Genomic DNA, 144,179 nt, shown 5'->3' on the forward strand with positions numbered 1-144,179 from the left:
AATTGGGTATAAGGTACATGTGACAGAGAGAAATTCACATCAAGTATTGGAACTTCAACAAAAGCATGTGGCTGAGAAGATCATAGGCCTCAATGGAGAAGCCACTGCTGTTGTTTATTAAATGGATGTGATATGCCTGTCGAACTGCGTTCTAAACATTTGCTCCCATGATCACTGTTGTAATGAGCCTCAACTCATCATATAAGGAGACTTTTTTTTCAGTAGATAGTATTTAATAAGACTCATAACCCCAAATCAAGCTACTGAGAACAAGTGACTGTTGCTGCGCTACAGTGCCTAATTCTTAGCATCAGATGAACCTCTGTATCACCTAATGCATGACTCAGAAACTTTGTGGAAGAAGGGGTCAGAAAGATAGTTACGAGCCAGAGGAGGAGATGGACTGCTACATGGCATGTTCAACTACAGAGCAACCTGCAAGATGTACCAGACATGAATTTCCTCTTGTCAAGATGTACTCAAATGCAATCAGAAAATAGTTCATTACCATCATAACATTAATGCCATTTCTGTATACATGGACATACCATGTCAGTCTGGTAATTACTCTAGTGCAGCAAGGTTCACAGCTCGAAAAAACTACATGACATCTTCTACCCAGTAGCCTACACAGCACATTCTGGTACCACAGATGCTATCCATCAGAGAGGAATCTTCCAGGTCAGTGCCAGATTGAATGGTGCAGGTTCTATGACGAAAGATCTTCAGCAAAAGTTCTGGTCAGTAAACAGGAGCAATGGCAATAGGCTGTGTTATTTGGGAGGCTTCTGGCACACCCATTGTCTAACAGTTCTAGTTCTAGGAGAGTTATATCAAACATGGGGCTATGATTTTTATTTAGCAATATATAGCTTCTGGGAGGAATAAATCCCTTGTATAGAGTAACTTCAAACACACACACACACACACACACACACACACACACACACACACACACTATCTGTGTGTGCATGTGTACAAGTTTCCATATAGACTTTTCAAATGCCTTCAGTGTTAGTTATTTTCCCCTTTCCATCCACTTCCACACTTTATTAGATCTCCTTCCTCGATATTTCCCTTTCTACTTCATACCGCCTGTATTTTCCATTACCCATGTGTTAAGAGTTCCCTGCCCCAGTGACTTCTTTCTGATTTCCTGGTGTTCCTATGCTAGAACAACACTTGCTAAAGGCAATTTAAAATATTACAGGATTTAAAAAATTCTCTTGAAAATATCAAAGATGAGGTGGGTATGGTGGTGCACACCTCCAATTTCAGCACCTTGGAATCAGAAATAATCAAATGTCTGTGAGTTTAATGATAACTAACAACCCGGTCTCCACAGTGAACTCCAGGTCATCCAGGACTACATACTGGGACCCATTATCAAAATAAAGAAACGAAAATATTCAAGAGTGATAGCTGGTGAAATGGCTCAGTAGGGAGAAGCACAGCTGTCACTAAGCCTTTTGACCTGAGTTCGATCTCTAGAGCCCACACAGTGATAGAAGAGAACCCACTTCCACAAGTTGTTCTCTGCTCCACATACATGCCATGGCATGTGCATACCCAGTTATGTATACACAATGCACACACAAAATAAATAAAAATGTAATAAAACATTAAAAATACTGAACACCTAAACTAGGAAGAAGTAGATTACCTGCATTGAAAAACAAAACAAGACAACACAAACAAAGCAAGCAAAAAAAACAAAAAACAAAAAACAAAAAACAAAAACAAGCAGAAAACAACCGAGTAAATTTTTTTCAGGACTATGGCCCCTAATAGGATTCCTCTGCTCTTGTGGGCAGTTCTACCCCATCCACATATTGGCAGGAGATCTGGATTCAATTCCCAGCATCCATTTGGTGGTGCACAAGGGTCTGTAAATCTGTGACTCTAGCTCCAGCTATCAGGTGCTCGCTTCTGGACTATGAAGACATCTGGTATGCAGGTAGTACACATACCAACAGCAGTCAGGCAGACAGGAAAAAAAATCTCATTATACACAAAATGTAAAAACCTCTAAGCAAACTCCACCCCCCATATAGTTCAGGTTGCCCTCAAAATATTTTTGAGGTTTTTTTCTATTATTATTATTTTATGTATATGGGTATTTTCCATGCATCTCTTGGCACCATGGGCATGAAGTGCTAGTGGAGACCAGAAGAGGGCATCAGATTCCCTGTAATTGGAATTACAGAGTGTTATGAGCTGGGAATTGAACCTAGGTCCTCTGGAAGACCAGCCAGTGCTTTTAAAGCACTGAACCATCTTTTCAGCTTCATCAAGGCAATTTTCAAAAAGAAGTAAAAGGAAAGAAGGAAGAAAGGAGGAAGGCAGATAGAGGGAGTGTAGTTGCAGTGAAAAGGAGATCAGAGGTTATTTAAAGCTTCTTCTGCCAAGATTGTCAAATGTTTGGACTGAGTAAGAAAATAACATTTTTTAGGCCTAGGAAGATGATTTAGTGGGTAAAGAGGTTTATCACTGAGACTGGTGATCTGATTTTGATCTTTAGGATTCACATGGTAGAAGAATAGAACAGACTCGTACCCTCCAATTTCATGGCGTGTCATGAGTGTGTGCTTTTATGTACACACACACACACACACACACACACACACAAAGCAGGGGGAACTCTATAAACAAAGAAATTAATATAAAAAAGGATAAAAGAAAAAGTTTTATTTTTTCCAGGGTGTGTGCATATAAAGATGAATCTTCCTGGAATATTAGATTCTAAATAGGATATGAAAGTATAGATATGGTCTTTTCTTGAAAAAGGGAGACATGCTATCCTGAAGAGGCAATCAGTTCAGGGAATGAAGTGGGAGGAACATTCAGGGAAAAGGATAAAATGAGAATGCGAGGTGTCACATTATGAAGTGAACTCTCAAGTGGGTACAGATAATACTTTACTAGGAGTGCTAAAATGAAATTCAAAACACAAGGTAAAGTATCTGGGTGGGAGGTTTCTTCTACTTCTTTTTAAAAAATAATTAATTTATTTTTTTTATTAGATATTTTATGTATTTACATTTCAAATGTTATCTCCTTTCCCAGTCCACCCCCCAAAACTCCCTATCCCATCCCGCTCCCCATGCTTCTATGAGGGTGTTCCCCTACCCAGTCACCCACTCCCAACTCACTACCCAGGCATTCCTGTACACTGAGGCATCAAGCCTGCACAGGACCAGGGGCCTCTCCTCCTACGGATGTCATATAAGGTCATCCTCTGCTACATATATGGCTGGACTCATGGTTCCCTCCATGTGTACTCTTTGGTTGGCGGTTTAGTACCAAGGAGTTCTGGGGTGCCTGGTTGCTAGATATTGTTGGTCTTCCTGTGGGGTTGCAAACCCCTTCAGCTCCTTCAGTCCTTTCTCTAACTCCTCTATTGGGGTTCCTATGCTCAGTCCAATGATTGGCTGTGGGCACCTGCCCTCTGTATTTGTCAGGCTCTGGAAGAGCCTCTCAGGAGACAGCTATATCAGGCTCCTGTTAGCAAGCATCCACAATAGTATCTGCGTTTGGTGTCTGTATAAGGGATGATCTCTAGGTGGGGCAGTCTCTGGATGGTCATTCCTTCAGTCTCTGCTCCACACTTTGTCCCCACATTTCCTTTAGACAGGAGCCATTCTGGGTTGAAAATTTGGAGATTAGTAGGTGGCCCCATCCCACAAACAGGGGCCTTGCCTAACCTCTGGATATGGTCTCTACAGGTTCTCCCTCCCCTTTGTTGGGCCTTTCAGCTAATCTCATCCCTGTTGAGTTCTGGGAGCCTTTTGATTTCCTTGCATCTCGGACTTGCTGGTCACTACCCTGAGTTCCCCATCTTCCATTGCTACACACCTCTGTTCAATTTCCTGACACTCTTTATATCATCCCCGTCTCTTCCCATATCTGATCCTGCTCCCTTTCCCCTCTCCCCTCCACTCTTTCACCCAAGTCCCTCTAACCCTCTACTTGCTGTGAGTGTGAATATTTTGTTTCCCCTTCTAAGAAGGACTGAAGCAGCCACATTTTGCTCTTCCTTCTTCTTGAGTTTCATATGGTCTGTTAATTGTATCTTGGGTATTCCAAGCACTTGGGCTAATATCCACTTATCAGTGAGTGCATACTATATGTGTTCTTTTGTGATTGGGTTACCTCACTCAGCATGAGAATTTCATGAAGTCATTGTTTTCAATAGCATTGTTTTTCATACTCCATTGTGTACCACATTTTCTGTATCCATTTCTCTATTGAAGGACATCTGGGTGCCAACTTCTGGCTCTTATAAGTAAGACTACTATGAACATAGTAGAGCATGTGTCTTTGCTATATGTTGGAGCATCTTTTGGATATATGTCCAGTAGTGGTATAGCTGGGTCTTCAGGTAGTACTATGTCCAATTTTCTGAGGAACCACTAGATTGATTTCCAGAGTGGTTGTACCAGCTTGCAATCCCATTAACAATGGAGGAGTGTTCCTCTTTCTCCACATCCTCTCCAACATGTGTTGTCCCCTGAGTTTTTGATCTTAGCCATTCAGATTGGTATAAGGTGGAATCTCAGGGTTTTGATTTGCATTTCTTGATGACTAAGGATGCTGAACATTTCTTTAGGTGCTTGTCAGCCATTCTATATTCCTCAGTTAAGAATTCTTGTTTCGCTCTGTACCCCACTTTTAAATAAGGTTATTTGTTTCTCTGGAGTCTAACTTCTTGAGTTCTTTGTATATATTGGATATTAGCCCTCTATCAGATGTAGGGTTGGTAAAGATCTTTTCCCAATCTGTTGGTTGCCATTTTGTCCTATTGACAGTGTCCTCTGCCTTACAGAAGCTTTGCAATTTTATGAGGTACCATTTGTGAATTCTTGATCTTAGAATATAAGCCATTGGTGTTCTATTTAGGAATTTTTTCCCCCATACCCATGTGTTTGAGGCTGTTCCCCACTTTCTCTTCTATTAGTGTCAGTGTATCTGGTTTTATGTGAAGGCCCTTGATACATTTGACCTTGAGATTTGTAAAAAAAGATAAGAATGGATGGGTTTGTATTCTTCTACATGATAACTGCCAGTTGAGCCAGAACCACATGTTGAAAATGCTGTCATTTTTCCACTGGATGGTTTTAGCTCCTTTGTCAAAGATCAAGTGACCATAGGTGTTTAGGTTCATTTCTGGATCTTCAATTCTATTCCATTGGTCTACTTGTCTGTCGCTATACCAGTACCATGCAGTTTTTATCACAATTGATCTGTAGTACAGCTGTAGGTCAGACATGGTGATTACACCAGAAGTTCTTTTATCCTTGAGAAGAGTTTTTGCTATCCTAGGTTTTTTGTTATTCCAGATGAATTTGGAGATTTCCCTTTCTAATTCGTTGAAGAATTGAGTTGGAAGTTTAATGGGGATTGCACTGAATCTGTAGATTGCTTTCGGTAAGATAGCCATTTTTACTATATTGAGCCTGCCAATCCATGAGCATGGGAGATCTTTCCATCTTCTGATATCTCCTTTAATTACTTTCTTCAGAGACTTGAAGTTCTTATCCTACAGATCTTTCACTCCCTTAGTTAGAGTCACGACAAGGTATTTTATAGTATTTGTGACTACTGACAAGGTTGATGTTTTCCTAATTTTATTCTCAGCCTGTTTATTCTTTGTGTAGAGAAAGGCCATTGACTTGTTTGAGTTAATTTTATATCCAGCTACTTCACTGAAGCTGTTTATCAGGTTTAGGAGTTCTCTGGTGGAATTTTTAGGGTCACTTATATATAATATCATATCATCTGCAAAAAGTGATATTCACCTACTAACTAAAATGACAAGTTTGGAGCATTCCTGCTACCAGATGCCAAGGTTCCAGGAGACTAAGTTTCCATGAAACTTTTTCCCTCAGGACTGTGTCCAAGCTTTTGGGCCTACCACCCAGTTTTCATTGGAGTGGGTGTGGCAATAAAGGAAACTTGTCTGAAGGATACTGATGTGTTTGAGTTAATTTTATATCCAGCTACTTTGCTGAACTTGTTTATCAGTTTAGGAGTTCTCTGGTAGAATTTTGAGGTCACTTATGTAGACTATTTTATCATCAGCACATAGTGATATTTTGACTTCTTCTTTTCCAATTTGTATCACTTTGACCTTGTCTTGTTGTCTAATCACTCTGGCTAGGACTTCAAGTACTATATTGTGTAGGTAGGGAGAGAGTGAGCAGCCTTGTCTAGTCCCTGATTTTAGTGGGATTGCTTCAAGTTTATCTCCATTTAGTTTGATGTTGGCTACTCGCATTCTCTATATTGCTTTGACTATGTTTATGTATGGACCTTGATTTCCTGATCTTTCCAAGACTTTTACCAAGAAGGGGTTTTGAATTTGTCAAATGCTTTTTCAGCATCTAATGAGACGTTCACATGGTTTTTTCCTTTGAATATGTTTATGTGGATTACATTGACAGATTTTCGTATATTGAACCATCCCTGCATCCCTGGGATGAAGCCTACTTGATCATGGTGAATGATTGATTTGATGTGTTCTTGGATTTGGTTTGCAAGAATTTTATTGAGCATTTTTACATTGATATTCATAAGGGAAATTGGTCTGAAGTTCTCTCTCTTTTTTTTCTCTCTCTCATTGGATCTGCATGTGGTTTACTTACAAGCATAATTGTGGCTTCATAGAATAAATTGGGTAGTGTTCCTTCTGTTTCTATTTTGTGGAATAGTTTGAAGAGAATTGGAATTACGTCTTCTTTGAAGGTCTGATAGAATTCTGCACTAAACCCATCTGATCCTGGGGATTTTTTTGGTTGGTAGACTTTTAATGACTGTTTCTATTTCTTTAGGGGCTATGGGACTGTTTAAATGATTTATCTGATCCAGATTTAACTTCAGTACCTGGTATCTGTCTAGAAAATTGTCCATTTCATCCAAGTTTTCTAGTATTGTTGAGTATAGGCTTTTGTAGTAGGATCTGATGAATTTTTGGACTTCCTCAGATTCTGTTGTTATGTCTCCATTTTCATTTCCGATTTTGTTAATTAGGATACTGTCCCTGTGCCCTCTAATTAGTCTGATAAGGGTTTATCTATCTTGTTGATTTTCTCAAAAAAACCAGCTCCTGGTTTGGTTGATTCTTTGTATAGTCCTTTTTGTTTCTACTTGGTTGATTTCAGCCCTGAGTTTGATTTTTTCCTGATGTCTAGTCTACTCCTCTTGGGTGAGGTACAATGTGTGATTTGAGCTTTAGTAAAGTTTCTTTTATTAATGTGGGTCCCCTTTCATTTGGATCATTTGGGTTTGCAACCCCATAGGAAGAACAACAATATCAACCAACCAGACCTCCCCAGAGCTCCCAGTGACTAAACCACCAACCAAGGAGTACACATGGAGGGACCCATGGCTCCAGCCACATATGTAGCAGAGTATGGTCTTGTTGGGCATCAATGGGAATAGAGGCCTTTGATCCCCAGTGTAGGGGAATGCCAGTGTGGGGAGGCGGGAGTGGGTGGGTAGGTGGGAAAATACCCTCATAGAAGCAGCGGGAGGAGTGATGGGATGGGATTTTCAGGGGGATAACATTTGAAATGTAAATAAAGCAAATATCCAGAAGAAAAAAAAGAAAATATCCAACAAAAATAAAATAAAATTTAACTGTAATCTCTTGGGTCTATTCAGTTTATCAGCATTTCTGTATGAAATATTAAAATGTAAAATTGCATTTATTATTATTATTATTATTATTATCATTATGTGTGAACAATACACATGGGCAGTATGTGTGCATGTGTTTGTGTATGTGTGTCTGTGTATGTTTGCTTGTGTGGTGTTCATGTGTGCCTGGTCACACATGTGCCCATGGTGTATGTATAGAGATCAAAGGACAGTTCTTTGGAGTCAGTTTTCTTTTGTTTTTATTTTTCAAGATTTATTTATTTTTATTTATATGAGTACGCTGTAGATCTCTTCAGACACACACCAGAAGAGTGCATTGGACCCCATTTTAGAAGGTTGTGAGCCACCATGTGGTTGCTGTTTATTGAACTCAGCACCTTTAGAAGTCAGTGCTCTTAACTGCTGACCCATCTGTCCAGCCTAGGAGTCAGTTTTCTTTTCCACCCACCTCAGCTGTTAAGCAAGAAAGTGCCCCACAGACTTTCCTACAAGAGTTTTCTGACTTGATGTATCTCATTCCAGATAAATCTAGCTTGGGTCAAGCTGTCAAAAAACTAGCTAAGAGAATTATTTATATAACTTTTGGTATGCCTATAAATTTGAAACACATAAAACCATTCAAGATCATATTTTTTTAACATAGGAGAATACAAAAGTATATTTTTTGTACATAGCAATTTATAATAAATAACAATTCAAAATACCCTCTCCTTCCATACCATTACTTTTAACTTCTTGTCGCCTGCTCTATCCCTACCTGGAAAAGCTGATCTGTAACACAGGGGAAATTATCTTTAGGTCCTGGGGCTGTGTTCAATTAAGAGACACAATGTCATTAAGTTGACTGTGCTGGCTGGGAATTCCTGAACCCAAGTAATCTTAACTGAGTAGTAAGGGCTATGGCATTCATTGGTGTTCAGGGTCTTCTAAGTTTTCTGCACACAATCTGGGTTTATTTTTAAGTTTTGAGAGACACTGGCCTTTGGTTGTCATGATTTCCTAAGGAAATAGATTATACTGTTTGATCCAACCCAGTTTATTCAAATTCACCGTAACCTTTCCAGGCAAATGCTCTCGGGCAATTTCTCTATAGAAAATTTAAGCAGTAATGACCATTCTATGATACCCATCTCAAGGATAGCTCAAAGTAGGGAAGAACGGCATAAGGATATCCATTACCTTTATGTTAGAAATATTGGTAATAGTCTCTCCTAAAAATGTATCAGAAGTCTTATCATTAAGAATCATCAGGTTTTATGTATAAAACAAGTTATTGACTTATATTCACTAAGACAAGTATATCTATTACAGAACTGTACATGTGTATGTGTGTGTGTGCGTGCATGTGTGTATGTACTTGAAATCCAACTTTGGGTCTTAGTGTGATCTATAAGAGATCTACACATCTAGCCTCATTTTTCTAATAGATAAAGCCCACCAGATTCTTTGCTAATGCTACCATTCAGTTTTCTGGGAATAATTGATTGTGTTCAATAGTTTATAGACTAATTAGAAATATTTTGTTATTCCTGTTTTTTTTTCATTTTAAGAGTCTCTAAGTCTAAACAGTTAATGTAGAACTCCAAACAAGTTGTACAGTGATAACATAAAAGAAACAATATAGATTTTTTCAAAATCATGATTATGATTTATGATTATAAAGATTTTTCTAATCAAGTGAATTGGCAAGTAAAATTAACAGTAGCCATGATGTTGGTAATGAAGATGGTGGCTAGATTTTTCTCATTTACTGTACTTGATAATTTGTAGAAAGTCATTTTGTTTGGTTGATTTTTGATTTTTAAGAGACTTACCCTGTAGCATAGTCTAGCATCTAATTCCTGGCAATCATGTTTTACTATTCCAAGGGCAGAGATTACAGGTATGAGACAGCAACGGCAAAAAAGTACTTCCAAAGTATTTTCAGATGATTGGTTTTTTTCTTTTCTTTTCTTTTTTCTTTTTTTTTTTCTCTCTCTGCAATTCCTCTCCTCATTTTGGACTTGTTGATTTTTTTTTTTCTCTGCAATTTCCTCTCATTCTAGGGTTGTAGTTTTTTTCTTTGCAATTTCCTCCTTCATTCTAGAGTTGTCGCTTAGATCTCCTGCAAATTCTCACTAAAAAAATGTTCCATATTTTAGCAAAACTCTGAACAAAAAGAACCTATTCTGTGCTTTCCGGTTTGGGGAAACTTGAAACTTCTCTCCAGCCCTCCTCCTCTCCTCGTGCAGCTTTTCAGTATTCAACTCCTGCTGCCAACTAAGGTTAAAAAAAAATCACTTACTTCATTATTGGCATCTTAAAATATACAAGGCTTTGATAACGTGGGCTTAAAGACATTTAAAGTAGTGTCTGGATTCAATATAAAGCTAGCTTTAGGCTATCTTATTTGCATACATTTCTGAGCAGGAAGTAACAAGCAAAACTTCTGGTGTTCATGGGAACCGGTCCTTTATTCTAATCGAATATTTCTTTTTTTCTTACCCCTTCTTTTATTTCTCCCTTGCCCCCTTCCCGGAGAGGGAATAGTCAAAAAGAATTGTTTCAACAGATCTCGCGGTGCTGTTCGAGATCCTGTGTTTTAAAAAAACAATTTAGAAATGATGCAAATGAGCCTGAGCCTTCCGGGGTTTGGGGCTGGGATTGCAGAGCTGGAAGCTCATTGAAAGCAGCCGCTGGTGGAGGCGGGGCTCTGGCCAGTTATCCTTCCACCTTCCCCCACCCTCCTCATCCAACCTCTGTTTGGCCCTTAGCTCGGTTCCAGCCGTTGCTGCAGCTGTTTCCCAGCCCTTTTCAAGACTCCAGCGACCGACCAGAAGCCCTTGTTTCCAGGATGGTGATCCGTGTATATATTGCATCTTCTTCTGGCTCTACGGCGGTAAGGAGAGTGGGAGCCCACCTTTGTTGTTTTCCAACACACTAGTCCTCTTCTGCCCCAGAACCGTTAAATTGAAGAAGTTACACTGGAAGCTTCTCCTTAGAAGACGCAAGCATCGCCCAGAGTACCCCCTTCTTTCCTTTCTTCCTTTGTTGCGTCGATTTATTTATTTATTTATTTTCTCCCGTGGAGTTAGCTTTGTTTGCCTTGAGACGTTAGTGTTCGTTTCTAAAGGAAAAAGAAAACTACCAAGTTTAGGAGATAACTGGTAAAGGGACTTCACGGTTAGGTGAAGTCAAGTAAAATAAAAAACAAGTGGCTTTCAGGTTTTTTAGAGTGAGACATTTATGAAATATGCTCTGAGTACCGAGTTCAGGGGAAGTAGTGCATTTCTGTAAAGGATGAGGGTGCTGATGGGAAGGGAAGGGAAGGGAAGACTTCTGAGTACTGGAATTATTGTGAAGCCACTGGAATGGACTTATTTAGAGAGCGTGCAGGTGGGGTATATAATTTTAAAAATAGGCGAAAGTCAGGGGCAATGATACAAATGATTTTTTAAAAAAGTTCTTCTCCTCTTCCACCTCCTTCCCCTCCTCCTCTCCCCTTCTCTTTCTTCCTGGAATATGAAGCCATTTAAAAAAAATAATGTTGTATGAGACCTCCCCCCCCCCACTGGATCTTATTTTGAGTTTTTCCTTTCCTTCGAAAGATTTTCTTTCTAAAACCCACTCTTTCAAGACTGTTGAAAATGGAGGCAAGAACATGTGGCAACTGAGTTGCTGGCTCTTCATAGGATTTGGTTTTCTTCTTTGATTCATTTGCCAATTGTTAACTTAGAATAACAGTTTTTACCATATCTGAGGAACATTGGGTAAACTGAGGTGAAAGCTGGAATGCATACTCCTGTCACATGAAAGAGCTTCTGTTCCAGCAACCCCAGGAGGAAAAATAAAGGCCCTCAAGTGGCAGAAGCAGATGTGTGGGCTCAGGAATTTGAATGTAGAAAACTCCTCTAGCTTTAGAGTGGCAGAGATCCCAGGTTGCTGGGTTGTTGTCATTTACATTTAGTAGGATTTGGAATAGAGCTGAAGGCTATATGAAATCACCAGAACCATGAACCTTGAACTTTGTCTTTGCCAACATGTGTGGGTGTGTTTAGACGGGCTTTCAAAATATAAGGAAGCCTACTCTTAAAGTTATGGAGCAAACGTTTTGTTTGAAAAAATAGAAATGTTTATTATTTCCTTTGGACCCTACTTTAGAAGCATCTTGTCTTCCATACCTAACATTCTGATACCTCAGAGTAAAACATGGGTTACCGAATATCAATCTACTACATTAACTGCATTTTCAAAACCCAGCTTAATGCCTTTGGTTAATCCTTATTAGATTGACCCTCTCAAGCACTTAGGTTTTGTTGTTGTTGTTGTTTTGTGAGGTATGCAGTTTCAACACTGGTATTTGTTCTTTGCTTTCTCTATCTTCTATTTCTCTCCCAGAAGTAAACTCAAGGAGAAACTGCTTTAAGAATTTCACCAAGTAATAGAGTCACACCCCCCCCTCTTTGTTAAGACATAAAATGTCTAAGTGCCCAAGAAAGGATTAAGAGTTTATTAGATGATTCAAATGACAGATACTCATGTTGTTTTGTCTTTTGTTTCTATTGTTTCTTCATGGATAATTAATGCACTAATTACATTTTTATGAAAATGCCAAAATGAAAGATTTCTTATTATACTCTGGCAATTTTTAAAAAATAATCCTAAAATAGTACAAAGAGTATCTTAAAGGAGAACTACTTAATATGAATGGGGCGGTGGCTGTTTCCTTGAGGAAGGAAATTTCAGTTTGCAGTACCGAAATTTTCTTTAAGATAGCAAAAAAGCATTGTCCTTTTAACAAATGATTTAGAAATTTGGGGGCAAGTGTTCTCATGGGATCTTAAAAAAAAAAAACCTGAAAAGATACATACTTGTAAGTTATTAGTTGTCTAATGAGTGCTTTAAGTGTTTGGCTTTGGCTTGATAATATGTATGTATTGAATGATTTGCCTGCATATGTATACTGTGTGAATACAATGCCCATGGAGACCAGAAGAAGGTGTTGGGTCGGTCCCTGGAGCTAGAGTTCCAGATGGTTATGAGCCACCACGCGGATGCTGGGAACTGAATCCAGGTCCTTTGCAAGAGGAATGAGTGCTCTTGACTATTTGAGCCATCTCTGCAGCTCTGAATCGATTTTCCTGACTGTTAAAAAAATCAGCAATATTAGGTGGTCAGTTGTTCTGTGAATCATCTAGAGCAGCAATAATAAGCAATATTATTTTTACAGCCCAAGACTTCTCATATTTCTCAGCCTGATTTAAAAAAAAAAACACTTAAAATGTGTTCTCTTCTCTGCCCTAATACACAGGAGTCATGCTTGTTCCTCAAGGTTAAAAATATAATCAAATAGATTAGACTTTTCAGTGGATTCTATTGTTTGTTTGTTTTCCAGACAGGGTTTCTCTGTGTATCCATGGTTGTTTTAGAACTTACTGTAGACCTGGCTGGCCTTGAACTCAGAGATCCACCTGCCTCTGCCTCCCAAGTGATGGGATTAAAGGTGTGCATTACTACCACCCAGAGGCACTGGATTCTCCATAGTAACTCTAGTAAGAATAGCAGATAGGAATGATTAAGTTGTCTCAGGCAGTCTCACATATTCTTGACAATAATGCCATGATTATGTTTCTTTCAGAAAAGGAGATGCAGATAGAGAGAGGTTAAGTAACTTCCCCAGTGCCGTAATGCTTCGACGCCAGAGTTTTAGTGTAGGGAAACTTGCTTAAGTTTAGACGTGTGTTTAAAATATATTATATGCTGACAGTGATGCAGAGCAGCTAGTAGGCATGAAGATGTAAATGTGAACATGACTTTAGATGTTTAGAGAATGAGAAAGTCCTGTAGGTTGAAACGAATTGCCTAGGCATGTCCATAAGTGGGGACCATGTAGTAAGGATTGAGTTTCCAGTTGTTCACAGAAAGTGAATTCTGTGTGTTCATATTTTGTTTCTTATCACTTCTTAGTCCAACTTAACATCTGTTCTCAATTTTTGAGATAAGCACTCATTGCCCAACTTAGACTCAAATTTAGTGATCCTCTTGGTGCCTTCCAAATGTGAGGACTACCATAGATTTGTGTTACCACATCTGGCTTTCTATTACCTGTCTGTTTAGAATTGTTTGTGTTTACTATTGATGTGATGTCATGTAGTAGCATATGTTTGAGTTTAGATCGCAACGCCTTGTAAATTTATATTTAGAAGAAAAGGTATATTAAACTCAATGTCTACATAACTTAACAAGTTGCAGTAACTTTTATCAACAAACAAACAAACAAACAAACAAAACAACATTGTTGAAATTATCAAACTGATGAGAGATTGGGAAAGTTTTAGTTGGCTTAGGAGAATTTTACCCTTCTTTCTTCCAGATATATATTGATGTCCTCTATGCATTCTGTGGGCACTGGTGCAGAAACTTGAAGGGTATGGTATATAGGAGGTTTCTCAGGATTTCATTTAGGGAATAGCATATGCAATGATTTTTCTCTTTTTTGTTTCTCTTATAATTACTAAAAACAAAGCTAGTTTTAGGGTGGATTCTATGATGGTAATCACAAATAATAAAAACAAGGGAATGAACTGAATACTTTTGATCAAGTCACAACTCCTGACTCACACTATTTTCATCATTTGGAATTTATATGTAGAGCAGGAAGGCACTGTTTTTTTGTCAGGTGGTTCTTTAGTAATTATGTTAGGTGACAGAGTTCCTTGTTGTTCTGTCTTTGCATATATAAATTGAACCCTGGTTTAAAACATGCTTTTGAGCATGTCATAACTGCCAAGCTTTGTTGGAATGGTATTATTTAAAGTTATTCATAAACTAGTTAGAAGATCAAACTCAGAAACTACCAAATGAATAGGCATACTTTTAGGAAATTCCAAGCTGTAGAGAATGTTGACTTTCCAGTGCCAAGTGCAAAGTCTGAATGAAGAATCAGTACCTTAGTTTGGTAAGCAGTACTTGAAAGCTAATTTCCCTGTAACAGTAGTAAAGCCACTGGAATAGTTTATCCTATCTTAAAAAGGCTTAAGAAACATGTTTCCCATCCAAGTACTAATCAGGCCCCATCCTGCTTAGCTTCCGAGATCAGATGAGATGGGATGTGTTCAAAGTTGTATGGCCATAAACAGGAACCGTCTCAATGGTAGTGGCTCTTATGACTTGGAAATGGTTAAAACTCTAATAGCTATTCTACCTGGCAGAATGTAATATGATAGGTAAGCGTCATAACCTCATAGAAGAAAAGGGTGATGTGAATTTATTTTTAGCATAAAGACTCATTATTCTGTTGAAGAAAAATAATATCCATAACAACCTTTCTCCCAGAATACTCTGTGTTGAAGTCTAAACACTGTCAGGCTAAATGCTCTAATTCTTTGTGTGTATTCTTAGGTGTGTTTTTTTTCTTTTTTTGCTTTGTTTTGCTCTTGTTTGTTTGTGTTTTGTTTTGTTTTTTTTCCGAGATAGGGTTTCTCTGTGTAGCTCTGACTGTCCTGGAACTCACTTTGTAGACCAGGCTGGCCTCGAACTCAGAAATCTGCCTGCCTCTGCCTCCCAAGTGCTGGGATTAAAGGCTTGCAACACCACACCCGGCTTAGGTGTGTTAAAAAAAAAAACATGCATTGCACAATCAACTACGTATCTTTGACTATATATGTATATTCTTTGAGAAGTTTTTATGTGCATGCGATGTATTTTGTTCATATTCATTCCCTTCCACTAGTCTCCTTAACTCCTCCTGGATCTTCTCCCCATCACTCCAAACTTCTTGTCTTTTTTTTTTTCTTTTAATAAAATAACCTGTCAAGTCAAATTTGTTTTGCTCTTATACAAATTGATGTGGGCCTTCCCCTGGAGCTTGCATAATAAACCTATTGGGGAAAACACCTTTAAAGGAAATTGACTCTCCCTCTGCTAGCGCACCATCAACTGTCAATAGCCCCTCAGCTAAAGGTAGGGACAGATGAGCTGAGCTCCCATCCATGTTACACTATTGATTGGCTTGATGTTGAGCTGACAACTATGAGTCTTTATCGAATATGTTTTGCTTTAACTGGATTATCAAGGGTTAACTTTATATTGTGTTTTATTGGTAAAATTAAGTAGGTTACTAGGGATCTGTTTGCCTTCAATTCTGCCTTGCTACCTAAGTAGAGCCCTTTTAAAATGACAATTTAATTAATTCTTCCTATCTAGACCAAGAAGAGACAAACATACTTGTAGACAAAAAGGGCAGATCTTTTATGACAACCGCTTTTGTTAGCATGAGAGACAAAGGTGACATTTAACACTTGGCCAGCCCAGCAGAGTTTTAAACAGAGGAGTTGTTTTCTAGCCCGCTGCTTTACATTTTGCATATATGGCTGTGGAAAGGGCTGTAGACTTGCAGAACCTATTAAAAATTCAAATAAAAGTTTAAAAATACCATTGCAAATTCACACTCTGCATTTAAAGTGTTCAGGACTGTTGGGCTTTTGTTGTCCTTGTTCTACCTTCTCCTTAGCACAGCTACTCAACATTTGGTGGCAGTAATAGTAAGAAACCGGCATTGTGAGCTCCAGGCCCCGTGCCTAGTTTTGTTTTGTTTTTTTTTTTCCGTATATTATCCCATTTAACTCTTAAAGTACTGTGAAGGGCTGTTAGTAGATCCCTTTCTGTGTTTGAAGAGAGTCTAACTGAGATTCACAAGAGATATTAGGTGTGTATTGATCAGGACCAAAGAGCTAGAAATGGCAGAGCTGGGATTATAAAGACTACAGGGCGTTGCCTTCAGAACCATCAGCATTGTTATTTGTGTGCCCTACACGTATAGATATTGCATAGAAATTACATCTCTAGCACATTAAGATGCTGATTTTATAATTACCTTCGGGGCCAGGCTGGTCTACAGAGTGAGTTCCATGACTAAGGGCTACGTAGAGAAATCCTGTCTCAAAATAAATAAGTAAATAAGTAAATAAGTAAATAAATAAATAAATAAATAAAATAACCATCTCAGTAGGGGGTGTGGAACAGTTCAGTGAGTAAAAATGGCAATGTTATCTATGCTAATGGCCTGAGTTTGAGTTGGAGAAGGAGAAAACCAACTTCTGAAAGTTGTCCTCCAAACCCTCCCCTTGAGGTACCCGCATTCATACATACACATCACATAAATGCACATGTGCACATCCAATGGGGGGGAAGAAACTACTTGGGCGATCCTCTTATTCAGTAAGTGTGTTCTCATCTACAACCTGGACTTGAGAATAAGGTGGGAGGGAGACTAGGGCAAAAGAGGGAAACTAGGCGAAGAGTGAGGCCAGAACTAGCATTTCCTTTTACAACTTAAGATGCATGCATGCATGGACACATAGGCTCTATCAGAATCATATTTTAAGTTATCTTTACTACTTTTTATAGTGGCTTGTGCAGCATATTGAACTTCGATGATTTTGATTCTCTGTTTTAGAAAACTATCTTTTTTTTTTTTCTTTTTCTCAGCATGGCTGTGTAAACTGATAATCATAGCACTCTGGAATTTGAGGTACAAATATATTAAGTTTGAGGCCAGACTAGGCTCCATGGTCAGACTGTATGACAAAAAAAGAAATAAATAAAAGGAAAAAAACTTAAAAAAAAAAAGAAACAAAACATACCATCCAACCCCTAATTACAGGAACAACAAAACCCTGTATTTTGTGGCTATACACCAGCATGGTAAAAAAAGGAAGGTAGATTTTTATGAGTCTATGATTAAATTGGAAAGCACTATATTTATAATTTATAAAGTCTGGCTTTGGATTCTCGTCTTTAAATTATATTCTTTGGTTTAGCTCTTTTGGAAATAACAGCCTATGACAGAGTTGGGTTAGAGCCAAACATTTCTGCTTGGGAGATTTCCAACAATGAATCAAGACTAATTAAACTTCAGTTTTAAGCAGCAGAGAATATCCATCTCAGGTAACAACTACTGTGAGACAATTTGTTCTGTTTATGTCACCGTCACCTCCCATACATACAGTTGTTTCATCGTAAGTGTGGCCCATTCCTCAGTGTTATAATTTTAACAGTATGTATTTAATCAAAGTTGTATGGCTTAGGAAACCATCATCTCCAGTATAACATTTGAAAGTTGATTTAGAAGGAAGACATGAGTGGATAATTACTTATTGTTTAAAAAATGATAAAGTAACTTGCTTTAATTTCTAGCACAAATAATTAGTCAACTTTAGCTGACAGCACTATGCAAAAGGCTGGTGGGACATCTAAGTGGCGAGGTGCTTGTCCAGAATGGCTGAAGCATTGGGTTCGAAGCACTGGGGAAAAAAAAAGTTTGTAAAGTAATTTTAAGAGCTGCTTTACTGTCTTTCATGGAGTACGTAAAAATATACCTGGCACAGCAGTCACAACTTTATATGTAATTTGTCATGTAGCAAACTTAGTTCAGAGATGACAATTCTGTCCCATCACACCAGGCCCTACCATCCACATTTTTATTTGAGGTCACTGTGTAGCACTAGCTGTCCTGGAACTCACACTATATAGACCAGGCTGGTATTGAACTCCTAGAGAGTCATCTGCCTCTGCCTTTCACAGGCACCATGATGTGTGGATCCCATTATTTATTTTATGTATATCAGTGCTCTATCTGCATGTACACCTGTGTGCCAGAAGAGGGCATCAGATTTAATTTGGAAGTTGAAATTGAACAATGGATTTTATCTAGTACATTTTTGTAAATACCATTTGTATTCATAATTTATATTATATTATTATATGCTTATATGGGGAGCTTATATTTACTGTTATATATTATATTGTACTGTTATATGTTTATATTGTATGGTGAATTTCAGAGAAGAATGTGTATCACATTGGGATTTAATCTGACTTTACCAAAAAAGAAAAGAAACATGTACATGAGCACCAAACTTCATACCCCAAGAGATCGTAACATTACTCAAATGTCAGAGACTCAAGTGAGAAGCTTGCCCTGCCAGCAATATAGCATATGTCTACTTCAAAGCCAGTGTTTCTACATTTTGAGAAAACTCAAAGAAATATGAGCTTGGCTATGATTTATACCTAGATGTTCAAGTAGGTTTAGTATAAATCAATATCTAATACATTTTGAAAATCATTCATTTTTAGAGATAGATTTTTCTCTCTACTATTGGGCAGGAAGTTCTTGAGTTTTGCTTTAAGATTAATTTAAGCAAAAATAATTCATAAGCATACTACTTATAGTATAGAGAACACATCTGAAGAGCAACTATTGGAAAAAGTCAATACTATTGCATGTAAAAGCAAAACCTAAGAGATTCATGCGAAGTAAGCTAATTGGCCTCCTTAGATTTTTCAAACAGGGATTGCTCTGAAAACAGAAGTAAACACTCTTAGAAGATTTCTTACTATGTGAAATAACTGGGATTACCCCGCATTTCGGAAAAGAATCATCATTTTCTTCATTTCCTTTTATTTTATGGGTGTGGGTGTTCTGCCTGCATGCATGCCTATGTAGCACATGCACGCAATGCCCACAGAGACTAGAAGGGGACATCGGATTCTCTGGGACCAGGGTTAGAGATGGTTGTTAGTTTTTGGGTGCTGGAAACCAAAATTGTTCCTTTGTAAGAGCAAAAAGCATTATATATATATGCCTTCATGTCGGTAGCTCAGAGTACAAGAAAGTACATTTATTTTTTAAAAATTATTTTATTAGATGTTTTCTTCATTTATATTTCAAATGCTATACCCCAAATCCACTATACCCTCCCTCCACCCTGCTCCCCTACCCACCCACTCCCACTTCTTGGCCCTGGTGTTCCCCTGTACTGGGGCATATAAACTTTGCAAGACCATTCTTAACCACTGACCCATCTACAAGTGTACCACTGGACGTCATAAGATTTCTTAGAAATATTTGAAATTGGAATGCTAGGCTTTCTTGTTTGTTTTTGTTTTATGGCACAGTCTCCTTAAGTCCCCAGGCTGGCCTTCCTATGTAACTGAGGCTGAGGGTGACCTTGCACTAATGGTCATTGAAAGTGCTCTTTCTGATTATGACATATGTGTCACCATGAATGGCTTCTTTGCGTGATTCATCTTATGTGAAAGCATATGATAAAAGACAGGTGGCATATTATATATGATAATATTAAATGTATTTTTCTAAACAGTCTTCTCAAGTTGTAGAAATTCCCTATGTTGTAGTCATGGCTTCAAACCATAGAAGGAAGGTCTGTTCCTGTATCTAACAGAGCAGATTTTGAGGCTAGGTGAGTGTTTTTATATCTTAGGTGGATTCTATTGATCGCCTTCTGTGTATTAGAACTAGATTGGAGGGCCCGATTTTAGATCTATTTTAGAATGAAACAAAGAGCCATTAATAATAATTCATTTACTTTCTCTACTTCTTATTATCCAGAGTATAATTAGAATGGAGTAGGATTCTAAACATTAGCAGATGCTTCAATAGATGGCATGTGCAATTCAAATGCAAATAGGCTACCAATTGGAAATTTGTGGTTGGTATTCAGAAATGTAATATTAGAGTTGAGAAGAGATGATGGCTAGAAAGTTAAAAAGTGTAGGCGCCATTTACATGGTTTTATTTGAAACTGTAGAAAAGAAGGAATTAAAGAGGAAGGAATTACAAAATGAGATGAGGACTGAGGATAAGGGTACAACCTTGGTGAAGGAGGTTGTAAAAGGAACAGATAAAGGAGGACGCTTCATTAAGGAAGAAGAGAGGTCTAGAAGCTAGGATAGAGGTGAGTGATGAGGGAGCATGGTTTGGCAGTGCCATATAAGTCTTGTGAAAATTGCTAAAATGCCATTGCATTTAAAAGGAGGAAATTATTTGCGATCTTGGACATAGCAGTTTCAGTGACTGTGATTGCTGAAAGCAATAATCCTGAGTGAAAGGCATAAGGAATAGAATACATATAGAAGAGGGGATCCGCATTGTCTAGTTTTGTACTAGTGGGTTGAAAGGAAAGGCTATCCAAAGTACATGGTGAGTAAACAGGTCAGCTAGGAATATACAATGAGACCCCTTTTCAAGTAACAACAGGAACAATAATAAATAAATATCCTTACTAAGTTTCATATATATATATATATATATATACATATATATATATGTATATATATATATATATATATATAGACTATGCAGAGAGTTCTTTTATTTTAACTCACCAGATGTGCATTGTTTTTGTAAGGAAAGAAACAGGAAAGTCACAGTTCTTACATAAAGTATCGGATGGCTGGACAATTTCCACTACGCTTACTTGCCAAACCAATTAAAAACATGGATCTTTAGAATATACTAGTTTGCTGGCAGGGTTTACCGAGTGTAAGCAAAGGCCTGGATTTGATCCGAAACACTGAAATAAAAAAAAACAAAAACAAAAACAAACAAACAAAAAAAACCAACAAAAAAGAACCAAACTTGTGTCTGTATGAGTTGTACACTTTAATTTTTTTTTTCTAGGAGATGGATTATTTTACCCGTAAGAAAATACAACCAATTTAATGTTCTTTTCAGTTGAATCATTTAAACTTAGTTTCATGCCTAGTACTAATGGAGCCTTTTGAAGGTTGCCTAGTATAGTGTTGTGAGATCAGTAAACTGATGCTTCTGGGCTGACTTGGAATCTTATAAATGAAATTCGAAGAGGGTAAAGAGATAAAAGCAATCATTTAGGATTCCATATTAACAAAAGGGTTATACTCTACATTTGAGAGGTTATAGAGCTTTGGCTCTAAACTTCCACATGGAACTAACTTGATAGCATGGATATATGGAAAACTATATAGACAACTCAAAGGCACGGATGAAGGACCTTGCAAAGTGAGGACATTTTGAATAGATTTAGCTACATCATATTCTGCCAGTTCTCTGTCCATGATTTATTTTTGCTGTGGATTTTTTCCTTTCATGCTCTAATTCACACATTCATTCAGAAAATGTTTATGCCATTCACTGGACTAGATTACAGACCTTAGTTCTCAAGGCCAGGAAAGGACCTGGAATAAATGAAATGCCTCTCAGACTCTTGTGTGCGTCAGACTGAGAAAGGATGTGGATGTCATGGGGGGGGGGGGGGTTAGTTACATGGTCTGCAAATAAATAAGGAGAATATATGAGGTGCTCATAGGCCGAGGTACTTTTGGGATATCTCTGCTGGTATATTGATAAAATCATACTTGAACAGTTTTTCTAAAAACAGTGATTTTTCTCCAGGGTTTTTTTTTGTTTTTGCTTGTTTTTTTTTTTTTTTTTTTTGGTATTTCCCTGGAAGGGTGTGGGAATTATGCTCTAAGTAAAATGAAATATTTCAGTTTTTTTTTCTGTACTTGAGCATGCACCAGAAAATATTTCAGTTTCTTTTTTCTGTACTTGAACATGCACCAGAAGCATGATTGAGGTCAGTTCTCAATCAAAATGTCAAATGTAGTGACAAGCTGAAAGACTTGTATTTTTTCTGCGGAATTGTGTCTATCAGTTATTTTGGAATTCCAGAGGAAAATACTAAATGTTCTATTATTATCTGACCACTCCTACCCAGTCTTATCTGGATTCCCTTCACCTTGGGATCAGCCTGGCTGGGACAGTCTGTATAAATAATTATGCTTGATAAAAACTTGAGGTGCATTCGTTAAGTACTTAGAAAAGCCTAACTTCCCTAAGAAAGTCTCATGTTTCCCCCTCTCTCTGGCTTTTCCCTTGCTTTTTAAAAGCTTCTAGGCTTCCCAAGTTTTTGGTTGGAAGTTTAGTTCAGGTTTTGTACATCAGTTTGCTTTACTATTTATACCACTGCTAAAGTGGATGAGGGTTATATCCTGCGCTAGATTTTACAACATGGGGCTATCAGTATGCTGGCTTTTGCCAACCAACCATATGACAGAGAAAAAGCTAAATCCTGAAATAATTAGTATTTTAAGTTTCCACCAGATAATAAGACAAATACATAATTTTAATTCTTTCCCTTCTCAACATATTTCTAGCTCAGCTTAATGTACTGATTCAACTCTGAGAAAAGAAACAATTGTTGCATTATCCCCCAGGGAGTTAGTAAGTCTCTCAAACCAGGTGTTCTGTAGATGGGTTTTCTATTGCAACCACACATGCTCCTTTCAACACAGCATTTCAAATGTCAGTTTCTTTTTGTAATAGTATTGCTCTTGGTAGACTAAAGCAACATTATGTAGGTAGAAGCATCATAGATTGAAAGCAATTTCTTCTTTGTTATAAAGACTCCGTGACCATATCATAGAATGTTTGTTGTCTACTGGATAAAAATCAGTTTATATTCTCTTCTATTTTTATAACCATAAAATTGAAAGCAGAATTTTAGAAGCATATATCTAGGCGAGGTCATAGAAGGTCATCCAACCCATCCATGTAAGGACTGCTTAGGAGATGGCCCAGAAAGGGTTTGATCAATTTTCTCTTAGTAAACTCTCCAGAGAAGGAAACATACACTATCCCATGGTAATACACTTTAGTACTACTCTATCTTTCTTCTTTTCCTAGACTACAGGAGTATGGTGTGGAAATCTGGGTGACAAGTGAAATTCAGCATACCCATTCTTTTGTGGGGGAGGGATCAGAGTTTTGAAATCAGAATCATAGGAAGTAAAGGACTGTGTACCATATAAACACTCACCTAGTATTAATTGAACATTTTTTCCTCAGTATCCACTAAAATAATATGCAAAGCCTTTTAAAATTATTTTGCAAAGAGCCTGTAAGTTTTATTTTGAGAAAGTTAAAAATAAATCCCATGACTTTTATTTCTTTCCTTCTGCTTTTCTTTTTCCAGGAAGTACTCTGGGTATTGCCCATGCCTGTCAGTCAGGGCATTATGGGGTGATAAGAGGACATTACCACTACCACGTGGTGCTTATTTCATGAGGCTTTTGCAACCTGCTGGATTTACATACATTTCAAGATAGAAATTTAAACCTTTTAAATGTGAAGGCCTTTAAACCTCAAGCACTGGGCATAGTTGAATGGCATTACTAATGAAGAAAATTATAGGACAGGACTGATTTAAAACCCAATGCAATGCCTTTAAAAGGTTCAATTGCTAGGAAAAGAACCGTTGTAAAAATTTGAACTAAACTGTTTCAGTTGTAGAGAAAAATACCTGCCATAGGACTCTGAACTCCAGGCGGTGACTTTTTAAGGTAGTTAAATGATACTTTGCTAGCAATCTTTTCTATCACCAGTGCCCTACTCAACCAGGAGCCCCCAGTCGAGACTGAGAAAGGAAGGGGCTTAGAGAGTGCTTTAGACCATGTAACGACCATTCCTTGTGGAAATAAAAGACCGTAAGCTTGCATCCTAGGGAATGCCTAGACTTTTTATTTTTAAATGAGTAATAATAACTACTGTGAATTTTATTGAAAGAAGGAAACTTTTCACCAGCACCACAATAATTGCTTAAAATTGTTAGCTGAAAAAAATATGTCTTTCCTCTTTTATATAAATGAAAAATTTGCCTGTGTTCTTAGTCATTATAGACGTGGTTTCACAAGATCTTCAAGTTACTTGTTTTGTTTGTAAATACGAATATTAGCACAGAAGAGAGGCCTGTTACTTGTTTCCATTGTAAGTGAATCTTTCTCTTGAGGGAAGAGTCCCAATCTCCCTCCATCCTCTCTCCTTCCTTCCCTTGCTTCTATCCTCCCTTCTTCAGCCTTCCTTCCTTTTCTGCCCTCTTCACTCTTCTGACTCTTAGCTCTGTTTTGTTTTTAGTTTTTGTAAGAATTCACAGTGTGAGTGGTTCCAGTGGCAATCTTAGAGACAGAGGCAGATGGAAGGGAATGAAAGGAAGTTTGAAGCCAGCCCAGTTTGTATAGCTGAATTCCAGTACATACAGGGCTACCTAGCAAGTCTGTCTTAAAAAACCAAACATAATTTTTAAGATGTTAAAAGAGTACTGATTATGTTCCAGAGCACTCTTTTGGGAAGCTCCAAATTCAGTACCCCCTCGCCACCCCCAGTTCTTGAATGAAGGAAAAATAAGAATGCACATTGATTTGTGTTTCGTTGAATGTGTTTGATTCAAAGTTTGTGTCCTAAGGGAATTATACTTTAGGAAAGGAAAATGGCACTAAAGTAATTATATAGAATCATAAAAGTGAAGAAGGCAAAAGAAGAAGGAAGAAGGGGGATAGAAGGACAGAGAGTGAGGGGAGGAAGGAAAGAAGGAAGGAGGGAGGGAGGGAGGAAAGGAGGAGGAGAAGGAAGGAGGGAGAGACAAAGATTGGAAATCCAGAAATCAAGCTACTATGCTGCCAGTGACAGTGACATTTCTAAATCTTTGTTTTCTGGTAAGGGATACTATGCTTTTGAAAACTTGCTACACGTTTTTCATTGTTAGTCTAATTTCTACGTGTTTTCTTTCACATCTTCTATTTCTCCTGCATATGTTAGCTAGTATTTCATCTGCCCGGTATTAAACATCTTCTCTTGATGAATATTTTTTTCATCTACTTCAGGCACATGTGTGATTTGTCTTACTGTAGACTGTCTTTAAATTATTTTTTTAAAATTTGACTTTCTACTGAACATGTCCCAAATATGGCAACATTTCCCCCTAAGCTATGGATGGATAAGTGTGCATATGCTCACACAGAAATAAGGTATCTGGAGTTTGGGGAGCACATGCGGACCAAGACTTCTTTTTACAATATGGAATTTATTGAGTAACAAATATGAGGTTCAGCAATTTAAGTTTGTCAGTTAATCTGATTACCTTGGCAATCTGTCTAAGGTAAGCACAGGCTATTTTATTAGAAACTTAACTTCTAATGTTAACTGCCATATCTCACAGCACACAGTACATCAGTCTATCCATCGGTTGGTCTGTCTGTCTGTCTGTCTGTCTGTCTGTATTTGTCTATCTCTCCACATATATGTGTTTTACAGAGTGAAAGGCAAGTTAAGCCATCTTCAAAAAGTTTCTGAAATAGTCTGATGGAAATGCAAGGCGAATCTTTGTTGTTAAGGAGGTGCTCTCATGAAGTTTGGGCTTATAAACTTTTGGAGTAGGTAGAGTGAGTGCCTTGTTCCACTAAGATTATTTTAGTGCCCACTCTTTTCTTTCCGTTTCCTCCTCTTACTACCATTACCACTTTCCCCTCCTAACTTCATGGTTCACCCACTGAATCCACTTAGAGCTGCCTGTGCAAGTCTGTGTTCAGAATCAAGGCTGCAGCTAAGTTGTACATTGAGTCATAGACACGAGCTGACTGAAATGCCCTGGATTTATTAATCAATGGACACTTGCATGTTCAGAAGCCATAAGGGTTCCTAAACGTTTCATATCTAGTGCATTCAGTTAAGTGTGTTCAATTGCTCACAGTTTAACAAGCAGGGTGCTAGAGAAATACTCCATCACTGAACTATGTTCCCAAGCTATGGCTTTTTTAACAGTTAGGCAAGAAGACAAGCTGAGGTATAGAGTGTATACTTAACCCAAAACCACATTTGGGGACAAGGCTGAGGATGCATCACGAATAGATATTAAATGGCATTGTTTCTACTCATAATTGAACTGAATTAAGATAATTGGTATTTACTTATTTTATTTTTTACAAAAAGTTTACTTTGAACCTCATTTATAATTCCATTATATTTACCATGAACCCCAATTTTTGCTATAATATAATAAATGAACCATGGATCATTCTTTGTTCAGATGTTTTAGTCAACACTCTCTATTTTCTACCTTGTCTTCAACTCTGGAATTGGGAACACTTAAAAAAAAATAGGTGTGCATGGAGAAACCAGGCAGGGGTGTTACAGCTTCTTCTATGATATTCCTGATTTCAAGCTGACTTTAGAGCCTGGCATGATAGTCCATGACTGTAATCCCAAAGCATGGGATGTTGAGGCAGGAAGATGGCTTCCAAGTTCGAGGCCTGTTCGGGGTACAAATTGAAACTCGATCTAAAGGAGGAAAAAAAAAAGACTCAACTTCAGTCTTTTCTAAATGAAATGGTTCAAATGATGGCCAGATGGATTATATAGAAAATTTAGAAAATCTAGCTCCCTTCTCAACCATATTTATATATATACATATACATGTACATACACACACACACATATATATGTATATATATATGAATGAAAATGTATTTCACTCAGTATCCTGCCAGTCAGATCATCTCCAATACCAATTATAGTAATATATAATCAAAACTAAGGTGATCACAGTAATTATATTTAATGTTTTAACCAAAACTATATGCTATTTTATTTTATATTATTGACTTGGTTTTGACTCAGGTGAAGGCCTCAAAAAAAAAAAAAAAAGGGATGCTAGACTTTGACCTCAGTGTGAGAAGTAAATTTGTTTTCATCTGTAAAGTTTCTTTTTAGAAAATGTGTAACATTTTTCTTTCTTTATTCTCCCTCTGTGTGTATATGCATGTGTGTATGCTCATGTGCGGATGTACTTGTAGTTGTCAGAGTACAACTTGAAAGGGTCAGTCCTTGTCCTTTCACAATATGGGCCCAAGGATCAAACTCAGGCTGCCAATTTTGTATCTGTGCACACTGAACCATTTCCCTGTCCTGGACTTTCGTTTTACAGTTAAATCTTTATCCAACTTTTAGAGATCTATATTCACCTCAGGTTTCTTTTGTATGTTTTTTAGGGAAAGAAGTAGATTTGTAAAAGCCAGGATGATTTTTGCTGCTATAATAGTTTCCTTTTAAAGTGATGTGTGGATTTATATTGATAATGCTAAATGTGAGAAAGAGGACACAGCTCATGAATGTTAGCCACCACTTCATAACACTTCCAATTGCTGAGAACTATGGACTGAATCACAGCTGAGTTGATATTTGAGGGAAACATTTTCAGGATTGTTTCTCTCTGCCATCCATTCTATCCAGAATTCACTTATTAGCAAAAAAATACTTTAACCATCTCTAGAGAACTCCATGGATTACATATATTTTACACTATAGTTGCGTTGTGTCTAAGGTGTTTTATGTTATTCATTTTTTCTGTTATAGTTCTTCCTTATAGACTTGTAAAGTTGCTGATGTTAATCTTAATCTCTGTTGTGTTTTCAGACTACCACACTGTGCTCAGTCATTGGCAAGTATATAATGAATATACGTGTATGGAATTTGAATGCATGAATGAATGCATGCATGAACAAAGTATTTTATTTTAAACAGCAATGTAGGTGAAATCATGGATTTGATATGGTAATTGCTCAGTTTTCTTTTACCTATTAACATAAATATATTCAACTGAATAAACATGCTCATTCACATACTAAAATCCCCTTAGGTGCTGTCATGGAAACACTGCACTAAAGGCACTGTTTAATCCAGACATCTGGGCATATTACCTTTGCGTAATTGAGCTTTTTTTCTCACCTCTGTTTTTGCAAGTGGATTTTTGTCCCCTTATTCCACAGTCCTTGGTCTTATCCATTGTTAACCTGTCTTCTCTAATAAACTCTTTCTCAGTGCAATAATTATCTTTACTCCCAAACTCCTTTACCATTTTTGTCAGATTCCTTTTCCCTTTATACTAATCAGGAGATGAATTTTGAGTTTGTTCTTGTCTCCCCCCTCCCCCATCTTCTTTATGGCTTGAGGACAGCACAAGGACAGAGAACTGTTTCTCTAGGGTTTTGATCTGTACTCATTTTTTGTTCCTACTTGTTACACAGGCTGGTGCTGGCTTCACCTCCCGCCTCAGCCTGCCTGGTGAGGTGGTGTCCTCATTACTTTCCCAGGGCAAGGGCTATGCTTAAGGTGATCATGGATGAATGATGACATGGAGGCTGACAAAGAGGTCAGGGTCTCCTTGTTGGTGTCCTGGAGGATCATCTATCTGGCTGTGGATCTCATTGTTCTTTGAATCCCAGGAGCCTATCAGAGACCTTATTTCCTGGCTGTGATTTCCATGGCTTAGGCTGGTGGTGGTGATTTGAGTGGCTTTTTAATAATGTGAGCCAGGTGGTGGTGGTCGTCTTGCTCCTAATTGCTGCCATTACCCACAAATACCACCATCTGTTTGCTTTGCCATGGTTTCCATAGAAACTGCCCCCCCCCCATGTTATCTTGGTGGACCTCCAGAGTGTCTGAATGGATCTTTGAGTTTCGGGTGATGATAAACTCTTCTGAGGCCCCGGCTGAGACCTTTGGTCTTGGCTACTAAGCATAACAGAAGGATTTGGGAGAAGAGAAGCTGAGCCCAGAAAGGTGAGAGCTGGAGTCTCCCCCAGAAAGGTAAGGAAGTAAACAGGCCTAGTAAACAGGCCTCCAGGGGAGGATAGAGCAGACCTTTGAAAGAGAAACTAATCCTATTGTCAGTTAATCTTCTTGTGCTAATCGGTAAAACTGTAAAAGTGAAACTGTAAACACGAGATAAGTAGAGATAAGTAGTTAAACTGTTAAACAGACTGTGTCAGGTATCATCCCATTGCTAGCTTGGAAAAGATGTTCTTTGGTATTTGTTGATGAATTATTTACGTTTTGTGATGATGTTGCTGCCTTAATAGTTTGAGCAATGTTTGTGTAACCTTGTGTGGAGCTATTGTATTTGTGAAACCTGATTCTAGATGGAAAGAATCTTACAGGGAAAATGGACCTATAGTGCACTCCATTAAACATCTTATTTAAAGTATACAAGCTTAGAGCTGTAAATTGTTTTGTTTTTGAGATAGGGTTTTATTTTGTAGTTTAGGCTGGCCTGGAACTCACTGTGGACCCCAGGATGGCCTCAAACAGACAAGAAGCCTGTGTTAATCTCCCAAATGCTGGAATTACAAGGCACAAGTATCACTTCATCTGGCAATTTGTAGCACTGCAAACATTTATTTTCTGTATTCATATTCATAATAGTTATTGAGAAAGGAAAGTTTCCCCACTGTTAGATAACCCAGTTATTAAAAAGATTTAAAATTATGCCAAATGTCTTTTGAGCCCTTACCCAGTGCTCTGGAATTTTACATTCTGATGTCTGAAACGTGACATTAGAACCCTTCAACCTAACATATCATCTTTCATATCTCCCTGAAGTTTTGTTTGTATGTGCATGTGTGTGTATGTTTGTGTGTGAGCGTGCGCACGTGAGTGTGTGTGCACAAACACATGCACACATGTTTGCATGCTAAGTGTGGCGTAAGCATGTATAAGGGCATGCATGTAAAGGCTGGAGTCAGCCTCAGCTTTCTACTATTATTTATTTTTTGAGACAGGGTCTCTCATTGGGATCTGGGGCTTTTTAGGATGGCTGGTCAGTGATCCCCAGGGATCTGCTTGTCTCCTCCTGAATTAGCAATGGGATTATAATCCATTGTGCTTGTCCTTTTATATCAGTCCTGGCAATTGCACTTCATCTTCATGCTTGTGCGGCAAAATACTTTACCAATTGAGCTATATTCCCAGAACTCAGTTTTCTGGAAACAGTATTTGATTATTTGCCTGCTGATATGGTGCATGTGTTTTATATCCACTATTATATTATGTTATATTATATTGGTGCCTTGTTCAAATTTATATTCCTTCAGAATTTTATTTGGAGATTCCTACCAGAGAACTGCAGTTACTTGTATACTCATGACCAAAGAACAATTCTTCTCTGTCATGGAAGGGTGTCCTTGATGACAAGTCTGAAGAGGCAGGAGGCATGTGTACGAGTGGTGAAGGAGGAAGGGTCCATCTTAGCTATCAGTGCAGTGAGAACAGTCCTGACAATGATTGGGGTGCCAGATGTTGTGAACAGATTGTCTTCACAGTCAAGACTTTAATTCCTGAATGTAACTCCTAAATGTAGTTTCAGTCACTCTCTTAAAATGCTATAATCACCTATGGGTGATTTAATCTCTCTCTCTCTCTCTTTTAATCTCTCTCTCTCTCTCTCTCTCTCACACACACACACACACACACACACACACACACAGAAGGGCTATGCTGAAAACATAAATAAGGAATCACACACATTGAGAGAGGGATACAGAGAAATATTTCATAATATATAAATGCATATTATGACAAGTGGTGTTTTTGGAGTTTTCCTTATGACAGAGAAACTAATGGCAGTTATATACAGAGTAAATGTTATATTACAGTTAAGGGTTTTGCCTGTGCAAGACCTGCACAGGTTCTAGCCAATGAGATCCCAGTACTGGGAGGGGGAAGTGGACATGAGGATTCCACCTCTACCCAAAAAGTTACCTGCAATTGAAAGCTGCTAGAAAAGTAGTTTTTGCCATTGGCATGCCACTGAGTACGTATATCAGTCACAATCTAGGGCACGTCTTGTGCCCAGGAGTACTTAGCCAACACAAAAGGAACCCAGTGTATTTCTGTCTCATATTTCATATTTCTCATTTTTTCCTTTAGAATATTTTTATTTATTTGACACCTTTATACAGGTACACAGTTTATATTAGTCATATTCAACTTAAGTTCCCCTTCTTTCTCCATTGGACCCTCACCTTTCCATCATATATTTCCTTCCCACCTTCATTTTCTTGTCTGTAAATAATTCACTGAGTTCTGTTAGTACTGCCTGCACTTCTATAAGTATGATTCCACCCGCCTACATCCATACAAACATCCCTCAAAAAAAAAAAGACAAAACAAAAACAAAAACAAAAAAAACCCAAAAAACACAAAACAACAACAACAACAAAAACAAGCTCCTTTTCCAAGCAGCTGTCAGTTACCAATAGCTCTTCAGCACTGGGCAGATCCTCAATGAGCCTGTACCATTCATGGTTGAATGTTGATCGGCTTGACCTTGTGCAGGCCGTCTGCAGGTAATCACAATTGCTGTTAGTCCATGAGTGCTGTGGTCTTTTCACACCCAGAAGACAGAATTTTAGTGAATTTCTCCCCATCTTCAAGTTCTTATATTCCAAGTACTCTTAAGTGATGTTTCCTTAGCTTGCTTTTAGCTGGGCTGGGGAGGTGATATAAATAACTTATTTGGGGATAAGCTCTTAATAGAAATTATTCCTTGCACATTAGACAGTTATAAATCTTTGCAGTGGGTGCTGTTCACTGCAGAAAGAAGAGGTTGAGAGTAGGGTTTATGAATATCTATACACATAAAATGTTCAGAAGGCAGTTTGATAACTTGTTCATTAAGCAGAACAAGCGCAGTGGATTCCCCTTAGGGCCTGTGATTTTCCTTAGCCATGGGCTTCTGACTAGATTTGAAGAGGAATGAGTTCCTTCCTGTGGAGCAGACCTCAAAGCCAATCAGAAAGCAATTCGTAATCCAGGAATACTTGTGCTGGTATTATATCAGGAAGTAGCCACACAGTATATAGTAGCTTGCTATTGTACCATGCAGATTCCATTGGATAAAACTATTGATAACTTTTGTCCCACAGTGGCCCCACACAGTACTTTCTGGTACTATGAAAGCTACTCAGCAGGCAGGGTATTTCCAGAAAAACTCCACTTGATCTCTGGATGTCCTGTAACCAGAGTGTGTGGTGTCTTTAGCCGAGGGATTTTACTAACTAGTTTTAGAGGGTAATTAAGAGCAATGGTAATAGCTGTGTTGTTTGGGGAGCCTCTAGAACATCTTGTGTTGAAAACTTAAGTGGGGGAGGTTATTCCATACCTGGCGATGAGTTTTTCATTTGTTATCCCATGTTCTCTTCTGAGGATGCAGGGTCCACTCATCCAAATGTAGGGACATTTGTCCTTAAATTCCTGATTTAAAAATACATATTTTGTAACTAGCATATAAAGCAGTGAGTTTCTGTAAGTTTCCCTATCTCCTCAGTTTTAGTTACTATCCTTTCCTTAGTTTTCAACACCTACTTTCCTATCATATATGTTTTACAGTTCTCTACCCTTTCATGCACCCTTTCCAGCCTCCTGACCTCTGTGTATACATACTCTGTATTAAAAACATAAATCTAAATCTAGATCTAAAAAATTAAAAATTAAGATGCACATATGAGAGAAAATATGGTATTTTTCTTTCTAGACTAGGCTATTTTACTTAGTAATTTTCCAGTCCTATACATTTTCCCTCAACTTTCCTAATGTCATTTTTCTTTGCAGCTGAATAAAATTCGTTGAGTGTACTGTATTTTCACCTTCTATTTATCAGTTGATAGACATATAGACCGATCCCATTTCTAGCTATTGTGAATGGAGCAGGAATAAACACAGATGTGCAATTAATTATCTTTGCTATGATACGGACACCTTGTATATGCATAGGACCAGTATTGTTGGTTTTAGATTTTTGAGAATCTCTACACTAGTTTGCATAGTGGCTGTACCCATTTATATTCCCACCAACAGTGGATAAGTATTCCCCCTTCCCCACAACCTCTCCAGCGTTTGTGTTCATTTGTTCTTGGTTTGTGTATATTTTCAAGTAAAAATTGAGAAATATTATTTTACTTTATGTGTGTGGGTGTTTTACCTGAATGCCTGTCCATGCATCCCATGTGTACCTGGTTCCCACATAGGCCCGAAAAAGGTATCAGATTTCCTGGAACTGGACAGTTGTGAGCTGCCATGTGGTTGCTGGGAATCACACCCAGGTCCTCTGGAAGAGCAGCCAGTGCTCCTTACTGCTAAGATGGGCTAAAGAAAGAGATAGAAATACTGAAGAGAAAAACAATGTGAAATGCTGTAATTGTTAAATAAACAACTCCTTGGAAACTCTCACCAACAAAATGGGTCAAGGAGAGGACAGAGAAGGTAGCCTTGAACACACGATGGAGAAAACGGTATTGATCAAGATGCAAAACTTCTAGAGGAAAACTGAGTACATGCCAATGCCCAGGCACAGGTAAGGACATACTGAGTAAGACCCTGATTGCTCAGGAAATAAAAACAGCACTCAACCAATGGGATTTCATGAAATTAAAAAGTTTCTGTACAGTAAAAAAAAGAGCCATCAATTGATTAGAGAAGAAGCCTATAGAATGGAGAATTCTTATACCAGCTACCCAGTTGACAGAGGATTAGTGACTAGTATGTGCAAAGAACTCAAAAAACTAAGTATCAAAAAAGAAGCACTTCAAGAAAAATTAAATAAATAGGTAAATGAGCCAAAGAACTGAAAGGAATCCCCAAAAGAAGAAATATAAATGGTGAATAAATAGTTTTTTTAAAGTATTCAATATCATCAGCAGTCAGGAAAACAGAAACTAAAAGTTTTTCCAGACTTCTTCTCACTCTAACAAGAATGATTATCATCAAGAAAACAAGTAGACTAGGGAGATGGCTTAGCAGTAAGGAGCACTGGCTGCTCTTCCAGAGGACCAGTAACAACCTACAACAGCCATATGGCTGTGGGCAAGACACTCATGGCTTAGTAGATACATCCTGGGAGTATACACCGATTCAGTCTTATTCTGTAGCTTGCTTTAATAATGCCTACCAGAGACAGCCAGGTCCTAATATATGAAAGCTGTCTGTGTGTCTTATATGGAAAAGGAAATGTTGAAGGTTTTATTGAAGATTTTAAGATAGGATATATTTCCTGGGTTGTCTATGTGAGCCATAAATGTAATCAGAAGTATTCTTATAAGAGGGCAGAGAGAAATTTATTGACAGAGGGGAAGTAGATAATATTCCTCTGGAAGTTCGAGGATGGAGGGATGTGATGATGGGGTCCTAAGGTAAGGAGTGTAGCTCGTCCCTAGAGATCAGTGAAGATAAAGAAATTGGAATTTCCACCAGGGCTGTTAGAAGTACACAGCTGTGTCACCGTCTTGAGTTTATCACTGTCAGTCTAATGCCAAATTGCACTGAGAGCTGTAAGGGGATAAAATTTGCATTGGTTTAAGTCACAGGGCTAGTTTGCTAGATAGACCAGAGCCCACTAGTTTAGGCATCTTAAGTGGTCTGAAAGTAACTGGAGCCCTCTTCTGACAATAATGTAAATAACCAATAATATTTTTTTTTTAAAGAACTCTGGGACTGGAAAGGCAGCTCAGCAGTTAAGAGTGCCTGCTGCTTCTGTAGAGGACCAGAGTTGGGTTCCCAGCACCTTGTAACTCCAGCTTGTTACTTCAGGGCCAGGGGTCTGATGTCTGCTTCTGGACTCCACAGTTACCTGCATACACACACACACACACACACACACACACGAATAATAAAACATCTTAAAAATAAACATGTGATTTGATTTCATACCTACTACCTAGCACTAATTTCCGGAGAGTAGAAAAGTCATCAGATTTTATGATGTGAGGTTGCTAGTCACTAGGGAAATTTTAGTTATACCATGGTAGGAAGGAGTATGGACAGGGAGGGGAAGTTTAGTGGTTGAGTTTCAGTTCCGTGATTCATATTTTCCTTAGTTTCTACTAACCCCCATGACTTTAACTTGAAAAGGAGAATACTAGCACTTCCACGCCTATTCCACGAAAAGGTTGTCATAAGTAAGTGTGATTTAAGTATTTTCATTCTTTTTTCTTTTTTTCTTTTTTTTTTTTTTTGTGGCTCTAAACAATTTTATCTTTAAAAAGAAGTAAAGAAATAAAAAGAACCATCCCCAGAACAGGGAAGGCTCTCAGTGAATCCGCCCCTGCCTATAATTCTCCCTGGCTCCAGAACCTTCTGTGGAGGCCTCAGCTGCTCACTGGCCCCTCTCCTATTCCTGGGATAGCAGCCAGCTAGCATCCTTTCCAACCTCTTGAGGAAGCCTGCTCCCCAGAGTACTCAGGTGTTTATCTTAACTTCTGCTCCAGAGAAAGGAACCAGTGGAAGTACTAGGCCCACAGACCCTCTCCCAGGCACTCTAAGCAAGCCCAGATTAATGTGTCCAGTGTCCACCAAGAAGACAGCACATGCCAGGTGCCGAAGGAACACCAAGCTCGGGGACTGTGAGGCGGGAGCAGGCAAGGCTGTTGATGCACGTCCACACTGTGCTTCACACCACTCACTGCAGCCTGCCATGCCACGGGGAAAACACACTTGCCAAACTCCCCTGAGTCCCATGCCAGAAGTCGGCAGTGAAGGAGAGGGCCATGGGTTTAGCCTGTTGCTCCTAGCCGATCTGCAGTTCTTGGCCCAAAGCCGCTGAGTCCCCAGAGTTAGTTGCTGTCTTTCTTGATGACAATCTCTAGTCCATAACAGAGGCCGTAGTAGCACGTTCTTGTTTTTAAGGTCTTCTACCTGTTGCCGAAGCACATCATTGTCCAGGTGCAATTGATCTAACCCCTGCAGCTCTTCAGACAACTAGTGATTGCTTTGCTGCAGCTCCTGGATATAATCACAGGCTTTGGACAGCATTGCACCTTTACTCTGGCCAGACTTGATGCTCTCCAGAGAAGCAGTCTGGGGCGATTTGGACAGCTGTATAATTCAGTTGTTGATCTTGTCCCAGCGGCTGTGCCCCACTTCGTTATGTTGAGCTCTCAGTTTCTCATCTCAGTTGTCCTGGGAGCTGCTGACTTCGGGGAATAAGGGTGCGTCCTGGGGGCAATTGATCGCTGGCTCCCTCCCTGCAATACTTCGTGTGGTGACATCATCACAAAGAATGGACCCCGTGGTGGTGGGCGGGGTTGCCTGCCCCAGTAATGCCTTTGAGCCCTGGATGGTAATAACAGCTGTTGTACTCCCAGATGTGGTACCCTCTGACCCATCTCCCACTGTGGTGCTGGGGAAATACGTATAATGTGTCTCAGCAGCTGCTCCCTCCGTGTCAAAGCAATCTTCACTGGTGATAGCTCCCTGGATCACTGCCTGGGTGACTGAGTGGCAGGGTAACGACTGATGGTGGCTCAGTCCTCTGTCTGGCCATCCAGCTGCCCTTCAGACACCTGGATCACCCTGAACATCACTTGACATTGGGGTCGGAGAAAGTGGCAGCTGATTGGATGCTGGCAATAGCTACACTAGTTGGGTCAGCCACCACACCTTTCTGAATCTGCACTGTCCCCTCTTGGGTTTCAGCTGTTTTCTGCTGCCCCATCAAATCTCTGTGAGGGGGCTCATATGAGGCACTGGTTTTTTGGTTTTTGTTTTTGGAGGACTTCCTATCTCCTGACTCAAAGGTCTGAGTGCTAAATCTCAAATCTTGGCTGTACATCTGGAAGCATCCTGAGCATTAATAATATGTGACATGAAAATCAGCATAGGATGTTGTGGTTTGTATGCTCAAAAGGAGAGCCCAGCAAACGCCCTCACCAAGCACAGATGCAAAGGCAGAAATTAAAACAAAAACAAAAACAAACAAAGCAAACCCCCCCCCCCCCAAGACAGATAAAGTTTCCAAAGAATTCAGGCACCAGGTCCATGAGGTTTGTTCCTGCAGACCCACCAACTAGTAGTAGGCACTTGGGGACCTGAGCACCCACCAGGCACTAGTTCTGCTGTCTGCACAGTGACCCTGCTGGCTTAGCTCCGCTTGCCCATGCCCCAGCTGCTCCTCAGAGGAGAGATGCGAAAAGAAGCCAGGGATCATCCCAGGCTTGCAGCTCTCAGTTGGACACCGCAGGGGGGTGGGGCATGTGGACTCCAGGGCCGGGAAGGAGCTCCATTTTAAGTATTTTCAACATGCTTGCTTTTGTGTTAGGCCCTTGGGATTATCAACAAGATCGATATAGTCCTTAAACTGAGTCTACATTCCAAAGGATATCATAGATGTTGAACAAGAAAACACAGAATGAAAGAATGTGGTTTCAACTTTATAGTTTCAACTTGTGATAGTGCCACAAAGAACTAGGGCACTGCTTAGCTGGGGATCCTAACAAGAGACACGCTTTAAATAGTGTGGTCTGGGCAAGTCATGCTGCAAAGGTGATGTTTAAGCCTAGTAAGGAAGAAGGATGAACTAGCTGAACAGTGTGCAGTAAAGTTAATATTTTGGGTAAAGGAACCACAACTGACAGCTCTAGGAAAGGAAATGAGTTTGGCATATTTGAGAAATATGAGCACTATCTTTTATGGCTGGAACAGCTTGAAGAAATGGAATAAAACTGATGTGGAAGTCAGAGGAGAGCTCTGTAGAACCTTGAAGACATAGTGGCAGATGTTAGAAGCTCTAAAACTTCCCATACATTTAAAGCATTGTTAGTACTCCTGGCCTTTCTGCTGTTTATATAAAGCTGTGTTCTTTCCTATCTGTAATGTTTGACTCCTACTGACACTTGACACATAAGGTAAACTAGTGGATTCCTGTGTTTGTACTTTGACTCTGAGCCAAGCTAGGGGACAGCTGAGTTTCCTTCACTGATACAAATTCAAAACTACCCTGTAATTAGTCTGTCCTGTTCCTCCATATGAATTTTGACACAGGAGGATTTCAAATTAGTTTGCTGAGCGACTTCTGCTAAAAATAATATGTTAATATGATGAAATAAGTCACTCACTAGTTAGTGTTCTGTGTTTCTTCAGGGAGAAGTTATGAAAGTCATGTTGGATTGTCTTGGAAATTTCTCATGTGTAAATACATTCAAACTTTTAGTGGAAGCCTATCAACAGAATATTTACTAGCTCTTACTCTTTCAGGAAAATTGTTTTCTGGTGAAGTGAATGGAATTTAACTAGACTCATCTGTGAAAGATGGACTTGAAATTGAAGATTTGTTTGCAAATTTGGAGTCAACAAATACTCCTAATTTAGTTTATCATTTAAAATAACTGGACAACAGTGTTATTGACCAGTATACTTTTAAAGGAGAAGATGTACATTTTCTTTTAATATACTAATATATTTTAAAATGTTAGTTGCTATAGTTTTTAGAATGGAGGAACTAAAGTATCGTTTTGGCAAATTCTTTTCATATGTGTGATCAGTTACATTTGGACCTGGTGATCTAAACAAACTAGTAATATATTATGGGATTTTTGTTCTGTGCTAAGAAGCAGTTATATTGCTTTAACAAGTTAATCCTATGCCTAGCAGTTGTTCTTTTTACCAAATTACTGTTAGATGATGATATTCAAGTTCTTGATGAACTAGTCAAAATTTTTCTGAAAATGTTCAATTGTATTTAAAAAGTGTAATCTGATTATTGGACACCCAATTGGTGGTAGAGAAAGGAAAGTTGGCTTGGTAGTATAACAAAATAATACATATTTAGAGTTAAGGAAAAACCAGACAGTATATATGGTCCTTTAATTTGGGGTTAAAGAGGTTGGGTTTTCCTTCCAGTACTAGTGAATCACTCTTGGCCATCACACCTTATATAAGGTGTGAGGCTGCACTGCTGAGCTACACCTGCCTCTCTCTGCCTGCCTGCCTCTCTCCCTCCCTCCTTCCCTCCCTCCCTCTGTCCTTCCATCTGTCTGTCATCCCTACATTTCATTTTGCTAAATTGTTCCTGGATCCCTGTTCTCTCTTGGAAGCTTAAGCATCCTTTGATTTTTGGATCCTTCTGCTTTAGCTTCAGGCATGAGCTGCCAGGACCACCAAAACATATTTTGCATAAATTCCAAATGTCTGGTTGTGTTCAGTTCTGGTTGTGTTGGCTTTATTGCTTTCATAGGTTATACTAATCTCTTTAAAGATAAATGAAGGCACAAAATGGTTAATAAAGGTCTTCCAGAAGGTTCTAGTTATAAAAGTAGTAACTTTGAGTAAAAGATATCAACTATTTAGCTTCATCTGCGAACTAGACTTAACTGAGCGAGACTCAATTGGAGAAATTGCTTTTATTAGATTCGCTCATAAGTATGTCTGTGTGGCATTTTACAGATTGCTAATTGATATAGGTGGCCCAGCCTATTGCTAGCAGTACCACCACTAGGCAGGTGGACCTGGGATGTATAAGCAAGTGCCATGGTTTAGTTTGTGTTGCTCTAACAGAATATCACAGAACAGACAGTATGTGAAAAACAAATTTATTTCCCTATATTAAGGAGATTGGTAAAGGTCTTTTGTTGATTCTTCAAAAAGAATCATAAGGAAGAGAGGAGAGAGGGAGGAGGGGATTAGAGACTGGAAGAGGAGAAAGAAGACACCCCCCAAAAAGGGCTGAACACATCCTTTTATGCATCACTCACTCTTCTTATACCCACTTCTGATGCACAGAAGCAGGGAGCTCGTGAGCTCCTGAAAGTCTCCTCCTTAGGACTATCACAATGACAGATTTCAACATGAATTTGGAAAATAATCCAATGCTGAAATCATAGTAGAGATAGCATAAGGAAGGTAAACATTAAACATATCTATCACTGTATGTTTTCTGCTTCAGTTCCGGTCCTTGCTTCCCTGCATGACGATGTACTGTAAGCTGTAAACAGAAATAGATCTTTTCCTTTCCAAGTTGTTTTTTATCATAATGTTTATAACAGCAACAGAAGACAAACTAGAAGAGATATGGCAGCAATCTTCTGCAGGTACTGTCAGGTAAAATTAAACATGATTATGCATACAATATTAAGCTTGATTTTTGTTATACAGGAAATGCTAAATATTTGCATTCATCCTTATATGTGTATATTACTGTCTATATGTATGTGTTACTCTCCCCTGTAAACCTCAGTAAAATGAGGATATAATCCTTTTCTGTTAAAATGTAAAATCAGATAATATGCCTAGCATATTGCTTAAAATAGTAATTGTTCAATGGTGTTACTTGATTTATTATTATTTATTATTATGTCTATCTGAAAATTTTGTACTGTTTCTACAATCTTTGTCCAGATATGTCATAATATACTTACATACATACATACATACATACATGTGTATATATGTATATATGTATATACATATATATGATTCCCTCTAGAACTCAGTAAAGAAAATATAAGTAATATACATACTTATCACAGAATTGGAGCAATTAAACAAGGTTAGGCTTGCTGTGTAGTTTGTTGCCCACAGTAAGCACTAAATAGTCTTAGTGGTGGGTGGTGGTGATGATGATGGAGCAAAGGTGTTGCTGTTTGCCTTCTGAGAAAGAATGTGGGCCACCTGGCAGGCTTTCAGAATAATAAGAGTTTACTACTTAATTGGCACTCTCCCTAAGCTGGTGCTCTTAGGAACTTCAGCTTTCTGCCTAGCCAGCCCTCCCTCCTCGGGCTGCCTCTTGTCTCTTGTTTTTACTTTCTTGCCAAAGGAAGCCCTTTCTCCCTGAAAGCACCTGTGCCATGGATCAGCTTACATTTTGGAGGTCCAGCTGGACATCCTACTTAACACTTTTTGTATTGTGAAATGGGACCCGGTCTTTCATTCTGTTTTAGGCATTTGAGGTCAAATCCTCAATAGATTTATGAGCCAGGATAGAATCCTTCTCTTGTCTGACTCACCTCTCTCACCTCGTCATTATGGTGGTTCTGCTACAGCAGGGCTTTAAGATTTTGTAACTTTGTTCTGTATTTATTTGTACTTTAAAGTTTTAATTCAACTATCTCTACTATGTTTTCAGTATTGGATTATTTTCCAAATTTGTGTTGAAATTTGTCATTGTGATAGTACTAAGAAGGAGACTTTTAGGAGCTCACGAGCTCCCTGCTTCTGTGCATTGGTTAGATGCTATGAGAAGAGTGAATGATGTATAAAAGGATGTGTTCAGCCGTTTTGGGGTGTTTTCTTCTTTCTCCTCTTCCAGTCTCTAATCTCCTCCTCCCTCCCTCTTCTCTTCCTTATGATTCTTTTTGCAGAATCAACAAACAGCCTTTACCAGTCTCTATAATTTAGGGAAACAAATTTGTTTTTCATATACTGTCTGTTCTGTGTTATTCTTTTTTTAATATTTTTAAAGATTTGTTTATTTATTATATGTGAGTACACTGTAGCTGTCTTCAGACACTCCAGAAGAGGGCATCAGATTTCGTTACGGATGGTTGTGAGCCACCATGTGGTCGCTGGAATTTGAACTCTGCACCTTCGGAAGAGCAGTCGGCGCTCTTAACCACTGAGCCATCTCTCCAGCCCCTGTGTTATTCTTTTATAGCAACACAAACTAAACCAAGGCACTTGCTTTAAGACATTTTCATCTGATTATTGAATTTAATGCCCTCGTAAATGTTGTATTCAAGATGACTGTCTCAGGACTCTCACTAGAGAACATTGTATAACCCTACAGTTGTATACTGGGATCTGCTTTTTCTTAATTTAGAAAGTCTCTTGTAGTTATTGAATTTTTATGACTCATTAATTGAAAGAATAAATACTAATATAAAGTTGCCATCAACTTAGTAAATACTTCTAAGTAAATTTGGAGTTTATTTAATATCATGCAAATTTGAAGTAATATGCTTTGTGTGTATACAGCTTCACAGTTTCCTTATAATAACTCATTCCTATATCCCCACTGTCTCCTCCACCCTTGTCCCTCACCATTATCTATAAGTCAATTCTCATGGGATAGCCTCCAGAGTTGCTGGCATTATAGATTAGAAACCACTGCTACAATAACCACAAGGTTCAATTTGTTTGAAATGTCATAATGATATCTAATGTATTATTTGCTTACTTAAAATGAAAACAAAAATAATAAAGGGACAAGGTAAAAATAATTCGTACAAGTAACACCCAGACAGAACAGGTTGCATTTATGTATTTAGGAACACACACACACACACACACACACACACACACACAGAGTAACAAAAAAGTAACAAAATGATAAAAAGAAAGAGGCCATGAATTTGAAAGGGAACAAGTAGTGGAGCACATGGGAGGATTTGGAGGGAGGGAGGGGAAGGGGAGAATGATGTAATTATAGTATTAGAAAATCCACTTTAAAAAATAATACAGAGAAGGAAAAATAAGTATATCTAAATATGGTCTAAGGATGATGGGACTTTGGCAAAAGACTGAAGCACAGGTAGGAAAAAGGAGTACCGAGTGTAGAAGACTTCCACTTACTGAGTTCCTTTCAAGTTCTAGGCATGAAGCCAGACACGCTCAAATTTCCCCCTCATTTATTCCTTACATCGGTATGGATTTTATACAAAAGAGAACCAACTCTCAAGAGCATTTAGGTGACCCCAGGTCTTATAGACAGTGATCGCAAAGCCAGGCTCCATAGCTATAAATTGGCATTGTTGAAGTTAGCACTTGACTGGACTTAGCTACAGTTAATGCTGGTAAGTAAAGTATTACTTTGAACTGATAAGCCTGGAATGTGCAGAGAGGAGACGTTGTTTGCTTTTGTATTTCCCCATTTGGCAGGCACATCTTCTTGCCTCAGTGTTTTTGAATATCCTGTCGAGACATCTGTTTTTCTTCTTCTATCACTTGATGAATTGTTTCATCTTCCATCCACTTGACTGTTAATATTTAACTGCTCCTTGGGCTCCTTTTGAAAGCAGTCCTGAGAGTTGAATGCAAGCCTTCAGGCTTGCTGGACAAGTAAGTGATCTTCTGCTGAGCGCCAGCCACCTCCCCCATTTGAGACAAAATCTCACTATGTGGTCCGACCAGTTTTATTAAACTTCCAATTCTTCTACCTTGGCTTTCTAAGTGCAGCTGGTATTACAGGCACATGCTACCACACTTAGCAACAGTTTTCCTGTTCTTTTTTATTTTCTTTTGGAGTTTTAAGTATAATAGACTTAAACATATGTCTCCAACTGGAGTTGTGCACCATCATATCTGTCTCTTCTTTAGTATTTTGCATGGTTCCAAATGATCTATTTAATTGTGTCATAAAAATGTATATGGTTCCTTGATTAGCTTTTCTGTATTCAAATTACAGTTAGAGAAGCAGGTTCCCATTACAAATAGTTGAGCAATTCAGAAACAACTTACTATTCTCACGTAAGCACATTGATAAACAACGTACAATCAATGTGGTATTATGTACAAATATTTCTTCAAGATAAGGCTTGACAATTTAGCTCTCTGTCTGTCTGGCCTAGACCTCACTAAGTAGACCAAGCTGGCCTTGAACTCAAAGATCTGTCTGCCTCTACTTCCAAATTCTGGGATTAAGAATATGCACTACTAGGCCCAGCTTCCTTTTAAGTCCTTTAGAAATAGTTTTTATATTTGGTGTATAACTGTGCATCATAGCATGTGGAGAGAGAGAGAGAGAGAGAGAGAGAGAGAGAGAGAGAGAGAGAGAGAGAGAGAGAGGAGAGAGAGAGAGAGAGAGAGAGAGGAGAGAGAGAGAGAGAGAGAGAGAGAGAGAGAGAGAGAGAGAAGAGAAAATATATATCACAGTACATGTGTGGAAGTCAAAGGACAACTTGCAGGAGCCATTCCCCTCTCTTTCTACTGTATGGGTTTGAGAATGAGCTCAGTTATTTATGTCTTGTGGCAATTGCCTTTACTTTGACATCTCACTGGTTCATCTTTTCCTTTCATGACTTTATAAAACATTTATGAACAGTTCAGTGTAGGGGTTATTTTTAGTATTTGGGGGGGGTATTTTTTGAGACATTCTCTTATTGTATCCCTGGTTATCCGAGAACTCACTATATAGACCTTGCTGCCTTTAAACTTAAAGATCTGCCTGCCTCTGTCTGATGGGATTAAAGGTGGACACCACCACACCTGGCTATTTTTAAGATTTTTAATAATTCTCTTCTTCTGGTGTAATTTTGACATTTCTGTAGTAAATATGGCTAGCAGACATAATTGTTAATACTGTAGAGGTAATTGTTAATACTGCTTTACCACTTACGTTAACAGCAAAATGTTCTTTACGGATGTTTTAATCCTATACCACGGATAACTTTCTTGCTGTAAGGGGAAGTGTGATATTGAATAAGACTTGACTACAGGAATTTCAAAATCCTCAGGTGAGCCTTTGCTACCACTTAGTGTCTTTTGTTGTTGTTGTTTTGAAAAATCTATCTCCCTTTGAAATAATTAAGGGTCTTTTGGATTTAAGGCGCATAGTAATATGACAAGGATTGTGTGTATCTAGTTATACTTGCTTCCTGAGTATGTTTAAATATCATGAAGGATTATAAGTTGGGACTTTGGGCTGGGTCCCTTTTTGTTACCCTTTGGATTATTCTTGAGTTATTTTTAACTTAATCTTTTAAGTTAGAACACAGCATAATTGGGTCTATGTTGTCTTCATGCATAATATGTGAATATGTTTATTCATCCCTCCTACTCATTGCCTTGCCCCAACCTACCTGGAGTCTTCTTGCCACTCTCCTTACTGTGCCTCAAATAGTCATGTTTTAGCTCTTGTGTCACCTGTGCTCTCCTCCCTCCTCAGCCTGTGTCCCTCCTTTAATATCTCTTCCTCCCTTCTCATGGTCTCCATTATAGTTGCATGAGCTAGACATGTGCATACACACAGATTTAAATTTACACCCATCACAAGTGAGAAAACATGAAGCTTTTGCTTTTCTGCTGTTCTTATTTCATTTAACATAATTGTTTCTTGGTCTATCCATTTTGCTGAAAATGTTATTGTTTTTCCTCAATGAATGAATAGTTCCATTGTGTATATGTAACTTTTTTTTGCCTGATAATCTATTGATGAACCTCTAGATTGGGTCAGTTTCCTACTTATTATGAAGAGTGCAAAAATAAGTATGAATGTGACACAGTTGGATCGTAGTGCCATAAATTCATTCCAGTAATTATTGCTGATATTTATTAGCTGTCAAATAGTCATGAGGCATTTAGATTTCCACACATCATAGAATTGAGCAATTCAGAGCACAGTCTTTGGCTACATGGACTCAAGTCTTATTTGATAGTTCCAACTACTCTTGCCTGGTAGTTAATTTTTTTTTTTATCCTAGAGACTGTCTTTTTATACAGGATCTTATAGTCCTCACAAGCCTCAAACTCATAGTTCCAGCTGGCCTTGAACTACTGATGCAAAAGCTTCTTCTTACTGAGTGTTGGAACTATAGGCATATACCACCATGCCTGGCTTAGATACTCTTTCTTTATCAAATGAAGATGCTAATACCAACCTTACAGAGCTCTTTTGAAGACTAAATGGTAATGCGATACATTTACCACTGTGTATTCTATATAGTAGCCACTCAATAAATGCAAGACTGCTATCATTATGGTGCTGATAATGTTTAACTTCAGCCCAGAAAATGAATGTATAAGCTTGTAATTTGTGGGGCATAGGCCCCTAGTTCCTAGCCTAGCCTGTCTCAGAATGCAAGTGCACACTGACAAAGTTTTGAGAGTGTTTCTAGTCATCAGAACTCGGAGCTTAGGTGGCACAAGAATGTGTGTGCTTTGACGGGAGCTGAGTTTGTCTGAAAAGTTGTCTTTGAAAATTGCCTCAGTTGAAAAATGTTAGTAAAGTTAGTAAGAAATGGGCAAAAAACTAATGTTGTAAATTAGCCTCAAGATACAATAGTCACTGTTTCCTACATGTGACTGTCCACTGCCACCTAGATGACTTCTTTAAAAATGAAGATTCCTAATGCTAGTTTGACACTTCCTGGTCACATTAAGGCATGGGAATATGTTGATATAGTGAAAACAGGTTGATCTGGGCTCAAAATCTTCATTTGGCCCCTTGGTATCTGATCAGTGGCATTTGTCTTTCTCATATGCCATAACCTCCTTTGCTCCTGCCCACCTGTCCTCACATTTCCAGTGTTGTCAATAACCCATATTAATTGTATATATGTAGTTAAGTAGTTTCACAGTCTGCTGCCACTTGTTTTTAGCCCATTGAAGAATTGTCACCAACTCTGCCTTACTGAAGTAGTACATACAATTTTCTGGCTGATAATTCATTGGTTTTCCTTTCCTTTCCTTTCCTTTCCTTTCCTTTCCTTTCCTTTCCTTTCCTTTCCTTTTCTTTTCCTTCTCTCTCTTTCTTTCTTTCTTTCTTTCTTTCTTTCTTTCTTTCTTTCTTTCTTTTTTTTCGAGACAGGATTTCTCTGTATAGCTCTGGCTGTCCTGGAATTCACTTTGTAGACCAAGCTGGCCTTGAACTCAGAAATCTGCCTGCCTCTGCCTCCTGAGTGCTGGGACTAAAGGAGTGTGCCACCACGCCTGGCATTTCTTTGGTTTTTCAACTTACCATCTTTGGTTTTGACATAGCTTCAAGCTGTCTCTATTTTGTGTGTGTGTGTGTGTGTGTGTGTGTGTGTGTGTGTGTGTGTATGTGTGTGTGTGTTGAGTTTCTACCCTGACCAGTTAGTTATATGACCAGCATAAATTTTCTTTTATTGGTGTATCTAATTTAGAACATTAATAGTCAACTCAGGGGCACAGATTTATTATCGTTCTATATTCATTTCTTTGTGCCCCATGTGGACAATGTCCTGTATCTTGTTCAGTATGAAAGAACACATGAAATGTGTGTTTGAGAAATGACCCAGGAGCCTGCACTAGAATTGGAGCTAAGAAACTGAGCAAGCCTTTTATTATTAAGTGAAGGGAATGAACATTACTGAGAGCAGGAACAAGAAAAGCAATATTGAGTGTTCTATAAACATTCCATTGTCTCTTACTGTGTAATACGAGAACCATCTGTTTTTGGAATCTTGGATGGGTCATATTTAAAATTTTATTCATAAGTGACATAGAGCTATTAGGTTAGGATCCATGAGAATGTAACTCACTTTTTTTGCATTTTATACAAGATATACATCATGAAAAAAATCAATTAGTCAAATTAGTCTCTCACACACGCACACACGTGCGCGTGCGCGTGCACACACACACACACACACACACACACAGAGAACTGAGTGAGGACCTGGGAAAACTAGGCCATGTCTCAAAGGGTTGAGAACAGCCAGTACTTGTACTGGCTTTCTAAAGGAAGGGTCCATGTTTGGAATTGGTATTGGTTAGGGGTCTGTAAGACAAAGGCAAAGACATTGTTCCAAATAAAGTGAAGGAGGATCTGTGGTAGTGGTAGAGGTGGTTGTGTTGGTGCTGGTGCTGGTAGTGGCATGTGTAGCCAACATAAATTAAAAAAAAAAAAAAAGAATAGTACAAAGAAGCCTGCTATGTTTTCGAACACTCAGGGAATGTCTTACAAAAGGCAGAATGTGCAACAAAAAGAAGACATCTGGACAAAACATAGCTGTTGAACTCATGAAGTTATTGTAGCTATAGTTATCTGTACAAGGCTTGCATAATATTGGGCCTACCAACATTTCATCATGGATAGGCCAGGGACCCAGTAAACCCTAATCCTCTCTGAGGGAATATTGACAATTAATGTTTCCTGAGGCTCAGCATATGATTTTTTTTTCTGTGACATAAACACTGATAAGCTGCCTAGGGCCCAGCAAATAGCTTCCCACCCATGCTCACAGAAGCAATTCTAATTAAACTCAGTGGATCCCCTGAATACACAAACGCCAGGAAAGTAGAAGAGGGACACAGAGGGGCAATATCTTGAGAAGGGTTCCAGCAAGAACAGGAAAGCAGGCAATAGTATAATGGGGACAAAAGTGACAGTAAATGCACTTCTCAATCCAGACAAAACAGCTCATTCAGTATTCCATCCTCCCCATTTTTTTTCAGTGTTGGGAATTGAATATAGGGCAGCATGCTTGCTAGACTAATGGTTTACCATTGAGCCATGTCCCTAGCACATGGACCCCACTTTAGTTTTGAGATAAACTATGCAGACCAATCTGGCCTAGAGCTTGTGTTGATCCTCCTGCTTTAGCTTCCTGAAGGTTGGGATTACTGACATGCACTCTGATGCTCAGCTCCTTGTTCTCTTTAAAAATAAGTTATTAGTTATAGCACGCATTTATTTATATGCATCAGCCTGATTCACTTAAGGCTACAAAACTTAAAGTCTTTCTTTCTGGAATCAAATTTTCAGGGTGAAATTCTGCTTCTTTATAAGTAGCCATAAATGCATTTTGAAAAAAAAAATCAGAATTTACTTTAATTTTCTTTTTTCTCAGTCAACTGTATTCATAAGCAAGTATGAAGCATGTTTTCCCCAGGGATTCTAGATTTCTTGTTATTAGGTATGCAGTGAATGTATCCAAAATTGTCCATTCTCTTGGTTGTATGGAAGAATATGAGAGTCTTTTTTCAGGGACTAGATATGCTAATGAATCAGCTGAGACCAGAGACCTTTGCTTTCCAGAGTAGAGCATTCTGAGAAATGCATTCTCAGTCCTGAGGGAGTTGTGGCTTTCCTCTCTGTGTAAAGTCAAAAGGGAAAAATTACTGCAGTGTACAGGCATCTTGCTAGAAAAGGACACAGTGATTGTAACTGTTCTTTGCGTGGACAGATTTATAATATTACCAGTAATTCTCCACACACACGGAGTAGTTACAGCAAATATTTGTGCCTTAGCTTTTGGTAAAATTGGTTGCATAGGGTGCTGTAAGAAAGCAGGATTTCCAGGTCCTCGCAAATCAGGCCTTAATGTAAATGCATTTCACAGTGATAGAATATGCTTCTGCAGTATTCATCTTAACTGAGTACTTGTTATAGATGAGCTCTGAATATTTATAAAATCAAAACTAATCAAGGACAGCCCCCCCAACCAAACCAAAGCATTCCTTGTATTTTCATACTAACACACACATATCAGAGTCCCTGTCTCATATGCTTTTACTTTTCATAAGGATTTTGTAGTGAAAATGCTCAGTTGTTTTTCTTTGACTAAAAAATCTTGAATAGAATGTGACTTATTTCAGCAAGCCATTTTCTGAATGCGTGGAATGTGTGTCTTTATTTGGGAAATGAATGCATTCAGCGTACCTTCGGGGGAGCGGAGTGCATTTCATAGCATACCACTAGGTAAAGAGTAAAAAAAAAATATTATTTGATTATGCTAAGCTCCTAATCTTAAATTTCTTATATAGATCTTACAACCTTGCTGGATTTAACAAACACACTCAATTAAAGAACTTTCCTAGGATTTTTTTATGAAGCAAGAACCTAATACTCTTCTAATCATCATAAAATAGTTTGGTGGATGATTTTATGCAATAGCATCTAAAATTTATTTTTAGTTTCAGATGTGGACTTGAAAATAAATTAATCCCACAGAAATGTGTTTGACAGCATGTATATTAAGTGGGAGTAACTATTGAAAATGTGATTTTTCAAGTCAACATGAGTATTTTTGTTTTAATTGTATGTTTCAGTTTGTTTGGTTTGAATTCTCTTTTCTACCATTTTCTAGCTGTGTTGTTTTTGGCTAGAGAGTTAAGTGCTGTGCAAACTGTTTGCTCATTAACTAACATGAGCTATGCAAAGTGCTTAGTGTAATAGCAGACATGTAAGGATTTAGGAGTATTTTACTGAAGTATGGTAAATTGAAATTTTAAATGTTTATGAAACAGAAATTGCATTTGCATATTTTACTCTCCCTACAGAATATGGGGGTGGTGGTTAGTTTGCTGGATATTATATATAAACATGTTCTGAAGAAAAATGAAAATTGCTAGTTATATTTGAAGCCTTAATTTAGGTAAGAACAGTAAATCAGGGAACCTTAAGTTATTCTTTTTAATACTTTCTGTGTTTTTATATCAAAATACAAATATTTATAAGGAGTTTCATTCATCCTACAAGGTTGTTGCCTTTGCTCTACTTTCTACAAAGTCACCAAAGCATCAGTGTTAAAAGCTTGCCAAATTCTGTAATGAATTTTTTTTGTTTTTTAAGCTTCTTTTTAAAAATGTTAATTTATTTTTTATACTCCATATTCCATTCCCTGCCCCCCCACCCCCCTCTAACTTCTCCACATCCCACACTTCCGCCCTGCCCCACCCTGTCTCCACGTGGATGTCCCCACCCCCCACCCCACCTGACCTCTAAACTCCCTGGGGCCTCCAGTCTCTTGAGGATTAGGTGCATCCTCTCTGAATGAACACAGACCCAGAAGTCCTCTAATGTATATGTGTTGGGGGCCTCATATCAGCTGGTGTATGCTGTCTGTTTGGTGGTCCAGTGTCTGAGAGATCTCAGGGGTCCAGGTTAATTAAGACTGCTGGTCTTCCTGCATGATTGCCCTTTGTCTTAGCTTCTTTCAGCCTTCCCTGATTCAACCATAGGGGCCAGCTGCTTCTGTCCATTGGTTGGGTGCAAATATCTGCACTGACTCTTTCAGCTGCTTGTTGGATCTTTTGGAGGGCAGTCAATTAACAAATGTTTATCATATAGACCTTTTCAAAGACCCATGCATGTTGAAGGAAATTGTATATTTGCCAAGAAACAAAGCAAAATAATTTTTAAGAAACTGATGATTATCAGGGACTCCATATATGTCTATGGTTAATTATACATATGACACTTTAGGTATATTTCAGCAACTTTAGTATCATCTGATCACCAGGTGATGCCTTAGAATGAGTCACTTCCTTATTGTACTTCTTAATGAAATATATTTTACTGTTATTATAAACCTTGCACACACAGACACACAGACACGCACACACACAAATGTATATATTCATTCCAACCTCTCTCTTTTGGATATGTGGGTTATTGTTGGAACATAAACAGATTTGGGGTACACTTGTGGCAATAAGGTGTACACTTTTAAAAAGCATAATATAAAGTGAATATTTTTAATTCCTGCAATTTTATTTCCTCTAAGGTATTCATGATCTTATAAGTGATAAAATAAAAATTAAAAGGAAAAGTTTTGTTTACATAACACTTCAGTTTTTATACTAGGCATTAGAGTCTTTCTTTCCTATTTATTACGCTTTTTATGGTGCTGGGATATGAGCCCAGGGCCTAGAGCATGGTAGACAAAGTGCTCTACCACTGTGCTACACTGCTAACCCTGTGTACTGTATGTTTAATAAGGTTTTCTTTGACCATTGCCACTTTTTTAAAAAAAATCTTGAATGAGATTTGATTTATTTCAGCAACTCAACACTGAATCAGGATCAACATGCCTAAGGCAGTTGTGTTTATAGAGAGAGTAAATGGTTTTCAGCTTGTCTAGCCTTTCAATGAGGTCATGATTCACTTTTGTTTTTTGGCAGACACAAAGAGATTTGGTTTAGAGAGTAAGAAAAGTTAAAGGTGTAAGCATCACTCACAAGAATTGATCTCACAAATAACCCTCCTCCACCAGGGACTGTTAGGTGAATGCATTGTGTCTAGAGGTATGAAGTTCAGTTGGCTCCATGAATTTTGAAAGTATCTAGGATTTATAGTTTTTAATTGAATTGTTATACAAATTCACTCCCACAAGGTTTTTGCTTAAGCAGGTGGTAGAATTATAGGCTTTCATCACCCAACATAGCATTTGACTCTCAGATGAGCTTCACCTTGGAAAACCTGCATGACAAGAATGAGACGCTGTTTTATAGCCAAACTATATTGTAAGTGGTAGGTATTGGCAACAATATCCTTTGTTGATCCCTTGCTTTCACGCACATCTCCTGGATTGAGCTACTGATCTCAGTATGCTCTTATACAGAGAAACAGCATTGAAACATGCTGTTATTATCTCCAGGGCAAAGGGTAAGTTTGCTTACTGCTCATTATAAAAGATAACAAGTCTCTTACTTGGACTGTTTGTCCCCCTGTAGGACTGGAAAGAGGTCCAAGGAGACACTGATGTTCTCAGGAATTCTGTGTTTTCTTGTAGAACCTTAAAAATTATAACAGGCTTACCTGATAGCAAGCAGGATAAAGTTTCAGACCCTTCAGTGGTTTTGCCAGTAGTATCTATTTCTGGATATGCTATTTGTTTTGATAGTTGTTCATATAACTATGTCAGTAATTACATTGCACACAAATTTGCAAGTAAAGAAGTAAAGTGCCCAGACTTCTTTGTCTTTGTGTGTGTGTGTGTGTGCATAGCAATTCACTAACGTACTAACTTTTTTGGACTATTTGAGTCTGATCTTGTTTAACTAATTAGGCAATATGTGGCAGCTATTTTCAGCTGGACAGTTTGGAACTTGTTTTATTGACCTAAGTGTGGGAGTACACTCATGGTGCTCTCTGGAATGTCATCTGGGGCACTCTGTTCAGCTCAGGCCTCAGACTTGTCCTTTTGCCTATAGCAACTGAATTTGTTTTCATAAGAATACAGTTTTCTGGTCTATTGAAATAAAGTCTTTCAATTGTCTTTGTAATGACAGCACCTCACAAATCGTCAATGAGGGATGGTAGAACTATACTGTAGCTAAAGTAGTCAAAATAGTATTTGGTATTTTGTTTTTGTTTTACAGAAAAGTATTTCCTGCACAAATGAGTAGCTTTTTAAATATGAAGAATATGATAAAAGATTCACCACCAGTTTGTCTGTATTTAGCATTTATTTTCAGAGAAAAGCCCAGGGAGAGGAGAATTACTTTGGACATGCAGAGTGTTCTTTTTTCTTCTCTGTGACAGGAACAAACATATTCCAAGTTGGCTCTTGATTTGCTGTGTGGTTCTGGATGACCTTAAATGCCTGATACTCTTGCCTTTACCTCCAGTGATAGGCAAACCCACTGCCAACTGATGGACATCTTCAATCCATTTTGTTGTTGCTGTTTGTGCATAACTTGGTGTGTGTGCATGCCTGTGATTGTGTGTGTGTGTGTGTGTGTGTGTGTGTTTGTGTGTGTGTCTGGAACTAGATGAATAATAGATAATAGTTTCCTAACTCAGCCTGTACAGTATTGAAGAAGCACCAGAATAAAAAAATATAGATTGTTAAACATTCATCAATATATGTTTTCCTGTGAAGATTTTTGGACAAGTAAAAAAAAAAAGTAAAAGAAATTACAGTGTCAAATATTTGCATAAAGTTGCTTGAACTCATTTATCCTAAATAAGCTTTACCAGACAACCATTTCTAGTTGGGCAGCAGCTTTTAAACTATTCCATGTACAAAAAAAAAAAATCTCTGTGTTAAAAGAGGTCTTTTTTTTTGACAGGGTTCTGTTATTTATAATGCTGACCATGTGTCATACAAAGTCAGAAAGAAGTGCTTGCAAATATTACCCAATTACCAAGTGTATAAAGAAATTTGAGGTCTCTTGCTATTGGGGCCTTTGAGTGAATAGTAATTATTATTATTTTGGGGGGGGGGTTCGAGACAGGGTTTCTCTGTATAGCTCTGGCTGTGCTGGAACTCACTCTGTAGACCAGGCTTGTCTTGAACTCAGAAATCTGCCTGCCTCTGCCTCCCAAATGCTGGGATTAAAGGCATGTGCCACCACTGCCTGGTGAATAGTAATTATTAAATACAAATATACTGAACTTTAAAAGTTGACCTGACAGTCAGACAGGCCTGGATATTCATGAGTTATCCTAACTTTTCCTCCTGAGGCTCGGATGGGATTGCTGGGTGTTTCAGATGACCTGGTTAATTTGCAATTACTAGGCCACCCAGTGAAGGATGGATGGCTAGCAAAATTGCCTTACAGACAAGCCAAAACCAAACAATAACAAAATTTGCATTTGGAATTGTTATACATTTCTAAGAATTTGATCATGATGGCCAAAGATTATAATTTGCATTTGATGTCATTTATTATTTTTTAGAGTGAGTTAGCTGAGACACTCTGTCCTGATTTGATTGATGCAATTATCAATTGTTCAAATGTCTTTGAATCTTTTCTCTGTCTTGCCTCCCTTTTTTTCTTACTTTCTACCATAATATCACCTTTGAAATGGAATGACTTAAAATATGTTTATTATATCGGGGCAGATTTTGTTCATGGGAAAAGCATTTACAGGGCAGAAAATGCACTGAGACAAATGTAAAACGATTTTTCTTTCCCTTTGAAAAAACCAAAGGGCAGTGATAAATTTTCTTTCAATGGAAAATAATTAAGAACTGCATTTCTGAGAACTTGCATGTGGCTCTGTATGGGTATTATTGGTATTCATATTATTCACAGAATGGTTTGGGGAACTTTTTGAGGTTAAGACAATGACTTTCTAACTCTTTATTATTTCACAATATTTTCTGTTACCTCTTCTTCTCACTCATGAACATTGGTGGAATTTTACTGTGAACACAAGTAACAAATTTCACTGGTAGGTTTTGAGGATTCAAGTTTAGGTTGACTTAGGAATTTGTTCTACTGCTCCACACTTGTTTATGCGGGGAGTGGCAGTTCTTTTCCTTTTGGAGGAAATTGCCACATAATGTAGCCAATTTAAGAAAATATCGCAATTTTAAAATGTGTCTGGATATTTTTTTTTACCTGGTGATTAACTTTGAGGCTTAAGAATTGTTTTGTTTAACAAAAGTATTGTTTGACAATGTTTAACTTCCGGTCAGCTTTCTCATAGACTGTTATATTCTAACTTCCTTATGGACAGTTGTTTAAACAATTTAACTTCTGATCTTTGTACTTAGGAGTTTTGCTGCAATAGTATAAATACTTTAATCTTTCAACACTTTATAAAGAGAATTTGGTTTCCAAGTGGCCCTTTAAACTTTTACTGGGCTTTTATTTCTCAGAGCCCAGTGATGTAAGGAAAGTCACTAGACTTTGTGACTGCTCAGACATTTTCCCAGCATGTCACATATCATTTGCCTTATAGTGGCTTCCTAGCAACTGCATAGATTTCTTTTTAACATCTTAAATCCTCCTGTGTAGTTTTTTTTATATTGATACTAATAGCATCCTCTGAAAAGTTTCATTGGGTTATGCATATAAACCTTACTATATTTGATTCCAAAGCTTGATTCTTTGTCTACACACTTCCGTTCTCATAAAACCCCAGAAGGACGTTTTCTGTATTGTGACTTTGTTTCCTTTTTTAAAAATTAGATATTTTCTTCATTTAAATTTCAAATACTATCCCGAAAGTCCCCTATACCCTCCCCAAGCCCTGTTGTCCAACCCACCTACTCCCGCTTCCTGGCTCTGGCATTCCCCTGTATTGTGACTTTTAAGCCATGGCATCATTCATTATGCTTAGTACTTTGAGGGCAGAGATTCTCTTTATTTCTTAATATTCTTTATTTTATACACACACATACACGATCTTACTTTCATTCGCTTATTAATTCCTTTACCATATATTTATAAAACACCTGCAGTGGATACTAAGTAACATGATGAGCAAAATAGGCAAGGTTTTAGCCATATGAGAACCTATAATTTACAGTCACGACTGTTTTCTAGCAGGTAATGCAATAGGCTTCTCTTATCTGTGATTTTCTGTGCAAAATTTCTGAGAGGTAGGTATTATTATTATTATTATCAACAGATAATGAGTTTGAGACTCACAGGGTTAATCAGCTTGCTCAGCCATACACAATAGGTAGAAGTTCTCTGAGTTTCCAAGCCAAATCTGTTTGGTCCTGTATTGGTTTTCTGTGCTGTAGAGCAGATTATTGTAATTTTATCCATTTAAATCAACATCCATTTATTATAGTACAGTGCCTATAGGACAGAAGTCCTGGCATAGTTCAGCTGTATTCTTGATAAAACTGCAGTCAAGATGTACTGACTTGTGAGTGGGAGGGTACACTAAGGCAGAATCTACTTTCATGCTATGTGGTGGTTGACAGAATTCCTCGAGACTATAGGATTTGTTTGCTTCTTTGTAAACAAAGTAGACTCATGTGTGAGTCTCGTAGAGAGCCTCATCTCCCACAACATAACAATGACATCCTATCAACGTTGCCATATTCTCTTGAATATAAACAAGAAGTCCTACCACCCCTAAGTAAGTCTCTGGTGGGGTTTCTGAGGAAGGAACACCTTAGAGTGTTTGTGCCAAAGATTCAGTGGTGCACAGCCTTACCTTTATAATATGCTACCACTAGAAAGGCCTTCATATATATGATGTATTTTACTTATGAAGCAATCTGTTTAAGTTCTTGCTAGTCTTTTAAGAATATACCTTTTTTTTTTTTGCTTTTCACAGTTGGAATCACAAAAATATATAATTTTCTTGATTTTCCTCCCCATGTTGTAAATATTTTCCCTTGTTGCTACATAATCATACAGCACGTGCTTGCTTTCACTGTGCATGCAATATTCTTTCAAGTAATTACTTCACAAACATTTAGGCAAGTCTGAATGGGTAAATATGCAGACAATTTTCAAATCTCCACTGTCAAAAGGAAACAAATAACAAACTCACCAGAATATATCACACACAATTTCTTCAGGCACATCATTTAGCTCTCTTTTGTTTATTTACTTAAAGCATCTGGACTTGAAATTACAAGATTAAGAACTATGAATGTTTCCATGGCTATTACCACACACTGGAAAAAAAAGTTTCTGAGTTTACTTGACTTTGTCTGAATTAACAGCCTTCAGCACAAGCAACATACTTGATCATACTAATTAGGAACACTATGCTCACTGAAAATGAAGATGATGTCTCTGTGTGCTCTTTAATTCTCATGTTTGGCAGGGGAAGAGTAAGGGTTATTATGGTCTCTTTATGGCTCTGCAACAGCTCTCAGAATCTGGTTCTACCCTGTAATTGAAAGGACCCTCTTAGGATTTAGTCTTAACGAGTTATTCCATATCTGGATTTTTTTCCCCTGGCCACACTAAGGTGTTTCTGTAGTAGGACAGAGATAGTTTTCTGAGTCATTTGGGAACTCTATTTGCGTCTTTCAGAGGAGGTAGAATGAATGAATTTACTTATTCACATACACCATTTTGATGTTATATGCATACCCCCTGGCCACACATTTCATAATAGCCTGTCAATAGAAGAAGATGGCCAGCTTATGCGACACACTGCAGTGTGGCTAATATTTGTCATTTAGTTAACACTAGCAAGCTTATTGCTTTTCTTATGATTTAGGAACTGATAGAGTTGATGGTTACAGCCTTCTTTTTTAAAAAAGGCATCTTGTGTGCCGCAGATTTTAGCTACCATATTTGGTTCTCGTATGCCTGCCCTGTGACTTCACATCAGCCTGTTTGAGGATTTGTGTTTTTGCTTATCCTTATATGGAAAGGCTGCCTGGTGACTGTGTCTGACCGGAATTAGAAGCCCTGTAGCATTAGCAGGAAGTGGTTTTAGGACACAGTTTCCTTACTGCTGGAATTTGTTATGCAAAGAGAAAGATGGGTTGGGAACATTTTGTTGCTCATAATGTTTCTTCTAAACATCCAAGTTCCTTTTATTCTACTCTAACGCTATTCTCTTAAAGAGGATTCAAATCTATCCAGAAAACCATTGTACTGACTTCTTAATGGCAGTGATTAAGGCAGGAGTGTGGGGGCTGAGATGAACAGATTTATTTTCAAAAATCTTAGCATGACACCAGTCTGACATTTTTGAATGGAAGATCCATAATGTTAGAATAGCACATGTACCAGTTATTGAGCTCTGATAATTTCTGCTAACAGTGTGAAGTGGTTTTCTTTAAGGATACTCCTAAAGTTTTGAGAGTAGCCTAGGGTGCCTGTTAACCCTATTTTCCTTGAAGAGCCATTTCCTGTAGCCTGGTGTACTGGCACTTTTGTGGAAGCATGTCATAACGCTCTTTGTTTTACACTTGCATTTGTCCATGTACATGAAATGTACAGGCAGTATAATTCACATGACAGCCATTTCCTGTATAAATCTGTAATCACAAGCCACTAACACTGTGCTCTAAAATGCTTAAGTTGTGCCATGGTGGTGCATGTCTGTCATGCTAGCATTCAGGATGCTGAAGCAAGAGTTTATAAGTTGAAGGTCATTGTGGACCATGTAGTGAGACCCTAGTTCAAAAAAAAAATGTTGTAAGGGATAGGAATGTAATTCAGTGATAGAATACTTGCTTGTGGTATATGAGGCCTTGAGCTTGATTGCAAAACAAGAGCAACAGCAACAAAAAATCTTAAAGGGATGGGGAAAATGTTGCAATTACATTACATTCTCAAAAATAAACAAAAATGATACTAAAAAAATAATCTCCAGGTTTTCTTGCTGCTACTTTAGACCAGGCTTTGAAATGGAGACTGATACACAAAATTATTATGAGCCACATCTGCGCTCAAGAGAGCTTCAGTAAGTCAACAGATGATCTAATTAGCAGGAGGCATCAAGCATGGCAGTACCTTATTTGTTATTCTGTATACTTCGTTTTTTAATGGTGATTTTTACTCTGGCAGAGATTGGACAAATAAGTAATTTGGAACAAGTTCCCTAATCCATCTGAGCATTAGTTTCTTTTTCAGAGTGTCTGGAATGAAAATAATAGCAGCTGCTTCAGAAGATTATTGTGAGACTAAAATAAAATAAACATGTAAAGAGCTTATCACAGTGCCTGGTTCATAGGAAACGCTTTATAAATAATAATTATCACATTATATTTTACAACGAGATCACACATGGTGTAATGCAAAAGGGACCTGATGCATATAGCTTATTGCTAACCAATTCAGCATATCTATTCTTTTTCCTTATTATTCTAGCACTAATTCATCTACTTGCCTGCAGCAGAATTATTCCAGACTTTGATTAAGGGCTGGTTAGATGTAATCATTAAAAATCATGGACTAGTTTAGAATTTATATTTTATAATTATAATTTTCAAATTCCTTCAGATCATAATAATTGTTATTTTTAATGTCTAGAATCATTGAGGCCTAGATTGTATTGAAGAGTTACATTTTTAATGAACTGGTAACCCCATAACATTACCAGATAGAGTCAAATATTGAACCTTTTCTACTGGTAGAGAATCCTGATTTGGAAGTGGCTGTTTCAGATGTCTTGGTTTTTGTTTGTTTGTTTGTTGTTTTTTTCTTTGTTGTTGTTTTTTCTTTGAATGCTGTGGAAATTTGTTCATTTGTGCACATACTCATTTGGAAAATAAGATGAAACCATACTTTGTTACACAGAATTCACAATTAACAAGAACACATAAAAATATTGCCTTGGAAATAGTGTCTCTCACTATGCTGCCCAGGTCTCAGGTCCTAGGCTCATGTGATTGTCATCCTCTCACAAGGACCTGGAAATAGATGTGTAGCCACTGTGCCAGGGAGTATTACTTCTTAAAAGATTTTGTCAGTGTTATATAGATTGCTTTCTATATCATTTGTTTGATTCTTTAATGTGTGTGTGTGTGTGTGTGTGTGTGTGTGTGTGAATGCCAGAGGATAACTTGTGAAGGTTGATTTTCTCTCTCCACTGTGTGAAGATAGCCAGCTCAGATTGTCTGGTTTGGCTGCAGGTGTCTACCCAATGAGCCATATTATTGGACTAAAAATTTCTTAAAGAAAACAAACATAGAAGGTAAAACGAAAGAAGGCAGGCAAATGTAGTGAAATAATGTAAGATTTGCTATTAAAAGATATCTGAATTTGAATTTTAGTCTCGTCATATATTGGTTTTGTGACTTTGAGTACATTTCATTAATCACTATGAGTCTTGGTAGTCTAATCCATAACATGAAAATCAAGATACCTGCCCTACAGGATATTTTGAATAGGAAGTGGACATGAAGCAATAACTGTAATGTTAGTTAACTAACTTTCTCTTCATTGCCATCCATCTACAGTGATAACTAATAGTGGTATAAATAAGAAGCCAAATCTGTTTCCAGCAGTTTACGTATTTATTTTTTTCCTTATCTATGTGCATGGGTCTTTTGACTGCATCTGTATGTGCACAATGTGACTGCTTGGTATCTGTGGGATCTAGAAGAAGGTGTTGGATCTCCACATGGAACTGGAGTTACTTGTGACTGAGTCACTATGTTTGTGTTTGTGTTTGCCTGTGTGTGAATGCAGTGCTGGGAAGTAAACTTGGGACCTCTGTAAGAGCAGCAAGTGCTCTTAACTGCTGAGCCAGTTCTCTAACAACTCCTAGTCTTCTTAAAATAGCTGCAATTAGAAATCTGGTAAATTGGGAAATAATAGCAGTGAACTCTTTCTGATAGCCCAAAGTTTCTCTCTAATTTAGGTAAGCTCACAGCTTGCTTGCATTTAATTAATCTATCTATCTATCTATCTATCTATCTATCTATCTATCTATCTATCTATTTTTACCTAGACAAGCAGTCTCCCTGTTATGGAATATGTTAACTTTTAGGTACTTTATAGAACTCTGATGATGTATATAAAGGTACAAACTTTTCATCAGCTTTGCTTTAGGATTCACAAGTGTTATTTTGGAAATTGTGAGGATGGAGGAAAGTCTGTATGCAAACATTGATTATTTCCGTTACTCCTGTGCACAAGAAGTTTTGCTAGAAGGATGTATGTGGGCCTAAATGAAATGTAGTTTAAGTACTAATCACTCTAATATGATACTTCACGTTTAGTCCAAGGATTTTTCAAAAAGATATGTTTTCCAAATAAAAATTGAATTATGACTTCTGGCGCTCTGTCTAATGTTTAGCTATGAGACTCTGGTTCTGTTCCCATCAGTTGCTGGATTAAGTTTCTCTGGTCTTTCTGAAGACAGTTATGCTAGGCTCTGGTCCCAGAATACTCTACAGGCAGGGCAAACTGTATATAGGTCGAAGGTTCTGTGGCCTCTGCAGGGACGACGAATTGTAGGTCAAAGGTTGTGCAGTTAGGTTGGTGTCCCAATCCCTCCTCTTGAGGCCTTGCCTGGTTACAGAATATGGCCAGTTCAGGTGCTCCCTATTACTAGGAGAGTTTCCTAGGGTTACTCTCGTAGATTCTATAGAGTTTCTATAGATTCTATAGAGTTTCTACCTCACCCTGGAATACCGCCCCCCCTCCAGTCATTTCTCCTGGTGTTTTCTCCCTCTCCCAAACCTGATCATTCCTGTTTCCAACACCACCTGCCCCCAGATCACCCTGAAAAGCTATTCTGTTTCCCCTTCCTAGGGAGATCCTTGTACCCTGTCTTCAGCCCTCCTCATTACTTTGCCTCTTTGGATCTGTGGACAGTAGCGTGATTGTCTTTTGCTTTACAACTGATATCCACTTAGAAGTGAGTCAGGGACACCATGAGATCATGGGGCACTGAATCAATTGACTAGGATTCAGGGGAACTCTCAGACATCAGGAATCCTGTAGGGATTTGACCTAGGTTCTCTGCATATATGTTATGGCTGAGTAGCTCAGTGTTCTTTTAGGTAGCTTAACAGTAGGAGCAGGGTCTGTGCCTGACTCTTTGGCCTACTTGTGGGAACCTTTACCTCCTACTGGATTGCCTTGTCCAGCCTTGATGTGATGGTATGTGCCCAGTCTTATTGTGGCTTGTAATGCTGTGTTTGGTTGATTTCCCTGGAGGGCTTGCTCTTTTCTGAGGGAAGGTAGAGGGCACTAGATCTGGGGGAGAGACTGGAGGGCAGGGGGAGGAAGGGGAAACTGGTGTGGATGTAATATATAAGAAAAAATATATTGTATTATGAGAAAGCCACAGTATTTGTCCCCAAAGATGGATGTATATTACTTTTCAGCAATCTCTCACATATTGCTGTTTCTCAAATTTCCCAGAATCTCTAACTAAGATGTACTGTCAGATTTTCACTATGAAGTTGGAATTTTACTGACTCCCAAACACATAGTGTAGAAAGGGAAAATTATTTACTTCTAAATACACAGTGTGAAGAAGGAAAATGTAGTGAAGAAACCTAACTCATACTCCACTTACCAAGTAATCCAGGTTAATGTTATCTTAGTGAGTTAGGTCCCTATCAGGGGTTCTCTGGTATGATAGGATGAGAAAGTTATTTATATTTTATACTCTTGTCCCCCAAATTCATAATCCCAGTCTAATCATAAGAGAAAAACTAGATAAGTCTGGCTGGAGAAGCATTACCATATATCTGACCAGTACACTTCAAAATTGCCAAAATCACAGAGAAAGGGGATCTGAGTAACTCACACAGCAAAAGAAACTAAGGAGACATGATGACTAAGTATCTCGAGGGGAACAGAAAATGACATTAAAGGAAGAAGCGGTGAAATGCTAATAGTTTGGGGTTTAATTGATAGTGTTGCACTGATGTAGGCTTCTTAATGGCAGGTGTACGTCTTTGAGGTAAGATGTCAATAATAGGTGAACAGGGTAACATATATGGAAACTGTATTTTTATGAATTTAAGATAATTCCGTAAGTAACTTTGGTTTAAATTAAAAACCCAAAACAAATAGTTTGATTGTCCTAAACTTAAAGCAAAAATATAGTAGGTAATTAAGTACTTAATACTAACTTTGTTACCAGATCTATGCACATCTGCTACATATGTGTGTGTATGCTCTTTGGTTGGTGGTTCAGTCTCTGAGAGCCCCAAGGGTCCATGTTGGTTGACTCTTTTGGTCTTCCTGTGGAGTTCCCATCCCCTTTGGGGCTGCAATCTTTCTTCCAACTCTTCTGTAAGAGTCCCAAAGCTCCATCCACTATTTGGCTATGGGTCTCTGCATCTGTCTCAGTCAGCTAATAGGAGGAGCCTCTCAGAGGACAGCCTTGATAGTCTCCTGTCTGCAAGCATAAAAAATTATCAATAATAGTGTCGGAATGGTGGTTGCTCATGGGATGGGTCTCTATTCCCTATCCCTACTTTTCTTGTAGACAGAATAAATTTGGGGTGGAAAGTTTTGTGGGTGGGATGAAGCTTTGTTTTTTGCATCGGAACCTTCTAAAGAAGAAACTGTGTTAATCTTTTTTAAAAAAGAAACTCAACCCTTGACATACAGATAAAGTTACTAGTAAATATCTCTGATTGTACATACTGATATCAGGCAAGGACACTGTATTGAGTCAGCACAGTGTTTTCAACATAAAGAACATCCGATAAGGCAGGAGATGCCTCAAAGGGCTGTTTATTTTAGATGGCCTCTGATCTTTGTCTATACAAACACGATGGTGATAGTCTGCTAAGACTGAATATAATTGTTATTGTTGAAATTCTAGGTTCTGGAAAGTAAGACATTTATATCTACTCATAACTGTAAATAGTCTAAGCATTTACAAATTACTTGATACATTTCATGTTGACTGAACTCCCCTACTCTGTGACATAGGTTGAAAGTCACTGACTTGAGACTTCCCTCATGTATATTAGCATACTAGATGCTTATACATACTGCCTCAGTGATGTTTTCCAAATTTTCTGTTTAGAGAGGAAAGTTTAATTGTGTATACCAATGAAGAAATAGTAATATTAGAAAAATTAATGTTGTGGTACATTTTATTGGATTATAATTGATCTTTTTGAAAGGACTTTTAGTATTGAATCCAAATAGGTAGCAGAAATTCCTGTTTTTACTGGAGTTGTGAGTTGTATTATTTAAAGTGAATTATGTAGCCCTAACCACAAGTAATCTGGATGAAAATATAACCCCTGTGCCTGCACACAGTGGTAGAGGAGGGAAGTATGAATTTAAAGTTGCCTGCTGCTGAGTTCCTTTTTCACATTTTTGATTGCCATTGTGTGGACTACGTCTTTATAATATATTTTACTTTGTTTTGTTTTAAATGTTTCTGCCACATGTATCCTTTGAGTATGACTCCATTTAAAAAGATTTTTTTCTTTCATATTTTCTATATAGTTCAGATATGTTATGAAGAGGCTTTAACCTTAATTACATGAACATAGGTATGTGAAACCATGTACTCAGATAAATGCATTTCATAGGAAGGTCCTAGGAAGTATTAACTTCACTACTTCTGAAGCTCTCTGACCTTGATTTGATAAGGATAACAGTATGTAATCTACTAATAATCTAATGAGGTAGCACCGACATGTGAAAGGTGTCCTAATTCGGCATATTATGAGCTAATGAGAAATACAGATTATATTACAAACTTAGTATACAGACAGGCTTAGCTCTTTTACAGTATAGATTTTGGTCTGAACCATAAAATGGAGTCATTGCTACTGATTATGATGCTTGAATTAACCATACTTTATAGACTTTGTAATGTGCATGAGCTAGAATTATATCAGTATCATTAGATATTGAGCCTTTAGTGCAAAAAGGAGAGTTAGATAAAAAGGGCCTTCAGGCTCTTCACTTGTGAGACATCATCAAAACAGTAACGAGGGGAAAATGTATCTTTTGCACTGCAGATTTAATCTGTGTCTAAATTCATGTTTGCTGGTTTTTAAGCACTGATTTTGTTAAATTTTAAAAATAAAAACCTTTTGTTTAGGAGCTCTGATTTAAATTTCTATCACTAGAATTGAATGGTAAATTATTTGGACCTCCAGTAAAAAGCTTCTTAGATTAAAGAAAGCTTGGTTATTTTTGTTTATTTTTGAGATTGTAATTGACATCTCTTCTTTCCCTGTTCTCCCTCTAAACACACCCGTGCCCAGCCTCCTCTACTCTCCTTCAAAATCATGGCCTCTTTTTCCATCAGTTGTTATTGCATGCCTGTATGTATTTGAATAAACATATATTCCTAAATAAAACCTGTTGAGTCCAAACAAAGAAGAAAGAGAAAACAATCAGTGCTCTTTGCTTATCAGTATTATCCCTGCCCCCTTCTCTTGGCTCCTAGATTAAGAAGAAACAGCAAGATGTGCTTTGTTTCTTAGAAGCCAACAAAATAGGATTTGAAGAAAAAGATATTGCAGCTAATGAAGAGAATCGGAAGTGGATGAGAGAAAATGTACCTGAAGACAGTCGACCATCCACAGGGTACCCCTTGCCACCTCAGATTTTCAATGAATGCCAGTACCGTGGGGTAAGGAAGCAACTTCAATTCTTGTTTTTTTTTTTTTTTTTTTTTTTAAATAGATTGTCTCAAAGGAACTTAACCTTTCATCTTCACCTCCAGGCCTAGTCATTTCTTCTGTACAGTTATTTGCCCTCTGCATGCGCCATAGGCAGCTACATAGTATTTTGTTCTCTAGGATCAACATTCAAATGAATAAGCAAAACATGCTTGTATTTCTTCATTTTGGGTCCAACCACATCAAAACAGGTAACTATGCCTGATTGTTAGCTATCATCTGGACTCTCCCTTTCCTGGCTCCTGGAATGTAGTTTTACCACTGGGAGATCCTCTGCCGTGGGGCTTCCTCTTTGATGAGAGTCCTGTTCTCCCCTCTTTCTCAATCCAGCTATTGTTTTCGAGACAGCAAAGACTGGCCTCAGATTCCGATGTTGCTGAATATTTTGCTTAACATATTCTCTAGGTTCATCCATGTCACAGATAACAGAATTTTATTTTAAAGGCTGAATAGTGTTTTACTATATACACATACAGAATTTTCCTTTTTCCTTCATCCATTGCCGGACGCAAACTGATTTCATATATTGCCTGTTGTGACTAGTGTTGCAGTAATATCTGATTGTAGCAATCTCTTTGACAGACTGATTTCATTCTTTCTTTGCTTTCTTTAAAACCAGGGTTCTCTATAAACAGACTAATTTGGCCTTAAACTCAGGCAATTCTTTTGCCTCCACCATGAGTGCTAGGACTACCAGTGTAAGACCTATACCCATAATGACCTCATTTCCTTTGTATATGTGCTACAAAGGGAGATTGCTGGCTCATGGGATGTTGCTGCTGCTGCTTCCTCTTCTTCCTCTTCTTTTCCTTCTCCTCCCCTCCCCCTCCTTCTACTTTCTCCTTCTCCTTTCTCCCTTCTCCCTTCTCCTCCTCCTTCTCTTCCTCCTCCTCCTCTCTTTTGGTTTTTCGAGGCAGGTTTTCTCTGTATAGCCCTGGTTGTCCTGGAACTCACTTTGTACACCAGGCTGTCCTTGATCTGCCTGCCTCTGCCTCCCAAGTGCTAGGATTAAAGGCTGGCCTACTACTGACAAGCCTCCTCCTCCTCCTCCTCCTCCTCCTCCTCCTCCTCCTTCTTCTTTTACTTCTTTTAAGACAGGGTCTCTGTATTTAGACCTGACTGTCTCAGAGCTTGCTATATAGATCAGGCTGGCTTAAGGTAGTTCTTTTTTTAATGGTTTGGGAAGCCTCTATATTTCATTTTCCATAATAGTTGTACTAATTTACATTCATACACAATAGTGCGGAAAGTTTTACTTCCTCTACATCTTTTTCAATACTCATTCCATTTTTGTCCTTTTGAAAAACCACATTTTTGCATGGTTAAAGGTATCTTCCTGTGGTTTTATTTTATAACTCCTCAATAATTCATTATGATAGACATTTTTCATAAGCCTATTTGTCTTTGTACATCTTCGTTTGAGGCAGGTCTCATTAGGATATTTCAGTCCATTGTTTAGTTGGGTTAACTTGAATTTGTATATTTTAGTTTTTGTCATTTTCCCTTAAAATGTCATTACATTTTGTAAGTTTAACGTTTAAAATTTTAGTGTATGGTAGCGGCTCTTTTTGGTATGTATTTTTCTCTGAATTTTAACACATGCATTGGATTGTGAAACTAGTGCTACAATAAAAATTCAGAGTCTTCTCTCAAACTCTCATGATATTCCTTTATAAGTGTATGCTATTCCTATTCCCAGTCCATGGCCAACACTAATCTTACCATCATCAGTATAATTTTGTCCTTTTGATAAGGTCATATAAATGGATTCATACAGTGTGCAGTCTTCGGATGCTGCCTTCTTTCAGTGAATTGCATGTGTTTGAGATCTGTTTGTTTTCTGTTTAAATACTTTTTTCCCCTCATATAGTTGGGTGGCGGTATATCATTATAAATTGGTAGACATTTTCATTGTTTCTAAATCTGAGCCATTGTAATTATAAGTGTTTTCTGTATTTGTTTCTTGATTTTTGTATAACAATAATTCTCATTGCTCAGGCATAAATCCCAGAGATGTATTTACTGCTTAACACAGTGATTGTATTTTTAATTTGTAGAGAATATGGAATGCTTCTGAATTGCCTGTGTTATTTTGCATAGGTTCCTGGTACTCAGTCTTTCTTTTCAGCTCCTGATATTGTCAAAAGTTTTGTGTCTGTTTGCTTTTTCGTATGTTACTGCATATTTCGTTCAGTATTGTATATACAATAGACAAAGGCTAGAGCCCTGAGCTACTTCTCAGACCTATTGTTGGCCTTTTAAACCAATCCTAAATAGCTTGGTATTTTGGTAGCTTCTGTTCATTATAATGTTTTTATGTAATGATCAAAATTATGATATTAACACATTTTTGTCCTTATTTGACATCCTTCTATTCTCTCTAAGTATCTGTTTAGTCAGTATCACTTTTTTTTGTATTTACAAATTATAATCTTTATTTCCTTATGCTTTATTTTTACATTGTTTCCTATTGATATATTTATTATATATTTATGGGTTATAAATACATGCCCTTCCTTGGAGCTAATAATTGATTTTAATCTTTCAATTTCAGTATCACTTTTAATTTTGTTTTATTACTATTATCTCATGATTTTTAAGCATTTTAGAAATGAATTCTTCGCTACTTACACGTTTTGGAATTCTTTTCTTCCATGCTGTAGGTCATCTTTTGATTCTCTTAACATTGACTTTCTTAAAGCAAAATGGTTTAAGTTCAGACTATAAGGAATGTGAGGGAAAGACAGTATTTTTTTGTCTATTTTATTTTATTTTATTTTATTTTTCTTATTGTTTTATTTACTGTCTCCTTTCCTTATACATATCTAGAAATCACACTGTAATCAAGGCCACATACAGAAAATAGACATTTAACTATGTTTGCTGTTGATTACAAGTTACAATTGTAGACAAGTCCACTTGTTACTTTTGTTATAGGCTTAGTGGCTTAGGGTGGCAGCAATGTTAAGTTGAACCAAATTGAGACATGTCAGGATTCTCTTGTATACTCAGGGTTAAAGCTTTCTTTGCTCATGTTTCAAGAACGCTGTACTCTCTTTGCAAACACAGTATAGCCCCACTGTTCTTCTGGCCTTAAGTAGCTAATATTGGTTTCAGGCTGAGGAAATCACTATTAAATTCAGTAAGGGAAGAGAACTATGACTAATTGGAATGAGCCTCTCACTAAAAAGAAGCAATCTACTGCTGAGAAATGCTTGCTTTGAGTGGTGGAGGAAGATGTAAGCATCTGTAACTCCTTTTGATGTGCAATAAACCATTTGGCATTTTCAACTTACCTTCTAGTACACATTAAATAGTATCCAAATGCCATTTCTCTCTTCCTCCATCATTTTCTCTTCATATTTATTTTGTTGTGATTTTTCCCAACAATATAACAGTTTCCCCTCCCCAAACTCCTCCCATAACTTCTCCATTTCCTCACCTACCCAATTCTCTACCTTTTCTTGCTCTTTATTGTTAGAAAACCTTTAAGACAGTCAAGTAAAATGCAATATGATGAAAGCAAACAAACCATCAAAGGACAAAACAGACAAGGAAAAATACAGTCAAAAAGAAAGCACAAAAACACATATATAGCTTCAGATGTACACACACTCACACACATGGAAATCTCATAAAAACACAAAACCAGAAGCAATTACAAAATAAATTTACTGATATTTTTGGAGGTTTAATTAAATTTATTTATTTATTTATTTATTTTCTAATAATGCTTTGTTTGTGTTTTTTTTTTAAATCTCACTCTCTTTATTTTAAATTAAGATGAATACAAACCAACTGAGATTTTGCAAGCTGGTGATAAAAACATTTTCCAATGGCATACCAACCATTTCTGCTTGGAGCTGCTTAACAGGGTTTTTGATTTTGTTTTTGAGATAGTGTTTTCCTGTGGAGCATAGTCTGGCCTGGAACTAGTGATCCTTCTCCTTCAGCCCCCAAGGTTCGTATTATACATGTGTAGTCTCAGAAACCCGCCTGTCTGTATGTCTGTTTACTACTCCTTCCAGAATTTCAGCCTTTTGGAACTAAGGCTCCAAGGAGACATCTGATCCTGTCAGCCAGTCAAGTCATTATGAGCACATCTCTCTCTATTGGGGTGCACACTGCTAATTTTTCTTGTCTTCTTTTCACAAAGGATTACGATGCCTTCTTTGAAGCCCGAGAAAATAATGCAGTTTATGCCTTTTTAGGCTTGACAGCACCACCTGGTTCAAAGGTATGATTCCTCTGTTTCCTTCATTACTGACCATCTTATTGCTGATGGGTTTTTTAATCAACAAAAATCATGCCTGAGTGGGGCAGTGGTGGCACACGCCTTTAATCCCAGCACTTGGGATGCAGAGGCAGGCAGATTTCTGAATTTGAGGCCAGCCTGATCTACAGAGTGAGTTCCAGGACAGCCAGGGCTACACAGAGAAACCCTGTCCCCCAAAAAAGTCATATCTGTTAATATTCAGAGTAAGTCTAGAGCAGTGTTTGTGGTAATATACTTAACCCCTAATGGCGTAGACAACTGTGCATAGTATACTTAGTGAAGTACACTTAGAGAAGTGAACTTCTCTATCAAGCTTCCTGAGGCAGGAGATATATCGGTATTCAGTCTCAAAGGTGTGATTGCCAGCTTTAAAACTCCAGATGTCATGCTCAATTCTACATGGCTATCAAGTATCTTAGTTCATGATCATCTCCTTAGCAGCAGCTATTAGCTTCTGTGAGCCTAAATGATATAGTCAGCTATTCAAGAATAATAAGAACCTTCGAGTTACAAAACTGGTCATTAAATTGCTAGCTAACTTTGGTATTTTATTTCTTGCCAAGACAAATTAATTTTTCAAGTGACAGTGTTCCCAAGGGAGCCCAAATAAAGAAGGAAAGTAAAAATGAAATTACTTGTCCAGTGAGATGCCTCAAAGCTAGGGACTTTCACTAGACCTTAGCCTTTTCCATTTGGTCTTTCTTGTATCAGATCACTTAATCAAAATAGGTTTTTCCAGTAGCACTCATCTGTGTTCCAATCTTGAGTAGATTTTATGATCAGCAATTTATTCAAGCTCTAATTCCTTCTTCAATCTTGAGAACCTATAATACCATCTACATTTTCACCAGACAGGCTTTGTAAATATGTTTGTTTCACTCTCAAGTTCTGCTTCCTTGCCAAACATTCCTTTCCCATGGATAAATGTTATATTTTAGGATTTATAAAAACTGAATCAAGCCAGAAGAACATTTTTTTTCTTGGTGTTGTTTAAATAGTTTGTAAGGCCCAAGTTAAGCCAGTGAGTTTAATGCAGATCAGAGAGTGCAAAAGAAAGGACAGTCTATTTCTTGTGGCTGACGACTTTGTCCCCTTCAATTAAAATTAAGATTCATTCATTCACCAAATGTCTATCAGTTGCCAAGCACTGAGATCAATGGTGGAGCAAGCATAACATATGATATAATTCTTATATTCTGATCATAACCTAGTGAGTATATATGTGCAGAAGGTTATATAAGTATGTGTATAGGTAATTATAATTTAAGACATTCTATGGTTAATTTTAGGACTGTCATAAATAAAGGACATAGGGATTGAGGGCAGTAATCTTTATTTCTTATTGAAGAGATTGGAGAAGCTTTTATTAGAAGGGTATTATTTGATCTGCTCAAAATTTCAAGATATTTAAATGATACTAAGTAATTTTTGACAGGACAACAAAGAAAAGCACTGCATAGGTGCATATAGCTATACATGATGATCTCATATCAAGAGGACAGAATGCAGTGTAACTTTGGAATTGAGGCTATTAAACAAAGGGCTGCTAGAAGGTTTAAGATTAGCTAGGTACTTTGGGGCCAGGTTATGGTTCTGTATTAGGTACCTTCACCTTTTTTCTGTTAGGTACCCAAAAGTCACCATGGAAAACCTGGGAAAGCAACGGTGTGATTTTTGTTTGTTTGTTTCTTTCTTTGGTCGCTGTTGGACTGTATAGCTTGAGCTGGTCTGGAACTCACTATGTAGATCAGTCTGGCCTCAAATTTATATTGACCCACCATCCTCTGCAAGGGATTAAAGGTGTGCACCACCATACTCTGCACATGGGATGATTATTTCAGTAGTTTAAGATATGGTTTAATTTAATTTCATCTACGTATTTTCCATTCCTTCCCTTCTCCTTGCTGGCTTCCTGTGTGTCAGGATCTCATTCTTTTTTTTTTTAAATATTTTTATTAGGTATTTTCCTCATTTACATTTCCAATGCTATCCCAAAAGTCCCTGCCCTGAACTGATCAGAGCAGCTTGACTTCCCCTGTGATGGGGTCTGTCACCCTGCAAAGAAAATTTGTCTTAAGAAACTAAATTTGGTAGGTGTGTGCAGTGTGGGCATTAGAAGAAGGACGTGGTATAGTAACACTTATACTTTGGGATGCTTTTAAGTTCACAAAAACAATCAAGGGGGCCTTAAGTGAAATAGTTTTAAGAAAGTGAATGATGGAGTTAGAAGTCAAATGAGCCAAGTCACATTGTAAGTGTTGACAATTAACAAGGTGCTTGGGTAAAAGCATGGTTAAGATTATAATCCATAATCTCAAACCATTGGGGAAATGGTAAATATTTCAAAAAGAGTGTCAATTAAGTTGATTCATCATTGAACTTCATGGATAAACTATGAGTCATATATAATTTAAATATGTTTTATGTATATGTCTAATGTCTATAATATTGGAAACAAATATCCAGCAATAAAACCTACCAAAAATGTTGTTCCATTCCATAAGCTCATGTTGCCATTTGAAAAATTACATCATGGCTTCCTCTTATACAGTCTCACTTCTCAGAGTTATGTCAACTGTGGTCTGGAAATATTAATTAAGAATTGTAGAACAACTGATTTATGTGTTTTTGTCACTCTGGTTAGTATGATGAAATTACTCCCCATCTCAGTCCATCCCATGCTGTCTTGCCAAACTTATCCAGTTTGTTTGTACCACCTGCTCAATAGGCAAGAGAGAGGGAGTGGGGACTACATTCACATGAATTTCATTATAGTCTTTTGTCATAATACACTGTTATTAGTTATTTTTGCTAGTTACAAACAATCTTATTTTCTGAGTTAAACTATTTATATAAGAAAAATCTAGTCTAATTAGCATGTTTATGGTTGTTGATAAGAGGGAACTGTATAGCTTGTGGAAAAATATTTAAAAAATGAGTTATAGATTTATATTTACTGGATAATTCTCTAATTATATTTAGAACCTGTGCATGGGGCAAAAAGGAAGCCTGGAAGGAGTAATAGGCAATAGGAATGGCCTTCTCTCATTCCTTAATTTTTCAAACCACTAGTAGTGTATACCCTTTAAAATTATTGAAAACCGATGTACTAGAAAGATTGCTACCTAAAAGAACTGCTCAGCAAATATTTCCATAAAGTACATTCTTGTAGAGGATGAATCTGCTCTATTATCCCCTTGTGGCCCCAGCATACTCAAAAGGGATAGTACTCATTTTTTGCTTCTCTCATTTCAGAAAGTCCTTTTTAGCACTGGCCCTTGTTTGTAGTGAAAGTGATGATTTTAAGATAGGAAACAATAAAGTAGTTTATACTTTGACGGAAATATAAATCCAGTGGCATTTGTCTTCAGGGAGAAAATGATTTGGCAAGAAAAACCACTTGCAGTAAACTTTTCATATGGTAGAGTTATGTTATGAAAGATGTTTTTGGCCATCTAGTTTGAATCATTATATGTGGAAAGTGGCCTTGGACACTGTTTCAGCTGTGGTATGTGAAACAATCCTATTTAAATTGAAAATAATCTATTCAAGAGATTAATAACGAAGATTAATATTACCCAACTATGAACTTGGTTTCAGTCAAAAACAGGAGAGGAGGAAAATCAGAAAGAGTTCGTGCCTGTAATGGGGTCACCCACTGAGTCGCACACTGTATACACCCCCCTCTCATCTTTTTATCCTTATGTGCTCTTTATGAGCTAAATGCCTGGAATGAAATTCTATAGAAAAAATTAAGACTTAATTTACTTTGTCTAAGAATACATAATTGACTGGCACAGCTAAGGTCTGAATCCTGAATTAATTAATTCAAAACTTATGCAGGCACAGGGTGAAGTTCATATGATACCATTTTTTAAAAAAAAATAATTAAATCTCTTCTTGTTGTTATTTTTCTATGTATGTATATATGCATGTATGTGTATAATGTGCATGTACATGGGCATGCATGTGTATATGGAGGCCCAGGAACAACTATTGCTACTTCAATGAATATATTTTATGCATCTTGTTATTTTAATATTTTTTTGTTGTTCAGTGTATATACAATTTGTGTGTGTGTGTGTGTGTGTGTGTGTGTGTGTGTGTGTGTGTGTGTATTGGGAGGGAGCATTAGTGCCACAATGTATGTGTGTAGGTAAAAGTTTCAAGATTTGAACTCAGGTCATCAGGCTAGCATCCTGGACAGCAGGCACCTTTGCCTTTTGAGCTGTCTCACTGGTCCTACGTTCTATTTTATTCCTAAAATTAAATATGAACTTGCTCTGTAGATGAGGCTGGCCTTGAATTCAGACACATCCACCTGCCTCTGCCCTTCTCTCTCAGTATTGGGACTGAAGGTGGAGCTTTCCCTTTTGTTTTAGATGCCTCTGTTAGCAATCTCTTTCATTAGGAAAAATGGAGTGTGACTCTGGGGAGAGTACTGGTCACTGGAAATAGATGTGTATTTATGTGAAAAAACACTTGATACGAGCTTCTGCACATTATTATATACATGCTTCCCCGGTTGCATATGCTAGTTGCTCTTTCATAGATGTGTTATGGTTTGGTTTTCTGCCAAGTTTTTAAAAGCATTTTGTACTTATTTTGGCAATTTATACATGCATGGAGTGGATTCTGATCATATTCACCCCATTACCTTGTCTCCTTCTCCCTGACCACTTCTTTCCATATAGTCCCTGGTTAGTTCCGAACCTTTGTGTATGACCTATTGAATTTAAAAAGGGTTGCTGATATGTCAGGGAGCCGTTTATCAGAGCCATATACCACTGAAGGAAATTTACTTTCTATCTCCTAGCAACTATTAACTGCAACCAGTAACTGTTAACTGCAACCTTTACCTGTTAATTGCCAATAGCTTCTTAAGAATGGGCAGTGTCTCAGAAGCCCCTTCATTATTCCATGAGACTCAGGGCCCCATCTTCTGTAGGTAACCTCAATGTGAGTTCATGAAATGAGTGTAAAGGTTATGCTGTGCCCAAAGACAGCATTCTATAACATACCCATCCCCTGGCTCTTTTTTTTCCACTCCCTTTTCCCAAAGTGCCCTTCCAGACTTGGAGAGGTTGGTACAGATGTCCCATTCACGACTGAGCATCCAACAGTTACTTTTCCTAGTACTTTGATTAGTTATCAACTGCTGTTGACAGCGAAAAGAAATGTCTCTGACCAAGTTTTTAAGCAGTACTATATGGTCATATGTTGAATCGTTTAGAAGGCAGTGTGATGCAACATGATCATTTAGCAAAACAAGTACCTGTGACCTCCCTGCACAGGGGCTTTTTACCAGGCTTATAGAACCAGATATGAATTTCCTCTTGTGGAGCAGGCTTCAAGTCCAATCAGAAAATAGTTGCTAACTCCTATAAAAGTCACATGATCACTTTCCCAGGGGCCTATCTTTCCTGTGAGTTGGTTGTGTGGTATACAGGATCCACAGCTAAGTAAGAATGTGATTCTGATCCTCTCCCAGCAGCCTACATAAAACACTTTCTGGCATGATAAAAGAAAGCTTCTGCTAATTATTTTAAAGCCTTTTTTGTTAAATCATGGAAGTAATTGCTATATAATTACTTGTTAAATAATCTTAGTCACTTGAGATAGTTTATTTTAACCAAAATGCACAAGAGTATTTACCTTATGATATTTAAATGTAAGTTTTGTTTGTTTGTTTGTTTTATTCCAGGAAGCCGAAGCCCAGGCAAATCAGCAAGCATGAATGTTCTGAGTTCTTCCTTCAGCATCTTGAAAAATAATGAAATCTCCATTGCTTTTATAGAAATCCTTGCTTCAAAAGAAATAGGCTTACATGTTGAAATAATAGATTAGAGATTAGTTGATATTCTCGCATGCAAACAAGCATAATGAAAATGTGAACATGGTGGTAAGAAATGAGAGATGAAGTTAAAACTTTAAGTAGATATCTTAGAGTAGCATTGTTATCTGCCAAGGCATTTCTGTTCTGTAAGGATTTTACAAAAAATCAATATGCTCCTTCTTTTAAATTTCTGTGTAGCTTAAGGTTCTCATCATTTCAACTTTAAGGAACTGAAAGGAGCGAGAGAGGAGAGAGAGAGAGAGAGAGAGAGAGAGAGAGAGAGAGAGAGAGAGAGAGAAGAGAGAAGAGAGAGAGACTCTTATTCCCACAATGCCTCATTATCTTTAGTGAACATGAATATTTTCATGTGATGTTACTGTTGTTGAAATGTATTTACAGGTTATGTTCATATGTTAGTCATTGTAATTTCCTATGCTGATTGTGACATTCTCCTTCTTTTATCAAAGAAACATGTATGCCCCGAACCACAAGTTTTCCAGGCTTCTAGATGTAACCTTTCATTGCACAGCCAGTGATCAAAATAGCTGGCTTCCCGTCAGACACACGTTGAGTGCATTTAACTGATAAATTCCTTGCTTATACATGCAGTTATAGTCATGTTTCTAAGTTGCTTGCCTCAGTACAATGTGGGTATATAAGTCATGGAGAAAAGATTGCAGTTCACTTTAAATTGGCCCTTCCTTGCAAAGAACACAGACTTTTAATTAACTGTTATATAGTATCTTGCCCTTCATTGTTTAAGATATATTTTCTTTTGGTGTTTGCTGAACGAAGTAGTAGTGGCTCTTGTCTCCTGCTTTAACACTGTTGGTGATCGTGAATGATACTGTCCTTAATAGGTAAGCTTTTAGTTTCACTTTAGGTAGACTGTGTCAACACATCCGTCCAAGTAGAAAGAATCACTAAGCACACATTGATTTTTTGAGAAAGTACAAGTATCAAAGAAAAGCAACAACGTTTGAAGTAGTTTGAAGATAAGCAAGACCCAAAGCATTCAACCAGAAGATGTTGATATTGTACCTTTTTCCCATACTTGATTTTTATAAAGAAACACACATCTTTTACTTCAAATTACTATTATCATCATACCTGCTCTTTCCTAGACTGTACTTGGCAAAAATTCAATATGTAATGGAGCCATAGCTTAGTTTACTGAAACTCAAACGTGAATTGATGCTTTAACATAAATGGTTTTAAAATTTGCGCTACTCAACTCTAAATGTTATACAGTAATTTTGATGAATAATTTTTGTTTATAGGTGTTTAAAAAGGAGAAAAACCAAAATGAACCAAACCAACCAAAACAACAATAAAAAACAATTTGAAGGCAACTTTTAGTGACCTAAACTTTGAAGTATGAATTGGAGTCAAAACTATTCCATTTCTTCTTCCTTTTTTTTTTTTAATTGTTTTGGGGATCTCTATGGAAGACAATACTTTAAATTAATTTTGGAGTGCAAAATACTTTTAGCCAATGTTTTCCCTCATCATTGCTAAATGCTACAGGTAATACCTGCAGTATTATATGTGGACAATGTAACTTTCTCTGTTTTGCATTGGAGGATGTTTATGTCTGTGGGATAATACCCTGAAGTCTGTAGATTTAAAGTACAAGTTTGAATTGAGTCTTCTCCAATTGAAGCCTGTCATTTTGTCAACTGAGAAACATTCCTGATAGATGAAAGGAAAGGAAATAAAAGTCTAAGAATTAAATGAGTTTTGAAGAAACTTCCACAGTATATGCTTGGGAGTGAATTTCTTGTTGCTTTGCATAATATGTTTGGCATATTTGTGTTTCTAAATGAGACTTGGTAATTTGTAAATTTCACATTTAAGAGCTGATTTGCCCTTTAGAAATTTTGTTCTTTAGAAAGAGTTCCACTTTCAAAAACACTGTAAATTGTTAATTGTACTGCTAAATGTGGACACTTCATTGGGACCCTAAGTATATGTGAATAGGGAATTTTGAAACAAAGATTACTTTTACTGGGAAAGACTGAGTACAGGGAGTTTTGGTGAAATCAGACTTCACTCCTTAAGTAAAAAGAACAACAAAATGTAAAACTCACATGAATTTTTGTTAAGCAGTTGTTGGTGTTTAAAATTACAAAGTACAACATTAATCCTTTTCTATGGAACACTGATTCTTTTCATCTGATGAATTTCAATAAAACTGATTAAGTGATTCATGTTTGATTACTTTTAATTTTCTGGTCTTCTGTCTCTCTTCCTCAATTCTTGTTTCTGAATATTACCAGTCATCCCGTTGTAACTAATTTTCATTTTAAATTAATTGTAATTTTAACATTTCTTTAGAAAGAGTAACCATTCTTGGGGTTGGGGAGATGACAGTTTAAGAGCACTTAAGGCTCTTCCCAAGAAACCAGGTTCTGCTTGCAGCACACACATGGTGGCTCACAACTGTTAATGTAATGATTATTTTGCTATGATGTTTTTTAATATGTTCATTGAGGTATTTTATATACCTTAAAATTTACCTATTTAAAATGCAAGACCCCATGGATTTTATGCAATCATCAGCACAGTGTGAAACACTTCAGCATGGAACAGACTTCCTTCCTTGTTAGTTCTTACTCCATCAGCCATATGCAACCAGTAATTTACTTTTAATCTTTATGGAATTAACAGTTCTGCAAAGTGTCACATGAATGGAATCATGAAGTATTTGACTTTTGGTTAGAGATTTCTTCAGTTACCATGCTTTTGAATTTCATCTCTGCCACATCTTGTAATCTATTGATGAATAGAGCATCTATTCTTTTATATTGTGAAAATAATATTTTATTATGTGGGTAGAATCACATTTTGTTTTATTCATCATTTGCTATATATTTTCTACAAATCTACTTTTCTTTATCATGCATAATGCTACTATGAATGCTGATGTATTTTTTTGTTTGAACACCTGTTTTGAATTATTTTGCATATTTGTAGGTATGGTTCATGTGGCAATTCTGTTTAAAAATTTGAGTAACTACCACATGTTTTCAAATTGGCTTCACTATTTTACACCACCTCTCGCAGGGTACTAATGTGATAAATTCTCTACATCTGGGGAAATGTTTGTTATTCTTATATTTTTTATAGCCATTGTAGGAGCTATTTTATGGCATCTCAGTAGAGTTGTAGTTTTACATTCCTTTGGTGGAACATTTTCTTATGTTATGGCTGTTTGTGTAGCTTTTTTGGAAAAATATTTTTCCAGTTCTCTGTTTAGTATTGATATCTTTATTACTAAATTATAATAATTTCTTCTATAATAAGATTACTTTTCTATTATTGTAGGCATGATCTGAAATGTTATTTTTCCATTCCATGGGTTTTATTTTCGAACATAGGTGTCTGATGTTCAAGTTTTTAGGCTTGACAAAGTCAATTTTCAAATATTGATCATTTATTTCTTTTTACTTTTGTTATCTTAACTAAGAGGGACAATCCTAAACCAAGGTCATGGTAATATAATTCCTACACTTTCATTGAATATTTTTAACAGCCATGCTTTACTTATGTTTGTGAACATATTTTGAATTATTTTTGTGTGTGATGGAGAGTAGGGATCTAAGATCATTTTATTTTGAATGAGGATTTTGTCCAAGAGCCATTTGCTAAAAATACCTTTTTGTCCCTTTAAAAATTTTTGTTTATTCCTTCCCACAGTTTCACTTCTACATTTTTTACTTTCATGGTGTATATCCCCTAAATAATTTATGACTATGTAAAATCCATCATTTACAGATGAAAGAAAACAAACATGTGAATATTTGCCGTTCTGAGAATATATATATATATATACACACACACACTTTTCTATATGCATTCACCCATTGATGGACACATTACTGGTTCAGTAACAGCTCTTGTGAGTAGTGCTGCAGTAAACAACAAAAAGCAATATCCCTGTGGTCTGTTAACTCAGGATTCTTCTTTGTATGCTAAGGAATGGTATAACTAAGTCATATAGTACTTTTTTTTAAGGTTTTTAAGGTTATTTTTATAAAACTAGAAACAGTTTTGTTAAGGATTTCAGAGTACATTTTTCAGACTTCTAGAGTGGAATAGAAGCATTTGGGGACTGACAGATTGTCATAATGAACACTGAACCCCAAAGCTCCACCCAGCACATCTCCATTATACAAAATGAGCCAACCAGCTACCCCTTTGCTTTGGCAGCAGCTACTTCCTATGGAAGGAAGGGTGTAAGTTCATCAAAAATGAGATACTATCTTAAGACTATAACTTCAACATTCAAGAAAATAAGCTGTGTTTAGATGACCTATGATTACAGAGAATAGCATAAACCATCTGAAAAAAATGCAACCAAGTCATTTTCAAAATAAGGGAAATAATATATTTTGTTAAGGATTTCCAGTAGTTAAAAATCTCAGGAAGGTCAGCTACAGAATGTGTTCACATTCTCAGAGCTTAATACTAAAATTTCACAATTCACTTCCAAAAGAAAATCCTTGATGTAAATTACATGAACAGCAGAAACTATAGTCTTTCTTCCAAGTACAATACAATTAATATACCCTGTCAAAAATGTTCCTTCCCCAAAATGAACAGTAATTAGCCTGAGGTATTTTAAATGTGGCTCTCAGTGATTGAAAACTTAATACCACCCTCCCTGTAATAGCCTCATTACCACTTTTGAGTTTATTACAGTGTGGTCACTTGAAATATCTGAAGCAGGGGAGCTAACTAAAAAATACCAAAACCCTTTAATCTCTTGAAATTATACATTAATTTCATTAATTCCTACTAGAACAGGAGCTACATGCTCCTGAATATTACACTCATAGTATAGAAAGCCAGTATTTTTGAGCCATTTTGAAGACTGAGAAACTATGTGAGATTTACCCCAATATGTCTTAACAGAGCTGTGAGGTGGTTGTCTCACCAGTACCACCCAGTCTTAGTTCTATACAGTAAGCAGCGTGGCTCATGGCACTCCTCATCCCTTCAGCAAGGAGGACTAGAATAAACAAAAAAGTCAAGAAAGCATTCAGTTCTAACAAAGGGAATTTCACTTTAATGTTAAAAAGCTATCTATAGCACATCACTTTTATTAAAGCACATTCATATTCTCTCCTCCAAAGTTGTTCAGTATAGAAAACTAGGCATCTCTGAATTCAAACTAACACTCTGCAATAGCCTCAATCAGTACAAACTGAGGCAGCATCTAGCGAGAGCTAAAATTGTGTGCCATTTATTTTACTCTCTAAAACAAAAGTTAGCTGAATAACAGAAAAACCCCAAATAGGTTTAAATTGTGTATATTCATCTTTTCCAGGAAAGCAAAGAGTAGGCCATATCACAAAGAAAGTAATTAATGGAAGCTAATTTTCAAAGTACATTAAATACATTAGCTTCCGAAGAGAGCCTAGGGCTTGCTCACCTTACTGTGATAATAAGCTTGAGTTGACTTTTGTTATATCATCTAAAAAATAAAAATACCTTAATAATCTCATTTATTGTTTGATCTTACTGGAAATTCTTAATCACAATTTTCCACAAATGATGACCTGTCTTGATGTTAGTCACCACATCCATCTAACAACATAATGGGAAGCACAACTGATGCCGGCAGACTGCAACCTTTTCTACTTTGGCTCTTTAGGAAAGAAACAACTACTTTTCTTTGTTCAACAATCAAGTATGTTCAACAGTTGATTTTTCATAATTGTATTCCAATAGTTACATGATAAAAATAATCCAGAATAACCAAACTGCAACAATAAGTGAACATGTATTAAAGAGGACTTACGCATTCAACATATCTAATAGAGCTATACTTGGGACGCTATGTATAACAAATTGGTCTTTGAATAGAAATATGTAACAGTGGAGGATAAGAAACTGGGGATAGCCACCAGAAAGTCCCAGACGCCAGGAAAGCAAGAGACTCCCAGGACCCAACAGGGATGACTTTAGCCAAAATATGCAACAAAGGGAAGAACAATATAGAGACCACCTCCAGAGAGCCACCCACCCATCTCAAAATTTTTAACCCCAGAAATGTTCCTGTCCAAAGGAAAGACAGGGACAAAAAATGGAACAGAGACTTAAGGAAAGGTCATCCATTCTTTTTCTCATCTTAAGTCTTTGCCTTTTCTTTCAGCTCCTCTGAAATTTCATCTTCCTCATCTAATTTCCATTCACATTCTCCTGTAGGTTAGAGTTAGGGTTATGGTTAGGGTTAGGGTTAGGGTTAAGGGTTAAGGTTAAGGGTTAGGGTTAAGGGTTAGAGTTAGGGTTATATTTTTGTTGTTATTTGCTATTATTTTTTGCGTGAAAGAGAACATGAAGTCATGCTGCCCTACATGTGTAGAGGTCACAGGACAATCTGAAGGAATTTCCTCTCCCCACCAGGTGGATCCTGGGAATTTGACTTAGGTCATCAGATTTGGCCACATTTGTCTTTCTGTGTCTTACACCTCTTTTGCCCGAGTTAGAGTCTTTCCCAGTTTGGTTGCTTTTCTTTTGCTATGATAAAGTCACACGACAAAAACAACTTAAATCATTTATTTGGGCATACATTTCCAGAGGGCTATAATTTATATGACGACTATGTCATGATAGATAGTAGTTGGGAGTGGAAAACAAAGAGTTCACATCTTCAATTATACACAAAGCAGAGAGCAACCTGCAATAGAGATAATAAGGCTATGAACTCTTTTTTTTTAAAAGATATTTTCTTCATTTACATTTCAAATTCTATCCTGAAAGTCCCTGATACCCTACCCACGCCCTGCTCCCCAACCCACCCACTCCCACTTCCTGGCCCTGGCATTCCCCTGTATTGGGGCATATGATCTCCTCAAGAGCAAGGGCCTCTCCTCCCATTGATGGCCAACTAGACTGTCTTCTGCTACATATACAACTAGAGACACTGCTCTGGGGGTTACTGGTTAGTTCATAGTGTTGTCCCTCCTATAGGGTTGCAGACCCCTTTAGCTCCTTGGGTACTTTCTCTAGCTCCTTTATTAGAGGCCCTATGTTCCACCCAATAGATGACTGTGAGCATCCATTTTTGTATTTGCCAGGCACAGGCATAGCCTTATAAGAGATAGCAATATCAGGGTCCTATCAGCAAAATCTTTCTGGCATATGCAATAGTGTCTGGATTTGGTGGTTGTTTATGGGATGGATCCCTGGGTGGGGCAGTCTCTGGATGCTTCTTTCCTTCTCAGCTCCTAACTTTGTCTCTGTAACTACTTCCATGGGTATTTTGTTCCCCATTCTAAGAAGGAATGAAGTATCCAGACTTTGGTCTTCCTTCTTCTTGAGTTTCATGTGTTTTGCAAATTGTATCTTGGGTAGTCTAACATTCTGGGTTAATATCCACTTATCAGTGAGTACATATCATGTGTGTTCTTTTGTGATTGGGTTACCTCAGTCAGGATGATATCCTCCAGATCAATCCATTTGCCTAAGAATTTCATAAATTCATTGTTTTTAATTGCTGAGTAGTACTCCATTTTGTAAATGTACAACATTTTCTGTATCCATTCCTCTGTTGAGGGACATCTAGGTTCTTTACAGCTTCTGGCTATTATAAATAAGGTTGGTATGAACATAGTGGAGTATGTGTGCTTATTATAAGTTGGAACATCTTCTGGGTATAAGTCCAGGAGAGCTATTGCTGGATCTTCTGGTAGTACTATGTCCAATTTTCTTTTGTTGTTTTTGTTTTGTTTTGTTTTTATTTTTAGTTGCATTTCTTTTCTTTTTTTAATTTTTTATTAGGTATTTATTTCATTTACATTTCCAATGCTATCCCAAAAGTCCCCTACATGCTCCCCCTCCCACTCCCCCCCCACTCCCACTTCTTGGCCCTGGCGTTCACCTGTACTGAGGCAGATAAAGTTTGCATGTCCAATGGGCCTCACTTTCCACGAATGGCTGAGTAGGCCATCTTCTGATACATATGCAGCTAGAGACATGAGCTCCGAGGTACTGGTTAGTTCATTATGTTGCACCTACAGGGTTGCAGATCACTTTAGCTCCATGGATACTTTCTCTAGCTCCTCCAAAGGGGGGCCCGGTGATCCATCCAATAGCTGACTGTGAGCATCCACTTCTGTGTTTGCTAGGCCCTGGCACAGTCTCACAAGAGACAGCTATATCTGGGTCTTTTCAGCAAAATCTTGCTAGTGTATGAAATGGTGTCAGCGATTGGAAGCTGATTATGGGATGGATCCCCGGATATGGCAGTCTCTATATGTCCACACTTTGGTCTTCCTTCTTCTTGAGTTTCATGTGTTTAGCAAATTGTATCTTATATCTTGTGTATTCTAAGTTTCTCGGCTAATATCCATTTATTAGTGAGTACATATTGTGTGAGTTCTTTTGTGATTGGGTTATCTCACTCAGGATGATGCCATCCAGGTCCATCCATTTGTCTAGGAATTTCATAAATTCATTCTTTTTAATAGCTGAGTAGTACTCCATTGTGGAAATGTACCACATTTTCTGTATCTAGTCCTCTGTTTAGGGGCATCTGGGTTCTTTCCAGCTTCTGGCTATTATAAATAAGGCTGTTATGAACATAGTGGAGCATGTGTCCTTCTTACCAGTTGGAACATCTTCTGGATATATGCCGAGGAGAGGTATTGCGGGATCCCTCCAGTAGTACTATGTTCATTTTTCTGAGGCACTACAAGACTGATTTCCAGAGTGGTTCTACCAGCTTGTAATCCCATCAACAATGGAGGGGTGTTCCTCTTTTCCACATCCTCACCAGAATCTGCTGTCACCTGAATTTTTGACCTTAGCCATTCTGACTGGTGTGAGGTAGAATCTCAGGGTTGTTTTGATTTGCATTTCCCTGATGATTAAGGATGTTGAACATTTTTTTCAGGTGCTTCTCAGCCATTCTGTATTCCTCAGGTGAGAATTCTTTGTTTAGCTATGTACTCCATTTTTTTAATAGGGTTATTTAATTTTCTGGAGTCCATCTTCCTGAGTTATATATATATTTATATTGGATATTAGTCCACTATCTGATTTAGGATTGGTAAAGATCCTTTCCCAATCTGTTGGTGACCTTTCTGTCTTATTGACAGTGTCTTTTGCCTTACAAAAGCTTTGCAATTTTGTGAGGTCTGGTTTGTTGATTCTCCATCTTATAGCACAAAATATTACTGTTCTGTTCAGGATCTTTTCCTCTGTGCCTATATCTTCGAGGCTTTCCCCCATTTTCTCTTCTAAAAGTTTCAGTGTCTCTGGTTTTATGTGGAGTTCCTTGATCCACTTAGATTTGAGCTTAGTACAAGGAGATAAGAATGGATCAAATAGAATTCTTCTGCATGATAACCGCCAGTTGTGCCAGAACCATTTGTTGAAAATGTCTTTTTTTCTTTGGATGGTTTTATCTCCCTTGTCAAGGATCAAGTGACCATAGATGTGTGGGTTCATTTCTGGGTCTTCAATTCTATTCCATTGATCTACCTGTTTGTTGCTGTACCAGTACCATGCAGTTTTTATCACAATTGCTCTGTAATACAGCTTTGGGTCAGGCATGGTGATTCCCCCAGAGGTCCTTGAGAAGAGTTTTTGCTCTCCTAGGTTTTTTGTTATTCCAGATGAATTTGCAAATTGCCCTTTCTAACTCAGTGAAGGAATGAATTTGAATTTTGATGGGGATTGCATTGAATGTGTAGATTGCTTTCAGCAAGATAGCCATTTTGACTATGTTAATCCTGCCAATCCAAGAGTATGGGAGATCTTTCCATCTTCTGAGATCTTTTTCTAATTCTTTCTTCAGAGACTTGATTTCTTAACATACAGATCTTTCAATTCCATAGTTAGAGTCATCCCAAGTTTTTTTTATATTAGTTGTGACTATTTGGAAGAGTGTTGTTTCCCTGGTTTCTTTTTCAGCCTGTTTATTCTTTGTGTAGAGAATGGCCACTGATTTGTTTGAGTTAATTTTATATCCAGATACTTCACTGAAGTTGTTTATCAGGTTTAGGAGTTCTCTGGTGGAATTTTTAGGATCACTTATATAAGTGATATAAGTGTGTGTGTATATATATATATATATATATATATATATATACATATATATATATGTATGTATATATATATATTAAAATATCACCTGCAAATAGTGCTATTTTAATTTTTCCTTTCCAATTTGTATCTCCTTGATCTACTTTTGTTGTCTAATTGCTCTGGCTAGGACTTCGAGTACTATATTCAATAGGTAGGGACAAAGTGGGCAATCTTGTCTAGTCCCTGATTTTAGTGGGATTGCTTCAAGTTTCTCTCTATTTAGTTTGAAGTTGGCTACTGGTTGTATATTGCTTTGATTATGTTTGGGTATGGGCCTTGAATTCCTGATTTTTTTCCAAGACTTTTATCATGAATGTGTGTTGGATTTTATCAAATGCTTTCCTAGCATCTAATGAGATGACCATGTAGTTTTTGTCTTTGAGTTAGTTTATATAGTAGATTATGTTGATGGATTTCTGTATATGAAATCATCCCTGCATCCCTGGAATGAAGCCTACTTGATCATGATGGATGATCCTTTGGATGTGTTCTTGGATTCTGTTAGTGAGAATTTTATTGAGTGTTTTTACATCAATATTAATAAAGGAAATTGGTATGAAGTTCTCTTTCTTTCTTGGGTCTTTATGTGGCATATGTATCAGAGAAATTGTGGCTTCATGGAATGAATTGGGTAGAGTACCTTCTGTTTCTATTTTGTGGAATAGTTGAGGAGAATTGGAATTAGTTCTTCTTTGAAGGTCTGATAGAACTCTGCATTAAACCCATCTGGTCCTGGGCTTTTTTTAGTTGGGAGACTATTAATGACTACTTCTATTTTTTTGTTTTTTAGGGGATATTGAACGGTTTATATCATTAATCTGATCCTGATTTAACTTTGGTACCTGGTATCTGTCTAGGAATTTGTCCATTTCATCCAGGCTTTCCAGTTTTCTTGAGTATAGCCCTTCTTAGTAGGATCTGATGATGTTTTGAATTTCCTCGTGTTCTTTTGTTAAGTCTCCATTTTTATTTTGATTTTGTTAATTAGGATATTGTCCCTGTGCCCTTTAGTTAGTCTGGCTAAGGGTTTATCTATCTTGTTGATTTTCTCAAAGAACCAGCTTCTGGTTTGGCTGATTCTTTGAATAGTTCTTATTGTTTCCATTTGGTTGATTTGATTATAGCCTGAGTTTGATTATTTCCTGTTGTCTACTCCTCTTTGGTGTATTTTTTTCCTTTTGTTCTTCAGCTTTTAGGTGTACTGTCAAGATGCTCGTGTATGCTCTCTCCAGATTATTTTTGGCAGCACTCAGAGTTATGAGTTTTCTACTTAGTGCTGTTTTCATTGTGTCCCATAAGTTTAGGTATGTTGTGGCTTCATTTTCATTAAACTCTAAAAAGTCTTTAATTTCTTTCTTTATTTCTTCCTTGACCAAGGTATCATTGAGTAGAGTGTTGTTCAGTTTCCAAATGAATGTTGGCTTTCTGTTATTTATGCTGTTATTGAAGATTATTCTTAGTCCGTGGTGATGTGATAGGATGCATGGCCAAATTTCAATATTTTTGTATCTGTTGAGGCCTGTTTTGTGACCGATTATATGGTCAATTTTTGATGAGGTACCATGAGGTGCTGAGAAGAAGGTATATCCTTTTGTTTTAGGATAAAATTTTCTGTAGGTATCTGTTAAATCCATTTGTTTCATAACTTCTGTTAGCGTCCATGTGTCTCTGTTTAGTTTCTGTTTCCAGGACCTGTTCATTGATGAGAGTGATGTTTTGAAGTCTCCCACTATTATTGTATGAGTTGCAATGTGTGCTTTGAGCTTTACTAAATTTTCTGTAATGAATGTGTCTGCCCTTGCATTTGGAGCATATATATTCAGAACTGAGAGTTCCTCTTGGAGGATTTTACCTTTGTTGAGTATGAAGTGCCCCTCCTTGTCTTTTTTGATAACTTGGGTTGGAAGTCGATTTTATTCAATATTAAAATGGCTACTCCAGCTTGTTTCTTGGGACCATTTGCTTAGAAAATTGTTTCCTACCCTTACACTCTAAGGTAGTGTCTGTCTTTTTCCCTGAGGTGGGTTTCCTGTAAGCAGTAAAATGTTGGGTCCTGTTTGTGTAGCCAGTCTGTTAGTCTATGTCTTTTTTTGGGGAATTGAGTCCATTGATGTTAAGAGATAATAAGGAAAAGTAATTGTTTCTTCCTTTTATTTTTGTTGTTAGAGTTGGGATTCTGTTCTTGCGGCTGTCTTCTTTTAGTTTTGTTGAAGAATTACTTTCTTGCTGTTTCTAGGGCGTAATTTCTGACCTTGTGTTAGTGTTTTCCCTTTATTATCCTTTGAAGGGCTGGATTCATGGAAAGATACTGTGTGAATTTGGTTTTGTCATGGAATACTTTGGTTTCACCATCTATGGTAATTTAGAGTTTTGCTAGGTATAGTAGCCTGGGCTGGCATTTGTGTTCTGTTAGTGTCTGTATAACATCTGTCCTGGATCTTCTGGCTTTCATAAACTCTGGTGAGAAATCTGGTGTAATTATCATAGGTCTGCCTTTATATGTTACTTGACCTTTTTCCCTTACTGCTTTTAATATTCTATCTTTATTTCGTGCATTTGTTGTTCTGATTATTGTGTGTCGGGAAGAATTTCCTTTCTGGTCCAGTCTATTTGGAGTTCTATAATCTTCTTGTATTTTCATGGGTATCTGTTTCTTTAGGTTTTGGAAATTTTCTTCTATAATTTTGTTGAAGTCATTTACTGGCCCTTTAAGTTGAAAGTCTTCATTCTCATCTACTCCTATTATTTGTAGGTTTGGTCTCCTCATTGTGTTCTGGATTTCCTGGATGTTTTGAGTTAGGATCTTTGTGCATTTTGCATTTTCTTTGATTGTTGTTTCCATGTTCTCTATGGAATCTTCTGCATCTGAGATTCTCTCTTCCATCTCTTGCATTCTGTTGCTGATGCTTGCATCTATGGTCCCTGATATCTTTTCTATGGTTTCTATCTCCTGAATTGTTACCGTTTGGTTTTCTTTATTGTTTCTATTTCCATTTTTAGATCTTGGATGGTTTTGTTCAATTCCATCTCCTGTTTGGTTATGTTTTCCTGTAATTCTTTAAGGGATTTTTGTGTTTCTTCTTTAATGACTTCTACCTGTTTAGCAGTGTTTTTCTGTAATTCTTTAATGAACTTTTGTGCTTCCTCTTTATGGCCTTCTACCTGTTTAACTGTGTTTTCCTGTGTTTCTTTAAGTGAGTCATTAATGTCCTTCTTAAAATCCTCTATTAACATCATGAGATATGATTTTTAAATCTGAATCTTGCTTTTTGGGTGTGTTGGAGTATACAAGACTCATTGTGGTAGGAGTGCTGGGTTCTGATGATGGTGAGTGGTCTTGGTTTCTGTTAGTAAGATTCTTACATTTGCCTTTGGCTATCTGATAATCTCTAGTATTAGATGTTCTAGCTGTCTCTATCTGGAACTTGTTGCTCCTGTAATTCTGTTAGCTTCTGTCAGCACTCCTGGGAGTCCAACTCTCTCCTGAGTCTCAGTGGTCAGAGTACTCTCTGCAGGCAAGTGCCAGACATCTAGAGCTCAGCTCTGCCTCTTGCCTGAAGATGAAGGCCCGTAATTGACCCTGTTCCAGATGCTATGTCACTTCTGCCACCTGCATGCTCTCCTGTGCAGACTGGTCTTTTGGGACCCTGTATAAAAGATGGCATTCTCACCTGGTTCTTTGTTCAGAGCCTTCCCTGGAGGCCACCTCTCCTCTGGTAGGAAAAGTGTGCAGAGGTCTGGGTCTCAGCCCTGCCTCCTGGCTGAAGATGAAGGCCTGAAGGGAACCCTGTCCCAGAAGCTATGTTGCTTCTGCTGTCCTCTCACTCTCCTGTTGCAGACTGCTAATTCTCCCTTTTTACCATTAATTCCTTAGAATTGAGCTCAAGTCATTAGACTTGGCAGCAAGTTTCTTTACCTTCTGAGTGATCGTACAAGCCCAATCATAGGATTTTTGTCTTTTTTCTGATGTATAATATTTACTGACTTATGTATGGTGAATAACCTTATCATCTCTCTGATAAATCCCTCTTCATATTTGAGATTGGATTGGGTATAATTTTGGTGAACATTAAAAATTTTTCATTATTTATTTTATGTGAATTGCTTGTTTGTGTATATATATAATCTATGCAGCATGTGAGTGCCTTCTGATCTTGGAGTCAAGGAAAAGGTGTCATAGTCCTGGAGTTCCAGACAGTTGGGTATCACCATGTGTGCTGGGAATTGAAACTGGGTCCTCTGCAAGTATTCTTAACAACTGACTCATCTTTCCAGTCCCATGGCAAACATAAAATCTGTGTTCATTAAGGATATCAACATGTAATCTTCTTTTTCCTTTCTTGTGTTCTTGTATGATTTTAGTTTCAGAATGATGATGACCTTATTGAATGAACTTGGAAGATGATAGACAAGCAGTTTTTAATTGAACTAACTCTGGTGTTTTATTTATTGTAATTTAGTCTTGGTAAGGTTTCTGAGTCAGGGAATTTGCCATGTATTTCTAGTTTGTTCAGCCTCTTGATAAGTATTTGCACATAATAATTTGTTGTGGGTTGAGAATGGTGTCCCACGTCTGTTTGGGGCTCGGGCTGCTGGGTGAGGTAGGATGCAGACAATTCGATTGTACACACCCTCATGTTGCTGCAGGGTAGGCATCAGGCTGTAAGAAACCTCAGGACCCCACTTAGGGGGTGGGGAGCTAAAGTCTGAGGTCGCAGTGGAACTGCTGGGACTGGCTCAGGGTCCCTGGCCTGCACAGAGGCCAGGGACAGTAGATTCTAACTCTTGGGCACCTCAGACACCACTGAGTGCTCTGGAAGAGCTGAGAACAGAGTAGCAGGGGCCCACAGGGCTAGTTCTGGCCTGGGGCCAAAGGGAGAAAGACAGGAAGAGAGAGCTCCAGCTGGTTACTGTGGGGAGGAGAGTCATTGGCTTGGTTTGTGGCTTGCTTGGGGAAGACCATGGCTAAGAATGCAGAGAGGCCTCCGGCATAAAGTTAGTTGTGTGGCTCTTTAGAGGGAGACCTGTTTCATTGCTCCAGCATAGTGGATACCAATGAGAAAGAGGCACTCAGTGGTTTTAAGGCATTTAATGTAGAAAGGCAGAGAGAGGGAAAAGAGTAGAGAAGTAGAAGCCAGGCCATGGCCACGTGGAGAGAGGGGAGAAGGGAATGGAGAGAGAGGGGGGCAAGAGGGCAACAGTAAGCAAAGCAGGAGGAAGAGTGTAAGAGAGCAAGGGAGTAAGAGAGTGCAGAAGGAGCAAGCAGCTCCTTTTGTAGTGGACTGCACCTACCTGGCTGTTGCCAGGTAACTGTGGGGAGGAGCATACGTGGCTGTTGCCAGGTAACTGTAGAGTTGGAAACCAGACAGCCTATGTGACTGAAGGTCATAGACTTATGGAGCTGGGGCTTTTTTGTTAGGAGCCTAGTGCTTGGGAGCATGTGGCAAACTTCCTTTGTCCCTTGCAGATTAATCTGATGGGTCTCTGGGGTTTAAACCTAGCTCGACCAGAAAACAGACAGGCTGCCTTTCACGATCCCACCATTTGTGATAGTCCTTAGTTTTTCCATGGTGGCAGCTGCAATACTGCACTTTTAAACCTGATGTTATTAGAGATGTCTCCCCTTTTCTTAGCCTAAGATTTTGTCTACAATTCTTAATATTTTTTAAACAACAACTTGTTTTGGGATGTTTTAGTCTTTTATTTATGCTCTAATCTTAATTATATTCTATCTACTAATTTTTATAACTGGCACAATGTTCTTTTTCCAATTGTTTGATAAACAGTAATAATTCATGTGTTTGAACTATCCTTACTCTGTGAAATGTAAGCATTGATTGCACCAAACTTTCTTTTCAGTTCCCCTTTTCCTGTATCTCCTAATTGATTTTTCAAATTTCACTTTACTGTAGTTTTTTTTTTTTAATTTTCTTGTTGACGTTCTCAATATTAGTTTTCAACACACTCTACAATCCACTAGCTGTCCAAATGTAGATTGTTTGATTTACACACATTTTTGTTGTCTCCAAACTATCCAAGCAAATGGTTTCTGGCTTTAGTTTTATTACACAGAAGTCAGAGGAAGTATTTATAGAGGTTTTAAAAAAAAGTATGTTGTCACTTAGCTTGTGGCTGAGAAAATATTCTGCTCAAGAAGAAAAAAATAGTGTGTATTTGGCAGTGCTCAGTAGGATATGCAGTATATGTATATGTTAGGGGCTTTGAGTATAGTTTAACTCCAGTTTGCTAGGGTAGTATCTGAATGATCTTTCCATTAATAAAAGGGGAATTTTAAAGTCAACAATTGTTACTATGTTGCACTATACATTTTCTTTAACATTGATATTTGCTTTATATATTCATGTGCTGTGATATTGAGTTCAAAACATAATTATTCTTGCTGGGTTGCCTCAGTTACTATTACTTTTCACCTATTTCTGATTTTTACTGCTTTTCATTTAAATCTATTTTATGTGCTACTTCTGTGACCATTCTGGCTGTTTATAGATTTTAGTCCACGTATGTTCTTAGAGATGAGGTGTACAAAACATAGACCTTGGTGGAGTCACTCTGTGCTTGTTGGAGAGTCAAATCACGCACTTTGGTATGAGACTTGATAGAGAAGTTATTGCTGAATCTATAATTCTAGTTTTGCTTTTGTTTATTTTGCTTATAATCTTTCTTTATAATTGATTGACTCAATTGTCATATTTGTTTCTTGCTTATCACTTTGGTTTGTTTCTTACTAATTTTTGCTTTAAGGTTACCATGTGGCTTACAAACATTCTTTTATTGTAAGAAGCTACTTTATAAAGAACAACCCAAAATCTGCTAGTAATAAAACTCTAACATTTTCCCACATATTTTGAATTGTACATTTTTTCTATATGGGCTAACTCTTAATGTAGTTATCACATTAATATAGCTTTTATTTTATTTATTTTATTTTATTTTATTTTATTTTATTTTATTTTATTTGTTTTCCTTACTTTGAAAGGTAAAGGGAGCTTATGTACCATATCTACAACATTAGAGCATTCTGAATGTGAATTTGATTCCTTCAGATGTCTTCATCTTACTAATGAACATGTTTTTCAGTTTACAAAAACTCTTTGTTTTTTACCATTTTTTATTAGGTATTTAGCTCATTTACATTTCCAATGCTATACCAAAAGTCCCCCATACCCACCCACCCCCACTCCCCTACCCACCCACTGCCCCTTTTTGGCCCTGGCGTTCCCCTGTACTGGGGCATATAAAGTTTGCAAGTCCAATGGGCCTCTCTTTGCAGTGATGGCCGACTAGGCCATCTTTTGATACATATGCAGCTAGAGACAAGAGCTCCGGGGTACTGCTTAGTTCGTATTGTTGTTCCACCTATAGGGTTGCAGTTCCCTTTAGTTCCTTGGGTGCTTTCTCTAGTTCCTCCATTGGGGGTCCTGTGGTCCATTCAATAGCTGACTGTGAGCATCCACTTCTGTGTTTGCTAGGCCCCGGCATAGTCTCACAAGAGACAGCTATATCTGGGTCCTTTCAGCAATCTCTTGCTAGTGTATGCAATGGTGTCAGCATTTGAAAGCTGATCATGGGATGGATCTCTGGATATGGCAATCACTAGATGGTCCATCCTTTCATCACACTTCCAAATTTTGTCTCTGTAATTCCTTCCATGGGTGTTTTGATTCCTATTCTAAGAAGGGGCAAAGTGTGCACACTTTGGTCTTCGTTCTCTTGAGTTTCATGTGTTTAACAAATTATATCTTATATCTTGGGTATCCTAAGTTTCTGGGCTAATATCCACTTATCAGTGAGTACATATTGTGAGAGTTCCTTTGTGATTGGGTTACCTCACGCAGGATGATGCCCTCCAGGTCCATCCATTTGGCTAGGAATTTCATAAATTCATTCTTTTTAATACACGAGTAGTACTCCATTGTGTAAATGTACCACATTTTCTGTATCCATTCCTCTGTTGAGGGGCATCTGGGTTCTTTCCAGCTTCTGGCTATTATAAATAAGGCTGCTATGAACATAGTGGAGCATGTGTCCTTCTTACCAGTTGGGACATCTTCTGGATATATGCCCAGAAGAGGTATTGCTGGATCTTCCGGTAGTACTATGTCCAATTTTCTGAGGAACCGCCAGACTGATTTCCAGAGTGGTTGTACAAGCTTGCAATCCCACAAACAATGGAGGAGTGTTCCTCTTTCTCCACATCCTCGCCAGCATCTACTGTCACCTGAATTTTTCATCTTAGCCATTCTGACTGGTGTGAGGTGGAATCTCAGGGTTGTTTTGATTTGCATTTCCCTGATGATTAAGGATGTTGAACATTTTTTCAGGTGCTTCTCTGCCATTCGGTATTCATCGGGTGAGAAATCTTTGTTCAGTTCTGAGCCCCATTTTTTAATGGGGTTATTTGATTTTATGGAGTCTACCTTCTTGAGTTCTTTATATATATTGGATATTAGTCCCTTATCCGATTTGGGATAGGTAAAGATCCTTTCCCAATCTGTTGGTGGTCTTTTTGTCTTATTGACGGTGTCTTTTGCCTTGCAGAAGCTTTGCAATTTTATGAGGTCTCATGTATCGATTCTCGATCTTACAGCACAAGCCATTGCTGTTCTATTCAGGAATTTTTCCCCTGTACCCATATCTTCCAGGCTTTTCCCTACTTTCTCCTTTGTAAGTTTCAGTGTCTCTGGTTTTATGTGGAGATCCTTAATCCACTTAGATTTGACCTTAGTACAAGGAGATAGTACTGGATCAATTTGAAATCTTCTACATGATAACAGCCAGTTGTGCCAGCACCATTTGTTGAAAATGCTGTCTTTTTTCCACTGGATGGTTTTAGCTCCCTTGTCAAAGATCAAGTGACCATATGTGTGTGGGTTCATCTCTGGGTCTTCAATTCTGTTCCATTGGTCTACTTGTCTGTCACTATACCAGTACCATGCAGTTTTTATCACAATTGCTCTGTAGTACAGCTTTAGGTCAGGCATGGTGATTCCACCAGAGGTTCTTTTATCCTTGAGAAGAGTTTTTGCTATCCTAGGTTTTTTGTTATTCCAGATGAATCTGCTGATTGTCCTTTCTAATTTGTTGAAGAATTGAGTTGGAATTTTGATGGGGATTGTATTGAATCTGTAGATTGCTTTTGGAAAGATAGCCATTTTTACTATATTGATCCTGCCGATCCATGAGCATGGGAGATCTTTCCATCTTCTGAGATCTTCTTTAATTTCTTTCTTCAGAGACTTGAAGTTCTTATCATACAGATCTTTCACTTCCTTAGTTAGAGTCATGCCTAGGCTTTTTATATTATTTGTGGCTATTGAGAAGGGTGTTGTTTCCCTAATTTCTTTCTCAGCCTGTTTGTCCTTTGTGTAGAGAAAGGCCATTGACTTGTTTGAGTTAATTTTATATCCAGCTACTTCACTGAAGCTGTTTATCAGGCTTAGGAGTTCTCTGGTGGAATTTTTAGGGTCACGTATATATACTATCATATCATCTGCAAAAAGTGATAATTTGACTTCTTTCTTTCCAATTTGTATCCTCTTGATCTCCTTTTGTTGTCTAATTGCTCTGGCTAGGACTTCAAGTACAATGTTGAATAGGTAGGGAGAGAGTGGACAGCCTTGTCTAGTCCCTGATTTTAGTGGGATTGCTTCAAGCTTCTCACCATTTACTTTGATGTTTGCTACTGGTTTGCTGTAGATTGCTTTTATCATGTTTAGGTATGGGCCTTGAATTCCTGATCTTTCCAAGACTTTTATCATGAATGGGTGTTGGATTTTGTCAAATGCTTTCTCAGCATCTAAAGAGATGATCATGTGGTTTTTGTCTTTGAGTTTGTTTATATACTGGATTACGTTGATAGATTTCTGTATACTGAACCATCCCTGCATCCCTGGGATGAAACCTACTTGGTCAGGATGGATGATTGTTTTGATGTGTTCTTGGATTCGGTTAGCAAGAACTTTATTGAGGATTTTTGCATCAATATTCATAAGGGATATTGGTCTGAAGTTCTCTATCTTTGTGGGGTCCTTTTGTGGTTTAGGTATCAGAGTAATTGTGGCTTCATAGAATGAGTTGGGTAGAGTACCTTCTGTTTCTATTTTGTGGAATAGTTTGTGAAGAACTGGGATTAGATCTTCTTTGAAGGTCTGATAGAACTCTGCACTAAACCCATCTGGTCCTCGGCTTTTTTTGGTTGGGAGACTATTAATGACTGCTTCTATTTCTTTGGGGGATATCGGGCTGTTTATATCATTAACCTGATCTTAATTCAACTTTGGTACCTGGTATCTGTCTAGAAACTTCTCCATTTCATCCAGGTTCTCCAGTTTTGTTGAGTATAGCCTTTTGTAGAAGGATCTGATGGTGTTTTGGATTTCTTCGGGATCTGTTGTTATGTCTGCCTTTTCATTTCTGATTTTGTTAATTAGAATGCTTTCCCTGTGCCCTCTAGTGAGTCTGACTAAGGGTTTGTCTATCTTGTTGATTTTCTCAAAGAAACAGCTCCTCGATTGGTTGATTCTCTGAATAGTTCTTCTTGTTTCCACTTGGTTGATTTCGCCCCTGAGTTTGATTATTTCCTGCCATCTACTCCTCTTGGGTGAATTTACTTCCTTTTGTTCTAGAGCTTTTAGCTTTTGTGTTGTCAAGCTGCTAATGTATGCTCTCTCTAGTTTCTTTTTGGAGGCACTCAGAGCTATGAGTTTTCCTCTTAGAAATGCTTTCATTGTGTCCCATAAGTTTGGGTATGAAGTGGCTTCATTTTCATTGAACTCTAAGAAGTCCTTAATTTCTTTCTTTATTCCTTCCTTGCCCAAGGTATCATTGAGAAGAGTGTTGTTCAGTTTCCATGTGAATGTTGGCTTTCTATTATTTATTTTGTTATTGAAGATCAGCCTTAGTGCATGGTGATCTGATAGGATGCCTGGGACAATTTCAATATTTTTGAATCTGTTGAGGCCTGTTTTGTGACCTATTATGTGGTCAATTTTGGAGAAGGTACCATGAGGTGCCGAGAAGAAGGTATATTCTTTTGTTTTAGGATAAAATGTTCTCTAGATATATGTTAGATCCATTTGTTTCATAACTTCTGTTAGTTTCACTGTGTCCCTGTTTAGTTTCTGTTTCTATGATCTGTCCATTGGTGAAAGTGGTGTGTTGAAGTCTCCCACTATTATTGTGTGTGGTGCAATGTGTGCTTTGAGATTTACTAAAGTTTCTTTAATGAATGTGGCTGCCCTTGTATTTGGAGCATAGATATTCAGAATTGATAGTTCCTCTTGGAGGATTTTACCTTTGATGAGAATGAAGTGCCCCTCCTTGTCTTTTTTGATTATTTTGGGTTGGAAGTCAGTCTTATCAGATATTAGGATGGCTACTCCATCTTGTTTCTTCATACCATTTGCTTGGAAAATTATTTTTCAGCCTTTCATTCTGAGGTAGTGTCTATCTTTTTCTCTGAGATGATTTTCCTGTAAGCAGCAAAATGTTGGGTCTTGTTTATGTAGCCAGTTTGTTAGTCTATGTCTTTTTTATTGGGGACAATATTAAGAGATATTAAGGAAAAGTAATTGTTGCTTCCTGTTATTTTTGTTGTTAAAGTTGGCATTCTGTTCTTGTGGTTGTCTTCTTTTAGGTTTGTTGAGGGATTGCCTTCTTGTTTTTTCTAGGGCGTTGTTCCAGTTCTTGTATTGGTTTTTTTCTGTTATTATCCTTTGAAGGGCTGGATTCGTGGAGAGATAATGTGTGAATTTGGTTTTGTCGTGGAATACTTTGGTTTCTCCATCTATGGTAATTGAGAGTTTGGCTGGGTATAGTAGCCTGGGCTGGAATTTGTGTTCTCTTAGTTTCTGTATAACATCTGTCCAGGCTCTTCTGGCTTTCATAGTCTCTGGTGAAAAATCTGGTGTAATTCTGATAGGCTTGCCTTTATATGTTACTTGACCTTTTTCCCTTACTGCTTTTAGTATTCTATCTTTATTTAGTTCATTTGATGTTCTGATAATTATGTGTCGGGAGGAATTTCTTTTCTGGTCCAGTCTATTTGAAGTTCTGTAGGCTTCTTGTATGTTCATGGGCATCTCTTTCTTTAGATTTGGGAAGTTTTCTTCAATAATTTTGTTGAAGATGTTTGCTGGTGCTTTGAGTTGAAAATCTTCATTCTCATCCACTCCTCTTATCCGTAGGTTTGATCTTCTCATTGTGTCCTGGATTTCCTGGATGTTTTGAGTTAGGATAATTTTGCATTTTCCATTTTCTTTGATTGTTGTGCCGATGTTCTCTATGGAATCTTCTGCACCTGAGATTCTCTCTTCCATCTCTTGTATTCTGTTGCTGATGCTCAAATCTATGGTTCCAGATTTCTTTCCTAGGGTTTCTATCTCCAGTGTTGCCTCACTTTGAGTTTTCTTTATTGTGTCTACTTCCCTTTTTAGGTCTAGTATGGTTTTGTTCATTTCCATCACCTGTTTGGATGTTTTTTCCTCTTTTTCTGTAAGGACTTCTACCTGTTTGATTGTGTTTTCCTGTTTTTCTTTAAGGACTTGTAACTCTTTAGCAGTGTTCTCCTGTATTTCTTTAAGTGAGTTATTAAAGTCCTTCTTGATGTCCTCTACCATCATCATGAGATATGCTTTTAAACCTGGGTCTAAGTTTTCGGGTGTGTTGGGGTGCCCTGGACTGGGTGAAGTGGGAGTGCTGGGTTCTGATGATGGTTAGTGGTCTTGTTTCCTGTTAGTAAGGTTCCTATGTTTACCTTTCGCCATCTGGTAATCTCTGGAGTTAGTTGTTATAGTTGACTCTGTTTAGAGATTGTTCTTCTGGTGATTTTGTTACCATCTATCAGCAGACCTGGGAGACAGATTCTCTCCTCTGAGTTTCAGTGCTCAGAGCACTCTCTGCTGGCAAGCTCTCTTACAGGGAAGGTGCACAGATATCTGTGTTTGGACCTCCTCCTGGCCGAAGAAGAAGGCCCAAAACAGGACCTTTCTCAGAAGCTGTGTTGCTTTGGCAGGTCAGCTTCTGTGGTGCAGACTCTCACCTGTGCAGACTAATTTCCTAAGTTCCTCGGAGTCCCGGAACCAAGATGGAGCCCCGCTGCTCCTGAGGCTGATGCCTTCTGAGCCAGGTGGACACCTATCATCTGGTCCGGACGGTGGCCGGCTGTCTGTGGCCCGCAAAGGGTGCTGCCTCAGCGGCTCTGTGCCTCCGCCTGTCCTAGAAGCTGTCCGGTTCTGTGGTGCACCTTCTTACCTGTTCAGACTAATTTCCTAAGTTCGGTGGAGTCCCGGAACCAAGATGGCACCCGCTGCTCCTGAGGCTGAGGCCTACAAAACCTCTTTTTGCAGGGTAGAGACAAGAAGTTAGGGCATGGACTTCATGGTGTGGCTAACTTCCTTTACCCAGCCTCTGTGTAAAAGTTCATAAAAGATTCTCAGTACTTGAGAGTGCCCTGTCCTAGTCTACTCATTTTCCCAACCATGAGAGGACCTTGGAAATAGTCTGTATCCAGCTTCTGAAATTGTGTCCTCATCCAAAACTCTAGTGTGTAGATTCTTTCTCTATTTTAAGAGATCACAGTTAAAGGATGCAATAGTTTCCCGTGAATTTGGAAAAAAAAAAAACCTGCCACAAATAGCAGACATTGCTTTCAGAGCTCTGAAGGCCAGAAGTTTAAAAGTACTGTGCCCCCACCAAAGTCACAGGAAAAGGAGATTCTTTGCGTGCTTTCAGCTTCTGTTGGTATAGCAGTCAGTTCAGTCTGCCTCTTTTATCCTTCTCTCTTTCTCTCTGTTTTGTCTTCTGTTTCGTGCTTATAAAGATGTTTGGAAATCAATGTTAGGATTCCCTTGGTTCATTACATTATCTTAAATATCAAAATCCTAATTTACATTTGCAAAAAACCCTTTATTCAAATAAAGCAACTTCCTAAATCTCAGAAATTATGGGATGTGTGTGTGTGTGTGTGTGTGTACATGTGTAGTGTGTGTGTGCACGCACACACAGGCGTGTATATACACATATACGGGGGGTGTCACCTTTAGATTTTTTACTGGATAGTCTCTTCTCAGTGGATCTCTGTTAGGTTGTTGCATCTGTAAAACTAGTAGAATGTTTATGCTACCCAGATTAAGAATCTTATCCACTAAGTAAGCAAAATGAGAATCCTCATTTTTCTTGGTTTGTGTATGAAACCTGAGAGAATAAATCTTAAAGAGAAAGGACTTATTTGTACATGGTATCCATTTTTTTCTAAGGGAGAAACTGATTTTTTTTTAACTATGGCCGCAATACCACTCTAATTACTGGTTGCTAGGGTCACAATTATTTCCCATCGTTCATTTCTTGAACTTCAAGATGGTTTTTATACCTCCCTGTTCACAGACAGCAGTTTAGAGCCTTGTTGGGAGTGGCCAAATCTTAGATTTAAAAAAAGGAAATAGAACACTGGCCCATAACTTGTAATGATCATCACAACCATAAACCATAGCCTTTGTGACAAACCATTCATGAATCTGAACCACAGTCTCTGTAGCAATCAGTCTCAGACTTTCAACACTTCATCATCACTATTAGCCTCCCGAAGTGTTGACCTCAAGTAGAGAAAATCAGTTATCACACAGGATTGCCTATTTTTAGTTATCCTGCTTCCAGAATCTTATAGCTGTCAATTGGCACATACCTGATATCTTTAGTTTATAAAACTTCCCATTCTTTAGCCTGCCTTTAAAAGTCTCTGCAAAATACCAGTGATGATGCCTAACTTCTAACAAGTCCTGAATAATCAGGCTTTCATTGTTCTCATTGGGTGGTATTCAATTAGTTTCTCTGGAGGCATGGGAAAATTTGAAATGTTGCATCACTGTAAAGGAGGAATGGGGCTCTGTGTGACTAACATCAGTTTCATCACCCTAGACACACAGACACTATGGCTATGTAGCAATATTTCAATGAAAGGTTGCTAGGCATCTCTCGAAAGACTTTTGAAATAACATGCAGACATCCTTTCTGTCCTTTTTACCTTTAAAAGCAGCTATCTTTCAAGATTGCCAATCTTCTAACTTCCTGGAATTTTTGCCTAAAAGAACGCTCAAGTTAGAATGGAGAGATGGCTTAGCTGTTAAGAGCACTTGCTACTCTTTTGGATGACTGGAGTCCAGGTCTTATCACCTACATGGCAGCTCACTACCATCTTTAACTTCAGTCCCAGGGGACTGAATGATCGATCTCTTTTGGCTTCTGGGGGCAATGCCCATGCATGGTACACAGATGCACATGCAGGCAAAATGCTCGTATACATAAAAAAAAAAGATGAATCTTTTTAAAGGGCTTGAACTGTAGAACATTTTATGGTTGCAGACTTCTGACTCACTGCTGCTTTCTCATCGTCTTACTGGTTGTAGTTTTTTTTTTTTTTTTTTTTTGCAACTTGCTATTTTGTAGCTTAGTTTCCTCATGCATAGATCATGAAATTGAGATGGTTAAATGAAGCTGCCATGCGTAACACTTTAGAAGGATGCCCAACACATGTTGTATAAGAAATGTTGTTTATTAACTGATGTAATTTTTAGATCTTTCACAGCAGAAAGTCTGATTCTTTGGTGTTCACAATCTTTCCATTCCTTCTTCCACAATTTTTCCAGACCCTTGAGCATATGACTTGTATTGAGCTGGGCACTGCATGGTCAGCTGTTGTCTGTACTTTGACTAGTATCTATGGCTTTCTATAATGGTCTCTATCTGATGAAGAAAGAAATGTTTTTGATAATTGGTGGGAGCTACACTTATAATCTATGGTTATAAGGGTAATATTTACAAAGCTGTTAGGAATTACTGGTTCTCACAAGCCCCCACCTCTAAATGAAGAACTAAAGACAATTAATAACTGCTGAGAGAGGAAGAATCAGACTTTCTCAGAGATGAGTTCCCTAAATAGTTATCCAATACTAAGTAAGTCATTTCTACACAAACATTTGCATACCAGCAACACTAACTAAATGGAGCCAAGCAGGTTGTATTCACATGTATGTATACAGGCAATCATAATAATATTTTGAAAAAGAAATTTCTCAGAGGAAGCTATCAAGGCAAGTAGGACTACTTGGCAATTACTGTCAGTAAAACCATTGTATCTTGTGAATTTGTTATTATTCAACAAAATGTCACATTGTAGAAAGACATGAAAAAGTGTTGGCAGATATTATTTTCAAGGGAGTCTATAATTGTAAGCCTGTTATTTGTGTTCTGAGAGAAGTACATATTAGGTTATACCTGAAACTGAAAGGAAAATGAAGCTGCATTCTGGTAGGGAGAAATCACCAAGACTGTCATGAGAACTCACACCTGAAAGATCAATAAATAATTCATTGTCACCAGATGGCAGGATATATGACCTGAAAGTGTGGGAAAATGGCAAGAAAATGCAAAACTGATGCATTTAGGAAGCTACAAAGAACAGAGTAGAGATCTCAAGGGAAAGGTACTTAAAACGTGGGAGAAAATGATCTATAACTATTCGTTTCCAAAAATGTGTATGGAATTTCTATTTGACCTATATTTCTGAGATATTACTATGCTTTAGCATCACCAGAAGCATCTTAACTAAATTCTTAGATCTTTATTTCAACATAAAAAATGCAAGAATGGATTTAGCAACTGAATATTCAGTAACACTCTAGATAATTTTAGGGAATATGACTTTTCCACATCATATAATTTCAAACTTTCTGTTTCAGATTGTTAAATTTAAATAAACATACCTTTTACAAAAGTCTACAGAGTGATTTCTGTATTTAATTTCATGAAACATTGCAATCATTAGGTATGTAAACCTATGTTAAATATAGTGACAGACATTTAAAAAGAAGCTAACTGAAAATTGTACTAGAAGACTATTTATGACCATACTTACTAGTGAATTTTTAAAAGTTTCATGTTGGTGGATGCTAGTACATTTTTTTTCTTGTAAGGTATTCATGGTTAGAGTTGAAAAGATGACGTAGAAGTTAAGAGTGGTTTCTTGCCTTTTAGAGGGCACAATTTTCATTCCCAGAGCCCATGCTGGCCAGCTGTGAGATGCCTGTAACTATAGGGAACCTGACACCCTCTCCTGATTTATGTAGGCTCCCACATGTGTGTGTTAGCACAGCCCTCCACCTAGTACACATGCACACACACACACACTCACACACACACACACAGGAACAGACACACACACACACAGGGAGAAAGAGAGAGAGAGACAGAAACAGAGACAGAGACAGAGAGATAATAAAAGCAAAATTTTAGAATGTTTACAGTTTAAGAAATAATTTTAACTAACCATTGGAACAGTAGGAGCCCATTAGTTTTGATAGCTACTTTAATGGAGTGGTTCTTTTATGGCTACGATCAAATGGTGAATTTATCTTTTATCATAAATGTTCACTTACTCAATCTTCAGGAACTTCAGAATTTCCTTGTTCTCCTTGGCATCATGGAAATATATGAAATTCTAAAACTAAAAGTATAGTTAACCAATTCTGACCATTCTCAATTACTAGCTAAATTTAAGCATGGAGTGCTAATTATTTTGCTGAGAATTTTACAAACCTCTGGTAACTAAGATGAATAATTTTCTCAGATTACCAGTTATTCTATATTATAATACCCAAGTATCCCTCACCACGAAGTGACAATCTTTTTTAGGATTAAATGCTCATTTTCTTGTTGTCGGAAACACAAGTTAGTCTGTTGATGAGTAAACCTGACTTTAATACTCCATACCTTAGGGGCTGGGGAGATGGCTCAGGGGTTAAAAGCATCCACTGACCTTCCAGAGGTCATGAGTTAAATTCCCAGCAACCACATGGTGGTTCACAACCATTTGTAATTGGATCTGATGCCCTCTTCTGGTTTGTCAGTGACAGTGTACTCATATACATAAAATAAATAAATAAATACTCCACACATTGATTTTTTTTTAACCCACATATATGACTTTAAGGTACGAAATACAATTAAGAAGAACAGTTATGCTTACACCACAATATTCTTGTTCATTGACTATCTGAGGTGGATTAGCCTTGGGAGAGGCAACCTTAATACACATTTCTTCCAGCACTTTGGTGCTGACAGCTATGTTCATTAACTCATACTTAATTTTGTAAGTGTCTACAACTCTCGTAGCTTCACTCTGTCTGTGTCTTACCTAGATAGAAAAAAGAGATGGCAAGTTATTCAATTTACCGTAATACTTTTATGTATTCTATTATTACCTATTCATTAAGTTATGAAAGAGGAACAGCCATTATTGGTGGCAGGCATTGGTGAAAAACTATGCAATTTTGTTGTTAGACTACACATATGTATATATTATATGTAGTTTATATATCATATGTATTATGATATATGACACATATATATTATGCAAACGTATAATTTAAAAATTTTGGAACTGAACAGAACCACAATTTTTTTCAAAAAGTTGTGTGGCAATCTAAGAAATATATATGTTTGTACAATCATGCATAAAAAAATTAGAAAGATGGCCAAAGTGAACAATTCCAAGGCATTAGACCTTGCTTTGAAAAGCAAACAACCTGTATGTATATATATATACAATATATTATATATATGTATATGAGGGAAACAATAATAAGACATTAATCAGAAATATATATATATATACATATATATATATATATATGAGGGAAAGCAATAATAAGACATTAATCATAAAATAGAATGAAAGATTAAATACTTCATGAAATTAAGATATAAAAAATGAATGATTAATTTGTGTTGTGCTCTTGAACTGTCAAATTTGTATCTTATATTAACAGACTATATCTAGTGTTTAACTGTCTTTTAAAACACACAATGGTTCAAGTACAATTGTATCAGCTTGGTTTTTAAACTTATTTTATAACTGAAAATTGAATAACTATAAGAAATAATAGTAAAATTGAGGTTTCTTTGTTTTCATGTGATAATCTTGAGTAATTTTGTCAAACAACACTTTTGATACTAGAATGTGATAACAATTTGACAAGCCCCATCCCCAACTTATTGAAGTGGGATTTCTGTAAAATGCATGCCAGTAAGATTTTTGTTTGATGTTCAAAAGATGTAACCCAGTTATACTTCAAAAATGCTTGTCTGCATGCAAAGGACAGCAGAGAAATTTCTAAAATTCCAAAATTCAGTGTTTCTACCTTCTCATTAAGTTTTTAAAATTGCACAATATGTTTCATGAGACTTGAGTCATCTTTGCATAGTATTTTTCTAAAGCTTTCCAGACAAACCCATTAAGAGAACAGTTACATAGATCAGTGATATTCAGTTTGTGATTCACAGACTGGCAGCCTCATCATCACTCCCGCCTCAATTCGACAGTAGTAGAAATGCTGAGGGTAGTACCCGGAAAGATCTGTTCTAGCATCCCTGCCCAATGACTATTATGCAACAGTTGGAGTGCCAAAGATCAGCAGTTTAGTGTTGCATTCTTTGTGGTTCTTAGTTGAAATCGTTCCTTGTTTTAGGCTGTTATGCCCAATAGCATATAAGTCACATGTTTGTTTGCTGATATTTTAAAACTAGAGAAATATGTTATAATTTACTTTCTTTAAAACCACTTCTTATTTTTATGCAAAATACTAATCTAATTGACCAGGTTTTATATAAAAACAATCTCCTTTTCCTAGGCTGAGGTCAAATCGCATTCTTCCCTTCATCTATAGTGTGTGATGTGTAGCAAGGATGTGATGACTGCTTGGCAGCCATTTATTTGTTGTCGTGAAAGTGGAACTCTGAAGTGTAAAAATTCTAGTCCTTCAGTCTTTGAGTACAGTGCATGATGGCTTTTAAAGACAGCATGATAAAAATATATGTAACATACCAACATTTATGATTACATTTTGTAATGACACTTTGAATACTTTATGTTAAATGTACACAGTAAAATTAATCTCACTTTTTTCTATTTTAAATGACTAGTAATAAATTTTAAATTACTCAGGTAGCTCTCATTATGCTTCTATAGGGCAGTGCTGTTCTGTAATACTTACTAGATATTGCTCAAAATACTTAATCATTTCGTGTAAGAAATATGTGATCTATGAAAATATAACAACTTATTAGAAATAAAGTTGGCCCTTTCATGAATTGTTTGGTCTTCTCTGGGGATTTGAGCTATATGCATACTGTGTTTGTTTGTTTGTTTCTCTCCCATCCTAAATGGAGTTCACTATTTCTTGTACACTTGAAATATGGACAAAAATATTGGATTCCTTAAGGTAGTTAAGTTCAAAATACCAGAAACTTCTAATATCAGTAAATTCTTAGAGCACAAGAGGAGTAAGGGAGTTAACAGCCATTTTGGTAGGTCCTTGCAAATCCCGCTTCCACCCAAGATGATAAAATAAAGTAGAATAAAAAAATATTTAGAAAGGCAGAAAAGGCGTGATAATCTTAACAAAATCTTGAAGTCCCCAACTATGGTATTTTTACTCTAACCCCCTCCTGTTGCCTTCCTCCAACTGAGACACTTCCTACTCATCTCCCTGGAGACTGTCATGCTGGCATAGTAAATTATAATATTACTCATTGTTTTCCGTCTGCAGTTGCTCTTCAAATGTATTGGGTCCAACAATTTACTGCTGTCTTCCGGTCAGCTTTCTTTCTGGTTACCAGCTTTCTGAAGTCTGAACATGGAGCCAAGCTAAACTTTGCTTTCTCTCTGAGGGTTGCTAAGGGCCTGCACTCAGGATTGGCTAAGGAGCAAGTGCTCCTTTGTGACGCAGGCTGGTGTCCATTCTGAGAAAAACTGGTGCCTGGTGACCAGAGGGCAGGAAGCCCCACCCACCTGCCCTCAAAGGAAGAGAGATTGTGCTCCCTAGAGTAATACCCACTAGCTAACACCTCTCTTTTTTGCCCATCTGCCAAGTTCTGGGGTCGAAACAGGAAAAACTAACACACTCTACATTTCTGCTCTTTCCCCTTCTGTTTAGAAAGGGAGGACAGCTACATATTTTGCTGGCCATTCCTGCCTCCCCTGGCACAGAGAGAGGAAGAAAATCCATTAAAAATACAGTGTGGCTTGTGAAGAAAAGAGACAAATAAACCCGAGTTGCCTTAGTTTGTAAGGTCAGTACAAACAGATCCAGGCAGGATATGACCAACATAGCAACATTTCCCCAAGTCTTGACACAGGAAAGTTCTCTTTTCCTCTCTCCCACTGGGCTCCCTTGTTGAAACGTGCTTTGCAGTGTGCCCTTTCCTTCTTGAGGTCAAGCTTGCAATGTGGGCAGTGTGAGCCTCTGTAGCTCCTGATGCTTCCTCTTCTCCCCTCACTCCGCCCTCTACTCGCTGTGTAAAATGTCTGCTTCTTCTTCCTTATATTCATAGTTCACTTTTTAGTGTACATTTTCTAGCTACAACTTTTTTAAGATTAAAAAAATATTTTAATTAATATATCTGTACCTGCATAAGATGATGTATGTACTAATCATGTTATCTGTGCCTGTCTGAAGGTAGGAGTACAGGCCCAAGAGGCCTGGAGTTATAGGCAACCAGTTGGGAGCCACCTGACATTAACGTTGGGATTTGAACTCTGGTCATCTTGAAGACCAGTACACACTGTTAAACAGGGATCTGTCCAGACACAAGTATAAGTTATTGCTATATTTGTACATTGAGGAGGAGTTTGCCAAAAGTGGGTCTATAATGGAAGTTAAGTTCTTCTTTATAGTATCCTAATTATTTTCAATGACACAATACTGTATGTATTGCATGGCTCTACCCACTAATAAGAATGGATTTGTGGCTGAAGATGCAGCTCACTTGGTAGAGTGCTCACCTAGTGTTTTGGAAGTCCTGGATTCATGCCTAGCACCACGTATAGTAGGGGTAGTGGTACATAACTGTAATGCCAGCACCCAAAAGAAATGGAATCAGGAAGATCAGAAGATTTAGGGCACATGCATAGCGAGTTACTGCTAGCCTGGGATACATGAGGCATGAGTCTTGAAGGAGAAATAGAGGGGGAGGAGAAGGAGGAGGGAGAGGGGGAAGGGAGGGGAGGGAGGAGAGGAAAAGAGAGAGAGAGAGAGAGAGAGAGAGAGAGAGAGAGAGAGAGAGAGAAAGAAAGAGAGAGAGAGAGAGACTGTGCAAATGAATTTGGTGAAATTGCAGTCTTGTTTAATGTTAAAGTGAGGATGATAGTGTGTGGCTTCATTGTAGGTTGCTCATTAAAACAGTATGATGAGTAATAGCTGTTAGACTCTGCGTATTGCTAGGAATCACATCATTAGGTAAGACAGTATTTGTCTTCATGGAGCTGAGAATTCATAAGATAAAATCAAACCAACTATGTGCATTCAGGCAGGAATCCTGGAATGACAGAGATTAACAAACTTGAGGCATGTTTAATAATGGGAAAATATGTGAATAAAGTATTTTTTATTTCTTGTGGGTTTTTTCATTGATTATTTTATTTATTTACATTTCAAATTTTGTCTCCCTTCTCGGTCTCCTCTCCATAAACCTCCCTATCCCATCCCCACTCCCTTTGCCTCTGAGAGGGTACTCCTCCTCTCACCCATCCACTCGCTCCTCTTCGCTGGGGTCACAAGTCTCTACAGGACCAAGGGCCTTCCCTCCCATTGATGCCATATAATGGAGTCTTATGCTACATATGTAACAGGAGCCATGGACCTACACATGTGTACTCTTTGGTTGGTGGTTTAGTCCCTGGGAGCTCTGAGGGATCCGGTTAGTTGATATTGTTGTTCTTCCTATGGGGTTGCAATTCCCTTCAGCTCCTTCAGTCCTTCCCCTAACTAACTCTTCCATTGGGGTCCTGTGTCTCAGTTCAATGGTTGTCTGTGAGTATCTGTATCTGTTTTAGTCAGGCTCTGGCAGAGCATCCCAGAAGAAAGCTATATCAGGCTCCTGTCAGCAAGTACTTCTTGGTATCAGCAATAGTGTCAGGGTTTGGTGTAGGAAGATGGGTTGGATCCCAAGGTAGTGGAGTCTCTGGATGGCCTTTCCTTCAGTGTCTGGTGCATTTTTTTCCCTGGGTTTCCTTTAGAAAGGAACAGAGAATAAAGCATTTTAAAGGAGAAGAGAAAGTCAAGAATGCCACATTTGAGATAGCATCAGGAAAAGCCAGTAATGTGTAGGCTGAAAATGTGTTTAACAACGATATTTACCTGAGATGAAAACAGTATAAGTGCGTATTTATTGGAATGAATATCAGGGACACAGGTGATGAGTTCACTGCAGAGATCACAGGGCATGGGAATATTTGTGAATCTTATAGCAGCTGAGAGGGAAGTTCTAGGTCTGATCTCAAGGGGTGTTAGTACAAGTGCTATTATGAGATACAGAGGTGGGTTTCCTACTGTCTCTTTAGTAGTAGATTTTACAGAATAAAATCAGTTTTTGAGACTTGCCATTTTGGTTCAGTTACCACAGGTCGGTAAAAGTTAGGCTCTACATGTTTGCATAAAACATCATGAGTCACTGATACTGAGCTCCAGGTAGATGGCAGAGGTATTAAAACATGACTGCTGACTTTTTTGTCTTTGCTATTAAGTAAGCTGGTTATTGGAGATTTAGGAGCACATAAAAAATTAAAAAATGGAAATTGGGGTAAATGCATGAAATCACATATGGTTTGATATTGGATTTTGATTTTTAATACTTCCAAGGCTTTTTACTATTGTAAAAAATGCAGGTAATTATAGCTTGAAGATTTGCTGTGATGGTTAAATAAAAAAACTTACTTGTGGTATTTTATTTTGAGGTACACAATTATATACTGTATATATTCTTATTAATATATGGGTAAGCAGAAGGCTTTGAAGACTTTAGGTTTGTATGAAAGGAAGAACAACTAGTATGACAAACGTGTATATGGAGGCAAGGTTAGAATCAGCTATTATAATCCAAGTATGGAAAGGGAATGCTAGTTTTGAAAGGCAGACATTTTAAGGACAGGGTGTTGTTGGTACAACTTGGAGCACTGAAATGTAGTGATGAAGGAAAACTACATGGAATATAACCAATGATGAAATCTAAGATAGGAGGGATTTGAAATTTCTATTTTCTTTTAATATTCTTTTGTGGTAGTATTGATAAAATATATTTTATAGGTTTTTTTATTACCTTCTAGTGAAATGTTGACATATTTCTTCAATTCACTGGATACTCTTATAATACAATACTTCTTTTTTTTTGTTTTTTACCTTTTTTTAGTGCAGAATTCTTTTTTAATTTTATAACATTTTTATTAGATATTTTCTTTACATACATTTCAAATGCTATCCCGGAAGTCCCCTATACCCTCCCCTCGCCCTGCTCCCCTACCCACCCACTCCCACTTCTTGGCCCTGGCATTCTCCTGTACTGGGGCATATAAAGTTTGCAATACCAAGGGGCCTCTCTTCTCAGTAATGGCCGACTAGGCCATCTTCTGCTACATATGCAGCTAGAGACACGAGCTCTGGGGGTACTGGTTAGTTCATATTGTTGTTCCACCTATAAGGTTGCGGACCCTGTCAGCTCCTTGGGTACTTTCTCTAGCTCCTCCATTGGGGGCCCTGTGTTCCATCTTATAGATGACTGTGAGCATCCACTTCTGTATTTGCCAGGCACTGGCATAGCCTCACAAGAGACAGCTATATCAGGGTCCGTTCAGCAAAATCTTGCTGGCATATACAGTACTTCTAAGAGGAGAATTATTATTATTATTATTATTATTATTATTATTATTATTACTATTATTACTATTATTGTTGTTGTTGTTGTTGTTTTGTTTTTCGAGACAGGGTTTCTCTGTATGGTCCTGGCTATCCTGGAACTTACTCTGTAGAACAGGCAGACCTCGAACTCAGAAATCCACCTGCCTCTGCCTCCCAAGTGCTGAGATTAAAGGCGTGTGCCACCACGCCCGGCGAGAATTATTTTAACTGCCTAGAAGGAGTCCTTCATTTTGTCCCGAGCTTGGGGAGCTATCTGGACATGATGGCTTGTCATACCTTAATAGTAGTGATTTCCAACATCTCCTTACACTTCTCTGAAATTGAACAATCCTAACTTCTTTCTGTGTCTGGTTTTTCTCATAAGGAAAAACAGTATCTCTTTCTTGGAATTTTAGGAAGATCAAATTGCTCTGTGTGAGATATTCTGAATAGTGTTTGACACATGTAATACACTATACATAATTGATGGTGGAATCAAACTGTGTATATTCTCTTACAGAATACATACTTTACACATATACATAACATACGTTGCAGTGCCTAAGGACATGGACTCTTAGTCCAACTGTCTGCTCAAACATCTACTTCTATTAGTTACTAGTATTGTGACTGTAAAAAACATACATTCCTTTTCTTTTCCTTTGTTTTCTCTGTAAAATGAATAATCGTGTGTTTCTTAAATAATCTACATGACAATTTATAATGCTTGTCATATAGCCAAATGTGTTGTTGACACATGCCTATAATCTCAGCTCTTGGGAGGCAGAGGCAGGAAGATTGTCATGAGGTTAAGGCCATTCTAGTCTCCATAACATATTCTAGGTCAACCAGTGCTACATTGTGAGACTGAGTTGTAAACAGAAAATAAAATAAAGGAATAACAAATTCACTATCATAAAATCATTAGAAATGTTCCATTTGTTCAGAGACCATCGTGGAAGAGGGCATGAAAAGATTATAAAATCTAAAAGTCAGGAAGTAGCAGAGGAAAACAGTATCCTCTGGACAGGACATGACCACTGCACACATGAACTCACAGCAGCTGTGAGTACCTGTGTAAGACCTGTACAGTGTCAAGCTAGTCAAGTTTTGAACGTGGAGGGCAGAGTGGCTAATAACCTCACACCCCATAACTGAAGATCTATTGACAGTCAGTGGCTTCTGAGAAGGAGAGAAAGGTGTAATCCTTGAAAGAATTAATAAAATATGTTTAAATAAATGTTTAATTTAGTATTTCATTTCATAAATGTATGAATTAGTAAATATTTTTAAAGGAAGGTTTTCATATTTCCTGTCATGGGCGTATCAAAATTTATTCAATCAGTTTCTTTTTTGATGCTGATTTAGTTTGTTTAAAATTACTCCTTTTTACAGAAGATGTTGAGGCTCTTCCACCTCTGTCCTACTTAAAAGTGAAAATAACCCTGTGTCTGTCTCTGTCTCTATGTATATTAAGAACTCTACTACTGTTAACATTTTCCCACCCATTTTCATTGGGAACTTGAAGAAACACTTTCAAGATCCTCTTTTGGTACATGGTCATTACCGTACCTCACATGTGACCAGCCCACATCATTTTCCTATTAGGTTTGCAGTCCTGGGGTAATAACGGAAAGCAGAACCAATTTACGTGATTAAAGCTGTCATCCTTTGTAAGATGTAAGCAGACGCTGAGAAGCAAACCAGACAGAAAGGTCTTTCTGAGTTTGGACTGTTGGCATCTCAGAGGAGCAAATCTTTAGGTATCCTGATCTTTGGAAAACGTAAGTCTAAACTCTTAGTTTTATTTGTGTTTCATTTTCTTCTCAAATTCTTTCAAATAATAACATAGATAGGTTTCATGTAAACATATGTAATATATAACATAGACTTATGAGACGAAATCTTTATCTTGAATGAGGGCAACTGACCTTTTTCATTCTTATAGAGTTGATGTTTAATTTTGCTATGTAAGAGGCAGGTTTTGCCAGTTAGCCCAGGCTGACCTTGAATTTAAGATACTTTTGCCTCAGCCTGCTGAGTTCTGGGATTGCAGGTGTGAAGCATTATGCCTGACTTTTTACATAGATTTTACAGTGAAATTAGAAACTCTTAGGCTTGTATTAATAAATGATGTAAAAGCATGAAATAGCAAATAAGGAAGGGAGCTTTGTGTCCAAAAGAAGAAAAAGGAAAAAATTAAAAATAATGGAGAAGGAAAAAGCAGAGACCTACATTATAGGAAAAATATAGATAGCTATGATTATAGTTTAGTTCAGAAATTTTCCATAGGTATAAGTTTTATTTTAAGTGCCCTTTTAGACAGTAAAAGGCAAGGCATTTTTATTAATTTCTAAATAAATACTAAAAAAACCCAGCTCAATATAATGTTAAACATCTCTCTGATTTTGCAGTTTTTAAACATTTGCATGGATGCTATGCAATATTCTCACAATAGTTCAATGAAAATGGAAGGGGTATTATTATAATTTAACTGTTGAGAAAATTGAGAGCCAGAAATAAGTAAATTCTTCAGGGTTAAACAGTGATAAAAAGGAATCAAAGAATTTCTAGTTTTATCCTTTGCCTCTTAAGCAACAGTTCTTCCCTAGAACATGGTTCATGTCAGAGAAAAAAATATTACATTGCTTAATTAGTTATTTTATATTTTAGGAGTACAGTTCACTCATATTTTATAACTTGTCTAAGAAAATGCTTGGAGAAGCCTTCCTAACTAAATTCCTCTACAAAGAACAGAGACATGCAAAACTTTACAAACCACTAAGATGTAAGAAGACATCAAATGACAAAAAGGAAAATTGGGAAAATAAGCTTTTAGATACACCGGACAATTCACTTTCCCCTTTAAAGACTGGAAGCCAAGAGAAAGTTATAGAAGGAAGTGTAACTGAACAAGACAATGATTCATCTCAAATCAAATCTATGGATGAGCTACCTGTTGCAAAATGCAAATGTACACCTCTTCCAGGAAATGTATCTGTTGCATTGCCCATTCCAAAGAGGGGACAGGAGGAAACACAACTGGATTTATATCGATCTTGGTCATGTACAAGTATTTGCCAGAATTATCCTGACCTACAGATAGGAGGTGACCACATTAGAAACATGTATGATTCTGGTTGCTTTGTGGAACACACATATGATGATGTTTGTAATGGTCCTCTTTTACTTTCAGTGGATATACCATTGGGCCACTCTCCTAAAATGGAGCCTCTAGAGAAAACGTCTACCTCAAAATTATTCAATGGTGATGAAATTCGAGAAAAAAGCATGCTATTACATAAGCAACCCCTCTCTAATTCTATGCTTAATAATTATATTGAAAGAAAGGTGGATGAACTCTACAAACAGTTTTTGGAAGAAAATCTTACCAGGTGCCTCTCTATAACCAACCTCATGACTTCTAGCATACTGATGAATAATGTCAATCAAATTAGCCTTCAAATCTCTCAGGAGCAGAACATAGAGGCATCCAAAGCCCGAGAAGCCCTTCTCCACTCTTTAGCACTATGCAATCTTCGTAATGTTTCCCACAGAAACAGTACTGAATTAAGTACTCCTAACTTACAAATATCAAACCAAGCTAGTCGGGAATTTGTATGACATCTATAATGGTAATCACCTAAAGACTGTCTATGTCAAATAAGAAACTACAGTAACAATTGCGTTCTCGTGCTTTTTAGGTCTCATAAAGTTTCCTTTGTGGTGGTGTTAATTTTGTGAAATTATTTTGGTTCATCTGAATTCTTGTAGGATATAAGTACAATAAATATGATTAATGACCATTTATGTTTTATTTCTGTTTTGACACCTTTAGTAGTTTTCACATATGCTCTGTCTGTACATATTGTCACTAAGATTTGTTAACCACAAAAGCAGTACAAGGAAGGAACTGTATTAAAACAATTTTAGAGGCATATGATCGGTGTTTGAATAACCTTCCTCTTATTTATGGTACACAAAACCATTTACACTGACAAATAGAATACCCTGGGAGAATTTGTTTTGCATGTGTATATTCTATTTTTGTGTGTAGATTCGAAGAGCCTATAGCAAAATAATACAATTTATCTGACATTTGTAAGAGACGTTGGTGGAAAGATTAAGGAAAATGGAGAATTTAGTTGGTTCCATTTGAATTAAACTTCATTTTATTTTAAACTCTACTGGCACAAGGATTAACACTTTTATATTACTGTGTTATTCCTTGTTGTTTTTAAATCTGAGAGGAAGGAAGGTGCACAGGTTGAGTACTGAAGTATATAGCAAACTGTCAACTACTTCTGAGATTCTCTTGGCAATGTTTTACACTATTCAGATTCTCTACAATCAAGATCTTGACATAAGATAAAAGAAAATGTGTAAAATTTGAAACTGAAACTAAATTAACTAATTCTCCTTTTAAAATGTTATATTCTATTGCCAAATTGGAAACAAAATCTCATGGCTAACAGCTCACATTTCTCCTATGAATAGTGAAATGATCATTACACATTATTGCTTGTAAATAGATTGCTATGGGCTTCTGTTATAAACTTCCTTTTAATGTGTAATATGTTAATAACTTTATGTATTAATAATCTCCTCAAATAAGTGCTTTGTTCCTTATTAAATTCTACAGAATGAACCAGCTCAATGTCTTCATAGCTAGTGATTTTTAAATCAAATATTTTCATCCAGTCCTGTAGCTTGAACTCCTTAGAATACCTTGCTTTTCTCTCCTTCACTACTAGTCATCATCTGCCATATTTGTCCAATCAATTTCAATCATTCAGATATTTGATTCTGAAAAGACAATGGGCAACAATTTTGGAAAACTGAGTTACTGTTATGTATAGACTGAAAATACTGTGTATATTGGCTATTGTTTTGTCTGATTTTAATATTTCAATGCAGATTATTCACACGAAATATATTTGATTTAAGTTTGTACTTTTAAAAATTGAATGAAATATATGTAGACAGCATTCTTGTGGGTAATTTTCTTAGGCACAGTAATGTGTATTAATATTTATTTATGTTGCAAATATACCCAAAGTGTTGAGATTATATAGTACTATATAAAACTATAATGTTTAGCTAATATCATATTTTTGCTAATGTCAAATTTAATACTGCATTTATAGCTTCAGATTAAAAAATTCCACTTTCCTATGCTTACTTTCCCATTTCATCAAAATACCTATTATATGCTGATAGTCACATGATTAACATGGCCTAAAATTAATACAATAAATAAAGATGCTATAATTTGTGTGATGCTTTATTGTGACCTCATACCGGCTTACTTCTGTATTTGAATAAAATATTCATATATAAATGTGATTTTGCATAATTTGGATTTAAATAGTCTTCATATTATTTTTCATTAGGGGTATCCCATGTATGACAACACTCTCCATTTAGGATTATTAATTTCTGTCTCACTATTCCAGGTGTAGAAAACATTAGTGTTTTTATAGAATTTGGCAGTATTAGTGATTCAGCACATGGGGGATGATCATCATGTTTCTTGATAGGGAATAACTTTATAAAATTACAAAATATTTCTCCTGGACTGTCTGGTTGGGCCTCAATGGGAGAGGATGCACTTAGTCCTGCTGGGACTGGATGTTCCATGGTGGGGTGGTACTCATGGGTGAGCTTCCCCTTCTCTGAGGAGAAGGGGAGGAGGTGATGGGGGAGAGATTTATAAGAATGAAACTGAGAGGAATGGGGGATGAAATTGAGATGTAAAGTGAATAAATTATTAATGAAAAAACATTCCTAGTGCATTGTGATGTGCTTGTATAGGTCAGTATAATTTATACTCATCTTTAGATTTCAGCTACCAATTGTAGGGCCCAGAAAAGGCTTTACCCAATCTTGGGTAACATTTTTCCCCCAGGAAACTCTGGGGCAGTGACCATGAAGGACAGAATATACCCCAGATTCTTGATACTTTCAGATTTGATCCTTTTCATGGTTAGTTTTCCAAAGAAGCCAGTCTCCCTGAGGTTTCTGAGACTGAAGCTAACATTTAAACAGTGAATTCAGTTAATGTAGGATTACTACACAATGTGTGCAGTACATAGTGTGTGCTTGGATGAAAAATGAAAGTCTTGTTTGATAAGAATTATTATGGTAGAATAAACTGGAGTAATTGTTCAGTTAGGTCCACAATTGTTTTTAGTTAAAACAGGATGGAAAGAAATGAGCTAGATAAATAAAAAAGTATTTAACAGCTAATGCATTGTGAAAACATTGAAAATAGAAACATTTGTAAATAAAATGACAGAGGGTTATTGGCTATAAACTTATCAAAATGTTAAAACTGATATAATAATCACCTTAAAAGTGCCCACAGACAGTTTAGAACTTTAGATCCCCAATCACACCATTGTGTGTTTTTCATCAAGGGCTAGTAGAGACTGTCTATTTGCTTTTGTATATGTAGTATAGGGGTCATCAGATTAGGCAAGATCTCTTTCACTGAGTTACATCTCTAGTTCCAAAATGGTCTTATTATATCTTGGTTTAATTATTGTAAATGTTCAAGATCAGATTACAATTTTACAAAACAACCTTTATTTTTAAAATATTTTTATTAGGTATTTTCCTCATTTACATTTCCAATGCTATCCCAAAAGTCCCCCATACCCTCCCCCCCCACTCCCCTGCCCACCCACTCCCACTTTTTGGCCCTGGCATTCCCCTGTACTGGGGCATATAAAGTTTGCATGTCCAATTGACCTCTCTTTCCAGTGATGGCCGACTAGGCCATCTTTTGATACATAGCTAGAGTCAAGAGCTCCGGGGTACTGGTTAGTTCATAATGTTGTTCCACCTATAGGGTTGCAGATCCCTTTAGCTCCTTGGGTACTTTCTCTAGCTCCTCCATTGGGGGCCCTGTGATCCACCCAATAGCTGACTGTGAGCATCCACGTCTGAGTTTGCTAGGCCCCGGCATAGTCTCACAAGAGACAGCTATATCAGGGTCCTTTCAGCAAAATCTTGCTAGTTTATGCAATGGTGTCAGCATTTGGAGGCTGATTATGGGATGGATCCCTGGATATGGCAGTCTCTAGATAGTCCATCCTTTTGTCTCAGCTCCAAACTTTGTCTCTGTAACTCCTTCCATGGGTACAAAACAACCTTTAAATAAGTATTCACAATAATGTATCTAAAATGATGATATCCAAATGAAGATATACTGACTTCAACTTCAAAACTATTGACTCATTGCTATGAACAGCTAGGTTCTTCAGTCATTCTGTAATTTCATTTCTCCTTAAAGCTGAGAAATTGGTAGCATATAATCTTGTGATATAGTTCTTGCTTTCACTTCTTGAAATGAACTTAAGGTAGATTATTATGTGAAGCATCAATTGTCAGTTACCTCGGTTTTTACTTGAGACTTCCTGAGATTCATAGATAGGCTATTTGCTGAACTTCAACTCTCCCGTATAATTGCAAGTGGGAAAAATTTCTAATAAATAGACTTTGAGTAGATTTGAAAAAGTTAAAGGAAAAGGTCAAACTCCTAGAGACTTTTGTGGTTCTTTTCCTTTAATAATTCAACTCTGCTTTAGTAACATACTTGTAGCATTGTCATTAGGACATAAACAGCAGCAGGGAATTTCCCCAAGTAGTGGCTGGCATTCTTCCTTTAGGCCAGGCACTGTGATTTAAAACTTAGGATGATGGAGTTAGATGTCTTTCATGAGTACATGACAATAGTATCAAACAACATTTTTTATCTAGAGGACAAATAAACCAGCTATTACATGCCTTTGGAAGATCATTTTTTCCTATATTAGATATTGAAGAGTTCTGAACAACATAGACACAAAGCCCTGTGTGGAGAGTCTAGTTGGATTTTTCACTTTGGCAAATGTAGAAAACTAAACACTCAGCTCTTATCTCACTCTTTTTTTTTTTAATTTTGATTTGTCTTTATTTTTTACAAGGAATATTTATTTGTTTTGTGAAGATAAACTACATTCTTTTTATGATAGCAGTGTTAAAATGCTCATAATTATAGCAAAATATGCTACTACTGTGAGGAAAGTTTTTATAAAGTTTAGATGTCATGAATAGACATCACATACTACTTTCAAAGTAGTCTTAATATGTCTTTCCACTAGAAGTTAATGTTATCAAACATCTTAAAAAATATTCAATAGCCATTTTGATTTGTCTTTTTTTGATTTGTCTTTTTTGATTTGTTTTTTTTAATTTTGATTTGTCTTTTTTTTAAATATGCATGCACATGAGCTCATGTGTTAGTGAACCGACACTCTTTACAAAGCAGTAAGAGTCACTTTGACATAACTGACAGACTAAAGATTCCCCTTTTTCCCTTTTCAGCATTTAGCAAATAAGTGAGTAGTCTTATTTTCAAAATCAAAGCTTTAATACAATACATGGAAAGTAGATTCCCAAAGAGAAGGAAAGAAATTTCATATGAATTTAATTAGTGATCAGACTGGCATTAGTACTCAAGGCTTCTGAGGACCAGTCCGGTTGATTCTTCTCAAATCAATCAAATTATCAGCTTTCCATATACTATTTGGTGATTTGATATACTCATGATGCATGTCATTCTAGAACCATAATATCACCCCCACCATCGTCATCATCATCATCACCATCACTGTCATCACCATCTACTATCATAGACAGAGTATTATGTAGCATCATGCAAGTTAGACTTGGTATGTGGCCTGCAGTATATACACAAATCCTGTTTTCAAGTCTTCCAGAATAATTCTCTAAAGTGCTGCTTCTAGCCACTAATCATCATAGGTCCAGCTATTAGACTGTACACATGGCAGTTATTACCCTGATACTAAGAACAAAGGTTGACATATTTATTCATCTTGGGGGAAGGGTTCTTCTAATAGAAATACCAATGGGAAATGTTTTAAATGTCTCATGAGGAAATAATTGAAAGGAGAAATACCAAGTGCATAAAATGGAAATAATCTTATATGCAACAAATACAGAATCTACATAGGGAAAAAGAAAATCTACTTTATAAATCAATATAAGTACCATTGTTTGAGTAAATAGATTTGTGATTTTCTTTCTAGCCACTTTTGACATTAAACTTTTCTTTATTATATAGATACAAATGAAGAAACTTTTTAAGGAAATTGTATCTATGTTGTTGGGTACATATTTCCTTATGAGTACCTCTTTCTATAATCCTCATTTTAAGCCTATGTTAACATACCTTTAATAAAATCCCAATTTTGTTTCAAAACAAAATCCATAAAAATTCACTTTAGAATTGCTAATTAGACAAAGTAGGGACAAAATAGATCTCATTCATTACTCATCACAGTTAGCAATCTAAATATTCTTACTATGACAAATGATGTCTGCTGAAATAGCTAGTATGAAGAATTCACAAATTTTAAAAGATCTGATGAAGACTTAGAAGTTTTTGAATGGTCTATGGAGAAATTACATGTATGTAGATTGGTGTATTTCCTAAAACCTATGTCCCAAGATGGTGCCTGCCTCAAAACAATGAGAGGAACTTTTCAGAAATAAACTTTCTTGAGATTCACTTCTGTCTTAATGTTTCGTTGCTTTGAAGAGACACCATGACAATGGCAACTCTTATAAGGGAAAGTATTTATTTGAGGCTTGCTTGCAGTTTCAGAGATTTGGTTCATGGTCATCATGGAAGCATGATCACATGCTTGCAGACATGGTGCTGGAGAGGTGGCTGAGAGTTCTTACTTTGACAAGCCTGACCACTCTTCTTGTTGGAGGAATGTGGAGCTGTTTTTTTTTTTTTCTTTAGATTAGGAAAGCAGTTGAACTCTTTAAGTGGGGTTTAATTGGCCATGCTCATAGGAACAGGGAACACAGTGCTGCTCAGAGCAATGTAGATTATTATGACTGTGGTCTGGCTCATGAAGTTTCAGAGGAAAAGTATAGGAATAAGTGGCAATATAGAAATTATTTTTTTGTGACAACTTGGCAAAGAATGTGGCTGTTTTATGCCCTTACCCAAAATATCTGCCTGAAGCTAAATTGAAGTGTTTTGGAATAATTATGTTGGCAGAAAAGCTAAAAAACAAACAAACAGCCTTGTATTTACTGTGTTCCTTGCTTTATTGGTGGCAACTAATATGCAGATTTATAATGAAAAGGAGTCAGCAAGCTAAGCAAAGAAAATACAAAATGTGTAGTATGAGGTGAAAAGAGGCACCAGGAAGTACAATGGAGCTAAATCCAATTATCAAGGAGATAAGATGTTTAAAGAAAAGCTTGAGACTAAGTGCAATAAAGTTGTGACCTCAGGGTAAGACCCCAAACAAAAGAAGAACTATTGAATGCTTATCATCTTTCAGAAAAATAGTATAAATAACTCTTTAACAGTGAGAAGATTTGGCATCCACAATAGTGACTGTATGTGGGATGGATCCCCAGGTGTGACAATCTTTGGTTGGTCTTTCCTTCAGTCTCTGCTCCACAAAGGAGCCTGATATAGTTGTCTCCTGAGAGGCTCTGCCAGTGCCTGACAAATACAGAGGTGGATGCTCTCAGCCAACTATTGGACTGAGCACAAGGTCCCCAATGGAGCTTCCAGAGAAAGGGCCAATGGAGCTGAAGGAGCTTATAGCTCCATAGGAGGAACAACCATATGAACCAACCAGTATTCCCAGAGCTCCCAGGGACTAAACTACCAACCAAAGATTACACATGGACGGACCCATGGCCCCAGCTGCATATGTAGCAGAGGATGGCCTTGTTGGACTCTTGTGCACGCTCAACTGGCCAGGAAGAACGACGCTGCAACAGGATCCTTCTGCACATGTTTATTCAGTCCTGTTTCTTCTTGTTTATATCTCCCTTGTTTATATCTTCCCCCGAACCCTGGGCCTCTCACTCTTTTATACTCTCAGTTCCCATCCATGCACAGCAGGTCACGCCACTTCACCAGGCATGCAGCTTCAGCTAATCAGGGCAGCAGGGGCATATCTCCATCAAAATGGATTCACCGGTATCCTGGTACACCTGCACAGCTCTCAAGATGTCTGTGGCTTATATGAGGAAGTCAGGTGCAAACCATACGACTTAGCTGCAGTCCCTGACACCTTTGGGACTGTCGCCACACTTGCTCCTCACATTGGACATCAGTGGAAGGAGAGGCCCTTTGTCCTGAGAAGGCTGGATGACCCAGTGTAGTGGAATGCCAGGACAGGGAAGTGGGAATGGGTGCATTGGTGAGCAGGGGGAGGGGGGAGGGGGGAGGGGGGAGGGGATGGGGGTTTTTGGAGGGGAAACCAGGAAAGAAGATAACATTTGAAATGTAAGTAAAGAAAATATCTAATAAAAAAGGTATCTATGCTATAAACCATGAAAAAAAAAAAAAACCCAGTGAGAAGATTTAACCTGAAGTTAAGGCATTCATTGACATTCTAGGTTGATATCTTTGCCTGTGGGATCTGCTGTAATTAATTACCACAGACTGGGGAAATAAACAGTAGGCACTTATTTTCACACATTTCTTGAGGCTAGAATCTTATGAATAAGGAACCAGTTGATTCACCTCTTAGTTACAGCTCTCTTTCTGTTTTGCAAGAATCTCTCTCCCCTTACATGACAGAGGAGCTACTGTGTATTCTTAGTCTTTGTGTGTGTGTGTGTGTGTGTGGTCTTTCTTTCTTTCTTTCTTTCTTTCTTTCTTTCTTTCTTTCTTTCTTTCTCTATTTTATTAGGTATTTATTTCATTTACATTTCCAAAGTTATCCCAAAAGTCCTACACCCTCCCCCACCCACCCACTCCCACTTCTTGGCCTTGGCGTTCCCCTGTACTGAGGCATATAAAGTTTGCACGACCAATGAGCCTCTCTTTCCACTGATGGCCGACTAGGCCATCTTCTGATACATATGCAGCTAGAGACACGAGCTCTGGGGGTACTGGTTAGTTGATATTGTTGTTCCACCTATAGGGTTGCAGATCCCTTTAGCTCCTTGGGTACTTTCTCTAGCTCCTCCATTGGGAGCCCTGTGATCCATCCAATAGCTGACTGTGAGCATCCAATTCTGTGTTTGCTAGGCCCCAGCATAGTGGGTGGGTGGGGGAGCAGGTGGGGGACTTTTGGGATAGCATTGGAAATGTAAATGAAATAAGTACCTAATAAAAAAAATAAAAATAACTTCCAAGACAGAATTCAAGAAAAAAATTCATTTACAATAGCTTCTTAAAAATATCAAGGAAGTAAACATATCTAAGGAGGTAAAAGATCTAAAATGAAAATTTTAAGATACTGAAGAAAAATTTAAAATTCACTGGGTGACAGACAAACCTCTTATGTGTATGATTTGGCAGAATTAATACTATAAATATTATTATATTCTCAAAAGACACTTACATATTCAATAAAATCCCATCAAAACTCCAATGATATTCTTCAAGTAATTCGAAAAACATATCTTACACTCATAACGAATCACAAAAGACCCTGAATAGTCAAAACAGTAAGTAGAAGGATCAATACTGAAACCATTACAGTAGGTGATTTCAAAAATGTACTATAGGACCATAGTATCAAACTATGGTACTACACAAAAGCAGATGCATAGATCAATGGACTACAATAGAGACTCCAGAAATATAAACAACAGTAACAATAACAACAACAGCACATGACCATATCAATCAGAGTTCCAAAACTTACATTGCATGAAACAACAATCTTTTAAAATAATGGTTCTGGGAAACCTAGGTATACATGACTAGAAGAATGAAATAAGAAGTAATTTCAAGATATGACAAATAGGATTGTATGAAATGACAATCCTGCACAGCAGAGTTGGTCTCAGAGGGAAGAGGCAGGCTACAGAACAGGAAACACATAGGTGTGTGTGTGTGTGTGTGTGTGTGTGTGTGTGTGTGTAGGCTTGAAACTAGAAAGGGGATCATGAGTAGTGAGGGTGAGGAAGTGATTCTAAGAAGTGGGCAAGGAGAAGGTAATGGAATATATGTGACATGAAGGGAAGCCTTATTTGTAGTGAGAATGGAAACTAGACACTTAAGGGCACAAGGGAGCTTTAGTAGACTGAATTAAAAGAAGGCAAATAACATCTCTCATATATATATATAATGTGTGTGTGAAAATGAATAAAAATAAACACTACTTTTTATCTAATAAAAATTAGTTTAAAAACCAAAACTACCAAGAGAGCTGGTCTTCCAGGAGTGCTGACACACCTGAGAGCACAGATCTCTATACCCAGGTCCCACCTGAGAGAGCTGGCCTCCCAAGGGTGCTGACACACCTGAGAGCAAAGGTGAGAGACCATCACTTCTGCTCAAATTCTGGGCCCACGAGAGACTTGCTCAGAGCCATCAGCACATGAGAATCAAGGAACAGCCAGGGACAGGATCTGTGCAGTTTCCATCTGTGCCCTGGAGCTGACCCTGTACCACATTTCTCCATATCCAAATTCCTCCTGGAGAGAACTGGTCTCCCAGGAGTGCTGACACACAGGCTCACAGGAGGGACAAGCCACAGTCAGGGATAGCAAGACCAGCTAACACCAGAGATAACCAAATGGTGAGAGGCAAGGGCAAAGATATACGCAAAAGAAACCAAGGCTACTTGGCATAATCAGAACCCAGTTCTCCCACCACAGCAAGTCCTGAATACTCCAACACACCAGAAAAGCAGTACTCTGATTTAAAAATCACATCTCATGATGACGATAGAGGACTTTAAGGAGGACATAAATAAGTCCCTTAAAGAAACACAGGTAAACAGGTAGAAGCCCTTAAAGAGGAAACACCAAAACCCCTTAAAGAATTACAGAGAAGCACAATAAAACAGGTGAAGGAATTTAACAAAACCATCCAGTGTCTAAAAATGGAAATATAAACAATAAAGAAATCACAAAGAGAGACAACTCTGGAGACAGAAAACCTAGGAAAGAGAACAGAGTCATAGATACAAGTATCATGAACAGAATATAAGAGATAGAAGAGAGAATCTCAGGTGCAGAAGATACCATAGAAAACAATGACACAACAGTCAAAGAAAATGCAAAATGAAAAAAGCTCCTAACCTAAAACATAAAGATAATAGGTATAAGAGTGGAGATTCCCTACTGAAAGTGCTAGTAACTATCATCAACAAAATGATAGAACAAAGCTTCTGAAACCTAAAGAGATGCACATAAACATACAAGAAGCCTACAGAACTCCAAATAGACTGGACCAGAAAAGAAATTCCTCCCATCACATAATAGTCAAAACACCAAATGCACAAAACAAAGAATATTAAAAGCAGTAATGGAAAAAGGCCAAGAATTACACAAGACTTCTCATCAGAGACTATGAAAGCTAGAAGATCCTGGGCAGATTTTATACAGATCCTAAGAGAACACAAATGTCAGCCCCGGCTACTATACCCAGCAAAACTCTCAATTAACATCGAAGGAGAAACCAAGATATCCCATGACAAAACCAAATTTAAACCATATCTTTCCACACATTCAGCCTTACAATAGATGGAAAACTCCAATACAAGGAGGGAAACTACACCCTAGAAAAAGCAAGAAAATAATCGTCTTTTAACAACCCAAAAGAAGATAACCACACAACATAATTTCACCTCTAACAACAAAAATAATGGAAAACAATAATCACTATTTCTTAATTTGTCTTAATATCAATGGAGTCAATTCTCTAATAAAAAGACATAGATGAACAGACTGGATACATGAACAGGACCCAACATTTTGCTGCATACAGACTGTGAGGAGCCGCCCTCACATTTGCCATTATAAGATGGCGCTGACAGCTGTGTTCTAAGTGGTAAACATAATCTGCACACGTGCAGGGGCAGTTTTCCCGCCATGTGTTCTGCCTTTCCCGTGATGACAACTGGGCCGATGGGCTGCAGCCAATCAGGGAGTAATACGTCCTAGGCGGAGGATAATTCTCCTTAAAAGGGACGGGGTTTTGCCATTCTTTCTCTTGCTTTCTTTTTCTCTCTCTTGCTCTCTTGCTCTCTGGCTCCTGAAGATGTAAGCAATAAAGCTTTGCCGCAGAAGATTCCGGTTTGTTGTGTTCTTCCAGGCTGGTCGCGCGAACGTGTGTAAGAACAGACAACACATCTCAGTGACAAACACAGACACTACCTCCAGAGTAAAGGGCTGGAAAATTTCTTCCCAAGCAAATCGTCCCAAGAAACAAGCTGGAGTAGCCATACTAATATTGAATAAAATCGACTTTCAACCAAAAGTTATCAAAAAAGATAAGGAAGGAAACTTCATCATCAAAGGAAAAACCTACCAAGATGAACTCTCAATTCTGAACATCTATGCTCCAAATGCAAGGGCACCCACATTTATAAAAGGAACTTTACTAAGCTCAAAGCACACATTTCACCTCACACAATAATAGTGGGAAACTTAAACACCCCACTCTCATCAAAGGACAGATCATGAAAAAAGAAACTAAACAGACACACAGTGAAACTAACAGAAGTTATGGACCCAATGTACTTAACAGATATCTATAGAACATTTCATCCTAAAACAAAAGTGTACTGGCTAGTTTTGTGTCAACTTGACACATCTGGAGTTATCACAGAGAAAGGAGTTTCAGTTGGAGAAATGCCTCCATAAGATCCAGCTGTGGGGCACTTTCTCAGTTAGAGATCAAGGGGGAAAGGCCCCTTGTGTGTGGGGCCATCTCTGGGCTGGCAGTCTTGGGTTCTATAAGAGAGCAGACTGAGTAAGCCCGGAGAAGCAAGCCAGTAAGGAACATCCCTCCATGGCTTCTGCATCAGCTCCTGCTTTCTGACCTGCTTAAGTTCCAGTCCTGACTTCCTTGCTGATGAACAGCAGTGTGGAAGTGTAAGCCTAATAAACCCTTTCCTCCCCAACTGCTTCTTGGTCATGATGTTTGTGCAGGAATAGAAACCCTAAGACAAAAAGAATATACCTTCTTTTCAGTACCTCATGGTACCTTCTTCAAAATTGACCATTGTTACAAAACAGGCCTCAACAGATACAAGAAGATTGAACTAACCCCATGCATTCTATCAGGTCACCACATACTAAGGGTGGTCTTAACACAACAAAGATGGCAGAAAGCCCACATACACATGGAAGTTGAACAATGCTCTACTTAGTGATAACTTGGTCAAGGGAGAAATGAAGAAAGAAAAAAAAAGTTTTTAGGATATAATGAAAATGAAGGCCCAACATACCCAAACTTATGGGACACAATGAAAGCAGTGCTAAGAGGAAAACTCATAGCTCTGAATGCCTCCAAAAAGAAACTAGAGCCGGGCATGGTGGCACATGCCTTTAATCCCAGCACTCAGGAGGCAGAGGCAGGCGGATTTCTGAGTTCGAGGCCAGCCTGGTCTACAAAGTGAGTTCCAGGACAACCAGAGCTATACAGAGAAACCCTGTCTCGAAAAACGAAAGAAAAAAAAAGAGAAAGAAAAGAAAAGAAAAGAAAAGAAAAAGAAACTGGAGAGAGCATACACTAGCAACTTGACAGCACACCTGAAAGCTCTAGAACAAAAGAAGCAAATACACCCAAGAGGAGTAGATGGGAGGAAATAATCAAACTCAGGGCTTAAATCAACCAAGTAGAAACAAAAAGAACTATCCAAAGAATCAACAAAAACCAGGAGCTGGTTCTTAGAGAAAATCAAGAAGGTAGATGATCCATTAACAAGACTAACCAGAGGACATAGAGACAGTATCCTAGATAAAAAAATCAGAAATGAACAGGGAGACGTAACAACAGAAACAGAATAAAAAATTAAATAATCATCAGATCCTACTACAAAAAGTCTATACTCAACAAAACTGGAAAGTCTGAATGAAATGGACAATTTTCTAGACAGATCCCAGGTACCAAAATTAAACCAGGATCAGATAAACCATGTAAACAGTCTCATATTCCCTAAAGAAATAGAAGCGGTACTACATCTGATAGAGTGCTAATAGTCAATATATACAAAGAGCTCAAGAAATTCGCCTCCAGAGAACCAAATAACCAGCAGATGCTGGCGAGGATGTGGAGAAAGAGGAACACTCCTTCATTTTTGGTGGGATTGCAAGCTTGTACAACCACTCTGGAAATCAGTCTGGCGGTTCCTCAGAAAATTGGACATAGTACTACCGGAGGATCCCGCAATACCTCTCCTGGGCATATATCCAGAAGATGTCCCAACCGGTAAAAAGAACACATGCTCCACTATGTTCATAGCAGCCTTGTTTATAATAGCCAGAAGCTGGAAAGAACTCAGATGCCCCTCAACAGAGGAATGGATACAGAAAATGTGGTACATTTTCCCAATGGAATACTACTCAGCTATTAAAAAAATGATTTTATGAAATTCCTAGGTAAATGGATGGACCTGGAGGGTATCATCCTGAGTGAGGTAACCCAATCACAAAGGATCTTGCACAATATGTACTCACTGATAATTGGATATTAGCCCAGAAACTTAGGATACCCAAGATATAAGATACAACTTGCCAAACGCATGAAATTCAAGAAGAACAAAGACCAAAGTGTGGACACTTTACCCTTTCTTAGAATTGGGAACAAAACACCCATAGAAGGAGTTACAGAGACAAAATTTGGAGCTGTGACGAAAGGATGGACCATCTAGTGATCGCCATATGCAGGGATCCATCCCATAATCAGCTTCTAAATGCTGACACCATTGCATACACTAGCAAGATTTTGCTGAAAGGACCCAGATATAGCTCTCTCTTGTGAGACTATGCCGGGGCCTAGCAAACACAGAAGTGGATGATAACAGTCAGCTATTGGATGGGTCACATGGCCCCTAATGGAGGAGCTAGAGAAATTACCCAAGGAGCTAAAGGGAACTGCAACCCTATAGGTGGAACAACAATATGAACTAACCAGTACCCGGGAGCTCTTGTCTTTAGCTGCATATGTATCAAAAGATGGCCTAGTTGGCCATCACTGCAAAGAGAGGCCCATTGGACTTGCAAACTTTATATGCCCCAGTACAGGGGAATGCCAGGGCCAAAAAGGGGCAGTGGGTGGGTAGGGGATTGGGGGGGTGGGTATGGGGGACCTTTGGGATAGCATTGAAAATGTAAACGAGGAAAATACCTAATTAAAAAAAAAGAAACTGAAAAAAAAAAGGGAACAGAGCTAAACAGTGAACTCTCAACTGAGGAAACTCAAATGTCCAAGAAATGCCTAAAGAAATTATCAGCATCCTTAATAATCAGGGAAATGCAAATCAAAACAACCCTGAGATTCCACCTCATACCAGTCAGAATGGCTAAGACAAAAAACTCAGGTGCCAGCAGATGCTGCATGAAAGAGGAACACTCCATTTTTGGTGGGATTGCAAGCTGGTACAACCACTCTGGAAATCAGTCTGTTGGTTTTTCAGAAAATTGGACGTAGTACTACCTGAGGACCCAGCTATACCACTCCAATGCATATACCCGGAAGATGCTTCAACATGTAATAATGACACATGATCCACTATGTTCATAGCAGTCTTATTTATAATAGCCAGAAGCTGAAAAGAACCTAGATGTCCCTCAATAGAGGAATGTATATAGAAAATGTGGCACATTTATACAATGGAGTACTACTCAGCTATTAAAAACAATGACTTCATAAAATTTTTAGGCAAATGGATAGAACTAGAAAATATCCTGAGTAAGGTAACCCAGTCACAAAAGAACACAAATGGTATGTATTCACTGATAAGTGGATATTAACCCAAAGGCCCAGAATACCAAAGATACAATTCACTGACCATATGAAGCTCAAGAAGAAGGAAGACCAAAGTTGGGATTCTTCAGTGCTTCTTAGAAGGGGCAACAAAATACTAACAGGAGGAAATATGGAGACAAAGTGTGGAGCAGATCCTGAAGGAAAGGCCAGCCAGATACTGCCCCACCTGGGGATCTATCCCATATACAGTGGTCAAAACTGGTCACTATTTTGGATGCTACAAAGTGCTTACTTATACCAGCCTGATATGGCTGTCTCTGAAGTGGCTCTGCCAGAGCCTGAAAAATACAGAGGTGGATGCTCTCAGGCAATTATTGGACGGAGAGCAGGGTCCAAGATAGAGGTGTTGGAGAAGACACTGAAGGAATTCAGGAGGCTTGCTGCACTGTCAGGGAAGCAACAGAGTCAGCTGACCAGATTCTCAAGAGATCCAGGGGACTAGACCATCAACCTAAGAGTACATACACATGGAGCAACTCATGGCCCTGGCAGCATGTGTGGCAGAGGATGACCTTGTTGGACATCAGTGGGAGGAGTGGCCCTTGGTCCTGTGGGGGTTCAATGCCCCAATGTAGGGGAAAGCCAGGGTGGGAAGTTGGGACTGGGTGTCTGGCTGGGGGAGCACCCTCATAGAGGCAGGGGGAGGGGGGGTGGGATAGGGGTTTCCGTAGGGGAGAAATCTGGAAATATTTGAAATGTAAATAAAGAAAACATCCAATAAAAGAAAAAGAAAGAATAGCCATCACACACACACACACACACACACACACACACACACACAGACACACACACACACACACAGACACAGACACAGACACAGACACAGACACAGACACAGACACAGACACAAAGAATTAGGGAAAAAACAGGAAGAAGCTGAGGAGGGCAACCCTGTAGGAAGATCAGCAGTCTCAATTAACTTAGACCCCTGAGATCTCTCAGACACAGGACCACCAACCAGGCAGCATAAACCAGCTGATATGAAGCCCCCAACACATATACAGCAGAGGACTGCTGGGTCTCTGTTCAATCAGAGAAGATGCACCTAACCCTCAAGAGACCGGAGGTCCAGGAGTTTGTAGGTCTGGTGGGGTGGGTGATGTGTGGTGGGTGGTGGAATATCCTCATGGAGAATGGGATACGAGGAGGTATGGGATATGGAACAGTTGGAGGGTGAACTGGGAGTGGAATAAAATCTGGGATATTAAATAAATAAATAAATAAATAAATAAATTTCAAAACATTTAACAATATTCCAAAACACACACACACACACACACACACACACACACACACACAAATCAATATTGATTTTCTATATAACAATATATATATAGCTTTTCTATATAACAATGTCAACTATTGCTTTGAATGGAATAAGAAACAGTTTTTTCTGAAGTAGAAATGAGTAATGAGTAATTATGAGAACTAGATAAAGGATCTGAGACTTCACCGAGACTAGTTTGCACAGGTGAGAGTGTGGACTACAGAAGATAACAGCTTCTGGGACAGGCAGGAGCCACAGAGATTCTGAGGCAGCCCCCTTTTCCGGCTCCAGACATCTGGGCACCTTCCCTGCCAGAGGAGACATGTCCCCCGCGGCCCGGGGGAGAATTGCCAGAGCATCTGCAGGAGACATCTTGGTTCCCAGACTACAACGAGACTAGTCTGCACAGGTGAGCGTGTGGACTACAGAAGCTAACAGCTTCTGGGACAGGTCCTGTTTCGGGCCTTCATCTTCTGCCAGGAGGCAAGTCTGAACACCAGATATCTGTGCACCTTCCCTGAAAGAGGAGAGCTTGCCTGCAGAGAGTGCTCTGACCACTGAAACTCAGGAGAGAGCTAGTCTCCCAGGTCTGCTGGTAGAGAATAAAAGAATCATGAGAGGAACAAGCTCTAACCAGAGACAACTATAAAAACTGATTCCAGAGTTTACCAGATGGCGAAAGGCAGACTTAAAAATCTTATAACAGAAACCAAGACCACTCACCATCATCAGAACCCAGCACTGCCACTTCTGCCAGTCCAGGGTACCCCAACACACCCGAAAACCTAGACCCAGATTTAAAGGTATATCTCATGATGATGGTAGAAGACATCAAGAAGGTCTTTAATAACTCACTTAAAGAAATACAGGAGAACACTGCTAAAGAGTTTCAAGTCCTTAGAGAAAAACAGGAAAACAAATCCAAACAGGTGATGGAAATGAACAAAACCATACTAGACCTAAAAAGGGAAGTAGACACAATAAAGAAAGCCAAAGTGAGGCAATGCTGGAGATAGAAACCCTAGGAAAGAAATCTGGAATCATAGATGTGAGCATCAGCAGCAGAGTACAAGAGATGGAAGAGAGAATATCAGGTGCAAAAGATTACATAGAGAACATCGGCACAACAATCAAAGAAAATGCAAAATGCAAAAAGATCCTAAGTCAAAACATCCAGGAAATCCAGGACACAATGAGAAGACCAAACCTACAGATAATAGGAGTAGATGAGAATGAAGATTTTCAACTCAAAGGGCCAGCAAATATCTTCAACAAAATTATAGAAGAAAACTTCCCAAACCTAAAGAAAGAGATGCCCATGATCATACAAGAAGCCTACAGAACTCCAAATAGACTGGACCAGAAAAGAAATTCCTCCCAACACATAATAATCAGAACAACAAATGGACCAAATAAAGATAGAATATTAAAAGCAGTAAGGGAAAAAGGTTAAGTAACATATAAAAGCAAGCCTATCAGAATTACACCAGATTTTTCACCAGAGACTATGAAAGCCAGAAGAGCCTGGACAGATGTTATACAGACACTAAGAGAACACAAATGCCAGCCCAGGCTACTATACCTAGCCAAAATTTCAATAACCTTAGATGGAGAAACCAAAGTATTCCACAACAAAACCAAATTCAACCATTATCTTTCCACAAAACCAGGCCTTCAAAGTATAATGACAGAAAAAATAAAAACAATACAAGGACGGAAACCACGCCCTAGAAAAAGCAAGAAAGTAATCCTTCAACAAACCTAAAAGAAGACAGCCACAAGAACAGGATGCCAACTCTAATAACAAAAATAATAGGAAGCAACAATTACTTTTCCTTAATATCTATGGACTCAAATCCCCAATAAAAAGACATAGACTAACAGACTGGCTACACAAACAGTACCCAATATTTTGCTGCTTACAGGAAACCCATCTCAGGGATAAAGACAGACACTACCCCAGAATGAAAGGCTGGAAAACAACTTTCCAAGCAAATGGTCTGAAGAAACAAGCTGGAGTAGCCATTCTAATATCGAATAAAATCGACTTCCAACCCAAAGTTATCAAAAAAAGACAAGGAAGGACACTTCATACTCATCAAAGGTAAAATCCTCCAAGAGGAACTATCAATTCTGAATATCTATGCTCCAAATACAAGGGCAGCCACATTCATTAAAGAAACTTTAGTAAATCTCAAAGCACACATTACACCTCACACAATAATAGTGGGGGACTTTAACACACCACTTTCACCAATGGACAGATCATGGAAACAGAAACTAAACAGGGACACAGTGAAACTAACAGAAGTTATGAAACAAATGGATCTAACATATATCTAGAGAACATTTTATCCTAAAACAAAAGGATATACCTTCTTCTCAGCACCTCATAGTACCTTCTCCAAAACTGACCATATAATTGGTCACAAAACAAGCCACAACAGATACAAAAATATTGAATATTTCCCATGCTTCCTATCAGTTCACCATGGACTAAGGCTGATCTTCAATAACAAAATAAATAAGAGAAAGCCAACATTCACGTGGAAACTGAACAACACTCTTCTCAATGATACCTTGGGCAAGGAAGGAATAAAGAAAGAAATTAAAGACTTTTTAGATTTTAATGAAAATGAAGCCACAACATACCCAAACATATGGGTCACAATGAAAGCATTTCTAAGTGCAAAACTCATAGCTCTGAGTGCCTCCAAAAGGAACATAGAGAGAGCACACACTAGCAACTTGACAACACTGCTAAAAGCTCTAGAAGAAAAGGAAGCAAATTCACCCAAGAGGAGTAGACTGCAGGAAATAATCAAACACAGGGGCAAAATCAACCAATGGAAACAAGAAGAACTATTCAAAGAATCAACCAACCGAGTAGCTGGTTCTTTGAGAAAATCAACAAGATAGATAAACCCTTAGCCAGACTCACTGGAGGGAACAGGGACAGCATCCTAATTAACAAAATCAGAAATGAAAATGGAGACATAACAACAGATCCTGAAAAAATCCAAAACACCATCAGATCCTTCTACAAAAGGCTATACTCAACAAAAACTGGAGAACCTGGATGAAATGGACAAGTTTCTAGACAGATACCAGGTACCAAGGTTAAATCAAGATCAGGTTAATGATCTAAACATTCCTATATCCTCTAAAGAAATAGAAGCAGTCATTAATAGTCTACCAACCAAAAAATCCCAGGACCAGATGGATCTAGTGCAGAGTTCTATCAGACTTTCAAAGAAGATATAATCCCAGTTCTTCACAAACTATTCCACAAAATAGAATCAGAAAGTATTCTACCCAACTCATTCTATGAAGCCACAATTATTCTGATACCTAAACCACAGAAAGACCCAACAAAGATAGAGAACTTCAGGCCAATTTCTCTTATGAATATCGATGCAAAAATCCTCAATTCTCACTAACCGAATCCAAGAACACATCAAAACAATCATCCATCCTCACCAAGTAGGATTCATTCCAGGGATGCAGGGATGGTTCAATATATGGAAATCCATCAACGTAATCCAGTATATAAATAAACTCAAAGGCAAAAACCACATGATCATCTCATTAGATGCATAGAAAGCATTTGATAAAATCCAACACCCATTCTTGATAAAAGTCTTGGAAAGATCAGGAATTCAAGGTCCATTACTAAACATGATAAAAGCAATCTAGAGTAAACCAGTAACCAACATCAAAGTAAATGGTGAGAAGCTGGAAGCAATCCCACTAAAATCAGAGAATAGACAAGGCTGTCCACTTTCTCCCTACCTATACAACGTTGTACTTGAAGTCCTAGCCAGAGCAATTCAACAACAAAAGGAGATTAAGGGGATACAAATTGGGAAGGAAGAAGTCAAAATATCACTTTTTGCAGAGGACATGATACTATATATAAATGACCCTAAAAATTCCACCAGAGAACTCCTAAACCTGATAAACAGCTTCAATGAAGTAGCTGGATATAAAATTAACTCAAACAAGTCAATGGCCTTTCTGTACACAAAGGATAAACAGGCTGAGAAAGAAATTAGGGAAACAACACCCTTCTCAATAGTCACAAATAATATAAAATTGGTGTGACTCCAACTAAGGAAGTGAATGATCTGTATGATAAGAACTTCAAGTCTCTGAAGAAAGAAATTAAAGAAGATCTCAGAAGATGGAAAGATCTCCCATGCTCATGGATTTTCAAGATCAATATAGTAAAAATGACTATCTTACCAAAAGCAATCTACAGATTCAATGCAATCCCCATCAAAATTCCAACTCAAATCTTCAACGAATGAGAAAGGGCAACCTGCAAATTCATATGGAATAACAAAAAACCTAGGATAGGAAAAACCTTGCTCAAGGATAAAAGTACCTCTGGTGGAAACACCATGCCTGACCTAAAGCTGTACTACAGAGCAATTGTGATAAAAACTGCAAGGTACTGGTATAGTGACAGACAAGTAGACCAATGGAATAGAATTGAAGTCCCAGAAATGAACCCACACACCTATGGTCACTTGATCTTTGACAAGGGATCAAAAACCACACTGTGGAAAAAAGACAGTATTTTCAAGCAATGGTGCTGGCACATCTGGCGGTTATCATGTAGAAGAATGTGAATTGATCCATTCCTATCTCCTTGTACTAAGGTCAAATCTAAGTGGATTAAGGCACCCACATAAAACCAGAGACAATGAAACTTGTAGAGGAGAAAGTAGGGAAAAGCCTTGAAGATAATGGTACAGGGGAAAAATTCCTGAATAGAACAGCAATGGCTTGTGCTGTAAGATCGAGAATCTACAAATGGGACCTCATAAAATTTCAAAGCTTCTGCAAGGCAAAAGACACCGTCAATAAGACAAAAAGGCCACCAACAGATTGGGAAAGGATCTTTACCTATCCTAAATCAGATAGAGGACTAATATCCAATATATATAAAGAACTCAAGAAGGTGGACTCCAGAAAATCAAGTAATCCCATTAAAAAAATGGGGCTCAGAGCTAAACAAAGAATTCTCAACTGAGGAATACAGAATAGCTGAGAAGTACATGAAAAAAATGTTCAACATCCTTAATCATCAGGGAAATGCAAATCAAAACAACCCTGAGATTCCACCTCACACTAGTCAGAATGGCTAAGTTCAAACATACAGGTGACAGCAGATGCTGGTGAGGATGTGGAGAAAAAGGAACACTCCTCCATTTTTGGTGGGACTGCAAGCTTGTACAACTACTCTGGAAATCAGTCTGGCCATTCCTCAGAAAATTGGACATAGTACTACCGGAGGATCCCGAAATACCTCTCCTGGGCATATATCCAGAAGATGTTCCAACTGGTAAGAAGGAAACATGCTCCACTATTTTCATAGCAGACTTATTTATAAAAGCCAGAAGCTGGAAAGAACCCAGATGCCCCTCAACAGAGGAATGGATACAGAAAATGTGGTACATTTACACAATGGGGTACTACTCAGCTATTAAAAAGAATGAATTTATGAAATTCCTATTCAAATGGATGGACCTGGAGGGCATCATCCTGAGTGAGGTAACCCAATTACAAAAGAATTCACACAATATGTACTCACTGATAAGTGGATATTAGTCCAGAAACTTAGAATACCCAAAATATAACATACAATTTGCAAAACACAGGAATCTCAAGATGAACGAAGACCAAAGTGTGTACACTTTGCCCCTTGTTAGAATTTGGAACAAAACACCCATGGAAGGAGTTACAGAGACAAAGTTTGGAGCTGAAACGAAAGGATGGACCATCTAGAAACTGCCATATCCAGGTATCCATCCCACAATCATCTTCCAAACGCTGACACCATTTCATACACTGACAAGATTTTGCTGAAAGTACCCAGATATAGCTGTCTCTTGTGAGACTATGCAGGCGCCTAGCAAACACAGAAGTGGATGCTCACAGTCAGCTATTGGATAGATCACAGGGCCCCCAATGGAGGAGCTAGAGAAAGTAACCAAGGAGCTAAAGGGAACTGCAACCCTATAGGTGGAACAACAATATGAACTAACCAGTACCCCCTGGAGCTCATGTCTCTAGCTGCATATGTATCAAAAGATGGCCTAGTCAGCCATCAGTAGAAAGAGAAGCCCATTGGTCTTGCAAACTTTATATGCCTCAGTACAGGGGAACCCCAGGGCCAAGAAGTAGGAGTGGGTGTGTGGGGGAGTGGGTGGGGGACTTTTGGGATAGCATTGGAAATGTAAGTGAAATAAATACCTAATAAATAAAAGAATATCTTAAAAAAAGAAAAAGGATTCATATTACTAAGAATTAACTGTTTCTTTTTGTAAGAAGTACCATGATATTTTATAGTCACAGAACAAAGACTATGGAACCTTTGGACTAGAGTTGTACCCCAATTACTGGATAATTCCAACAGTAAATTTGATAAATTCTATTTCATGCTTATACTTATTTTTTGATAAAGTGTCTCATGTCACCCAGACTGGCTTCGATCTTTGAAATATAGCCAAAGAAAACTTCAAATTGTTGTTTCTCCTTCCTCTCCTTCAGTAGTGTGTTACTAGTTTAGCCAGTGCTGGGGAATGAACTCAGGGACTAGTGCATGGTAGGCAAGAACTAAGCTAACTCTTTTATAGGTTTTGAATATAATACTCATAGTTTTATATAAAAGTCACAAAATTGTTGAGTCCAGTAAATGTATATTAAATGGTTAGTAAGAAAAATTGTAGGGTAAATTTTGGATTAGGCAAAATCTTTTCAGGTATAACATTCAAATTACACACAACAATAAAAATAAATGAATATTAAAGTTAATTATTACATCGGAGAAAATAATCAAAAAGTGAAAAAGGAACACAAAATAATAAAGTACACTTAGACCATTTACCTGATAGTCATTTAGTGGCTATATTCTCTGTTCAACAATAAAAAAATGAAAATTTCAATTTAAAATTGAAAAATAATTTTAGATATTTAAAAATCTATAGAAACTAGTAAATTTATGAACAAATATAATTAGCTATCAAGAAAATACAAAGTAAAGAAAAATATGAGATATCATATAGCTTTAAACTAGGACTCCTCCATCAAAACCCTTCTCTCAGAACTCATTGAACCCCATGTAAGAAAAGATGAAAAGAGTGTATGAGCCAGAAGGATGGAAGACACCAGGAGAACAAAGCCTTCTAAATCAACTGAGCAAAGCTCATAGGAACTCACAGAGAATGAAATATCAAGCACAGGGAAGACATGGGTCTATAATAGGTCCTCTGTGCTCGTGTGTGTGTGTGTGTGTGTGTGTGTGTGTGTGTGTGTATAACATATATACGTGTATATATATATTATACATACATATATAATACATATATATGTGTATATATTATACATACATATATATATATATGGAGAGAGAGAGAGAGAGAGAAAGAGAGAGTGTGTGTGTGTATGATGTCTAATTGAGTGGCAGACAAGGTGATGAGTCAGAGAAAGATTTGACAGAATAGGATATGCCCAACTCTTACTAGAGAGAGAAAAGGGGAGCTACTTAAGGGAGAGACAGACAGTAAAGATAGACTACAGTATGGGAACACAGTAGATGCCATGGAGAGCAATACAGTCAAGTTGAGAGGGAGTGTCCAGAAGTACAGTATTGAAGAAGAAGGCAGCTTTACTGGGAAAGTTTTACAAAGACAGAATGAAGACAGAACAGGGTAGGCACAGGTAAGGACAGAATGAACAAGAGAATGAGAAGGAGCCAGAAGATTAGGAAAGATTGCTAGAGTTAGTTTGAGGCCAAACAAAGCAATTCAGAGGCCCAGAGAGAAGCCAGATTGAAATAGTCATCTTGGAGAGGAGTTTTGAGTCAGAAAAGCTGAGTTGAATTCATCAGCGAGAACTCAGAGAGAACAAGAAATGGTGAATTGACTCACAGTAAGTCTCAGAGGCTGAAAACATTCTTGGCCTAGATAAGATTGTAAGGAGGCTAGAAGCTTCCAGTCTATGCCTAGCTGAGCAGATAAAGGCAGTTAGCCTTCCAGATAATAGTTACTACACAGGAGAATAAAAGATATGTTTACACAAAACAATTATAAATGAGCATAATTAAACTCTGAAATAACCCCCCAAATTTAGAAGAGACTTAAGCTTATCTAGAATTAATAGCAAACTTTGGCTACTAAGTGGGATTATGGTTTAAGTCTGAAATGACTTTTGTGTAGAAAAGTAATGACTTTTTAAACACTTATATGTTTATGGGAGTCATAGTTACTGAATAAAGTTGTTCATATAATAGAAAAAACAATTAATACATTTAAATATATAGTCAAAGCTTCCTCCTTTCATTATGGAAGTTCTAGACAAAAGGATCCAGAGTTGGATAACATTTCAGAAAACAGCTCATCTTACTTTTGACTCTTCGTACTCACTTCTTGAACATCCATTTACATAGAAATTCATAATTCAATCAAACTCAAGTTCACTTTTGGCTGTTTTAATTGCTATAATAACCTTAAAAGTTTATTTTAATTGACACAAAATCATGAAAGAATGGATTTATTTATGGGGTGCATCAAATATTTTAATATGTGTGTACACTGAAAAATGTTTAAATAAGATCAGAAGTATTTATAGTCTTCAATCTCCTTTCTTCTAGAATTTAAATACACAGTGTAATACCTATTTGTCTATCTGGGATTCTTTTTTTAGCTTTTGTTGTTTTTCTGTCATCTCTGCTTGAGGTTCCAGCTTGAGTTCCTATATTTACTTCCCTCAGTGATGTATTATTACTGGAAATGTGAACAAATAAATCTAATTTTTCCCTTAGTTGCTGTTGATAATGTTTTATTACAACAGATAAGGAAAGTAAGACCTCAAGTTTTGAGAAATTTTCTATTTTTTTTTCTTATATAGAAACTTATATAGAAGTTTTCAAACACATATCCTAATGAATCTCTGAATTGCACTGAAATTTGTAATGACCTCTCTCCTTATGTCTTTAGTTTTATTAATTTGTGTCTTTATTTTGGTAAGTTTAGCTATGCCATTGTCAACCGTGTCCAATGCGTTGATTTTCTCAGACAATTTCATTGACTGTATTTGTCTGCATACAGGCCACGTTGTTGTTCCCTTGCTCTGCAATACTGTCATACAGTTGGTAACTGTGCCTTAATTGTCATTTTTCCCCTTTTGTGTTATTTTCCAAAGACAAAAATCACCCCAAACAAGATTTTAGGGTCTTCATGTTTCATGAGCAAGCACACAGGTTTGCGCATGCAGGCAATCATACATGTGCATGTAGCATTGTATATTTTCAGGACTATACAGTTATTAAAAAAAGCCTCATGAAAATCTCACCAGGGTATTTTTCACTTACATTTTTGGTTAGTCTTTTTCCCCTGTCCCAACTAGTATTGTTACCTCAGGAGGTACAATTTTAACAAATTGCTGTTATTTACTTTTAAAATAAATGCACAAGAATAGGCTGTTTCCCACTGTGCGAGATCTGTGTCAATCAAATAAATTACAGTCCTATAATAGTGTTCGTGAGGCGCTGGTACTCTGGTCAAATAATGACAATTATGTGAAAAAAAGGCATTTTTGGTGTGGGGGGAGATTGGTCAAGCCCTTTTTAATCTCTTTAGTGTTTGTAAGGCTGAATATTTTTACAAATATCACAAACACACATTGTTGGATTTTAAGGCTAGTATGTAGTGAGGAAAAGTAGGATGAAAATAAGAAAAATAAAATTGCAACAAAGATCATTGTTTCTATTAAAGTTTAGCTAATTTTCCTGAATAATTAAGTGCTCCTCGAATTATTTTAAGCATGCATGTATGTCCCAAAATTATGATGAAATTGATATTGATAATTATTTTTAGTATTCTTGTTTCTTTTGCAAAAGTTTTTATTTTAGGAGATGTATATGCCATTACTGGAGAAGTATTGTAAATACCTAGAATTTTGACATACAAAAGCCATTTCTCTCATAACATGTTTTAGTAATGAGTTTCAAACTTTGCAGTGCTGCACCATACACAATAGATACTTTACTTAAACTACTGTGCAATTTACTACAGAGCAATTGTGATAAAAACTGCATGGTACTGGTATAAGTACAGACAAGTAGACCAATGGAATAGAATTGAAGACCCAGAAATGAACCCACACACCTATGGTCACTTGATCTTCGACAAGGGAGCTAAAACCATCCAGTGGAAGAAAGACAGCATTTTCAACAAATGGTGCTGGCACAACTGGTTGTTATCATGTAGAAGAATGCGAATCGATCCATTCATATCTCCTTGTACTAAGGACAAATCTAAGTGGACCAAGGAACTTTACATAAAACCAGAGACACTGAAACTTATAGAGGAGAAAGTGGGGAAAAGCCTTGAAGAGATGGGCACAGGGGAAAAATTCCTGAATAGAACAGCAATGGCTTGTGCTGTAAGATCGAGAATTGACAAATGGGACCTCATGAAACTGCAAAGCTTCTGCAAGGCAAAAGACACCTTCAATAAGACAAAAAGGCCACCAACAGATTGGGAAAGGATCTTTACCTATCCTAAATCAGATAGGGGACTAATATCTAATATATATAAAGAACTCAAGAAGGATGGAATCCAGAAAATCAATTAACCCCATTAAAAATTGGGGCTCAGAACTAAACAAAGAATTCTCAACTGAGGAATACAGAATGGCTGAGAAGCACCTGAAAAACTGTTCAGCATCCTTAATCATCAGAGAAATGCAAATCAAAACAACCCTGAGATTCCATTTCACACCAGTCAGAATGGCTAAGATCAAAAATTCAGATGACAGCAGATGCTGGAGAGGATGTGGAGAAAGAGGAACACTCCTCCATTGTTGGTGGGATTGCAAGCTTGTACAACCAGTCTGGAAATCATCTGGCAGTTCCTCAGAAAATTGGACATAGTACTACCGGAGAATCCTGCAATACCTCTCCTGGGCATATATCCAGAAGATGTCCCAACTGGTAAGAAGGACACATGCTCCACTATGTTCATAGCAGCCTTATTTATAATAGCCAGAAGCTGGAAAGAACCCAGATGCCCCTCAACAGAGGAATGGATACAAAAAATGTGGTACATTTACAAAATGGAGTACTATTCAGCCCTTAAAATGAATGAATTTATGAAATTCTTAGGCAAATGGTTGGACCTGGAGGGCCTCATCCTGAGTGAGGTAACACAATCACAAAAGAACTCAAATGATACGTACTCACTGATAAGTGGATATTAGCCCAGAAACTTAGTATACCCGAGATATAAGATACAATTTGCAAAACACATGAAACTGAAGAAGAACGAAGACCAAAGTGTGGACACTTTGCCCTTTCTTAGAATTGGAACCAATCACCCATGGAAGGAGTTACAGAGACAAAGTTTGGAGTTGAGACAAAAGGATGGACCATCTAGAGACTGGCATATCCAGGGATCCATCCCATAATTAGCATCCAAACGATGACACCATTGCATACACTAGCAAGCATTTGCTGAAAGGACCCTGATATAGCTGTCTCTTGTGAGACTAGGCCGGGGCCTAGCAAACACAGAAGTGGATTCTCACAGTCAGCTATTGGATGGATCACAGGGGCCCCAACGGAGGAGCTATAGAAAGTATCCAAGGATCTAAAGAGCTCTGCAACCCTGTATGTGCAACAACATTATGCACTAACCAGTATCCTGGAGCTCTTGACTCTAGCTGCATATGTATCAAAAGATGGCCTAGTAAGCCATCACTGGAAAGAGAGGCCCATTGGACTTGCAAACTTTATATGCCCCAGTACAGGGGAACGCCAGGGCCAAAAATGGGGAGTGGGTGGGTAGGGGAGTGGGGGGTTGGGTATGGGGGAATTTTGGGATAGCATTGGAAATGTAATTGTGGAAAATAGGTAAAAAAAAATCTATTGTGCAATTTAGTTATGTACTGTAAAAATTCAAATACTTACTTAGATTTTAAAAAGAAATTAGTGCAAATGTATTTATAAACCATATTCTCATTTTATCTACTTATCTTTTGTCTTTAGCTACGTATTAGTTTTTACATTGCTGTGAAGAGACACCATCAACATGACAACTATTATAAACTTTAATTGGGGCTGGCTTTCAATTTCCAAGGCTTAGCCTATTATCATCATGGCAGAAAGAAGTATGGCATCGTGCAGAAAGACAAGCTGCTGGAGGAGCTGAGAGTTCTTGATCTGAAGACAACCAGGAGGAGACTCTCTTCTATAGGCATCCAGGAGGAGGTTCTCTTCTGCACTAGGTAGAGCTTGAGCTCTAGGTCTCAAAGCCCACCCCCACCGTGACATACTTCTTCCAACAAGGGCACACCTATTCTGATAAGGCCACACCTCATAAGAATGCCACTTTCCGTGGACCAAGCATTCCACCACATTCTACTCCATAGGTTTGTTCAAAAACATGAGTGTATGGGGACAGTACAAATACATTTAGTCCAACTTCAAAAGTCCTTGTAGTCTATCACAGTCCCAACAATGTTTAAAGGACCAAAGTTCACAGTCTCTTCTGAGATTCATACAATTTCTTTTTTAAGTATAGAATAGAGTTTATTTAGGGCATGGGGAGGAGAGTTAAGAGAGTAGCAGAAGCAGAGAAAGGCAGAGAGGAGAGAATAGAGAAGTAGAGGCTGGACGACCACGTGGAGAAAAGCGGGAAGGGAATGGAGAGAGGGGGAGAGCAAGGGGGGAAGAGGCAAGGGAGAGAAACAGGAGTAAGAGCTCATACAATTTCTTAACTGCAATCCTCTGTAAAATAAAAATGTAGGTCACATACTGCCAACATCACTAGATATTTATTACCATTCCAAAATATAGGAAATACTGGAACAGAAAACCAGCTGGGAAAACCCCAAAAGCTGCATCTCCATGTCTGATGTCAAAGTGCTTTTCAGATTTCCAACTCTGTTAACTTTGTTGATTGCAACAAAATTCATTCTCTTGGGCTAGTTCCTCTCCTTATTAACAGCTTTCCTCAGCAGATATCCCATGACTTCGGCATCTCTAACATATTGGAACATCTAAGTCAACTTCAACTTCACAGCTTCTTGTTCCATGTCTGGGATTCACACATGATCTTCTTGGCTCCCCCAAATGGCTGGCATCACTTCTCCATCTCTGACCCCTGTAGCACTCTAGTCTCTGGTTAACTTCAGTCCACTCCACTGCTGCTGCTCTTCTTGGTGGTATTGGTATCTCTAGTACTCTGGCATCTTCTGCTGCAACTTGGCTTCACCAATAGCTTCTCATAGGCTCTCTTCATGATAAAAAACCTCAAATCCTTTGCATGACCCCTTCAGTTCTGGGCTATCAACTATAACTGAGGCTGTACCTTCACTAATGACCTTTCCTGGCCAAGCTTCACCTCTCCATGACTCCTTCATGCCTTCAAAACCAGCACCTCAATGATTCTTACCTATTACCAAGTCCAGCTGCCAGCATGATGTCTATCTCTGTAACTCAGTTTCTTTGTGCTCTCAGAAAACACGTCTCAGAAGATTTTTCCTCAGTGATGCTGGACTCTTCTTTATCACTACTAATTTCTTAGCTTCAGCTAATTAGCTTAAATTATCCCAGTAACCTCCTCTACTGGATTTTTAAATCCTACTTTTTAAAATCCAGAGCCACATGGCTAAAGTTGCCAAGTTGTGCTGCATGCTGAAGCTGGAACACCCCCACCCCTTGTTCTATTACATCATTACCGGCTTTTTTTTTCTACTTCCTTCATTGCCTAATCTTGGCTGTCCTGTAACAAGCTCTGTAGACTGACCTTGAACTTAGAGATTTCATGCCTCTGTCTCCAAGATTAAAGGTGTGTACTACCATGCTTGGACCTAAGCTTTTCTCTAATTCCTTTTCACAAGACTTTTTATAAGTTCTAGATTTGTGTTCATTCTAGATCTAGTGAACTTGACAACTGAGAATAGCTATCACAATCCATCCCTTGTAAGTCTGACACAAAATCATTTCTCCTTATGTCCAAAGGAAAAGAATAACCAGGTCATAATAATGTCTAACATGATATAACTATTGCTTGTTTAACTGCAAATGCATAAGCAATAAGTTTAGCTGGGTGGGA

At 37.8% G+C, this 144,179-nt stretch overlaps 2 protein-coding genes, 1 long non-coding RNA gene and 1 pseudogene across 3 annotated transcripts; 2 read left to right on the top strand and 2 right to left on the bottom strand.

Annotated features, from left to right (window-relative positions):
* Positions 1-10,306: 10,306 nt before the first annotated feature.
* On the top strand, positions 10,307-77,367 carry Sh3bgrl (SH3-binding domain glutamic acid-rich protein like). Its single transcript, NM_019989.2, has 4 exons — positions 10,307-10,537; positions 64,815-65,000; positions 69,206-69,286; positions 75,030-77,367. Exons 1-4 carry the CDS (start codon positions 10,493-10,495, stop codon positions 75,060-75,062), a joined length of 345 nt encoding a protein of 114 aa, NP_064373.1. The 5' UTR covers positions 10,307-10,492; the 3' UTR covers positions 75,063-77,367.
* Gm14869 (predicted gene 14869) lies at positions 35,504-36,679 on the bottom strand (annotated as a pseudogene).
* A 23,453-nt stretch (positions 77,368-100,820) lies between the features above and the next one.
* Gm34464 lies at positions 100,821-106,017 on the bottom strand. The gene is made up of 4 exons (XR_003953121.1): positions 105,861-106,017; positions 103,300-103,467; positions 101,550-101,621; positions 100,821-101,018 (listed from the first exon to the last, which is right to left on the bottom strand). It is a non-coding gene; the product is annotated as a predicted gene, 34464 (long non-coding RNA).
* A 5,638-nt stretch (positions 106,018-111,655) lies between these two features.
* Positions 111,656-115,345, top strand: Gm6377 (predicted gene 6377). Its single transcript, NM_001037917.2, has 2 exons — positions 111,656-111,786; positions 112,676-115,345. The coding sequence occupies exon 2, from the start codon at positions 112,715-112,717 to the stop codon at positions 113,624-113,626; it is 912 nt and encodes a 303-aa protein (NP_001033006.1). The 5' UTR covers positions 111,656-111,786; positions 112,676-112,714; the 3' UTR covers positions 113,627-115,345.
* Positions 115,346-144,179: the final 28,834 nt, after the last annotated feature.

Source organism: Mus musculus, chromosome X (genome assembly GCF_000001635.26).
Source record: "Mus musculus strain C57BL/6J chromosome X, GRCm38.p6 C57BL/6J".
Classification (NCBI taxonomy): domain Eukaryota; kingdom Metazoa; phylum Chordata; class Mammalia; order Rodentia; family Muridae; genus Mus; species Mus musculus.

Bases quoted from the DNA above. Each gene is read 5' to 3' on its own strand.
- Sh3bgrl (NM_019989.2), top strand. From the start codon at position 10,493: ATGGTGATCCGTGTATATATTGCATCTTCTTCTGGCTCTACGGCG. The intron at 10,538-64,814 runs GTAAGGAGAGTG...CTTGGCTCCTAG, and splicing joins CTTCTTCTGGCTCTACGGCG to ATTAAGAAGAAACAGCAAGA. The intron at 65,001-69,205 runs GTAAGGAAGCAA...CTTTTCACAAAG, and splicing joins ATGAATGCCAGTACCGTGGG to GATTACGATGCCTTCTTTGA.
- Gm6377 (NM_001037917.2), top strand. From the start codon at position 112,715: ATGCTTGGAGAAGCCTTCCTAACTAAATTCCTCTACAAAGAACAGAGA.